The sequence below is a fragment of the Arvicola amphibius genome, chromosome 6 (genome assembly GCF_903992535.2).
Source record: "Arvicola amphibius chromosome 6, mArvAmp1.2, whole genome shotgun sequence".
NCBI lineage: Eukaryota > Metazoa > Chordata > Mammalia > Rodentia > Cricetidae > Arvicola > Arvicola amphibius.
The window spans coordinates 127,113,470-127,215,466 of NC_052052.2; the positions used below are offsets into that span (position 1 = coordinate 127,113,470).

Sequence of the window (101,997 nt, forward strand, 5' to 3'; positions counted from 1 at the left end):
CCCAGGGGTCATTTTAATACTAAAAATAAAGCTTCCACACCCCCTTCGATAACAACTTGACCAAGAAAGCGTTTAAATATAATACAATAAAATAAAAGCTTGACTACATGCACTCACTGACTCAGACATGGATGATTAGTATAAAAACCACAAACTAATGATCATGAAGTTGGATGCATAAAAGTCTTATAATAGTTTTGAATCAAACAGTAGTAGGCTTCCTGTATTGAAATTTAGGGAACTATACAGAAGACGACCTTGTTCTCTTGGGAAAAGAATAACAGAACACGTTGTGGCTCTCAGTAATCTTAATATGAAGATTCAACTTAATTCTTAAGGTTACAAAGAAAATTCAAATTTGGAAACTGAGAAGAATTTATGTCTTGTCTGGAAGAAAATATATTTAATTCCTCATATATATGTTTGTGTTTGCATTTGTGTGTGTGGTATATGCATATGTGCACATGAGTGTGCTTATGTGTAGTATATACATGTGTGTGCAAATGTGGATTATTAATGAGATATATGTGTATATATGGTATATTTATGCTTATGTACACATCTGTGGTGTATGCACTATGTTCCTGTGTATGTGTATTGGGGGTGTATCTTACTTGTGCAGTCAGAATTTGACATCTGATATCCTTGTTCTTTTCCTCCCAGCATTGGGACTACAGGCACCCATTCCCATAATTAGACAGGATGCTGGGGATAGCAGCTCAGCTCCTCATACAACATTTTACCCACTGAATGATTTCTGTCATTCAATTTCAAGCATTCTTTCAATGTGCCTTTTTAAAATTGATGTGACCTTATACTCAGTTTTAAAAGTAACAGTTTTAAAAGTAACAATCACCTGTGTAAGTTTTATTTGCTATTGCTCATCAAGGCAAATCAACATTCCTGCCCCCAACTTCAACAATTTAGAATTAGACTTATGCCAAAAATGAGATTTACTTTTATAACATTTAACAGGATGTTTAAAAGAAAAGTCTGGCTAGCAGGTAGTAAAGTACGAGAAAATGCTAATAGGATCTTGAAATTAGGCAACAATAATAAGAATGAGTGAAAGAAGACCCAAAGTCCTGAGCATTGGTTAGCATATTCAGCCACCTATGCTTTTAAGCTATCATTTCTCTCCCACAAGTGGCAAAATGGTATAAAAGCAAGCAGTCTAAGTTACCCCGTTCTGTCCATGGTCATGTAGAAAGCATTGTAAGAAGGTATCCTTTCATGGGATTGCATTTTAATGGGATTTGGACCCTACTCCATTTGGACAAATTATCTTATAATTTGAACTTGATGAAAACCGTAGATGCCTATTTTGTGCTTAAGAGGGAGCAAGGTATCCCATTTCTGGTGAGCAAGATGCAACCACGTGTGGCTCTGGTCCAGGATGCACCAGACAAATGTCTCCGTGTATCACATCTGGTAAATCTAGAGTCTCCCTGATTTCTAAACAAATGACTGTAGAGAAGCATATATAACCCTCAGTTCAAACAGCTTTATCTCTGCCTGTCATGAACCTTGACATATTAAAACTGTCTGGAAAGTGCTTTTAACCATGAACATTCGTCAATATTGAGCAGGAAAGCACAAGCTATTGTTATGGAAGAAACGATATTGCCTTGCCTAATCTGTAACAAGAAATTCAGCAGTAAAGGCAAAGTCTAGCAACATATTTCAAGAGCCAGACCCTAACCTTCTCTTTCTAAGTCATCAGCATGAAGGGCACAATATTATATATACTTCACTCTTACTGTCTCGGAAATGAAGCACAGAGAAGAAGAAAGAAGAAGCAAATAAGATGGCACAGACATGCGACAGGTGAGAAAAAAAGTATTGGTATTGAATACCAAACCACTACACACAGAAAAACACATATAACTGCATAATCCAGGTGTGCTTGCTCATTGTATTTAAGAGGCATTACCACACCCCCAAATGACTCCATTGTTTAAAATGAAAATCAAAGTGTATATCACTGAATGAGAGCTAGCCATACTGCATCTCCCCAACAAATATTGGAGGGAGACAGACCTATCAATACAAAACAGTTGCCTGGACTAATGCGTAGTCTGACTTGCTAATCTATATTGGCTCTGCATCGTTCCTTTGATATTTTTTCTGAACGTATCACTCCTCCACTGACGTCCAAATCATTTCCATTACAAAGTGTGACGTAGAGGAATGTTAGTCAACTTAATAACGTAGGAATAGGAAATTATCCCAGGTGCTGCCAATTAATAATCTGCCTGCCGTCCCTCTCCTGTCCCCAGGGACTTGTCAAAAATCAGTAGAGACATTGGAGAGCTCTGCTCAGTTGCAAACAGAATTAAGCCTGCAAAGCTTGCAGTCTCATTTTCTCCATCTTCTTTTGAAATTGAGAACACACACAAGATTTGCTTTGAAGTTAGGGATGCCTGAATATGATCTTATTGATTTCCATAACATGTTTTTGCTCTGCAATGCGGATGTGCATTTTTCAAACATATTAAGCAAGTCTTTGATCTGATTTGTTCCACCAGAACACCCGGTGGAGGCTGAAAACCATTTCTATATATGGATTTGCTGTACCGAGTGGAAGCCAGCTTTTGCTTGAGAGAGGTTGGAAACATCCCATCTGAAAGCTCTTTGCAGCCTTCCTCAGCCTAAACATTTTACTCAGGGGGTTAAAGGTCACCAACTGTCAAAACAAAATCCAAACTACACAGTGGGGAAGCTAAGCAGAATGGAAACTCACTTGCTGAGCTAAATACTCTTTGGAGCAGGCAGTAAAACCACCCTCAAAATGTAACAGGTATATTACAGTAATTTCTACTGATTTTTACAAATTGAGTGCTAACTTTTAAAAACTAACAGCTTAGACATCAGCATAAAGACTGAACTGAACTGCTCTAGAAAGTGGGCAGCCAAGCCAAACTTAGCACCGTCGTCGCGACCAGGCTGTGAACTCCAAGAACCAGATGGTTTCTTGAGCCTAAAACTTCAAATATCTCCCCCTAAAGTTTCCAGTTTCAAATAAAGTTGTTTGTTTTTTAGGAGTAAAGAGAACAGGACATTTTTTTTTTTTTTACATTTGCACGGCTAGCTCCACCACCCTCAGGGCCTTGTAAGCCTTTTTGCCCTTGGTTCTCATACTGGGATCAGGACCCTTAGCACTCAAAGTCTCAATACAGTGTCTCTTTCAGCCCACTTGTCACCTGCCCTGATTTTCAGCCTTGCCTCCTGACAACTTCCTGCGGTTCTAAAAGTTTAACTTTACAGAGACCAAATGTATAGGTTAATGTTTTTCAAACCTTTGTAAAAAAAAAAAAAAAAAAAAAAAAAAAAGTTCTTTTATTTTTAATATCACGAAACTCTTCTAACTTTTAAACCCGATTTAGCTCTTTTAGGATAAACATAGTTTAAGATTTTGTTTTATGAGATAATTTTATGCACTGGCTCTTTTCTCTTATGTGTTGAGCGCCCCAACCCCTCTCTATGCCTTAGAAGAAAGAAAGTGCAGAGAAGCATGCAGACACCTGAAGGAACACCAGGGAAGACCTGAGAGCAGTGTTAGCCACAATGTGTTCAGTGATGAAGGTCTGTGCGTTAGCAGCCAGTGTGCTGTGTGTTTTTGTGCATAAGTTGTTCGCAGTGTGATACTGAGCCCATAAAACTAGGAGAGAGTAAAAACGTGAGGGCTTTTGATTCTAAGAAAATGAGGAGCACCTGAAAAGGGAGGCGAACCTAGGCACGCAGTGTTTGGGAACCGTACTACTCCATGTTTTCACACTCGTCCCCCTTTCTGTTTGACCTTCAGTTCCAATGCCAGTGATTCTACCTTCCACACAGATTCATTGCTTCTCACTTGGAGCACACTGTGCTCCTGTGTATCACGAGTTTATTGATAGGATTAAATAAAAAAAAAATCATGGATGCAAAAACACTTTGGAAAATGTGAAGAAACTATAACCTTAAATATGAAAATCAATTCATGCATCCAAATATGCACAAAGAGAGAATATCAGATAAAATAAGGCATATGAAAAATGGTAAATGTTTAAAATGATTGACCCATAGAAAAAGCAGGCCAGGCATTTAAGAACTGCCTTCACTGGAGTAAGCATTATTAACGTTGGAGAGCACAAAAAGTACAAAACGAGGGGGAGCCTAAACTTCAAGGTATACATTTAAAAAATTCCAGCACTTTGGTTTGTTGAGCAATGAAGTGGATTAATCTTTAAAAGAGACTGTGGTTTGACCATTTTAGGAATTTGGAAAATGGATACTCATCACTGTCTGATGTGGTTCACACTTTGAAACTAAGCAAAAGGAGTAAGATTAGGTCAGCCCTGAGGTATTTGGCAGTTCTGAAATGGTCCAAAGTATTTTAAAAGGAACCTATGGAAAGTTTTCATAGCTTTAATTTAAAGCTACTCATTTAAAAATAATTTGTGGCTGTAGTGGTAAACAATGTAAGCCCAAGACTAAAGAGGCTGAACCAGTGAACTTAAACCAATATCCTGCCAGAACCCAGTAAATAAGGGTCGTATCTCTGAGCACCTCCAATGGTTGTGGAGAAACCAAGAGGTGGACTAGTCTGGAACCAGAATAAGTGCCAATGGTGTTTGGGGAGGTCCGCCACTTGAAGTAACTTCAAAGGAAGTTGTGGATAAGGTTAGGGACCAGATGTGACTCCATTTTAGGCCCATAGCTGTTTGAGACATTCCAAATTTCCCAGCAACTGCAGTTGTCATCAAGAAACCAGAGTTGGAACCGGATTTGACTCTCAGTAAGTCCTAAAGATTTGTGAAAAATTCCATATCTCAGAGGACAAGCTGCAACATGGGTGGGAGGCCCTAGCTAACACAAGATGATAGTCAACCCTCAGAGGAAGACTCAGTAGAGCCTCTGGCCCGAAACACCATTCTCATGGAAGAAAACGAATCCTCTGTCCTACTACGATATATTTTTGAAGTACAGATTGCAAATGCTACCACCTGAAAATAAACATTAAAAAAAGAAAAAACTTGACTATATCATAAGCTAACAAAACAACAAAGCTAACTGACTTTACATAAGTCTAACCTAGTAGAGAAGAAAAGTTGCCATCAATCATATCCAGCTATGAATTCTGCACTCTGCTATAATGTCTAGATTGAAAACATCTACTTATTGGTGCAATAATGGCATAAATATCTACTTAAAGTAGATAGTGATTAACAGAGAAGCTCACAACTGGCTAAGGTTTAGAAGAATAAAAGAATTCAAAATGCCCAGCCATAAAGGGAACACACATATCACATACACCACACATACACATAAACACATGTGTAAATAGATAGATATAAATAGTTATATGCTGTAGGACAATGGTCTGTACCCTGACTTGCATTTTTTTTTTTTTTTTTGATTTTTGAGACACAGTTTCTCTGTAGTTTTTGGTGCCTGTCCTGGAACCAGCTCTTGTAGACCAGGCTGGTCTTGAACTCACAGAGATCCACCTGCCTCTGCTTCCCAAGTGCTGGGATTAAAGTTGTGTGCCACCACTGCCAGGCCTCACTTGCATTTTAATAAAATGCTGATTGTCTAGTAGCCAGGCAGGAAGTATGGGCAGAGTGACCAGGCAGGAAATATAGGCAGGACAATGAGAATAGGAGAATTTGAGAAAGAGGAAAGGTTCAGTCTGCAGTCATCACCCAGATGCAGAGGAAGCAAGATGAGAATGTTTCACTGATGAGAGGTACCAAGCCACCTGGCTAATACAGACAAGAATTATGGGCAAATGTAAGTTATAAGAGTTAATAAGAAGCCTGAGCTACTAGTCCAACAAGTTTATAATGTATGTTTCTTTGGGATGGAACAGCTGTGGGACTGGGCAGGATAGAAACCCATATCTACAGTTATAAATACAGATATAGAACCTAGGCCCCCACTGCAAGGCTCAGGGATCATTGAGGAAGAGTACATAGAAACAATGTGAGAAACAGAGGATGTGGATGACAAGTAAATATTATCTATGGGCACAGCAGAGCAGCTGCTTGTATGAGCCCAGATCATTAGAGACAGGTACAAAACCCATGCAAGCCTAAGACAGCCCAAGTTACAACACAGAGAGAGGAGCTCGGCAAAACACTGTCTGAAAGTGTATTGCTGTGATTGGTGTAAAAAAAAAGTTGAATGGTCAATGTTGTTCTTCTTTCCTGCAGAGTCGAAAGGAAGCACGAGGTACAAACAAACCCACGTGGAGAGGTTTATTGCGGGGAGGGTGGAGCGTGCCAGACAGTGAAGAGAGAAAAGGAGAAAAAGAGCAAATGAATGGCGTTTTGGCTTTTAAAGGGGACCCCCACGCACGTGCATCAAACGTTACGTTCTGCGCCTGCCCGCAGGGACCCTTGCGACAGACGCTGGGTGTGTTTGCTCCTAGGAAAAGTGGTCTTCCGGGTCCAGCGGTTGAAACTGTACTTTGCGCCTGCACACAGGAGCCTCCTGGGGAATAACAGTCAATAGCTAGGGAGGAGGCACAGATATAACTTTCGGGCAGAAAGGGAACTCTGGGAAGAACAAGGCAGAGTTGCCTCCAAGATGTGGAAGAAGCAGCATGAGCAGTATGGAGAGATGAGGTGAGGAGCCAAGCTCCATGACAGAATGCAGATTACAACAAATGAGTTAATTTAAGTGATAAGAATGAGTGGGACAATCCTAAGTTAAGGATGAGCTTTCATAAATAATAATAAGACTTGGTGTCAGTTTTTTGTAAGATGGTGGCCCAAGGTCCTCCCAACTCCCTCCAGGTCCAGGAAGGTGATCGACCAAGCTGAGAAGGCTCCCACAGAGCCCATCCATGCAGAAGAATCAGAGCCCAGCTCCATTGTCCTTTGCTTCTCAGTGGGGAACCCTGATGGCTCCTTGGCCTTGAGAGGGAGGGAGGGGAGGTATGGGTGGAGGGGAGGGGAGGGAAGGGGGAGAAGGAGGGGAGGGAAGGGAGAGGAGGAGGGGAGGGAGGGGGGAGGAGGCGGGAAGGAGATGGAAATTTTTAAATATAAAAAAAATAAACCATGAGAAAAAAAATACAAAAGAAAAAAATAAAAAAATAATAAAAAAAAAGATGGTGGCTCAAAGAAAAGTCATATTACAGCCCACAATCTCAGTGCTGGTTGTGGAGCTATTGGTACTTCTTAGCTGTTGGGAAAAGGAGAGACAATTTTCTCTGAGAACATGTAGACCCTAATAAGTTATCCACTTTTCAGCTGACGTCCATGCATTCATGAGTACCTGAGCAGTACAAATTGATCTCGAAGGTATAAAGAAAGTGAGATGCAAAATTGAGTGTGTAGGGGTAGATCTGGAAAGAGTTTGGGAAGGAGAATATGTTCTAAGCATATATGAAACTCAAAGGACTAGTAAAAAGAGCTGGGTGGTGATGGTGCACTTTTTTAGTTCCAGCACTCAGGAGGCAAAGGCAGGTGGATCTCCATGAGTTCAAGGCCAACCTAGTCTACACAAGCTATTTGCAGTTCCAGGACAGTTAGGATTGTCACACAGAGAAGTCCTGTCTTGAAAAACCAAAAAAAGAGCTAATAAAAAAATTTAAAAAATAAGAAATATTAGCAGAAAGTGAAGGATCACTGGGATACCTGGAAAGACCTAATCTTTTGGATTGTGAGAAGATAGAAAATATCTTTCATATTTCTTTCTTTCTTTTTTTAAAAAATTCTTTATTAATTATGTATATACACACCAGAAGAGGGTACCAGATCTCATTACAGATGGTTGTGATACCATGTGGTTGCTGGGAATTGAACTCAAGACCTCTTGAAGAACAGCCAGTGCTATTAACCTCTGAGCCATCTCTTCAGCCCTCTTCTATATTTCTATAAACATAGAAGTGATAGAAAATATTAACAAGAAAATCATTTTGGAAAATTTCTCAACTAAATGGAGAAGGATGTCCATTCAGGTAAACTAGGTCTACAAAATCCAACTAGATTTTGTAGTTTCTGTTTCTATTTGGATCAGAAAAATAAGCACCCCTAACATATTATAGGTAAAAGATCAGACATGTAGAATAAAAAAAGTATATTAAAAATTGCAATGGAGAAATTTTTAAAGAAGGCCCATCAGAATACCACCTGATTCTCAAAATTGTAAACCTTTATGTCAGAATGACATGGAAGGATGTATTCTAAATTTTGAAAGACCACAAGGATCAACCCAAATTATTATACCCAATAAAATTATCTATTAATAGTAGCATCCCTTTGACCTTCACACACATGTGTATGCATATACAAATACACACATTAACATATATCAACACAACACATCCACCCACTACATAGACATAATAACAATAATTTTAATACACCTTTTACTATTGGAAAATCTTTTAAATTTCCATATTATAGACCAAGGAATGGTAAATTTGTTTTAATACAAAATATGTATTATGTGGTAAGTTAAAGTCTTACTAGAAACCATTTCAGAGCAAACAACATCCAAGGAACCCAAAACAGTGTCATAGATGGTAATATTCCACAAACAGCAAGTTTATCCATTTACATGGGGTTTCAGAATGTTTTTAGGGTGTGAAGTGCCCAGGCAACAGTAAGTTTGTCCAGATGAAAACATCCATCCTTAGCCTAGAGGGATGGTTTACCCTATAAAGTGCTTGCAGCACGGGCAGGCATGAGAATCTGATTTGAACTGCCCAGCCTTGAGTAAAGGCCTGACACGGTGATGCACACCTGTATCCCACAGCTGAAAAGTTCATCCAGCAGATCCTCAGGTTACACTTGCCAGCTAGGCTTTCTGCGTCGATGAGTTCCAGGTCCATGGTGGAACTTCTCTCAGAACATAAGGTAGGGAGTGATTGAGGAAGACATTTGGTGTCAACTTCTGGTCTCCATATGTGCATGCACATATGTACATGAATGCAAGTGTGCTCAGGCACACACAAACATCAAAATGAATGCTTTCAGCGATGCTTTGTTACAAATGCTGTGATTGTCTTAGAGAAAAAAATAATGGCACCCTTGTTAAGACATACTGTGTGTGCATGCATGTGTGTGTGTTTTTAAACATATCCAATTTTGTTTGTGTTTTTTTTAGAATAAAGAATACGTAAATTTCTATCATGATTTCAAAGCTTTGTTATATGGGTCTTAAATTGCCCTCTGTCAAATTTACTCTGATAAGAGTGTAATTAACAACAAGGTAAGTAGCAATGTGTCTAATTTTTAGATCTTTGACTATTTGTAAAATACAAAATGAGAGTCTTAATTTATACTGCCATTTTAGTTGTATATGTACATGTGTGTGCATGCACACACATGCATATGGCCGGGTTAAAATAGCATACATATATGACAACTTTTCCTATGCTCCAGCAGCTCAAAGACTCTCCATCTATCTAGTCCTGGCAAGATGGATGGACCTCTAATCTTGCACAAGCTAACTTCTCCTTCTGTAGTATCTCAGCCGTTAGGATCTTCTTAAAAGGAGAGGATGGGTAGCTATTACTCCTAACAGTCTGTTTCAAGTGATAAGTGAATCTGGCACTTGTGAGGACCATCTGCCAAGCACACTAATGACCATGTTAATGGAGTCTGGCCCATCCACAGCCACTAAAAAGAAGGCACTGCAAAGTATTCGGAAGATCCAAAGCATTTCTTTCCACTGTTGGCTGCACAAACCACGAACTCTTCTGCTAAATGGCACTTGGACAACTTCATAATTTTTCAGCCTGTGTTTTCTCAGATACACTCATGGGAAAGTTCTCCATTCCCACATAGACACTAACACTCAGCATAACAAACAGTAAGAGGAAAATGAACAACTCCGATGAGTTTAAAAACTAAATATATTTAGCTTTTCCCTCTAGAGCAATAAAAGACTTGGGCATCTGCCTTGCCTGATTTCTTTCAACTTAATCTATTGTTCTGAAGGTCACAGCTCAGAATATACATCCTTCACTCAATGGCAGTCATCCCTTAGACGTCTAAAATTGCCTGCAATTGAGCAACAGTCAATACTCACACTCACAAGACATGGACAAAGCAATGCAATATTGATGTTTCTCTAAATTCTATTTCAAACCTGAACCACATTTTCAGTAATAGTGAGCTAGATGACTTCAATGTTGTTATGGATATTTATTCATCTATCTATATAGAAAGACATTAGCAGCAAATTGATTATATTTTTGAAGTAAAGTGTTGATTAATCCTGTTGTATTTTTAACTACTAGTCCATTAGGTTTACAGTATATCAGCATTAATATCAAAATAAAGGATCAAAGGATTGAAATTGTAGTGAATAGAGAAAGACCAAAATTGAGAAGGGGTAAGGAATGGAACTGGAAATTAGCACTGGATTTAAGGAGGACTGGAGTGTCACAATGGTGAAGCTGACTCCTCATAATTTCAGGCAAATTTGAGTGCAAGACACAAGTGACAAACCAGCTTAAGTTGTGACTGGTAGTGAAAGGAAAGCTTCATCCATTAAAAATTATAATAAAGTCAGCAAACAAATTATAGATGAGGAAGGAAACTGATTACTATACATGTAGATACTGAAATTCAGAAGCAAAGTGCATGAATGGATAGCAGGAAAACGAAATACAAACACTCATGAAAATATAAATATCAAGAGCTCCTTTAGTCTGGTGAAAAGAAAAAAAAAACAGAAGTGAAATAAGAAGAAAGGATGTCAGCAGCTGGACCATGGGATGTTCAGGACTCAACCAACAGTCCAGTTTTGGGAGCAGATTCATGGGATGTTCAGAAGTCAATGGTCCAGGCTTGGGAGCAGGACCATAGGATGTGCAGGAGTCAATATAGTCCAGGCTTGGGATATGAAAACTGATGTTTTCTGTGAACCCAGAACAAAGGAAAATAGTTGATTCACATCTGCACAGTTTTGGGATCAACACCTTTTAGAATGTGTGGAAAATGCACTACCCGATGGCAGAAAGCCATAATGACAATGTGCACTGAAACTAAATAAAAAACAATGCCACTTGCTAGTTCACAGTTCCTGTTAAACTCTGAAAATCATACACATTTAAACCATCACTGATGCCCCAGCTCATGGTCATAAGAACCCACTCACAACCACATTGGTATCATATTAGATAATCTTTTCAAGGAACAAAATCAAATATTTACTCATGACAGTAAATAATTGACCATTCATCACCAAGAGCTTAGGATAGCTCCTCTTATCCACAAAAAATTAATTTGAATAAGGTTTTAAGTGTTCTGCATGAACAAAAGTTTGAATTCATAAAATACATTATATGCTATACAAAAAAGATGTACAGACACATAAAAAGCTATTATACCCTTTGTTTGCTATAATAAAGTCAGATTAAGAAATAATTTGTTAAATTTGCTTATTCTTTCTGAGAGCCGTCTCTCTTTTTCCATTGACCAATTGTAGGAAAAAAATTTGTCTTGGATGATGTATACCTATTCTCCACTAGACTAAGACTAGATAACATCTGGCTTATCTAATTGTCACTTGTCCAATAGCAAGTTGTAAAACAAGCATGTTTTACTCTCACTCAGGAAGAGAAACTCTCATCTATCAAGCTTTGTTAAGATTAAATTCTTGCCCATTATAGTCTTGGGTTTTTATTAGCTTTAGAATTCATCGACTACACTATTCTTTTTCTCTAAGGCACTTAGTATTTTTTTAATTTTAGGATTAAAAATGTTTCAATATTGAGAACTTCATAACAACATGAAAAGTTAAGGTGCCCTGATTGCAACAACATCTGTGGACATATTTTTTTGCTTCTTTCTCAAAGATAACTTTGAAATCAAATATTGAACTTAAGAGCATTTAAAACAAACAAGAGAGTTGGTATTTCAGATAGAAGTGGACTTTTGATTATCTTCTTATATTCCTTCTATAACAAGTAAAATGAGCATTCAGCTTTCCGAACACCAATAGGATCTATGTTTATTTAACTGCAGTTATCTTTATCTTTTTAAAAAGTTAGTGATTTATATAATAACCATGGGAATATTTTTATTTTTCAATGTAGAATATCAAAACTATGTGTTTTGTTAGATTCTAAAAGGAAGATTTATTACCTTTATATTCTCATATTGAAATAGAATTGTCTACTCTGAATACTGGAGAAAGAAAATGCCATACAGGGAGAGGAAGAGGAAGAAGAAGACCAAGAAAAGTCAGAAAATAAAGGGATCAAGTAAAATGAAGTCATAAGGAAGGAGAAGAAAAGAGTAAGAGGAAAGGGATGGAAGGAAGAGTTTAAAAAGTAAAGACAGCAGGAAGGGGCAGAATAAAAAAGAAAATAATTATGCAACTTGCAATTTATGAACCCGACTTGAACAATATAGAGAATGACACACAGAGACTTACAGAGGATACCCTGTAAGCATAAGTCAGAAATTGTTGCCTTTATTTCATGGCTCTGGCCTGGGTGAAAGGATAATGATACCATTCAGAGTGGCTAAATCTTTGATGGAAACCTCAGAGTCATTAGAAATAGGAACATGAAATACAAAGTCAAGAAAGAAAAGAGACTGAGAGGAGTTGTCTTGAATTATGTACATATACTTGGCTGAACTGTGTGTGTCAGAGAAATGTGAAGCAGCAGGACTAAGCACCATAAACCAACATTTGATTTGAAGAGCTGATGAAGGATGGGATTTAAACATTAGGATCTTATCTTCTTTAATCAGCAATTAGAGGCATTCTTCATGTACCATAACAAAACCCCAAATCAGCAAATCATTTATAATGTAAAGAGAGAAATCCAATTACCTGGCATGTGGAAACATGAAGACTACAGGCATTATTGTAATAAAAACCTCAATCAGCACAAGTCAGTCTTGAGATGATGCAGTTGCCGTCATGAACACACAAGACTTATGATCAATTGACATAAAGAGAAAAATGCTCATAGAAACATAAAAATACAGGAATCTCGGCAGAAAAATTAGGTAAAACTAAAATTGAAATTTCTGCAAAAGTATAGTATCTATTTTTATTAATTATAGATGGTTAGCAAAAAAGGAAATGTGAAATTAAAAGTCAGTGACTTTGAAGATAGAATAATAGAAAGTATTGTTGAGGAATAAAGAAAGACCTTGAAGAAACTGAAAAGGGTTGGAAACTAAGTGTCAATAAAGTTCAATTTCAGATGAATAGAAAGTGTGATAAAAAGTTTCAAAAAATATTGTTTAAATCTGTTTTTGTCCTGGAATATCTTGCGGAGGGAAGGGGGAGGAGGAGGGGAGGAGATGGAAATTTTTAAATATAAAAAAATAACCATTAAAAAAGAAATTTAAAAAAAGTTTCAAAAAAATAATTAACAAAAGTAAGAAAGTTGGTGAATATAATAAATCCATAGAGGGAATTATGTCAATTAAACAAAAGCAAGTGAATTCAAAGATAATGTGCAAGCAAGAGTGTTGTACTAACAAATTTCAAACCATCATGAAGAAATGAATACATTTCTCTCTTGTCAACCACAAATAGGTAAGCAACTGATGATTAATCTAAAACTACGGAGAAAAGAGGACACATGGCACATAGAAGACCCATGAATATTCAAAACACTGAAAATTAAAATATGATACTTTTAATACCAGCAAAACTCTTTTTCAAAAATAAAAGCAAAACTGGGCATGGCAGTATACCCTGTAATTCTAGCTTTTAAAAGACTCTAAAAGGAAGACCATGAGTTCAAAACAAACCTGGATTCATAGAGAAAACCTATCTCAAATAAAAAGTGTTAAAAAGAAAGGAAATGAGGAAGGAAAGGAGAAAGCAAGGAAGGAAGGAAGGAAGGAAGGTAGTAGGAGAGAAAAGAGGGAAGGAAAGAAGGACAGAAGGAGGGAAGAAGGTTGGATAGGCAGATGAAAAATATGTAAATACAAAATGAAAATATATACCAAAAAATAGATTATCATAAATCTTACCAAATGAGTAATTATGAAAAAAGTATCAAGGATCATGCGAAAAGAAATTCTTTATAAAAATGACATCAATAATAAACGTGGATCCCTTAAAAAGGAAAATACCAGAAATACCAAACACTATTCTCCTTTGCACATTCTAAAACTAAAAATAGACAGCTTTTTAAAGCTAAAGAAAAATTCTTTTGTGATTATTAAAATTTTTGTCCTTATAATGTATGGTAGCAAAGCACAAAACACAAAAGATGTCAATAGATGATTATGGTTCAAACATTTCAGTATTTTAGATACAACATAACAATATTAATGCTAGGGGCTGGAGAGATGGCTCAAAGGTTAAGAGCACTGGCTGTTCTTTCAAAGGACCGGGGTTCAATTCCCAGCACCCATATGGCATCACACAACTGCCTGTAGCTTCAGCTCCCTGGAAGCTAACACCTTTACACCAATGCACATAAAATAAAGTAAAAATAAAATTTTTAAAAAAGGGTCTGCTGTGGCACTGTCAACATAGAGAGACAGCCTTCCTTCCTACAGAGCTCTCTCCAGGATATTGAAATAGTCGTAATCCATGCTTAAGGCCGAAGCGTTCACGGCCATAGTTGGCCTTTCTCTTTCCCCAGGTGTAAACAATATTAATGCTAACCAGGCTGAGAGGAGTTAGGAGTATTTGTTTCAAACTGAACAGCAACTGCTAAAATCAGAAGGGTTCAAACTGATGTAACAAACCTTTCAAAATGATGGCCATTGTTTCAATTGAACAGTAGAAAAGAGATGCATTTAGTTTCCACGTAATAAGCATTCGCAGTGCACGGTTAACAAAATCTAACCTGCGTCTGTATCAATATAAGCAGCACGCGTTGTCAATGCATGACAGAAACTCTAATAGTTCCAGGGAGACTGTGACGCGCAGACTCAGTCACAACAGTTATTAGACCTTTCTTTCCAATTCTGTTCGTAAATTATTATGTCACTCTGATACATAAAAGAGCAGGCAAAAGTATTTCTCAAAGTATGTGTGTGTGTGTGTGTGTGTGTTAGAAAATGCTGTCTGGAAGACTGAATAGGTAGAGTGGGAAAGTCTAAGTTGGAAACAGCAGACTATACCAACATGAACTCATTTGTATTCAAAGAAACGGCAGATGAAAATATACAGGATATAGTAGATAGTAACACAAAACTTCTCATAATTATATTAGAACCATAAATGGTAAAAGAGAAAGTAAAGGAAAAATGATTAAAAGAAGATAGATGATAGGTGATAGATAGATAATAGATAAAGAGATGGAAGACATAAACCTATGATAGCTACACGATGTGCAATAAATGACTGGTTAGGAAGATTATAGATGAATGGATGGATAGATTAAAGACAAAATTGACTGATTGATAATCTGATAGATAGTTACAGATAGATAAATGACAGAAGTAAATACATAGTAAAATATTTAAAATATATTTATATTTTATTTTTACATATTTATTTATTAAATATAAATGTTACATATATTCATAAAAATGAATTCATAAAATATATTCATTTAAATTAAATAATACAACATATAAACATGAAATAAACAAATATATGTAAATAGGTGGATAAACAGATGAGGGATAGAGGAATAGTTGACCTCATCTAAAACGTAAGATAAGGCATGGGCAGAAAATATGATCTTAATAAATATATTTTTTGAAATACTAAGTCTGACTAACACTATTCCTGGGTCTCTTTACTATCTAAGGTATAATCAAAAGAGACAATGAAAACAGAAAATAATAAGTTATATTTTGTATGTTCTAAACCACTTTCCCTTATGTGTATATTTGTGTATATATACATATACATACAACTCCACAACAGTGAATTAGAATTTATTCTGAAAAATTATCTATTTCTTTACTCGCAGTCTTGACTTTGACTCATAAAAACCTTTCTATAAAGATAAGGCTTAAGCTATTACCTTACAATTTTGTACTGCAATAAAAATAAAACAACCTTAATGTCATTCTTATAAATTGTGTTGAAATGTGAATATTATAAACACAAATACATGGGATAAAACCTTCCTTAAAACTACAGAACAACTCTTTTGGCTACATGTTTAAGGGGATCAGGTTTCTAAGCTTGAAATGGCACCGAAATAAACTACAAAGCTTGATTTATTTTTCCCAAGGTCAAAGTCATGACATTTCACAAAGCCTTTGGTCTTAAACTTGGAAATCCAGATGCTCAGGATAAAGGCGGAGAAAATGAGCAGGAAATCTCTAAAGGTGCCTTTCTATTATTGAATGCAAATATATTCATTAGGGAAGTGGCTAACTAGAAATGTATACTCTACTTTTAATGAATGTTTTTAAAACACAAATGGTTATTAAGTGTTCATTTGAATTTAACCTTTGAAGCAAGAATGATTGAGTGGAAATAGGATGGATGAAAAGATCCTATCTACACCTTTTTTTTTTTTTTAAAGTCTGTTTTGCAAAACCATATCTGTGACATGCATATTTTAGGTTCATGAAAAGCTGCTTTATTTCCACTTTTGTGTCCTCAACCTTCCTTCAGAAAACTTAAGGATCCACCGGAATCATTTTCATGTTTAGTTGCATTGCTAGAAACGGCCTTGAAATACCATGAAAAACTCTTTTAAAACGCAGTTGAAAATGTCAAACCACTGGTGAATAATTTAATGAATCTTAAACAAAGTGAATGTTTGCAGTACAATTGAGGCTATTACACCCATCTACATGATTCTGCACATGCACACATTCATATATGTGTGTGTGTGTGTGTGTGTGTATGTATATGTGTATGTATGTATGTATGTATATATATAAAATGTGTGTGTGTGTGTCTGTCTGTCTGTATGTATGTATGTATATATATAAAATGTGTTTGTGTGTTGCCCTGCTACAATATGTACTTAGGGAGCAAACTACTTCTATGCTGTTTACAGTTAAAGCTCTCCAGCAACACTGATAACAATATGACAGTGTCCATATATCAAAGGATTCTGGATTCTGCCTTCTGGAATAATAGGTTTGAACGACTGGAATTTAGAAAACAAAAAGTACTTGAGAGTTCACTTAGTTGTGTTTGGGCCTTTGAAGCTTAACAAGCAATTTGTGACTGTTTTTAACCTTCTTGTTTGTTGATCTGAAAAAAGTTCTTAATGTTTTGAACAAAAATTAGGAGTTGAGTTGACAGGATTCTTAAAGGTCTCCAAAAAGGATCAAATGTTACAGGGCCAGGTGACACCATGGCCAGGTGACACTACTATCAGGGGTGTCCAGTGGGAAGTCTCAGACACTAGGGAATCTACCCTTAAAGTGGATGGACTGATATAGCCTTTTCTCTTTTCTATTTTTTCCTTCTAGCCACCAGCTGAGAGGTCTGTTTTGCCATGCAAGCAACCTCACTGAGCAACCTCACCTTCCCAACAGGCCCCAGAGATGGAAGCAGGAGGAGCAGAGATGGTAGCCCCCAGAACTCTGAGCCACTATCGAACTTTCCTAATCTTAAGTGAATTAACTTGATAGTTACTATAATGTTGGAAAGCTGGCAACAGAGAAAATGTGTGTGTATGACATTTCTTGAAAATTACAAGAACCAAAACACACAACCAATCATCTCCATTGGGGACTGGGATTGAAGATCTGTTTATATTGACTCATATGAGTAATTGCTTCACTAGTAAATTTTATTTTAAGAGAGAATAGCTTTCAAAATAATGGTCCTGTATGCTTCAAACATATTTTTCATTTTACAGTTTATTTCTCTGAAATGTAACATAAAATCTGTTGTCTATATCATCCCATTAATACATTTATTGTTCAAAATAATGAAATTCATTTTGGCAATCTTGTATATCGTCTACTTTGATCCCTATTTTCTTCTCTCATTTTTTAATGATCAAATAGGCTCTCCCTAGTATTTAATGTGACCTTATTTAAGAAATTTTCTAGAAGCAAACCATGAAATCACACAACTCTATTTCTGCTTCCACATGACTAATCTCTGACCTTCATTATTGCAATGATGTTGTGTTTGTTTCTGGAAGTTGCTGGAAACTAGAACTTGTATCCATTCTCTTCTTCACTGCATGAAACCAGTGCCCTTTTCAGGAAGAAACACCCATTGCTTATCCATTCCACTGACTTCTAAGACATGACTACAAAATGGCTCACAGAAGAGAGAATATCCAAATGCCAAGTCACCCATAATGGTGTTAATAATACTGCCTCTCTCAAGTAGTTGACAGGTAACCTTTTATCTTCTTTTTAATCTGCAAAATAGCTGTGACTTTCATTCTACTAATGATATAGAAGTGACAAGTAGAGATGTTAAATGAACATTTTATGACATATGCAAGACTCACATTAGTAAAATAACTTCCAGAGACCAAAATGGAAGATAAGTCCAGGACCAATTTAAGTAAAAAAAAAAAAAAAAAAAAAAAAGAAAAAAAATTTAAGAGCTTTGTATCACTTATCTACACAGCATATTAAAAACTGTCTAACAACTGAATTGTTTCTATGGCATAATTCAGAATTGTACTCTCATTCCCTTTGACAGGGGCAATGTTTCCTTGAAGATACTTCTCTCGTGTTGCTTGTTGCTAATCTAATTACTGTGATATTTTTGGCTTGAGGTAATAACATGGTTTTCAGTATATTTTCAAGGTCACATCTCTGTCTCCACATAAAGACTTTCATATACAATGTTTTGACAGCCATATACAATGTGGATGAGCCTGACGATATAAGGTCATAAGTATCACTGCCGTACTTGTGTTTACAATGTCAGTTTATAAGGCACTGAGTAAATTTGTCTCGTTTTCTTGTCCATAAAATGCTGCATTTGAACAGGTTTATTCGACTGTTCTTCTGACTCATTGAATACCACACTCTAAAACAAATCGGAAAGCTCAGAAGTTATTGTTGGGAATGAAAATCTGCATAATGGATGAAGAGATTGTAACTGTATTGTTTAGATGAATAAGAAAAGAAAGTCAATTATGAATATTCAGGTGAAGCTAAACCAAAGAGAGGATTACAATATTTTCATGGAGGCTTTGGGGACAAAATAATGTCCACCTCTCAACAGGATGAATATGATGCAAGAGAAAGACAAGGAAACACTGAGATACCAGCTGGGGTGCTAATACTTGAAGCTATGAACTTAAGAGTGAAAATAACATTTCTTTAGTAATTCAGTATTTTGTTTAATGATGTAGGTAGAAATATCTGTCAGAGAGATGGAAACTCAGAACACTAAGAGGTGAAGGTACAGATTTGGGGTCATATTTATAGATACGATGGTTTGGATACCAAATAGCTGGGCAAGTCCAAGAATGTAGGCTTGACCAAAATTTAACAAAGATAATGACCCAGCATGTATATATTTATTTCTTCACTGATTTTGTATGAAATGTCACAAAGTATTTTAACTTAACACTTTTATTCATTAATAGATGTGCGACTCCAGCAATTTTAAATGTAGTTTTTCATTTGCCTATTTTATACCTTAATATTTTCCCCTTTTGGTTAATATCTTTTATTAAAATTATATATTTTCATAGACTATAATTTGTCCATATTATTTTCCCCCGATGCTTCACAGATTCTCTCCAACTACTTATGAGCTCAACCTCATGTTCTTTCTCTCTCAAATTAAAAAAGCACATGATAAAATAAAAAATGAAAAGCAAAACAATCTTTAAAAAGGAGAATCAATAAGGAAAAAAAGTACCAAAAGAAACAGATCACAAAAACACATAAAGTACATTTTGTGCCATCTTGTAGGTGTGTCATAGACTCTGTAAGTTCATTGTATTTCAATTCTATTGTGTCTTGATGATGCTATTTCCTTGGAGTCATTCATCATCTCTGGATCTTAAAATTTTTCAATCTCCTCTTCTACATCGATCCCTCAGCCTTGAGGTTAGGGCTTTGATAAAAAACGACCCATTTAGGGACGAGCATTCCAAAGCCTTTCAGTATCTGTGCACTGTGGATATTTTTGTTTATTATCATCTATTACAAGAAGAAGCTTCTCAGATGAGTACTGAGAGATGCTCTGGAATCTATGTAGAAGCATGGGGATAGCAATATTTCATTAGGAATCATTTTATTTTTAGGATCTTTTAGCAGAATAAACGTTAACATTTCTTAGGCACCTCACAAGAGTTCAGGCTTTCATAATAGATTCTGACTAGAATTTGGTAGCATAATGTTGCTCTGAGGTTGTTGTGTGTCCAATAATTAGCATCACATGTGGCATTTAATTATCAAAAGGCAGAAGTATAATAAAAAATATTCTGAGGCATCCATATGTGTCCCAGCTGAAACACAAAGCACCCACTAACTCCTTGTCCTTGGAAATCCAGTTTTGCAGCTAAAGAACCCAAGATGCCCTACCCTACTTACAGCAGCCTTTTATTTAAGAGAATGTAGAAGCAGAGAGGCCATTCTTAGAACTTCTCTCATCCCTGTCCCCTGAAGCAGCATGTAAAGTAACTTCCAGAACTTTCTGTAAAGTAGGTCACAAGACCTCCCTGGCACTCAAAGGTTATGGCCTCCTTTATCCTCCAAAGACAGAGATATGATTAAGAGCCAAACAAGCAGTCAACTTTTCTAAGTTCACTTACATTTATTACTATTAGCACAGACTACTTCTCCAGTTATCCTTCTACACAATGGTCTGCCCATCCTTCTACTTAAGCATAAACACACACACATTTCTAGGTTCCTTGGCCTATCCATTTCTAAAGGCTGTATAAAATTTAGCATTTACATTTAGTGACATTATACATATTTCTCTTGTTTGCACTTTAAGAGTCTTGGCCATAAAGCTAGAGTGGACAAGGCAAGAAATCTTTCTTTCCCTAAAGTTTTATTACTTGATTGCAGACATGAATTTGAATTTTGAAGTGTTTTAGAAAGAGTGCCTCATTCTCTCTCTTAGTAACTAACAAAACCCCATATATTTGAGCTTGCTCTAATTTTGTGTACTTTCCTTCTATTTATTATATTCTTTAACTTTTGTCAAATGGAATGCTTTTTTCACAAGTAGAAAGCTTACAATCTCTTTAAAAATTTTCAGGTTATAAACACTATTTCTCATTATCTTGTAAAATTTTTTATTTCCAAAATCATTTCAACTGTATCAGTTGATATCTGTTTATAAACAACAAAATCAACAAAACCATACTGCTCTCTACTTTTGATCAGAGATGTACTTATTAGCTTTTAAAGCATAATATCCATTCATTTCATCAGAACCAACCAGAGAGAGAGAGAGAGAGAGAGAGAGAGAGAGAGAGAGAGAGAGAGGAGAGAAAATAGGTTCTTTTTAGAAATGAGCTCCCTGATATGTTTTCCAATCCCAAGTGGTCAAACCTAATACGTTTATGATGTATATGAAAAATATAAAATGAAGAAAATAAAAAAAAAAGAGTTCAAGAATTTTGGTGAGGAAGTGGAGGAACCACAGGGAAAGATAAGGAGCACATATCACATAAACTCTTTACATTTTATGATAAAGGTAATCAGCATAAATCAAAATCTTAAATAAGCAATAAAGGTATTTTAAATAAAAAATATGATATGGGACATAATACAGAAAAGGTTTTCAAAGCTAATTAAAAAAAAATCTCAGGATATGATCAGCAGGCTGGATAGGAAGGCATTTCATTTCAAATTTTGCACTACTTCTCAGTATGAATTATCAATGAAGAAAGGTGGAGGAAAGGTTTCAACACATATAAAGCTCTATGAGTTATTATAATATTGAAGAAGTTCTCTGTACAATAGTGTTTTGACCTCACAAGTGTCCTGCTTCCCTTCCACTACAGCAGCTCCCTACCTATGAGTCCTACAGTCTCTCAATGCATCAAAGAATTATTGCCTGTCATTCTGGCCCCCCAAGTACTCTAAATTTTTACTGTAGCATTCTGTTGTAACTGCTGGCATTAGTGTTAATTGCAATTTTGAATTGCAAAATTTATGTCTGGATCTAGGCAGGGATCAAAATCTTATTTCTCATTAGATTAAAAATGATAGATAAATGAATGTCTGGTTAGCTGGTTGGCTGGGTAGATTAAACAGTGAATTGATTGATAAATGGAAATAAAACAACCTAAGAATAGGAAGATAAATAGATTAGATAAATCATCAAATAGAAAGACAAATAGATAAGATGGATGATAGATTATCTTGAAGTTGATAGACGAATTGAATCAACAATATATAGGTAGATAGATGAGAGATAGATAATAGACTATATTGAATAGATTACTATTTAGGTGATACATTATGGATAGATATAGATGCATGCCTCCATATTGCATAGATAAATTATAGAGAATGATAACTAATAGAAAGACAAGTACATGATTGATTGATGATGGACGTGAACTCTTTTCAGATCTACTTTCCATTGGACATGGACATTTAGAAAGGAAAAAAGTATAGATATTCATGAAGATAACCTAAATAATAGGATGAAATTAACTGATCATTTTTTGACTGCCCTAGAAAAAAATTCTATTAGTGAAAGGAGACCTGGCCCTTTCTCCAAGACTTTCTTTATATCATTTGACCTATTATGCTAAAAATGATGATTAGTTTGTCTGAACATTTTTGCCAAGTTTTGAAAGACAGCTGTTTAACAATTTTAAATTCATAAATCATATACCAATAATTAGCAAAATTTCTTTTGTTAAGCAATTAACTACTAGTGTAAATTTAAAAATACCCAGTGAATATATTCATTAAATTTGTTAGGAGGATTTTAAGCAACAATTTCTTTTCCTTCTTTCATTATATCATATATATTTTTTCAGGTGACGTAATACTTTAGAAGTGTTTGTTATATCATAAGTTGAAGAAGAAAAACAAGCTTATTGCTAACTGTAGAATAGATAAATAAAAAATGAATAAAATACAAGGTCTAGGCAAATCTGATGTCTTTGAAAGAAATTAGTTGTCAACCCACTTTTACCAGGAACCATCAAAATCCAAAGTGAAAGCGAATAAACTTTGAACAATCAGAGTCTGTCCCTTGTTTTCATTTCTCTCATTTAAGGGCACACTTTGACAAACAGAAACATTCACAAATCAGCATATATAAATATTAAGTGAAAATAGAAACATAAAAGGTGTTTGCAAAATTGGAATAGTTGTGAATTTTCACATACATATGATTGTGAGTTGTTTAGACTTCACAATCTCTATTTACAGGACATGTGGGGTCATGAAACAGCAAGCAGCAAATTCTCAACTTTACGGAGGAATGTGCTGCTTTGCCATCCTGTAAATCAATGAACATCTCTCACTTTTTCTTCCTTTCTGGTATCCCCAAAAGGGACAACACATTTAAATTTCAAGATTATGTTGTCAGCATCTGTTTTAGGGCAGATTTCCTTCTGCTGGAGTTTATGGGGGAAAAGGAGCATGCTTCACAGGATTATACATCCTTACTTCTGTGATAATTCAGACTTTTTGTCTGAGAGGACAGATACAGCGCACATGCAGGAAAGACATCAAACTTATATTTAGATAAATAGATCTGTGAGATGCACACTTGATTTTTCTAGTTTGAAACCTGACATGGATTATACTAGGGCAATTAGGAAGAAAACTAAGACAGTTATCAAGAAAGCAGCTCAGGATGGTATTCTGGAGCAAGATTTTTAATTCCCATAAGAGCACAAACTAGGTAGATCACTAAGGCACATATATGTGGAACTGAAACCAGAAAGGCTGGAGAGATGGCTCCAAGGTCAACAGTCTATGTAAATGGCTTTTCAGAGGACACAAGGTTAGTTTTCAGCACCTACTCTGGAGACTTCCTCCTACCTGTAACTCTAGCTCTAGAGCATGTAACACCCTTTTCTGGAATCTGTGGTATCGGTAGTCATACACACACCTATACACAGGCACATATACATAGATATGTAGGAAATATTTTTAAAATTGCTTTAAGAGAGAGAAACAGAAAATATAAAAAGAAGTTATGATTTGGTAAAAAAAAAAAATACTGCATCTGTTTTCCCATGTCCAGTAAAGCCAAAACTAAAGGTCACAAACTGCTTCAGATGCATGAACCCCAAAATTAAAGAAAGTCATCAGCAACTTCATTTTTATTTAATATAATAATATTATTTAGGTAATCTCTAAAAGGTGAAAGGAACTTTTGAGTGCATGGAAAATTTTTTGTCACCTTGGCCTAGAGTGGTTTGGGGTCAGAACAGGATGGTAGATATTATTTATCTGTATCTTCCAGGCGAGAGGAGATTGTGTCTAGATTTGTGGTTGATTGTATTGTGTACTTGTGTCTACGTGAAAACAAGTGTGTGTGTGAGTACGCATAACTATATTTTGACCTAAAAATGACAATACTTCTTTCCTAGATAAACTGGGTAAGGAATGAGTGATATCTGATTCTCCTTATATATGAGTGCACATAGATTCATCGTAACTGGCATTTTTCTGTCTTCACAAATCTTCCCATTGGGTCTTCAAGCAACTCTTATCCCTACATGTAAAAGAATGTCTACTGTCTTTGCATAGAGTTGCCCCAAACCTTTGCTTTTTACTATATACATTAAGGGTGAAAATACAAGTTCACATACTAAAATCAAGAGATGAACATATAAAACTGTGCTTCATAACCAAAAGTCATAGCCATCATACACATCACTTTTAAAAGAACAAAACAGGTTGTAGGAAATCAAAGCCCATTTAAAAGAACTCAGAGCATTACAGGGAACAGAAAATTCTGCTCTTTCAAGCATAAGTCCACATTTCCTGGTGTTCAGCGCATATATTGAAACTTTTAATTCACCCAATAATCTTGAATGACAAACTATAATATACATTGTCTGAAGCTAATTTGTAAGCCAAAACCCACCATACATGTTGTAGATTCTATGAAGAAATAAGGGTAAATGCTAAAAGAATCACCTTATATAAGTTTTATCGATTCTCTAGCTCCGACTAGACTCAAGGTCTCACCCCCAGCATCTCTCTCATTTCCTTTTGCAGTAATTAATCAAAATCCTTCATTTCTGGCCAATATGTCTTCCTGAATATGAATAAGAAATAAAATACCACTTGATGTTTAAAATTATGGGGGCAATCTTAATGACGGAAATAGATGACAGGGAGGGGAAGAAACTGCCTGATTATATATATTCATGAAGATGTCAAAGGTTTATAAAGCCAATATCTGCAGATGAGAAAGGTGTGGTTCTCTCAGGCCTTCTTTGGTGAAGGGTGCTCCCAGCAATAATCAGCACCATGAACAGCCAAAGGTCAGATCGAAAAGGTATGTGCTGCAGCTCAGCGAATAATTGGCTTTCTCTGTATTCTTGGTGGAGGGGATATGGGGTTGTCTAGTGTAAAAATTTACCTAATGCAGGTTTCCACTTAAGAAGGGGATTCGGAATAACTGTTTTTCTCCAGACATGGCATAACTACAGCCAACATGGACCCAATAAAGCTGTGGTGATGGACAAAATAACTTGGTCCCTTATTCATAGCAACAGATAATAAAAATAGAGAAAATTAAGCTTAGAGCAAGGGTTGTAGGGTTGTAGATATCCCATAGAAAGTAATGGGAGCATCATAGGACACCTACCTTGCACTCCAGCTATGAGTCACCACCTTTGCAGAGATGTACTTGTCTTGGAATTAAAGGAGTTTAGAAGTCTCTCTTATTACTTGTTTCAGAAATTATTCATACTTAATATATCAGTGGCTTTCTAATGGGAGAGGTGGCCTTCCAGGGTTGTGACAATATCTAGAGGCCATTTGTGCTAACATAATGGAAGTAAGAAAGGAAAAAGGAGGGTGCAACTGGCAGCTTCTAGGTAGAAATAATGGATGATCTTAAATATCCTCGACTGCAAAGTCAGCTTGAGAACAAGGAGAAATCCCACTTACATAGTTGGCGTTGCTGAGACTGAGAACTTGTACTGTCACAGACCACAGGAATGTTGGGTCCACCTGTCAGACTCTAGAAGAAAGGAAGAAATCTTGTCTGGTTGACAAATCTCTGAATTAGTTGTCCAGTTTAAATAAATCTGGTGAAACTTTCAGTGATGCAGGCATAATCTGCATAATGATAGTAGGTATATGTTTTACACTGTTCTAACAATTTGATTGAAGCCAAATGAGTTTTCAATAGAAGGGGGGAAGTAAGGAGGCTAGTACTAAGTCATTACTTTCTTGGTGTCACTTATAAAAAAAAGTATTAGTAGTCCCATAAAATGTGTTTTGTAATATGTATAACAAACCCCTTTTCTATTTTATCTGATCTTAGACTGAAAATCCTTCAAATGATAAATGTTCAAAAATTTACTTAGAGTTAGTGATTAACTATCTAGTTATGAATTTACAAGAGCTACTGCTATACCTTCATTATATGCAAAGTATATTTCTCTCACACATATAAACTACCAAGTCTCCTAATACACACATGTGCAAGAGTGTGCATGTACACACACACACACACACACATTTATGTATTTTGCATTGCATAATATATTTGAAGTATGTTTTTGGAAAATTAGAAGTATTTTATAAGAACTATATCCCAATTGCACTTTAACTTTTCACCTAAAAGATTATTTAGTAACATTGTATAGCAGTTTGGTTAGAGAATGTGACTACTCAAGACCAGAAGAAATTACCCCAACATAAAATTGTCTTCAGAGATTGACTTAATACAGTAGTTTGGACTGATTTTTGCCCAGTGATTTATGCTCAAAATGTTTAAAAAGTGCACAACCACTTCTGAGTCAAATACAAAATGACAAGAGCCAGCCTATTCAGACTACATATCTGTGAAAATGTTAATACATGGGTAAGCATGCAACGTGGAAGATGCTGAGTCTTCTTTCCCCACAGATGCAACCATTCGTGTAAAGTGCTAGAGACAGATAAGATTTCCTTTCAGTTGAACAAAATCATCTCATACTGGTGTCTGTGTTTACTGAGCAGGGGCACTCCTGCTGCTTGTGATGTCTAACCTGCTGTTCTGCCAAAATGTGCACCCCCTGCCAATCTGTCACAGTGGAAACTGCCAGATGACTCTCCAGGAGCTGTTTGACCGGGTGATCATGCTCTCTCACTACGTCTATATGATGTCTGCAGATATGTTCATTGAATTTGTAAGTACTTCACTCATTTCTGGCATCTGCTGAAAAGGGCCTCTTTGCTACAGTACAATGTAAACAATGATCCAAACTTCAAAGACTGCATCTTCACGGGAAAAAGAAATGCTAGCTAATAAAAAGTGGAACAAGAATGAGGCAATTTCACAAAATATTAAAGATTTGCAAAAGTGAAATGATTTTCCTTTTTTTGTAATGTATGTTTCTAAACTGAAACTTGAGATGTAAAGCCCTCAGTATAGTTGAGGAAAGTGCCTAAACTCCTAGTCTTGCCTGTGTGGGTCCTGGCTCCAGGGGCATTTTTCACTTAGTGCTCTGCTGATGCCCCGTGAAGGGAAACATCATGGAATTAGTAAACTTTGTGGATGGGCTAGAATTAACCTAAACCGAACACACATGCAGAAAGGGAAATAAAAGTAATCAGTGCTCAGACAGCCTCCAATGCTAAGAGTCCTGTGTTCAAACTGTCAGAGCATGTCAATTACAATAAGAAGGCTGGTTCAGTAGAAAAAGGTATTCTGCTGATGAAGATCTTTTAGAGGATTTTCGTTATTTCTTTGAGTTAGCCTACAAGTTCATGGCAAGTGACAGTTTCAGTACATCAATGTGAATCCATAAAGTGGCTCATCATTAGCAATAAATATGAATTCATAGTGTTTTCTGTTCTCACTGACATTTCTTTGATTTACTGACAGATCATAATTTACTTTTGAAATCTTTTTAGAAATTCTTCTAAATTTTTAGAATTTAGTAATTTTAGTTTATGATGATACTTTATACAATAAATAAACAATAAAATTATCTAAGTGATTAAACATCAATTGCAATTGATATATTAGATAACTTTTTAGGCCAGGCTGTGGTGGCTCACGCCTTTAATCCAAGCACTCAGGAGTCAGAGGCATGTGAATCTCTGTGAGTTCGAGATCAGCCTGGTCTAAAAGAGCTAGTTCCAGGATAGGCCCCAAAGCTACAAAAAAAAAAAAAAAACCCTGTCTCAAAAGAAAAAAGAATAGATAAATTTTTATCTTAATTGTTCATTGCTTAACATTTTTTCCAAAATATATGTTCAGTGTTTACGTTTACGTTTTCACAATCCACATAATTATATTCAGCATTTATGAAGAAATTTGTACTATACAAGTATATAGATTTAGAAGCACTTGAATGAAAATCTGTGTTTTATAATAACTACTTAAGGGAATCATATCAATGTGAAATCATGGGAAAATAAATAAAATAATATAGATAACACATGATATGGCATTTGGCTCAAATATAAAAAATGACATTTAAAGAGGTTTTTACATTTTAGGTACTTTTACGCTTATTTCTGAATAATAATTTATAAAAAGATAGGACAAGGAAACAAGACAGTATAGACTTGGTCGAAATATTAGACACTGATGGTAAGAAAAATAGGGATATAATTGGGGAATAAGTAAAAATAATGCTATTTACTTCCTTAATTAAAAGTGTTACGCTAATTTAAAACTGAAATATATACAAATTGCATTAATATTATGGTTATATATTTTTTAATTCCTTATTGATGTGATGTTTCTACCATTTCCAGGAAAAGCAGTATGCTCAAGACCATGAGTTCATTGCCAAGGCCATCAATGACTGCCCCACTTCTTCCCTGGCTACCCCGGAAGGCAAAGAAGAAGCCCAGCAGGTCCCTGTGAGTCCTCACCTGATTTTATGCCTGACATATTGACGTAGTACCCAGGGTTTTTGGTGTTCTCGAGGTTATTAGAGTACAGAGATAGGTATAGTAATCACACATGAAAAACAGAAGAGAGAAAGAGTTATTTGCCAAACCAAAAACACATTGGAGAAGGGATCAGAGTAAAATGACATACTTAATAACATTGTAACAGAGCCATGAGCTGTCCCTGAAGATGACATTGCGTGTTATTCTGGAGGAAACATTGAAATTAATTTCATGATCATGAATACATTGACATTCAGACATATCTAAGAAATGCAAACACATTTGCAATTGTTTGTTGTTTGAGGAATTCCTCCATAGGCAGCATCCATACCACAACACTTTCGCTTCTTTTTTTTTTATTATTAAAAATTTCTGCCTCCTCCCCGCCTCCCAATTACCACCTCCCTCCTCCACTCCCCCTCCCTCTCCTGTCCAGAGAGCAGTAAGGGTTTCCTGCCCTGTGGGAAGTCGAAGTTCCTCCCCCCATTGATCCACGTCTAGGAAGGTGAGCATCCAAACAGGCCAGGACCCCCAAAGCCAGTATGTGTAGTAGGATCCAAATCCAGTGTCATTGTCCTTGGCTTCTCAGCAGCCCTCATTGTCCGCCATGTTCAGGGAGTCCAGTTTTATCTCATGCTTTTTCAGTCCCAGTCCTGCTGAAAAAGCTCCGAATGGATCAGCCCCACCATCTCAGTGGGTAGGAGCACTCCTCGCAGTCCAGACTTCCTTGCTCATGTTTTCCTTCCTTCTGCTCCTCATTTGGACCTTGGGCACTCAGTTCGGTGCACCAGTGTGTGGCTCTGTCTTTATCTCCATCCATCGCCAGATGAAGGTTCCCTCACAGTCCTGACTTTTTTTCTCATGTTCTCCCTCCTTCTGCTCCTCATCAGGACCTTGGGAACACTTTCGCTTCTTAACTTTCAAGTTCTCCTGGTCCTACTTCGACTTCTCTAACAACACCTGCATTCTTCCCAGACTTCTTTGCCTTCTTCTGTGCCTTAACTGAAAGTCTCCTCACGAAGAAGTATCAGGAAAATACTTGCTTGTGTTTCTCACAGTTGTGTCTGGGATCTCTTATAGTAATAACATCTTAATTTTATAGCAGGTCTAATTATGAATTTTATAAACCATGTCTTAACCAATCTCAACATGTCTGAAATCAAAATATATACATATGATGATTATGTTAGAGAAAACCCAAATGGGGACCTTGTCTCAAAAGATATTTTGGTCTACTTGGTTAGCTAGAGACATTCATCTTTTCTCAATTAATCAATATCAATATATATATATATACATTGTATATTTATAAATTTATGTGATATATATGTATAATTATATACACCCAAAGTACAATATGTTCCCTACATTATTAAACACATCTGAGTTCTATATTCTTTCTATTCTCATTAATATTATAGCGATAGCAAAGAGAAACTTCAATAACAGGATGAGGACCAAAATAATATTTGATGAAAGACACTCCATTGCTAGACTCTCCACACAGCACACTATTCTTCCTTACAAAGAGTTCCATGTTGTAATGTATTATTATTTCACTTGCTGAGATAAGGAACTTGGCCTCCAAGAGGTAATACTGCGTTTGTGTCAGTTTCAGTGCTGGTAGAAAAGGAGTGGTGGCTTCATCTAAGCCAGGCTCTCACTCTTACTCAGGAGCTGTGTGCTACCAGGAACCCGTGTTGCCATTACCATTTACCCTACTCTGTTCCCTCATATCCTCTCTCCTTTTCTATTGCAATGTCCCTTGGATTGTGCTCTACCCATCATCTCCATTACCACTCGAATACACAACAGACATCTTGACAGTAAGCATTTCAAATCAGGGATGAGTTTATCGTACAGTTTGTGAAAAGATTAACACTGGGTGTTTCAAACTCCATTGTGATTTTCTCTTATGCTTCTATTTAAATACAGTACCTGTGTCTTTATTTTTCACCTGTACACACCAACTAATGGGCCATTCTTCTAGAAGTGATGAAAAGGGAGTCATGCACTTTTTTATTGTATCTTTCTTTTAACAAAGTATAATAAGATAAAAATAATATGTTCACATAATAATAACCAGTCTTATTTATTAGTGTGAAAATTATTTGAGCTACTAATCATTGATAGGGGTGGTATTTATCTTCCCTGAGGTCCTCCTGGAATCTACTGAGTTCTGGTACCTACTGAGTACCACCAAACTTTTGATTGTTTTGGATGTACAAGTTAATAAAATAGAAAAAAAAAAGACCTGATGATGAGGTCTGATGGTAAAATTTCAGAGGCCTATCTAGCACAGAGAATTTCTGTCTTAGCAGAAAAGCAAGTAATTTAAAGGCTAAGGAGATATAACTAAATTTATTTCTATCCATGTAATTATGAGAATCTGAATTTGATCCTCAAAACTTTAAAAATCCAGTCATGAAAGTAGATTGACACAGTGGCGCATGCTTTTAATTCTAACACTCAGGAATCAAAAATGGGCTCACTATGTTCTAGGTCAGCCAAGACACAAAACAAAAGAAAACAAAACCAAAACACAACAAAACAAAAAATCCACCATGGTTACTATCAAAACAAACAAACAAACAAAGCCCGAGGCTGCACTCTTACAGTCTCAGCACTGGAAAGATGAAGACAGTCTAGCTAGTCAGCCTAGGCTCCTGGGAAATTTCCAGGCTAGGGAGATACCATGTCGCACAAAACAATGAACTGCATATGAGCAATAGCCCTTAAAATTGATTTTTAGCTTCCAAGCTTCCAAAAGCCTGCGTATACATACCTGCACACACACACACACACACACACATACACACACACACACACACACACACACGGCACACACAAACACACATACACAAATACAGAAAGAAAAGTAGTAATTTAAATAAGACATTTTTTGTTTGACTTTTTCAAAGTATATGCCAATAGTTAACCTTTACTTTTCTATAACATTTGTGATCTAGAGACATATTGGTACACACATAGTTATAAAATAAATATTTTAGTTCCACCTTTGTGAACAAAAGCCATATGTAACTAACTCAGCTGTATTTCACTTACTTTAACTATTGTTCAACATAATTGCTTAGCCGGAAGTCCTTCTGAACCTGATACTCAGTTTGGTGCACTCCTGGAACGACCCTCTGTTTCAACTAGTGACTGAAGTAGATGGTATTCATGAAGCCTCTGACGCTATCATATCAAGGGCCAAAGAGATTGGGGAACAAAACAAGCGCCTTCTAGAGGGAATTGAGAAGATACTTGGCCAGGTGAGCAGTTCCCTGAAACTTCATTGCTTTCCGTATTTATGCAAAAGCTGATGCTTACAGTGAGAAACGAATTATGAAAAACTCTTCTTTACAAGAACAAAGCTCAGGCATTCTACATTGTAGAGTGCTATTAAAACAAGAACTAATTTCTTACCCAGTAGATTCTAATATCTCTAAATCCTGGACTTCAACTACAGTGTTGGATGGGTGTGGTCTTCCTGATGCTTTTTAGTAATCCACAAATGGCTTACTGTTTCTTAGACACTTATGGTTAAATGTTCCACAATCAAAGACAAACAGACTAAAATTTGACAAGATAAAGCATCCTTGAAGATAATTCATATATATGTATTGGCATTCTGGTTATATACTTCTTCCACAAGTATACCAGATAAGTAAAGTGCTAAGGGAGAGAAAAGAAAATCAAAATCAAATTAGAAACTCTCCTGCCAACTTTGGCCCTGCCGATAGGAAACTGGAATGTTAAGGATGGGTCATCAATACTGTTCCAGAAACTCTCAAAGAGGTACATTTTCTTTAAACTCTTCTTCCTACATGTTTCACTTTGGTTTCCTACATCAAACTCATGTCACTGAATTTGATATGTCCAAATCATTTGACATATTAAAGTTGATTTTGTATTTTGAATTTCTCGTTATGATAATTGTAAGTCTTAGTGAGATTAATACCAAATCAGCTTTCTGAAAATCACAAAGATAAAATACATTTGATAAAAATAAGTAGGAGTACATTCATACTACTTGCTTTAAATTTCTTCTCGGCTATTTGGTGTATATTAACTCCATATATGTTTTGGTGTACATGCCATATTTTTGTAATTTCCATGAAAAAGTGCACTTCTGATGAACACACACACACAAATGAAAATACAAATAAAACCATTAAACCAACAACATATGCAGTAAACATTCTGATTTCAAGGTATTGTCTTCATTTCTGTGAGGCTACATTCTGACTTAGTGATAATTTCATAGCAAGACAAAATAAGGCCTTAAGTATTCTTCCTTATTGTTAAGTTTCCAAATATGTGCAATTAAGTTCAAAATGGTAAAATGGCACGTGATCCATTATCAGAAGCAGCAAAGTACAAGGTTGTTGTTAATACAGATTAGCACTTTAGGTAAGGGAGCAGAAACTCCCTCTTTCACCATACCTTGGTAAAAGCCAAGTACCTGGTTATCGTCTGTATACATGGAAAAGACAAACTTCAACTCAGACCACATGCCTAATACAAACCATATCTATGTACTCTGCTTCAAACATGTAGATGCCTGACAGACTTGCACCCTGCCTAAAAATATCCATGAATCTGGCTAAAAATTTACATTGGTCTTTCCTCCAAAACATGCATTCAACCATAAGATGAAATACAGATATAAAAATGCTAACATATGAGCCGGAATTTTCTGTTTTCTTCTTAGGCCTATCCTGAAGCCAAAGGAAATGAGATCTACTCCGTTTGGTCACAATTTCCATCCCTGCAGGGAATTGATGAAGAATCTAGAGACTTGGCTCTTTACAACAAAATCCGCTGCCTGCGCAGGGATTCCCACAAGGTTGATAATTATCTCAAGCTCCTGAGATGCAGAATTGTCCATAACAACAACTGCTAAGCCCACATTCATTCCACATACTTCTGAGATGGTTCTTAACAGTCTATTTCTTCAAAACTCCTACTAGTACTATGGCTTTCAGTGCATGCTTGGGTGTATGGGTCTCTTCTTAAAGAATAAAAACAAACTTTTTGAAAATGTTGAAGTCTGAAAAGGCAATCTGTCAATGTTTTATTTGTTAATTTATTATAAAATGTTTCACTGACATCATCATATCATCAGATTTTGTCACAAATAACAGGCTCAAGGCTCATAAATAATGCAAATGGCAAAGAAACTGAAAAGTGTAAAAAGTTAGTATAGGCAAAGAGTTTTAGAATTGAAGAAAGAGGTCATTATAAAGAAGTCCATCTGGTCTACCCAAACGACTGAATGCTAGACCATTTCTAAGAGACAAATTTCTAGTACAGAATTGGATAAATCAAGTGCTATGGAACTGAGTTGCTTCTAGACAGTACACTATCAGCTAAGCAATCTCAAAGTGTTAGGATACAACCATGTATTAACCCTAGATATCTCTAAAAATTGACTTCACCAATTCTCCTCTGGACTCCCAAGACCTTACATTAATCATTTTATTCAATATGACAATATGAAGAAACTGAGATTCAGACAGAGTGATAGCAGATTACAGAAAATTAAGTAGAGCATTGTTTTTCATACATACTGAGCAACTTCCTTTTAGAGAAAGAGTTGATATCGGATTGAGGACAAACCATACTGTAGGAGACGTTCTTAAAACTGTAGTCTTATTCCTTTAAAATATTAATTAATTGACAATTTTTCACTCTCTTGAAACTGGTAAATAAGTTTCCATTATTTATTTATAAATAAATTTCTATCATCTACATGAATTATTAGTGGGAAAATGCATCTGGAAAACCAATAAATCTAACAGTTTAAAAATTTGCACATAGGTATCCATCAGACATAGGAGTAGACATTCCTGACATTTATAAAGTCATTGAATAACGGCCAGTGCATAAGGTCTGTTTTAGGAGATTTTAGAAAAGGAGGCACATGATGCCCCTAATCTACATAGACTTCTGTACTCTTTCTGGTTACACAGTATAATTAAAGGCATAGACAACAAAGAATACTTTGTTGCAAAATAATTATTTTTTAAAAAAATGAGTTTATAATGATGAAGAAATTTCCAACCCTTACAATGGCTTCCATAGTACCAAAAGCATTTATCACCTGAAACACTAAAAAACCTCACTAGAATATTTCAGGATAATTGTCAATAATTGCTATAGCTCAGCAACATGGTAAGGGAAGCCTGGCAAAGTTTTCTCTGGTAAAGAAACAGCGGCACAACAGTTGCAAACAATAATCTGATTTGATTTAAGGCTCACCTCCCATGAGAAAATTTAGATGTTTTATTTGAAGACAGTAAGAAAAGCAAACAGAAAAAAAAAAAAATAACAGTGTTTAAGGAGGTCATGGCCCCCCACCAATAAGGATCTGATCAAAGTTTTGTTAGATGGATGTGATCTGTCAAAGTGTCTTCTAAACATTTTTGGTCAGATATGTTGATTCCCGGAACTGTTACCTACTCTGTTGAGAGAAACATTTCCCAGTGTTGATGGCTAAGGAAAAAGATTTGTGTTTGATTAAAACATCTAGGATTATTGACTGTTGCTGAGATAGGGTGGTTCATGCTCCTATAAACATCGACAGCATTTATCATCACCGGAAATACTCAAGAAACTGGAGAAAATATGACAGACAAAAAATCATGAATTAAGGCAAAATATTGGGTGAAAATTCCATTTCTACTACTAATCTGGAAATGAGTAACCATAAAACAGAGATGGTCGTGGAGATTTCCAGAATGACTTGAAGCCTCTAGATGACATGGGGGAAATCAAACCAGCACATATGGGTAGGACTGTGTTAAAGGTAAATAGGATGTCAATATTCCCTGAAGGGTCACTGATCTGTTGATATTGATTAAATCTGCACCCCTGGTCTTCACGGCTTTGAGTAATTCTGTTTGTATATATAGTATGTAGATCATTGAATGAAAGCAGTGGTGGGTGAAACCGCTTTCCTGAATTGGAGACTGCGTTGTAATCTAAGTTCTAAGAGATGCAGTTGACTTTAGTTCAACCCTGCTCCTGTAAGTAACCCTCTGTCATGTCCCCCTAAGCTTTATCAATGAATTATTTCATGAAGGTATGTTTGAAGAGTATATTTTCTTTTTCTTTCTTTTACTTTATTTTATTGAGCTATACATTATTTTCAGCTCCCCTCCCCTTCAACCCTTTCCCATGGTCCCCATGCTCCCAATTTACTCAGGAGATTTTGTCTTTTTCTACTTTCCATATAGATTAGATCCATGTATGTCTCTCTTAGGGGCCTCATTGTTGTGTAGGTTTTCTGGGATTGTAATTTGTAGGCTGATTTTTTTTTTTTGCTTTATGTTTATAATCACTTATGGGTGAGTACATCTGATAATTGTCTTTCTGGTTTGGGTTACTTTACTCAGTTTATGATGTTTTCTAGCTCCACCAATTTGCCTGAAAATTTCAAGATGCCATTACTTTTGTTTTCTGTTGTCTAGTACTCCATTGTATACATGTACCACATTTTCCTCATTCACTCTTCGGTCAAGGAGCTTTAGGTTGTTTCCAGGTTTAGGCTATGACAAACAGTGCTGCTATGAACATAGTTGAGCACATGTCCTTGTGATACAATTAAGCATCCATTGAGTATATACCCAAAAGTGGTATTGCTGGGTCTTGAGGAAGGCTGTTTCCTAATTTTCTGAGATATTGCCATACTAATATCCAAAGGGGCTACACAAGCTTGCACTCCTACCAGCAATGCAGGAGTGTTACCTTTACCCCATAACTTCTCCAACGTAAGTTGTCATCACTGAGCAGTATATTTTCTATGGTGTGATCAGGTTTGCTCTTTTAAGAACCAGTGTTTGATTATGCCTCACCTGGAGATAAGGCAACAGAAAGTAGAGAATGTTTTAGGGTGTAATCACTCAGTCAAGTGTGAGATCAGTGGTTTTCATTTTGCATTATACTGATAGACAATATTGATAGTTAAGGTGGGACAGTAGTACTGATATCCAAGGAGTATCTTGTAGTAAACATTTTCCATTGCATGCTCTCCTTCAAGAAGAAGGAATAACACAACTCAAATGACCAATTTGCGTTACAGTGAAAACGTTCATTATGAAGAATACAAGATTCAATGATCTAATTATTTTAGGTACAGAAAGAGGAAGTTGTAATTAAGTTTGATTAGCAGGGTTTAGATATTTATTTGCTCACTTAATACATCAATCTGAATAAACATTCATTTATGAAGCCTAATGTCGCTGATAATAGCAGGTTTGTGTTTTTACCAATTTAGAACATGTTAAAGGACGTGAAAAAAAGAAAAGCGCTCTTGAGCTAACAATCTTAAGATTTAAGGGGTATTTACAAGAAAATGGGTTAGTTGGAGATGTCAAGTTTGTTTCCTGAAACGGAAAGTGAACATAAAACCCTAAGACTTTCAGACAAGTGCCAAAAATGACTTGAAGACCTGACTTAGGGTTAATTAAAACTCCATATATTTGCATATTTGAGAAGTTCACCTTGCAAGCCCTAACTGTGGAATGATTTCTCTGGTTCTAAGCTGTGTGTCAGAGAAATATATTTATTTCCCCATATTGGCCCAGTTCAAAAAGAATATTCCCTCTTCAACTATATCAAACCAAATCATGTAGCAGCAATCCTACAGAACAGACATTTCCAGACAATTTAACTGTTGAAGACTCTATTGAATAGATTCTCTCATTTCATTTCTCTTAAAGCGGTGATGTGTCTGTTGCTGCTGTTGGCAAATCTGCTCCTTTGGGAGAATGTGTCTTCCACACCAGATATCTTGTCCATTAAAGACCTGTATGATCATGTGGTTGAACGGTCTCATACCAACTATGACATTTCTGCAGACATATACCACGAATTTGTAAGTTCCTCAGTTGCTTCTTGTCTTTTTCTCTAATGGGGCCTGCAGAAATTGCTACTAATTAAATCAGAAATCATCACTATCTGACATTGATGTGACAAAATTTTATAGGTAATAGAAAGAAGCAAATAATAAAATGTGAATTGTAGAACCTGGGAGGTTATATAAAATCTCAAATGTTTTTAAGAATGAAATGATTTTTCAATTTTCTAAATAACAGATTTAAAAAATAATAACATAATTTGAACTTCCATTTTAACATCAGATCCCAAAAGAATCACAGGATAGAACTGTGATTTCTTGGTCTTTCATGGAGGGCTCCACTCTCAATGGAAATTCTTAACTCACTCCTCTGCAGATATTCAGTGTAGGATGAGTACACTGCAGTGAATTCAGTGCACGGAATAAAAGCTAAATAATATAACCATGTAATTGAGGGGTGATACCCAACTGCTCAGAAGCTCCAAAATGTGAAGAAATATTGTTTAATATTTCCAGTGTGTAGCATCTGTTTGCAAAAGAGAGCTTGTGTAGAAGGGAAATATGTCCTCCCTTCTTAATGATGACACATGACTTCTGGGTTCTGTCAGGAAGGAAAATACAAGATAAAGAGCTGGGAGAATTGGTCTTTAGAGCTGAAGAGAGTATACAGTCCCATTGTGTTTTGCACTCATTGGTGAAAACTCCTTTAACTCTTTTCCTTCTCTGATTGTCTCTCACAATCTTTCAACTGCATGGCATCCCCAGAAACCCATTAACCTTCTCCAAATTTTCTGATGGTTAGTATTTAAAAAAGTTTTTAGAAAATAAATACCCGAGGAAATATAATTCACAACTGGCTATTATATAAACTTTAAATATTTTGTGCATTTTCCTTCACTTTTTGCTAAGTATATTCTTAAAATAAGGCTAATTTTTAAAAAATATTTTGATTAAATCAACATTACTTCATTCTACTTTCACCACTGATATGGTATTATACAATTATAAAGACATGGCAGAATTTTAGTACAAAGATAAATCTTGTAATTATGAATTAAAGGAAGAACATCAATTGAGTCAATGAATAAACAAGATATTTATAAATTTGCAAAATTTACTATTTTATAACACAGTTCAAATGCTAGGGAAAGCCATACTTAACACTGTAAGTTTTTGATTTGGAGTTTGTAAGGTTTTTGGTGCCTGTTCTTCCAACAATAACATTTTAAGGAATAAATAAGAGAATATCAAAGAAGAGTTAGAGGTTGGAAGGTCAGTAAACTAGATTGGATATCTAAAGGGGAAAAATGAGCAAACATATTTTCTTTATTACTGTGTTTTAATTTTTATGAGGTTTTCAGTTGTTTTTTTTTAAATAAGTTCTATCAAGGATATTGATGCTATGGTCATATATATTTTCATTCAATTCTGAAATGCAATACACTGAATCATATCATTTCTTTCAGAATATAAAGTTTGCTAAAGCAAGTTGGTTAAATGACAAGGTGCCCATCGAGTGCCACACTGCATCCATCAGGACTCCACGGAATTTTAAGCAAATCCGTGAAACAAAAGTAGGTTTTTTTTTGTTTTTTCTTGGTTTTCACTGAAACAAATAAAACTGAGCAGAGAGTTTAGTTGCTCTGTACGTGGTTACAGGGGCCAAATATGGGTTAGCTCTGATCCATAGCATGGAAGAGGAAGCAACAGTTAGCAAACAATTCACACATCTCACAGTTGATAACTTACCTACCAGGCCAATGTCAACTTACATAATAGCAAATTCAGAAGGTCCCAGGACAATTTCTAGCATCGTCATGGTGGGGTTGCTCTTATTACTCTCTGGGAAGCTTTGATATGAATTGGGTATACACTCACAAACATGTGCAAGAAATGCAGATACAGTAGTTTTATGTTCTAATGCTACAGGCCCCTCCTCTAGGAGCATGCTACTTCAGTTTCTAAGACTTTCTTGGTCCCACTTCAGTTTCTTCATTATGTGCAGTCTTCCCTGACTGTTCTGCCTTCTTCTTGTCATTAGAGGAAAGAGGCTGTAAAAGAGCCTCCTCTTCTTCTTGTTATCTTGTGTCACAGGATGGTCCCTGTTTGATGAGGTCTGTACAAACACATAATTCTGTGTTAGGACCTTTTCCTTCTCACTCTCCATGTGAAGCAGGGTTTGTTTTAATTTACTGTGTACTCATATAATGGGGAGTCACACAGATGTAGAAAAATATGGTTTTGAAAGCTATGTTTCCATCAATATGCCATTGTTTTAATAATCTACCATAATACAAAAGCCCAGAGTGATATATGAGAGATCAGTTTGATTTGTTAGTGTGGAAATTATTTGGATCACTTTCACCTGAGAGTGTTGTTATATATTTTATCTAAAACAAAGATCTTAAGTTACTTACTGAGTCCCAGAAAGCCTAGATTTTTCACAGAGAGGGTTAGTAATACAAAAGAACATATTTTATTAGGGTTTCTATTGCTGTGCAGGAACACCATGACCACAGAAACTCTTATAAAGGAAAACATTTAATTGTGGTAACTTGCTACAGAGGTTTAATGCATTATCATCTTTGGGGTGGGGGATAAGATAGCATTCAGGCAGACATGGTGGTGCTGGTGTTGTGTCCTTGAATCTTGATACGAAGGCTAAAAGCAGTGAACTGTCTCATTGGGCAGAATTTGAGCATATATGACACCTCAAAGCCCACCCCCACAGTGACGCACTTCCTCTAACAAGACCACACCTACTCCAACAAAGTCACACTTTTTCTTTGGGGGCCATTTTCTGTCAAGCCACTACAAAGACAAACGGTTGAATAGAGACGGAAAGTAAAAAAGCAATTATTTTGACCTGTCAGTATAAAAGAAAATTGTTCAGATCTAATTTTATTTAGCAAACTATAGTACAGTAGCTAAAATTTTATAATGCTACAATGTGTAGATACTATGAAAAATATGTATTAATAAGAAATATATTATAATTTACCATCTTTGTGTAAAATCAACAGATATCTACCCTCTTGAATGTCACTTCATTTAAAGTGGTCTTTATCATGCCTCCCTAGACTGAAGACCTTCTGAAAGCAGTCATGGCAATTTCCCGTGCCTGGGACTATCCTCTGATTCACCTGATACTTGCCACGGCTGCTCTCCCAACAGACGCTAATGAAATGCTGCAGAGAATCAATGGTGTGAAGAATGGAATTATAGAACTTTTGGATGGACTTGAGATCCTACTGAGCAGGGTTAGTTGTCTTTTCACATTTCTTTGTTTATGTTATTTATGAAAGTGGCGTTTTGTACAATGAGGAGAATTTTTAAATAATTCATTTGCAAGACAGAAATTTTTGTATCACATTTGTTGACAATTGAGCGAGTAAGGGACAACTTGTAAATCTAACACCTGAGGTATTTATTGAAAACTGCATGAACAAGTGGTTCTAACACCAACAACCAAAAGCCAATGTTCTTCATAGTAATTTGGAAAGTAGCTTTTGGGGTGTTGTGGACAGCCCTACTTAATGTAGGCGGTCTTCTTACCGTTTCCCGGTTTTCCTGGACTGCATCTTAAAACACTGAATGAAATAAGCTTATCATGTCTAAGGATTCAGAAAATGCATAGTACAAAGAATATATTTAGTTGAAAGTTAAAAGATTAGAACACTCTGCTAAAATCAGGAATTATGAAAGACACATCAAGGAAAGTATTAAGGATATGTAATATTCCTTGAATTGAAAGAATTCACACTAGTTTGTCCATTTTTCTATAATTCAAATCTCTGTGTGGAGCCAAGTACATCTTTGGGGCTTTCCATCTGCCTACTTGTATACTGATATATTTCATCTGGGATCAACATCATGCCCAAAATATGTACATTCATATTTTGTATGCTTAGATTATTAATGACTTTATGGTACTTGGCCCATGTGTCTGAAAATTCATGGTTTATAACTAGTTTACACACCTCTATTTTCTACTAAACAATTTAAAATTTAGAAGAACTGTCTTCTGGGCCTGAGGATATATCTCATGTCTTTAAATATTTTTCTATGTTTTAGGACCTGATTTAATCTCCTTATTCTTGTCAAAAAGGGGTGTAGTATTTTCTCCATATAAGGGCAGCTTTAGGGAGGAAGACCTACTGAGATCTAAAGTGGATTCTGAATAAAGTAAAAAGAAGCGATCTCATCGGAGGATATTTACTGAAGACTGACTACTGACCAGCAAATCCATTTGCAAATACACCTGTACACGTACACATCTATGCACTCATATACACATAAAGTGGGAGGAGACATAAATCCTTATAATGTTAATGTTATCTATCCATTTGTTGTGTAGACCCAGCCTGGAGCTGTCGAAAATTATCCTCCTCACTGGTCAGGACTGAGAGAACTTCAGTCGTCTGATGAAGACACTCACCTTTTTGTTATGTATAACCTCTACCGTTGCCTGAAAAGAGACACACAAAAGGTTGAAAGTTACCTCAAGATCCTGAAGAACCGGGTCATCTTTAAGGAGAACTATTAATCAGAGAAACTTCTTCCTCCTGTACCAAATGAGAAAAAAATTCCAAAGATCTACAGCCAAGTATTATGCAGAGCCTCGGAGTCTTTAAAGAACTCAGCCCTAAATGGGATGTTTTGTCAAATCCCTCCCCTCAGAATTCAGGGAATCCTGCATTAGAGGAAGCAAAAGAGTATGAGAACCACAGGGGATAGAGAACCCTCAGAAAGCAAGGCTCTTTAAGTTACTGTGAGAAAAGCTCACATGAGCTCACAGAGACTGAGGCAGCATGCACAGGGCTTGTATGTCTGCACCAGATCCTCTCCATTTACATTGTAGATTCCATTGTATTGTTCTTATGGGGCTCCAGGGAATGAGTGGGTCTCTGATCCTGTTGCCCTCTCTTGGGCTCTTTTCCTTTCATTGGTCTGTCTTGTCCAAATTCAATGTGATAGCTTTTGTTTTTGTCTTACTATATTTTATTTTGTTATATTCCAAAACCTGAATGAATAAATAAATGAAACCCTGCCACCACAATAAAGACTATTAACGGAACTATCACTTATACCTTTAGGGAGAGGGCAATCAGTTTTCTCCAATGGAGTGACACTGAATATATCGAGCACTGCAGAGCAGGTCTTTATTCAGGAGTAGTTGAGTGATAGAATGATATAAAATTAACTCTAAAGCTTTTTTTTTTTTTTTTTTTTTTTTTTCAAGACAGGATTTCTCTGTAGCTCTGGGGCCTGTCCTGGACCTAGCATTTGTTAACCAGACTGGCCTTGAACTCACAGAGGTCCTCTTGCCTCTGCCTCCCAAGTTGCTGATGAAAGGCGTGTGCCACCACTGCCCAGCTCAAAGTTTTGTTTTCTTTTTTATATGTGTGCGTTTATTTCGTTACCTTTTGGTGGGTTTTTCCCCCTTAGGGTTGATTTATTTTTGTTTCTTGGTTTGAGAGGGCTTTGTTGTTGTATATGGTTTCTGTTTGTATTTTGAGAAATAAATTGAAGTTGGGTAGCTAAGGAGAAGAGGATCTCAAAGGACTTGTAGCAGGGGCAATGTGATTGAAATATATTCAAATTTAAAAATTTCGCTAATTTATTTTAAGTTATAAAATAATATGATTAAAAATGGGGGAAAAGAATAACTGTTCAGTGCACACACATCCCTTCACCATGCTGCTGAGATGGCCCTAGGTGAAACAGAAGAGCTAATATCATTATCCCTCAAATTATTATGTATAATAGAAACAGAAGAAATATTGACAGATTCTTTTTTATAAGGCCACGATTACATGGATACTCAAATCAAGATACAACAAAGAAAGAGAATTTCATATCAATCTTCCTCATGAACACTGATGCAAAAAATGCTCAGTAAAATACTGACAAACTGAATCCAAGAACACATAAAAAAATCATCAACCATGACTAAGTAGGCTTTGTCCCAGAGATGCAGGAATGATTCAATATAGAAAATTCTGTCAAAAAAATCCACCATAAAAACAAAATGAAAGAAAAAAACACATGATCTTGAGATGCTGAAAAACCTTTGGCAGATTTGAAATGTTGGAGATACCATGGAAACAAGTAACATACATAAACATAATGAAGGCAATACACAGAAAGTTGACAATCAACATCAAACTAAACAGAAAGAAACACAAAGTAAATCCACTAAAATCAGGGAGGAGACAAAGCTGTGTACTCTCTTCATATATATTCAATATAGTACTCAAGGTTCTAGCTAGAGCAATATGACAACAAAGTAGATTAAGGGGATACAAATTGTAAAGGAAGAAGTCAAACTTTTGCTATTTGTAGATGATATGATAATATACATAAGGGACCCAAAAAATTCTACAAAGAACTCCTGCAGCTAATAAATAGTTTCAGTAATATGGCTGGTTATAAGATTAACTAAAAAAAAAAAATCAGTATCCTTCCTATACACAAATGATAAAAGCGCTGAGAAAGAAATCAGAGAAATAACACCCTATACAATATGCACAATAATATAAACTATCTTGGAGTAACTCTTTAACCAACAAGTGAAAGAATTATATGACAAGAATTTTAAGACTTTGAAAAAAAGATACTGGGGGAAGATATCAGAAAATGGAAAGATCCCTCATGCTCATGGATTGATAAGACGAGCAAATTAAAAATGGCAGTCTTACCAAACCGTATAGAGCTTGAAGTCAAGGATGGTAGTATCTCTAGAACTTCCTTTATTGTACAGGATTGTTTAACTGTTCTCGACATTATTGTTTTTCCATATGAGGTTAAGTATTGTTCTTCTTAGGCATTCCAGTATAGGGAATAAGTTCCAAAGAGACAGTTCATAATGTTTTGTGCGAATACTAAACTATTTTTATTACTATAGTTCTAAAATAGATCTTGAACTCAAGGATGATGATAGCTCCAGAAGCTCATTTATTGTACAGAATTGTTTTAGCTTTCCTCAAACTTTTTGTTTTTCCATATGAAGTTGAATATTGTTTGTATTTAGGTATGTGAAGAATTGTGTTAGGATTTTTAGAGTACATCAAGTATTATACTGATCTTAGTATAACAGTTGTTTATTCATATAACATTCATAATTTCAGAAAAATCTTTAAAAAGCAAATTCCTTTCTTCTCAAGATGTACCTCTAGTGTTCATCATGTGATTTATTAATTTATGAGATCAATATTATTCAAATAATTTTTTTCTGTTTTAATTGATATCTGCTATTCTTCCTGTACTAGCATAATTCATTTAAATGTAACTTATAAGTTGAATACCCTAGAAGCAGTAGAATGCTGGTGTCAAAGTGAGTAACTGCTAATTCTTCTCAAATATCCCTTCTGCTTTTCCTTTGCTGATTTTGTATATCACTTATACTTCCTCTTAATTTTGTCTGAAAACTTGAGAATTCAATTAGAATGTCACCACTGAGAGACATGCTACCATATCCACTGGTCTGCTGCACTGTGTCTACATATGTGGAAAATATTTCTTTGTTTTCTATTTTCTACTTTTAAAGTATTAAAATTGTCTTAGATCATGAGCTACAGAAGAGGAAAATTCTGATTTTTTCCTAAGATGATCCAAAGGATGATCAAGGGGCAGGAAGGCACTAGAGAAATATAGATCTGTTTCATACTTCTTTCCTATTATATTTTTGAACATTTGAATTCATGGTACTCATGGATAGTCCAACATTATTGAACCTGTATTGCTTGTTATTGGACTAAAAATTTGCTCACAGAATAGTTTTCTTTTATAAATTACCTCAGATATCTATTCCTTTGATACATAGGATCTTAGGAGTAGCAACAATCTCTTGCTTTGATTTTAGATGACCTCTGTTCATTCACTGTTCATTCACTGTGAACTTAAAAAAGTTTTATGTTGTCTTACATGCTTGTCAAACTTCATATTTTTATATGCACATCACAAAAACATGGAGCTATATTATATTAGATGGAAACAGGAGACTTTCTTAAAATTTCACACTTAATCTTTTGTTTAAAAATAATTTTATTTTATTTTATAAGAAGAAATCTACTGTAGTCATGCATGAACTGAGAAGAAAAAAATCAAAATTCTGGTTCAACAAGGACTCTCTCAGCAGGACATTGCAGGGATGTGCATTTAGCACTCATTGTTAAAACAAACACTCGTTATTAAAGACAACTCGGCACCTCAAGACCTTGAGAAAAGTGTCAATCTTATGAGTATCCCGTCTCAGGCAGCGGACCAGGCTATAAAAGGCAAAAAGTTGAGTGTCTTCATCAGCTGACTTTAAGTCTGACAGTCCAGACCAGACAGGCGAGTCAATTTCTTCATATACAGTCTGAGTCTAAAATTTAAATGGACAGGTATTATTAACATTATCCTTTATTCCTTTTGGTATCTATATGGTGTGTGTGTGTGTGTGTGTGTGTGTGTGTGTGTGTGTGTGTGTGTGTGTGTGTGTGTGTGTGTATGTCTGTGTGTGTGTGAAATACATACATATGATTTGGATGTCAGTGATCCATTTTGGGTAAAATTCCTCCAGTAATATCTACATTGATTTTTGAGAGAGCTGCTCTTTTACCTGCAATTCATGGCAGACCGCCTTAGATCTAATTCCCTAGTCTGAGGGCTACAAAGTGAAGATACCACATTACACATTTTAAACAAATTCTGAAACTAGATTCAGGTCCTCACACATGGAAGAATAGCACTTACAGACATTATGTATGTCCCAGTGCACCTTTCTCATAAATATTTAATTAACTCCGGTAGAACACAGGAGACTGTACATTAATAGTGAGAAATGCTAGAAATTAGGTTAAAAGCATTAGACACCTAAGGATAATTGGAGTCAGGCATACGTATTTTCTGACACTCCCCTGATCTCAGATGAGATACATCCACACACAAGTGGACAAATAGTGAACCAGCAAGGTACTGTTTGGCTGTGAACATGGGATTAACTAAACAACAATTAAAGGCTAGCATCAGTTCTTCCACTTTGGGGGGTTTTACATGCTCTCTGTACTTTCCATGATGTGCCCTCCATACCATATTAGTTCTCGTAGAGTGTCTTGGTCCTTTTATTCTTTACAGGTAAATCCATTCTGCATTTGTGTACTATATTGGATCCCTGCACATGAGCAGTATATTTCATTTAATGTATTATGGTGCAGGATATCTAGGTTGTGACAGGTGTAAGATCTTCTGAATTAGACTGGAATATTTACTATTCAAGAAAGTTACTGTCAAAATTAATATGAGGCACACTACTATTTTCTACAAAGATCACTCTTCTATTGACTTATTAAGTAACCTTGTATTTAGGATGTCTCAAAAACCTTTTTTTAGAATATTATTTTTACATTTTGATTTTTTTTCTCATTTTTTTATTAAAAATTTCCATCTCCTCCCCTCCTCCTCCCCTTTCCCTCCCCTCCCTTCCACTCATACCCCCACTCTCTCCCTCTCCAAGCCAAAGAGCCATCAGGGTTCCCTTCACTATGTTAAGTCCAAGGTCCTCCCAGCTCCCCTGAATGACACAATGCATGAATTTTATAAATAGGGTAAACAAACATACCATGTAGAAACAGCTTACCCTATTGAGTATGGTCTTAAGTCCCTCCAGAAGTACAAGATTTCTGTCCTTCACAGCATTGGCTGTTTTCAGCATATTATCAGAAGGTTTTGGAAGAGAGGTCACTGCTGACACCAGATGTTTCAGAGGCTCTTCCCAGGCATTAGTAATGTTGATGATTGATTTCAGAAGGTCTTCAGTCTAAGCAAACATTATTGAACATCATATTAAACTAGGTAACCTACAGATGGGTAGATAGATTCTTATGTGATTTTTTTAACAAGGGAGACAATCTACAGTGCATTTTTATTACTAATGTTATATTAATTATTTCATAATATATAAACATTGGATAAATATAAAATGAGAACTACTGAATTCCACGTGGTTAAATAAAACTAATTGGATTTTAATAAATTTGGATATTTCAAATGATCATATTTTGTGTTTCCTCAACATTCAACCATTTGTCTTACTTGTTAGAACTGTTCTCTTTGATGGCTTAACCTGTCTGTGAGAAAACCAGGTTTCCATAGCTTAGTAGGTGTCCAAAGACATGACTCATGTAACATAGGTGCCAACAATGTTAGGAGTTAGTGCTTCAATTAATTTCTACATACTGAACAAAATTAGTTTCTCATGTACTTACTTAATATTTTATATCACAATGGAATATTAAAACAGATGACTGCAGACAAAATGGTTTTCAAAATCCTATTTCTCATTTATCTGCATGATCCTAGAGCTCTTGCCACTAAAGAAGTTGCCAATTTATTGACATGTTTAAAAGATAATTTATTTCAAAGAATTACTTTAATTACAGGCATCAGTAGAAATCAGAATGCAGTTGTAACCTGGCAATTCTTAGGTCAAAGACACAATCATACAAAATAAATTCTTTTCCTAGTTGTTGACTTTGACGTTTGTACGAGTATGAAAATAAAGACTAGAGAAAAGCTCAAGTAGAATTTCAGAGAAAAGTAAGCTTATGATTGAAACGGACAGATAAGTATTGATCACCAACATATTGCTAGGAGCATCAGGCAATAATGATTAAGAATAACTGCATGGCATAAAAGAAGTGTAGTGTAAATTCTTATATTCAAGGAAAATGGATTCTGTATACTGTTTGGAGCCTCTGTTTGTTGTCTTCTTAAAAGTTCTATTATCAAAGACTGTCTATATTAAATATTTCTGTATCAACAGTATGCTATTTATGTTGTTTAGGAAATAATATGTACAAGTATAATTGTTTTCTTCAGTTAATTTCTTTATTATAACCACATGTTATTCCAAAGAATATCTTCTGTAAAATTTCTTGCATTGGGAATAAATTCATGACTGGAGAATAGATTATATGTGTGAGAAGGATATACATCGTTAATATTACATAGATAAAACTGATGTTTACGACACGTAGTCTAAATGAAGAGATCAGACACATATACATTAGATATTCAGAGTCATGTAAACCTCATCAAAAGAGAAGCCATCCAGAGAAGCACCTTTAGACGACAAGGAAGTCTCTTACACAGCCTAATTTCAGACAGAAGAGAAAGCAGAGCAGTGAGCCAGGACTGTGGAAAGAAGAACGGAGGAGAAAAAGGTCCAGGATAGTTTAGGAACTTAAGAAGAATGGACACTCTGCTCATTTAGTCACATGATGCAATGGGAAGATTCTTTAGGTTTATATCACAAACATAGGGGGATTTTATTTACTCCACATTTATATGAATATATTAGAAATGTTTGTCCAATTCAGATAAAAACTTTCCAGGGATAAGCAGAAGGTGCTGGTAAAAATAATTTCCTATGTGGACAATTATAACTCTGGGACCATGTTAGTTGGGAGGCATTTTACCGAGTGCTAACATTTACAACAGTATTATGTGATTCTTCTTGGACAACGGCATCTTCCTCTCTCTATTCTGTCTGAAATTATCACAACTCTTACGGACTTAGTAATCACACAGAGCACAAGTATATAGCACAAGTATATAGTCCTGTGTATAGCAGGACTGTTTTGGTAAAATACAGAGAAGAAACGTACTTTTGTTTCATTGACTTCCTGACGAGACTCTGGAGTGTGGATGGAAGCTGTGTGGCATAGCCTGGGCATCCTCTTAGGAAACCAAGTAATCTTGAAAAAGTTTGAATCCTGGAAGAAATTAAAAATTTAACTTTGAGAATTCAGAACTGAATAAAAAACCAATGTGATAGTTTGATAACCTGCAGATTTTTGATATTTAAGAGCAAAATGTGGAACACTAGAATGATGGAAACATCATCTGCTTACCTTTTATTCCTTTACATGAGTAAAGTAACTGAGTACCCTCCATTCTCTTCCCTTGTAGTGCTTGTTAATAACGTTGTTCGGAAAGAAAACACTAAAATGGACCAAAACTTGTAAATACCTACATCTTTAAGGATCAGTTATACTAGACTGAGAGTCATAGAATTGTTATTGTTTATACATATTTAAAATATCTTGTTTTTTGTTTGCAAAAATTGGTCTTTTATTTTTTAAAAAGGAATTGTTCATTCATAAATTTGCTCTCAAGTGTTGGGACTAATGAGTCCTGGCCTTCAGCTGCTTTTCCCTCCTAGAACCTTCTAATTGAAGTTACTAGAAGCTGTGCCTAGTTTTGAGGTTTAGAGGATGGGATTTTCACCTGTTGGCCATTGACTGCAGTGTATTTAAGCCTACATGGTGTTAATAAAGAGGGGCTTTTGGTATCAGTGTTTAAGGGTCTGTATGTCGGTCTGTCTCTGCGTGTTTATTCTCAACCTCCAGCCCCTTTCCCGAAGCTCTCAAACTGGGTTCTAGCACACAGAGTGCAGACAGGGGCCATGGTGTGCGGCACACAAGAATCCCCAAGTATCAATTTCGTAAAAAGTTCATGTTAAATGTAGGATTCACTCATGTTGTTACAGTCAGCAATAAATCATTAAATTCTAGGCATATTTTAAGGAAATATTCAGCAAAGAGTGAAGTAAGAATTCACAAAATATTTAATGTTTATATATTAATGATATGAAAGATGTACTTGCATAAGGTATTTATTAAGATCATACAAATTACTTAATTCTACCTATCAGTGAATTAAAATAGTTAATGGGTTCTTATAAATGTGTGAATCTGAAAATTTATGAGAGAAAAATAAAGGGCATGAGAAAAACTAGTACAAAAAATAAGTATGGGAATATATATTTCCTATAAATGTTGAGATATGTAATCTATATACTCAGTGTAAAATGAAAATTTGCTTTGCTATTTCTTCAATCGCACAACCTGAATAGATGAATAATATCCCTGAGGAAGAGAGAACACATTTTCTTTCTACAGCAGTCCTTCAATATTACTAAGACACTCATTACTGAAACAATAAGCTGTGATTCTTGTATTTACAAACTTATGTGTAGCTATTTTTTTTCAATTTCGTTTTTCACTGTTTACATGGTTTCAATTTTCTTTAGATTGTTTTCTCTCTACACAACTAACTCCCTTCATTTCTCGTGCACTAGTTTTCTTCAGATCAGTAAGTAAGGAATGCCCGTGAAGACAGAACCCCTGGAAATACGACCAGGAAATCCAATTTCCAAAGAAGAAGTTCAACATTGTTATTGCTAAAGTTAGTACAGGAAAACTTGAAATATCATTAAATTCTTTACATTTTTTGAGATTTTATGAAACTTCGCATTCTTCCCATTACACAATTCTTTCTGTTACCCGAAAAAGTGGTTTTGTAATTGGACACACCAGTCATTCCAATTTAATTATTGGTCATCTATTTGAAGGCCCTTGTAGATTAGAATCCAGAAGTAAGGACATTACTTACAAATTCATGGTAGATATCTGCAGCCAGGTTATATGTGGTGTGAGACTGTTCAACCACACGATCATACAGGTCTTCAGTGGACACAACGCCAGTTGGTTTGGAGGCTGCATGCTCCCAAAGGAGCAGACTTGACACTAGCAGCATCATGCACATCGCGGCTGTCAGAGAAACGACAATGAGATGAGCTATACAAACGAAGCAGCAGGCAGTTAAACAAGCTGTGCATGTGCCCCGATGGCCTCTGCTATGTGATTTGGGTTGATGTATCTTAACTGACTATTCACTTTTACAACTTGGAAAATACAGAGAAATAGATAGATGTCTCCAATAGAGAGTTATAAATGTGAAAGGTAGTTCACAGTTTGCATTTGCTCCAAAGGAGCTCCTCAAGTTTACAAATACATGGAGTTTATCTAACCATGAGCCAGAGACTGCAGGTCATTACCTGCATGTATCTGAAATTCTGGAAAATTTATGGTTGTCTTTCATTTTTTAAAAACAATACTTTATTATTGTAACTAATTCTTTTTTTGTGTATACATTACTTAAGAGTTAGGTGATTTGTTAGTTTATCTCATTTGATTTATTTCAGTAGATATCCAACCTTGGCACACAAACTAGTTACAACTTCCTGATTTTGTACTCGAAGAAATCAGACCACTCATTTAGTCCTGTGTTCTCAATATAGCATAATTTTTCTGTATCATCTTTGTGCTGTATTTTCTTTATGTTTTAAATGGCAACTTTTGAATTGTAAGGTTTTCAATAATTAATGATGCTAAAATCCTAGTAACACTGTCCCATTTTACCTTCCTGTTTTTAAAGACAATAAAAAATAACTGAGAACTGCCTTGTTTCTACAACACAATGAAGATTCTAGTTGATAAACTCTTAGATGAAATGAATTGAGCAAGTAGAATATTGAGATGTCTTTCACCTCTGTGTTGACTTGTGTCTAGATGAAGCATAATCAAATATAATTTTCCAAAAATTTCAGAATAGATCATACCAAAGAAAATATACCATAGAAACAACCTTGAAGAAATATACACTAATGCTCACTTGGCCTCTATATATTAGAGGGACATAATGAATGGTTACTTACCAGAGCTTGGTAATGTCATAGTGAGCTGCATCTCTGAGAAGATCCACCACAGTGTGATCCTCAACTCAAGAAAGCTGCTTCGCCAAACTCTGTCTTCAGACAACTTTCCACCTCCCATATATACCACCAGATTGTGCCCAAAGCCAGGCAGAGCTGGGGGCCATATTGAATCACTGCCTATAGATCAGTGATATTCATTCCTTGGAGTTGATTAACATCCTCTTTACATTTGCCACAATTATTTGTCAATATGTGTCATCATACTGCATCCCCCCCATATGATCAATAGAGTTCCCGTCATTCTCCAAATCAACAACACCATCTTTGTTGATTGGTTACTCATTTCCAGGTAAGCAGGAGAAGGCTTTTTCCACAATACTTTCCCCTAGTTCCAGATCTTTGAGGTCGGCCATGCCTTCTACAAAGTTTCCTACCGGTTCTGGTTATTATAATTGCTTTCAATAATCCACCTTTTCACCACAAAAGTCAATTATTACAGATTTTTTAACTCTGTATTTTAATAAATATATTACATTAACAACTAAAATTGTAAAATGTTTTTCTGAATAGAGTAGATAACAGTACCAGTATTCAGGAGGTCTAATCACAAAGCTTTAGAAGGCATTTTGACAAGCACATCATATTTATTTATGAAAAGTCAACTTATAAAAAGTCAACTTATAAAAGCAGATTATAACATTTATAATTTGTATTATATTTATAATGTTTAGCTTATTTTTGCTGTTTTACAATATAACATACTCATTGTGTGGCTTCAGATTCTTGTCAATTGCAATGGTAACTGCTGTGCCATAGTTTCTCTACTCTCTACATTTTGCCAGATTTGCTGATGACCTTATCATATCCCTGAATTATAGCTATTTCAGGTAATTAACTTGAAATAATCTACATAGTGACTGGTGGCATCATGAAAGATACTCCATTTTGTAATAGATTCTATATTATAGGATCCCAAAATTTTCTTGTTGCTTGAGAGAAATATTCAATTTCTTTAGCAATTGGTCTAATTGTAAAATTCTAGTGGCTACAGGTTGTTTATTGACCAAATAGTTTTACTTAGACGACCTTAGAAATACTTTGAAATTTCTATCTTAAGATTTTCAATTGCTTGCAATAACGTAAGTTTGCCTATAACCATCCTGATGAAACCTCTACATTATATAAACATAAGTCAACCTAACCCCATCCCTTGTATATTCTTAATAAAAAGAGGCATTATGACAGCATACATTGATGCATTTGTACTTGCTTCACCCTTAACTGATTTAGTTTTCAAAGACATACTTTTTTTTCCCCCACAGCCTATCATGGATGCTTAAATACTTGGAGCATCCATAAGTTCTCTTAGGATAGCCATCATCCTATGGTTTAGTTCTGATTTCTGATTATATTCTGATCAAAGTGACTGTGTCCTACCCTTTGGATTATCAAACTATCAGTTTTGTCCATGGACACATTATAACATATCCATCTATTATGTAGCAGTTTGGCTCAGCAGCAATCTCCAAAAAGATGAGAAGTTCCTATCCTCTGTCTAGCCAGAGTATAACTCTGCAGATCAATTTTATTTAAATTTATTATATGGTACATAAAGTTTGTCTGAATTAAAGAGCAGGGATACTTTGGGGTCACAGATCCTAAAGCTCATGATAGAGACAATTTCTCAGCATCAGAGTCATATGTAGATATGATCTCAACTGAGTCCTAAATAGTTTCAGATATTGTAGGATCTCCCCAGGCATGGGTCATGGGACTCTCCCTTAGTTTATTCAGAAGGCAAAGAACAAATTTAGTTCATCATCCTTTACAAATTCTCTTTTTACTTGATTTCTGATGAAATTGTAAAAACTGATATGAAGTTGGAATGGACAAGTAAGGAAACCTATAGGGGAGCAGTTCAAAGAGAAGTCGTGGAATGTGGATTTACTGAGAGCATATTGAATGTATGAAAGAAATTATTAAACATTAAAAAACTATGAATTTTCATGGCTGTTGGTTCAGCTTTCTTGTGAAATTGTTGAACAACTGCAGCACGTTCTCTACACCTGAGTTTGGAGCAACTAAAAATAAATTGATTTTCTTTATTGAAAATGGCTGGAATTACTTATATTTACATTCTTAATGTAGATAAAAATTATATTTTGAATTAATGTTTACAAGAGCAAAATAACTTGAATGAATGTATACATAATAGGACCAACTCTTTTCTGTTATTTATTTTATAAAGGAAAAGAGATATCTTGATTCAGGGAGCCATTGTGGGACTAGCAAGAAAGTTGGTACTAAAGAAATTCCCAGGAATCCACGAGGATTACCCCAGCTAAGACCCTAAACAATAGAGGAGAGGGTGCCAGAACTGATATTGCCCTGTAGTCAGACTAATGAATATCTTAAAGGGTGAGATTTTCACCATTCTAGTCAGCGTTAGATATAATCTACACTCCGTCTTAATAGTTTCAGAAATTGTGGGATCATCCCAAACATTGGTGGAAGGAAAACATTTACAATTTACACTCTCCCCAGTTCTGGCAGAAGGTAAAAAACAAAATCAAGTTCATTTTCTTTTACTAATTCTTTTTTCCTTGGTTTCTGGGGAAATCTTGGAAACTGGCTTAGAGAATCCATCCGTAAATTGTCAGTTTTCCTGTAAATCTGCCATCGGGAAAGCTCATGACCAACAGTTCCCAAGCTTCTTCTTTTCAGGGAATTCCTTTACACTGGTAGATTTGCCAAGGTGGTCTGATGTCAAACAGAGATTGTAACTTCAACATTGATTCATAGTTGATGACTAAGTAAAAATCATGTAAGTAGGTCATTTTTTGATGATCTTAGGCATTTCCAAGTCTGTATGTATGTGTGTGTGTTTGTGTGTGTGTGTGTGTGTGTGTGTGTTGCATGTGTAAGGTGTGTGTACAGTTATAGAGGCCAGAGAACCTGTTGTTTCGTCAACTTCCACCTCACAAATTCGGAAAAGCTTTCTGGTCATACACCCAGGAAGCCCTCATGTGTATTTGTACAGAAACTGACAACTGGTAACAGGCACAGTAAAATACATAAAATAGTGTTTGCCTCCAACAAATATTGTTGTCTTCTCAAAAGGCTCAATGATTATCGTTGAAGATGAACTTGAAATAATGTCAGAGCTAAAGGTAATGGATATCTGTGGTAAGATAATATTTGCTGGATATGACTGGTCCACTGCACATATTAAATCACTGCTGTGGATATTTTGATAAGTACTGTGTATGATCAATGCGGCAAAAAACCTATCATTGCTGAAAAGGGACTTCATGAAAGCCTACAACTTGCTGAGCCAGTTTTCTCAGTTAGTGCTCCAAGAAGTTTCATATTAAAGAAGTTAAAAATGTCAATGGTGACTATTCAAGGAAGGAGAGATAATTTTATAGAAGAATTAACCCATTGAGACTCTACCCATGCTCAAGCAGATGATGCTAACCCCGTGACCCATATCGGCTGCTAAATGGATGGATTCCAAAAGATAAAATCACAAGATATGAAGTTGGAAGAAAACTGGTAGGAAGCACACAGGGAAAGAAATGAAGGGATGTAATGGAAAATAGATTTGAAAAAAACATAATTTTGCCTCAAAGAAAAATGAAAAGCTGCCTATATTCGGGCCTGTGTTTCACCTTTGTTATCAAATTGTAAAACTGCTATAACAGTTTCTCTACAGCTGAGTATGGAACAAATACAACTAAACTTATTTTCCTTCAGCAAATATGTATAGAAAACATTTATATTCACTATCTTGGTGAAGGTAAAAACTATATTTGGCAATAAAGTTTAACAAACACTGTTTAACTAGAATGAAAGTTTACTAATTCAAACAAATTGCTTCTTTTTTCTTATCGAAAATATGAGCCACGCCCAAGTAGGCTCATATGCCTTTGCTCATTGCTGTTGACATGTAAACTGTGGTCCTGCTCTTTTTTTTTTTCTCATTTTTTTTATTCAAGATTTCCATCTCCTCCCCCTTCCCTCCCCTCCCTTCCACCCATACCCCCACTCCACCCCTCTCCAAAGACAAAGAGCCATCAGGGTTCCCTTCACTATGTTAAGTCCAAGGTCCTCCCAGCTCCCCCTAAGTACAGGAAGGTGAGCAAGCAAACTGACAAGGCTCACAGTGAGCCCGTCCATGCTGTAGAGTTCATGTTCATTGCCATTATCCTTGGTTTCTCAGTCCTCCTCCACCGTCAGCCACATTCAGAGAGTCCGGTTTGGTCCCCTGTTCCATCAGTCCCATTCCGACTGGACTTGGTGGTCTCCCGTTAGATCTGTTCCACCGTCTCAATGGGTAAAAGCACTCCTCGCGGTCCTGGTTTCCTTGCTCATGATCTCCCTCCTTTTGCTCCTCATCAGGACCTTGAGAGCTCAGTCTGGTGCTCCTATGTGGGGCTCTGTCATTTTCTCCATCCAATGCCAGGCGAAGGTTCTATGGTGATATGCAAGATATTCATGAGTATGACAATAGGATCTGGACATTTCTGGCACCCTCTCCTCAGCTGCCCTAGGAACTAGCTGGGGTTGTCTTCCTGGACACCTGGGAACCCCTCTAGAGTCAAGTCTCTGCCAACCCTAGAATGGCTCCCTTAATTAAGATATATAATTCCTTATTCCCATATCCACCCTTCCTATACCCCAACCATCCTATTCCCCCAAGCTCTTCCCATCCTCCACTTCACCCTTTTCTCTCCCCATCCCCCCATCCCCCCATCCCACCCCACCCAATACTACCAAAGGCAATCTATAGATTTAATGCAATTCCCTTAAAGATCCCATCAAAATTCTTCACAGATCTTGAGAGGACAATAATTACCTTTATATGGAAGAACAAGAAACCCAGGATAGCGAAAACAATCTTATACAATAAAGGAACTTCTGGAGGCATTACCATCCCTGACTTCAAACTCTATTACAGAGCTACAGTATTGAAAATAGCTTGGTATTGGCATAAAAATAGAGAAGTCGACCAATGGAATCGAATAGAAGACCCAGATCTTAACCCACAAATCTATGAACACCTGATTTTTGATAAAGGAGCTAAAAGCACACAATGGAAGAAAGAAAGCATCTTCAACAAATGGTGCTGGCATAACTGGATGTCAACCTGTAGAAGAATGAAAGTAGATCCGTGTCTATCACCATGCACAAAACTCAAGTGCAAATGGATTAAAGACCTCAATATCAATCTGAACACACTGAACCTGTTAGAGGAGAAAGTGGGAAGTACTCTACAACATTTGGGCACAGGAGACTGCTTCCTACGTATAGCCCCAGCAGCACAGACATTAAGGGCAACATTGAATAAATGGGACCTCCTGAAGCTGAGCAGCTTCTGTAAAGCAAAGGACACTGTCACTAAGACAAAAAGGCAGCCTACTGACTGGGAAAAGATCTTCACCAACCCCACAAAAGACAAAGGCCTGATCTCCAAAATATATAAGGAACTCAAGAGACTAGACTTTAAAATGCTAATGAACCCAATTAAAAAATGGGGCACTGAACTGAACAGAGAATTCTCAACAGAAGAAGTTCGAATGGCCAAAAGACACTTAAGGGCATGCTCAACCTCCTTAGCAATCAGGGAAATGCAAATCAAAACAATGCTGAGATACAATCTTATACCTGTCAGATTGGCTAAAATCAAAAAAAAACAATGATAGCCTTTGCTGGAGAGGATGTGGAGTAAGGGGTACACTCATCCATTGCTGGTGGGAATGCAAACTTGTGCAACCGCTTTGGAAAGCAGTGTGGAGGTTTCTCAGGAAATTTGGGATCAACCTACCCCAGGACCCAGCAATCCCACTATTGGGAATTTACCCAAGAGATGCCCAATCATATTACAAAAGCATTTGTTCAACTATGTTTATAGCAGCATTATTTGTAATAGCCAGAACCTGGAAACAACCTAGATGCCCTTCAGTAGAAGAATGGATGAAGAAAGTGTGGAATATATACATATTAGAGTACTACTCGGCGGTAAAAAACAATGACATGTTGAATTTTGCATGCAAATGGATGGAAATAGAAAACACCATCCTGAGCGAGGTAACCCAGGCCCAAAAAGAGGAACATGGGATGTACTCACTCATAATTGGTTTCTAGCCATAAATAAAGGACATCAAGCCTATAATTCGTAAAAAATCCTAGAGAAGCTATATAAGAAGGTGAACCCAAAGAAAAACATATAGTTATCCTCCTGGTTATTGGAAGTAGACAAGATTGCCGGACAAAAAATATGGTCCTGCTCTTATGCATGTGTGACGTTTCCCACTTGCTTATGAATTAATGGCCATGATATTCCATTGTTTTCTTTTGACTTCCTGCCTTTTCTATACACATTTTTTGTGACTGTGAAAGATTTAGTATAGAAAGGGCATTTCTGGCTACTACTGAGCATTTTAGAAAGTTACTAGGAATCAGTTCTCTATGAAGCTTCATTTTTAAAAACTTAGGAAGCTTTCAAGTTTCATCAGTGATTAAAATGGAGTATTATTTTTGAAGCAGATGCCTACAGTCATTTACCCCTTATAATGATTTTTATATTATTTGAATATTGTATACAAATTATTGATCATATATTTTCTCCTTTGAACTCTTTCTAGATCCTCCTCCATGTTCTACACATCCAACTTCATATTTTACTTCTCAATTAAAAGGGTAAAGAAAAATAATAAAAACAGAATTCATTTTATTTAGAGTAACCACTCCTAAGAATATAAACTGCTCTTGTTTGGAAGATATATTAATGACACAACACTTAAGAAAACTGATTATTTTTCACCTGAAATCTATCTGCTGTCAAGAGTTGCCGGGTGATAGGTGAGACATTGGGCAAATATCCCTTCCTCTTTGATGGGATTTTGTCCTGCTTGATCTGATGCAGTGGTTGAGATTGCTTATATGTCTATATTAGATTTCACTTCATATATATTAATGTGATTGTTATGTGGCCTGATTAAGCCACATAATACAATTTAGAGGCCTTGTGGAAGTGGAACCATCAATTGAGGAAAATGCCTTCACCAGATTGACCTGTGAGCAAGCCTGTTGTGCATTTTCTTGATTGATTATTCATTTGAGCAGCACCCCAGATGGGTAATATGATGGGGCATGGAAGGCAAGTCATAGAGAGCAATCCAGTAAGTACCATTCTTCGATAACTACTGCTTCAGGTCTTGCTGCCAGGTTCTTAACTTTTGTTCCTGCCTTGGATTCCTTCAGTGATTTGGAAGAGGAAGTGAAATAAAAATTTCACTTCCTCTTCTAGTTGCCTTTGGTCATGATGTTAATCACAATTGAAACCCTACCTAAGACAAAACCAAAAAAAATAAAAAAGAGTTTGGTAGCTACTAAGCACATTGGAGAAATGAGATGAACTTTGAAGGAGGAAGGAAATTGAAACAATAATTTAATTATTGATTATTTGTCATGCTGGAGACAGGAACTAATAATGAAAATATCATAAATGGATTCTTAGAAAGCTTTGTGAGTCAGTTTTGTATTGCTGTGTCACAAAACCTGAGAACAACATCTTAAAAGGAGAAAAAAATAATTCATTGTTTCAGAGGCTTCTCGGTGAAGTCACTTGGTCTTGTTGCACTGGGTCTATGTAGCACAGTTGTCTATGGCAGAAGCATATACCACAAGAGGTGCTTATATGATGTTGATGAAGAAAGAGAGAAGGAGAAGGAAAAATTTGAAGGGAGGGACAGAGTAAGAGATAGAGTGATAGAGAGAAATAAAGAGGACAGAAAAGAAGAGAAACAGACTTGAAACTCTCCATAAAGTCCCTTAAACTATGCATCCAATGCCGTAACTTCCTTCACTTAGATTCTCACTTTTCAAGTTTCTCTAAAAAATCCATCCCTTGACGCTAAATCAAAACTCATAAATTGAAGAATGACACATTAGGTAAAGCTGATTAAAGTGAATAGATGAAAGGACTGGGTAACAATATTAAAATTATTGATTTTTTTCACATTTATTTTATTTTTTCTGCTATCTCTTTTTAAATTTCTTTATTTTATTTAAAATTGATTTTTCATCACATAATATATCTTATTTCATTTTTCTCATATATATATTTTACATCCCAACCACAGTTTTCCCTCCCTCCTCTTCCCACTCTCTCCATCTCTTCCCACCACCTCTCCTCTCCCACATAACCATTCCCTCTGTTTCCCTTCATGAAAAATCGGGGCTTCCAGGGACATAAACCAAACATGGCAGGCATAATATGCTGCAAAAATGCCAGACACATACCATCATATCAAGGCTAGATGAGGTGATTTAGTAGGAACAAAAATGTACCACAAGAACACTAAGGTGCTCAGCCATAACTTATATGTCGAGAATCTAAATCAGACCACTACAAGCTCTCTGATCTCTGGCAGGCCCCATGAGTTCCATTCAGTTAATTCTATGGTCAGTGTTCTCATAGTGTCCCTGTCCTCTCTGGTTTCTCAAATTCTTCCTTCCCCTCCTCTTTTATCTAATTTTTATGATTTTTTTCTTTTACGAGTTTACAATTAATTGTCAATATTATAAAAGCTTTATCTGTCATGCAACTTGCTGACGGAGAGCCTTACAATGTTTTATTTTTTTTCCAGTTTATTTATTTTTTATTAAAAATTGCCATCTCTTCCCCTCCTCCTCCCCCTTCCCTCCCCTCCCCTCCACCCACACCCCCACTCCCTCCCTCTTGAGGCCAAACAGCCATCAGGGTTCTCTACACTATGTTGAGACCAAGGTCCTCCCAACTCCCCCCAGGTCCAGGAAGGTGAGCAACCGAACTGACAAGGCTCACACAGAGCCCGTCCATGTCGTAGAGACCAAGCCCATTGCCATTGTCCTTGGCTCCTCGGTCAGCCTCCACCATCAGCCACCCTCAGAGAGTCCAATTTGGTCGCATGTTCCATCAGTCCCATTCCAAGTGGACTTGGTGGTCTCCCATTAGTTCTGTCCTGCTGACAGAGCCCCACATAGGAGCACCAGACTGAGCTCCCAAGGTCCCGATGAGGAGCAAAAGGAGGGAGATCATGAGCAAGGAAGTCAGGACCATGAGGAGTGCGTTTACCCATTGAGACGGTGGGACAGATCTAACGGGAGACCACCAAGTCCAGCTGGAATGGAACTGATGGAACAGGGGACCAAACCGGGCTCTCTGAATGTGGCTGACGGTGGAGGAGGACTGAGAAACCAAGGACAACGGCAATGAACGTGAACTCTACAGCATGGACGGGCTCACTGTGAGCCTTAACCTTCACCTGGCGATGGATGGAGATAGAGACAGAGCCCCACATTGGAGCACCGGACTGAGCTCCCAAAGTTCTGATGAGGAGCGGATGGAGAGAGATCATGAGAAAGTCAGAACCATGAGGGATGCGTTCACCCACTGAGACAATGTTTTATTAATTACTTAAGAATTCCAAAATAAAAACAGAAGAAACCTTGCCAATTATTTTTATTATTCCATAGATAACATGCTGTTTAAACCACATAAAGATGCTGCCGCATAAAAATTACCTTCCAATGTGGGGCTGTCATTTTCTCCATCCAATGCCAGGTGAAGGTTCTATGGTGATATGCAAGATATTCATGAGTATGGCAATAGGATCTGGACATTTCTGGCACCCTCTCCTCAGCTGCCCAAGGAACTAGCTGGGGGCATCTTCTTGGACACCTGGGAACCCCTCTAGAGTCAAGTCTCTGCCAACCCTAGAATGGCTCCCTTAATTAAGATATATATATATATATATATATATATATATATGTGTGTGTGTGTGTGTGTGTGTGTGTGTGTGTGTGTGTGTGTGTGTGTGGCTGACGGTGGAGGAGGACTGAGAAACCAAGAACAACGGCGATGAGCATGAACTCTACAGCATGGATGGGCTCACTGTGAGCCTTGTCAGTTGGGTTGCTCACCTTCCTGGACTTAGGGGGAGCTGGGAGGACCTTGGACTTAACATAGTGAAGGGAACCCTGATGGCTCTTTGGCTTGGAGAGGGGCGGAGTGGGGGTATGGGTGGAAGGGAGGGGAGGGAAGGGGGAAGAGGAGGGAAGGAGATGGAAATTTTTAATAAAAAAATGAGAAAAAAAAGAAAAACAAAAAAAATTACCTTCCAATATGTCTCATTAAAACATACTCAATAAAATACTTGGAAACAAAATATACAGAAATTTTAAAATTTAACCAGGAAACTGTTCCAGCTGTTTCAGCAAAGTATCAAGATATAATATTAGTAAGCTAAATCAGTAGCTTTCCTATGTACAAAATGACCAACAAAATAATAAAGAAATCAGCAAACAACTCCTTTCACAATAGCTAGTAAAACAAAAACCAAAAACTTAGTGTAACACTAACCAAGCAAGTGAAACATCTGTACAATAAAACATGATGAAATTGAATAAAGAATTATAGATGATATCATAAGAAAGATCTCCCATGCTTGTGGATCAGTATGATTAATATTGTAAAGTGGCCATTCTACCGAAAGTATTCTATAGTCAATACAAGCCCAATCAATTTTCAACACAATTCTTCACAGCACTTGAAAGGACAGTTTTCAGTGTCATATGGAAACACAAAAAAACTCAGTACAACTAAAACAATCCTAAGCAATAAAAGAACTGCTAGAGGTATCACTGTGCCCAATTTCAAGTTTTATTACAGAGCTATAGCAATAAAACCAGCATGGTTTTGGCATAAAAACAGATGCAATGATCAATGAAGTCAAATGGAAGGCCCAGGAATAAGTCCCTATAACTACAGATACCTGATACTATAGTATATTGTAAATCTAGAAATATGCACTGAAAAAGGCAATGTCTTCAAAAAACGGTGTTGTTCAAATAGATGGCGGAATGTAGAAGGTATAAATAGGTCCATACCTATAACCCTGTGTAAATAAATCAAAGACCTCAACACAAAGCTAGATGCACTGATCTGTTAAAAGAGAAAGTAGGGAAGGAGCTTAAACTCATCAGCTCAAGAAAAGACTTTCTGAACAGAACTCCAATAGCTCAGGCACTAAAAACAACTGATAAATTGGACTCAAGAAACTGAACTTCTTCACTACAAAAGACAGCATCATTCAGATAAACTGCTGGGCTACAATATAAGCAAAAATGTTTACCAGCTGTGCATTCGAAAGAGGACTAGTATTTCAACCATATAAAAATCTGGAAAACTTGGTACCCAGAAAATAAATAACTCAGCTAAAAATGTGGTACAGATATAGTCAAGTAACTTGGGTTCATATGTAGAAATCACAACCACAGTGTCTCGGTGCTGTATTGTCCCAGTATTGGATGGGAACTGATGCCCTTGACAAGGGCATCAGCTGGAGGAAGGGCATTTTGAGAGCTACTTGTTTTTATGAGCAGTGTGCCCTCCTGGAGAGAGGACTATCCACAGCATCTGGAAAGGATGACACAGACGGGAGGGAAATGTCCATCCGTGGGTTGGGTCCTAATTAAAGCACTATCCCTTGATATTTTACCATTCAATGCGTCCTGACACCACGAGTGTCAGAAAAAGAGAATCATCTGATTCTCAGAGGTACTGAGACATTGTCCATAAAACTCTTCAGTGATCAGCTTTAGTATCTTAGTCTTACACTTGTCCTTATCTAATGAAACTGTCAAAGGCCTCAGTATGAAGAAGAGAAGAAAAGACAGAGATAATGTTACAAATATATGAAATGATTCTTCACTGCTATATGAATTAAACACTTGAGGATGATGGGGAGAATGACTTAATAACATACATATGACAATGCATATTTTTAAAATCACAGGAATCTAAACATCTGGAATTGGTGTATGATGGCCCTAAGGAGGATAAAGTTCACAGATGGGCACTGAAGGAATTTTTATACATTTAGTACTTCTTCTAAATACTTGTGGAACTTGTAAAACTAAGGGTACTTATCAATATTATAGTAGAATAGAACTTGTATTTTCTATTATTAGACTGAAAATTCAACACAGAAAGTTGATTTTGTAAATTACCAGGTATCCATGGATACATGGGTGTGGTGTACACATATACATGTGTCTGGTTGTGATTACTTGTATAAGATCATGGGAAGAATAGAGGTTAGCACCATGTTTTAATTATTTTTTTTACTTTTTAAAAATATACCTTATTAAGTAGTTTTATAAAGGCAAAAAGTTGAGTATCTTTATCAAATGACTACAAATCTGCCAGTCGAGACCAGACATGGTAGACATTTTCTACAACACCAATCTAACACTAAACATCAAATGGAAAGTTATTATTGACATTATTACCAACACTGTCTGTATCTATGCAAGTATGTAAGACTGTATATGTACATGGGTATTTGTGTATGAATATTTATATTCACATGGTTTCTCTTGTCCGAGGTTAACTTTGGTTAAAGTTACTTCAAGGAATTTTTCCTTGTTTTTTGAGATAACTGACATTACTTCTGTCTGGAAATCATAGAAAATCTTCATTTTGGCTACCCACTGTTTGGGTTCCAAGGAGAATATCAAATCCCTCATATTTCTTTCTTATAAAAATTCTGAAACAGAACTCAAGCCCTCACACATGGAAAAAGGAGACTTACACACATGAGACACCAACCTAGGCCCAGCAGAAATTCTTTCTAAGTTTTGAAAAAGGTTTGGTACAAAATAGTAGAGTATAAAGTTTTAGTAAGAAATCCTGAATTTTTAGGTAAATTGATTAACCCTCAAATCTGAGAAGGGAAACAATTTCAGATTTCTTAATGTGTCACTGATCTCAGATGAAGTATATCCATACACAAGTAGACACATGGTGCACGATCAAGGTGCTGCTTAGCTATAGATACAAATTTAACTAAAGGACAATCAGTTTCATGTAACAATTCTTTCACTTTGGTGAGTTTTAGGTGTCCTCAGGGCATTCCTTGATGTGTCCTTCATACTTTAGGGGTTCAGATAGCGTGCCCTGATTATCTCTTAAGTTTCTACTGAACACATCCTGCATCTTATGTTCTTGTCTGTATCCTTACACAACATGAGCATTTCATTTAAAGTTCAAAGGTGAGGGAGATCCAGATAATGGCAGTTATAAGACCCGAATTAGGAAGAGTGTTCAACACATCCAGGGAATATACTGTCCAAATTACAGCACAGCACAGCTACTTCACATTAAGAATGCTGGCGTGTGGGTTTCGTATAAAACAACCTTGGAGACTGTTGACTTTGCATGCAGCCCCTCACTAGCACCGTCAACAAATTGGATAGCTATATTTCACTCTTGTAAATGAAGCACTTCAAAATTATTTTTGCATTACACAATTCACCAATTTTATGCACAGGATCAACAAGGATATTTGTAGAAATTGCTAACCCTGCTGAGTATGGTCTTGAGCTCCTCCAGAAGCACATGGTTTCTGTCCTTCACAACTTTATCTGTTTTCTGCATATTACCAGAAGCTCCCGGGAAAGCAGCCACTGCAACGCCAGGTGTTTCAGCTGCTCTTTCCAGGCATGAGAAATATTGATGACTGTTTTTAGAAGGTCTTCAGTCTTAGCAAACATCATTGCACATCATATTAAACTAGGTGACATGCAGCTCCGTAGGTACCTTTGATTTTTGCAGAAAGTAGATGGACTTTGCATGTGTTTGTATTTTATAAGTATTTGTTGATCATTTCATAATATAAACAAAATGTAGAAATTTAAATCTTCAACTAAGTATTCCATTTTGCTAAAGAAAACCAATTAGATATTAATATATTTTTCTATTGTTTGGTCAAAATAATCTTACTTTGTGTTTACTCTTCTACTATTAGGTAGAGCTTGGGAAACTGCCGAAGAGGTGGGAGGGAGGATTTGTAGAATCTAGAGGGGTCAATGAAACCAAGGAGAACACAGCACACAGAATCAACTAAGCAGGGCTCGTAAAGGATGCACAGAGACTGAAGCAACAGTCAAAGAGCCTGCTTAGTCTTCACTTTGTCTTCTGCTGAAATGCTGTAGTTCTTTAGTTTAGAGTTTTAGCTGGACTCCTAACAGTGACAGTCGGTGTGTTCCTGACTCTTTTGGCTGCTCTTGGGACTGGAGTACTGTCTATGAAGTGTTTGCCTTATGAGCATAAGGATTGAGTTTGATCCTCAGAAATATTTACACCTGGCATGTTGATATGCACTTGAATCCTAATATAAAAAGATCCCTGGAAGTCTGTTCATCCAGGTTTTCCTAATTAGAGAGATTCGGCTCAACAAGTCAACAATTTTAAGTGAGGTCAATAGTGTCTCTGAGATGATAGCATGGCTATTCCCTGATCAGTATAACTGCACATACATACTGACAAACACACATTCATAAAGTCATAGAAACAATTGAGAGTAACACAAAATGAAATGGTGTGTGTGTGTGTGTGTGTGTGTGTGTGTGTGTGTTTGTACGTATTCATCAAATAGGCATTGATGTAACAGAACCTCAGTTTTTTTTTTTTTTTTTTTTTTTTTTTTTTTGGTTTTTCGAGACAGGGTTTCTCTGTAGCTTTAGAGCCTGTCCTGGAACTAGCTCTTGTAGACCAGTCTGGTCTCGAACTCACAGAGATCCGCCTGCCTCTGCCTCCCGAGTGCTAGGATTAAAGGCGTGCGCCACCGCTGCCCGGCCAGAACCTCAGTCTTACATAAGAACAGCCAAAAAAAAATCTACTAACTTTAAGAAATTTCCGGAAAATGACCACAAGACAGTTGGTCATGACTTTTCCTGATGGTCAGTCTTGAGTAAAGCTGTGTAGTCACAGGGGTTTTAAACCAATATATCGGTGTCTACAATTCCATCAGGAATCAAGCAATGAGAATTAGTAAAGGAAAATGAACTCGATTTGTTCTTTACCTTCTGACTAAACTAGGGGAGAGTGCAAACCTCTCCTTCCACCCATGCCTAGGGAGGTCTTACATTTTCTGAAACTATTTAGGACACAGTTGAGATATTATCTAAGTATGACTGTGATCCCAGAAATGGTCTCTACATTGAAGCATTAGAATCTGTGACTCCATATTGTCCTTATTCTCTACTGCAGACAAACTTTTGCAGCATAGAAGAAATTCAAATAAAATTGATCTACAAAGTTATACTCTGGGTAGTCTGAGGATAGGACCTTCTCATCTTTTGGGAGATTGCTATTGAGCCAAACTGCTACATAAACGCTAGCCAAAATGCTACAATACAATATGCCAGTGAACAAAAGAGATAGTGTGATAACCAAATGGTAGGGCACAGTCACGTTGATCAGAATATAATCAGAGATTAGAACTAAACCTCAGGATAATGGTTACCATAAGAGGCTATAGATGATTCATGTATTGAAGCAATCAAGATGGTTGTGAGGAAAAAAGTATGTCCTTGGAAGCTAACTATGAAAATACTGGTTTGAGGTCAAGCAGGTATGAAGACATCAAATTATACCGTGATCATGTCCCTTCTGAATTAAGAATATGAAAGAGTATGTGTTATGTTGATTTGTGATTATATAATAGAGGGGTTGCTTCATGCTGATTTATAGGAAAACTCTTGTTATTGTAAGTAATTTGAGATGCTCAGATGGAAATGTCAAAGTCATTCTCAGGCCATCTAAGTCAAAAGATTTTGTCAATACACAACTTGTAGTGACCAGACTCCTGGATCTTGAGGGAGCAGTGAGTATAGTTTAGTATAGTAAAGTATTGTAGAACCAACCATGATGTAGACCTACTTGATCCCGATCCCATAACATATCTAGGTATCTTATCAAATGCTTTCTTCTATAAAGAGGGGCAGGAAATTTTTACAAGATGAGGAAAATAAAGTTCAGGCATATATATATATATATATATATATATATATATATATATATATATATATATATAGAGAGAGAGAGAGAGAGAGAGAGAGAGAGAGTAGCTTTGTCCAAACATTCTCACAAAAACAAGCTGCTCTCTTAACAGTAGGTAAGCCTGGGTGCTTAGTCATTCTCCAGTAGAACTTACTAAAATCTTACAGATTCTCAATATCAATAACATTTTACATTATCTCAAAACAGTCTGCCATTTCTAATTGCTAAATGAAACAGAGCAATCTATGATCTAAGATGGGCAGTGGTTAAACACGCCTTTAATCCCAGCACTTCAGAGGCAGAGGCAGGTGGACCTCTATGAGATAATGGCCAACATCGTCCACAAAGTAATTTCTAGGACAGCTTATTACACAGAGAAACCCTGTCATGAAAAGAGAGAGAGAGAGAGAGAGAGAGAGAGAGAGAGAGAGAGAGAGAGAGAGAGAGAGAGAGAGAGAGAGGAAGGAACGAAGGAATGAAGGAATGAAGGGATGGATAGAGGGAGGGAGGGAGGGAAGAAAGGAGGGAGGGAGGGAGGAAGGAAGGAAGGAAGGAAGAAAGAAAGAAGATATAAAGAAAAAATGGAACTTTGCCCTAAATTACTTACTAGTCTACCAAAGAAATAGAATATTTTTCACAAGCAATATAAAAATTTGGGGCATCTATGATGTGAAATCTATTACAAAATGGAATATTTTTCATGATGTCACCAGTCACTATGTATATTATTTCAGAGTAAATGCCTAAAATTGCTGTAATTTGATAACATGATAAGGTCATCAGAAACTTTTGCAGTGTGGCAAGCAGGGAAGCCATGGCACAGCAGTTACCACTGCAATTGACAATTATCTGATTTGTTTTAAATCTCAAGCCACATAAAGCAGTCAGTATGTTATTTGTAAGGCAACAAAAATAAGGTGCCTATAATGTCTTTATCTGCACTTATAAGTTGACATTTCATAAATAGAAATGATGTGGCCATCAGAATGACCTCTGAACGTTTGTATTTAGACCTGTTGATTACTGGAACCATTACCTAGTCTATTGAGATAAATATTTTACAGTTTTAATGATTAATGAAATACATTTGTGTTTAGTTAAAACAGTCTGTAATAATTGACTTATGTGGCTATAGGGTGAATTATTGAAAGCATTTATCAAAACTCGCACCAGAAGGGTACAGAGCAGAAGTTAGGACACATTTCTAAGATCTGGAACCAGGGAAAGGTGTTGGGGAATAATTCTTTTCTCTTGCTTACCTGGAAATGAGTAACCAATGAAGAGATTGCCTTGTTGATTTGGAGAATGACTGGAACTCTATCGATGATGTAATGGGATGCACGATGATGACACATATTGACATATAATGGTGGCAAATGTAAAGAGGATGTTATTCAACCCTGAGGGAAGAATGCTGCTGATCCATGGACATTGATTCAATATGGCCTGAAGCTATGTCTGGCTTTGGGTACAGTCTGCTGGTATATATATGGGAGGTGGGATGTTGACTGAAGGCAGCACTCAGGTGAAGCAGGTCTCCCGAGTCGAAGTTCATACTGCGGTGGATCACCTCAGAGATGCAGCTCACCTCGACGTTTCCAGGCTCTGGTAATTCATCATGTACTTCTAAGATTTCCTTAGTCTATAATTCACAAGGTTGTTTGTACAGTACAATTTCTTTGATGTAATCTATTCTATATTTTGGAACACTGATACCTGATCATGCTTCTCCGAGAGACAATCAACCTGGAGCTGAAACACAACTCTATATTCTAATTGCTCAATTAAGTTTTAGCTGAGAGTTTTTCAGATAGGCTCTTCCTTGTGTTACAGACACAAGGCAATGCTCAATTATTTTGTGATATCTTTTTTAACAGGGGGGTAAAATGAGACAGTGTTACTGATATTTAAGCATCGTTAATTGTATAGAACCTTCCATTTCAAAAGGTGCCTTCTTGAACAAAAGATAACGAAAATCAAAGGGTTCCATTTACATTACAGAGAATTAGGCTATATTGAGAACAACTGGGTAGTCCAATTTCTTCAAGCACAGAAACAGGATATTATAATTACTTTGTATGCCAAATTGAATATCTGCTCACATAAAACAACCTGGATACTATGAAATTACCTAAGTCTTAAGTGATATATGAAAGGTAAATGAATTAGTAACAATAGTAAAGTATTAAAGAAAGTGAAATTCTCTAGAATCTCAAATATATGCAGATAATAACTTGCAGTCTTGGGTCATGGCGAGGCAAACTCCATGTGTTTACAAACTTGAGAAGCTCTTTCGGAGCCAATGCAAACTGTGAACTACCTTTCACATTTCTAACTCTCTATTGGAGACATCTATCTGCTTCTCTGTATTTTCCACATTGTAAAAGTGAATAGTCAGTTAAGATACATCAACCCAAATCACATAGCAGAGGCCATCGGGGCACATGCACAGCTTGATTAACTGCCTGCTGGTTCGTTTGTATAGCTCATCTCATTGTCGTTTCTCTGACAGCCGTGATGTGCATGATGCTGCTAGTGTCAAGTCTGCTCCTTTGGGAGCATGCAGCCTCCAAACCAACTGGCGTTGTGTCCACTGAAGACCTGTATGATCGTGTGGTTGAACAGTCTCACACCACATATAACTTGGCTGCAGATATCTACCATGAATTTGTAAGTAATGTCCTTACTTCTGGATTCTAATCTAAAAGGGCCTTCAAATAGATGACCAATAATTAAATTGGAATGACTGGTGTGTCCAATTACAAAACTTCACTTTTGTAGGTAATACAACGAATTGTATAGGAAACTGTGTAATGGGAAGAATGTGAAGTTTGATAAAAATCTCAAAATATTGGAAAGAATTTAATGATATTTCAAGTTTTCCTGTACCAACTTTAGCAATAACAACTTTGAACTTCTTCATTGGAATTTGGATTTCCTGGTCGTATTTCCAGGGGTTCTGTCTTCACGGGCATTCCTTACTTACTGATCTGAAGAAAACTAGTGCACGAGAAATGAAGGGAGTTAGTTGTGTAGAGAGAAAACAATCTAAAGAAAATTGAAACCATGTAAACAGTGAAAAACGAAATTGAAACAAAATAGCTACACATAAGTTTGTAAATACAAAAATCACAGCTTATTGTTTCAGTAATGAGTGTCTTAGTAATATTGAAGGACTGCTGTAGAAAGAAAATGTGTTCTCTCTTCCTCAGGGATGTAACTCATCTATTCAGGTTGTGCCACTGAGGAAACAGCACAGCAAATTTTCATTTTAAACCATACAAATTTTCATTTTAAACCATACAAATTTTCATTTTAAACAATATAAATGTCATTTAAATTTTTAATTTTAATACATTTAAATATGAATTACATATCTCAACATTTACCTGGAATATAAATTCCCATGGTTATTTTCTGTTACTAGTTTTTCTCATACCCTTTATTCGTCTCTCATAAATTTTTAGATTCACACATTTCTAAGTTTAATTTAAATTCTCTGATAGGTAGAATTAAGTAATTTGTATGTTCTTAATAAATACCTTATGCAAGTACATCCTTCATATTATTTATATAGAAACTTTAAATCTTTTGTGAATTCTTACTTCCATCTTTGCTGAATATGTCTTTAAAATATGCCTAGAATCTAATGATTCATTGCTGACTGTAACAACATGAGTGAATCCTACATTTATCATGAACTTTTTACCATAGTGACACATGGTGATTTATGAGAGCAAATTTATAAATCAGCAATTCCTTTTTAAAAATAATAGACCTATTTGCAAACAATAAACACGATATTTTAAACATGTATAAACAATAATCTATGACTCTCAGCCTAGAAAAACTGATACTTAAAGATGTAGGTATTTACAAATTTTGGTCCATTTTAGTGTTTTCTTTCCAAACAATTTCATTAACAAGTACAAGGAAAGTAAAGAAGGGAAGAGAATGGAGGAATAAAAGGTAAGCAGATGATGTTTCCATCATTCTAGTGTTCCACATTTTGCTCTTAAATATCAAAAATCTGCAGGTTATCAAACTATCACATTGGTTTTTTATTCAGTTCTGAATTCTCAAAGTTAAATTTTTAATTTCTTCCAGGATTCAAACTTTTTCAAGATTACTTGGTTTCCTAAGAGGATGCCCAGGCTATGCCACACAGCTTCCATCCACACTCCAGAGTCTCGTCAGGAAGTCAATGAAACAAAAGTACGTTTCTTCTCTGTATTTTACCAAAACAGTCCTGCTATACACAGGACTATATACTTGTGCTATATACTTGTGCTCTGTGTGATTACTAAGTCCGTAAGAGTTGTGATAATTTCAGACAGAATAGAGAGAGGAAGATGCCGTTGTCCAAGAAGAATCACATAATACTGTTGTAAATGTTAGCACTCGGTAAAATGCCTCCCAACTAACATGGTCCCAGAGTTATAATTGTCCACATAGGAAATTATTTTTACCAGCACCTTCTGCTTATCCCTGGAAAGTTTTTATCTGAATTGGACAAACATTTCTAATATATTCATATAAATGTGGAGTAAATAAAATCCCCCTATGTTTGTGATATAAACCTAAAGAATCTTCCCATTGCATCATGTGACTAAATGAGCAGAGTGTCCATTCTTCTTAAGTTCCTAAACTATCCTGGACCTTTTTCTCCTCCGTTCTTCTTTCCACAGTCCTGGCTCACTGCTCTGCTTTCTCTTCTGTCTGAAATTAGGCTGTGTAAGAGACTTCCTTGTCGTCTAAAGGTGCTTCTCTGGATGGCTTCTCTTTTGATGAGGTTTACATGACTCTGAATATCTAATGTATATGTGTCTGATCTCTTCATTTAGACTACGTGTCGTAAACATCAGTTTTATCTATGTAATATTAATCATGCATATCCTTCTCATGTATATAATCTATTATTCAGTCATGCTTATATTACCAACACAAGAAACATTTACACAAGATATTCTTAGGAATAACATGTGGTTATAATACAGAAAAAGAAACTGAAGAAAACATTTGTACATATTACTTTCCTAGACAATATAAATTGCACACTGGTGGTACCAAAGTACTTAATTGTTGACAGTCTCTGATCATAGAACCTTTAAGAAGACAACAATCTGAAGCTCCAAACAGTATGCAGAATTCATTTCCCTTGAATATAAGACTTTACACTACACTTCTTTCATGGCATGCAGTCATTCTTAATTATTTTTGTCTAATACTCCTAGCAAAATGTTGATTATCAACATTAATTTGTTCATTTTGATCATAAACTTACTTTTCTCTGAAATTCTGGTTGAGTTTCTCTCTAGTCTTTATTTTAATACTCTGTAATACTCCTCACAAACTTCATAATCAACAACTATCAAAAGAAATTATTTTGTATGACTGTGTCTGTGACCTAAGAATTACCAGGTTAAAATTGCATTCTAATTTTTACTGATGCCTGATATTAAAGTAATGCTTTGTAATAAATTTTCTTTTATACATGTCAATAAATAAGCAATTCCTTTAGAAGCAAGGACAACAGAATCATGCAGATAAATAAGAAATAGAATTTGAAAGCCATTTTTGTCTGCATTCACCTTTTAAAATATTCTACCATAGTATATAGATACTTAAATAAGTTTATGAGAAATTATTTCTGTTCATTATTGTAGAAATTAGTTGAACCACTAACTCCTGACAGTGTTAGCATCTATGTAACATGAGTCATGTCTTTGGACACCTACTAAGCTATGTAACCCTAGTATTCTCATAGGCAGGCTAAGCCATCAAATAGAACAGTTCTAACAGCTAGGAAAAAGGGTTGAATGTTGAGGAAACACAAAATATGATCATGTGAAATAGCCAAATTTATTAAAATCCTATTAGTTTTATTTAGCCAAGTGGAATTCAGTAGTTGTCATTTTATATTTATGCAATATTAATATATTATAAAATCATTAATATAGTAATAATAATAAAAGTATACTGTAGATTGTCTCTCGTGTAAAAAAAACACAAGAATCTATCTACCGAGTTGTATGTTACCTAGTTTAATATGAAGTCCAATGATGTTTGCTTAGACTGAAGACCTTCTGAAAGCAATCATCAACATTACTAATGCTTGGGAAGAACCTCTGAAGCATCTGGTGTCCGCAGTGACCTCTCTTCCAAAACCTTCTGATAATATGTTGAAAACAGCCAATACTTTGAAGCATAAAAATCTTGTTCTTCTGGAGGGACTTAAAACCATTCTCAACAGGGTAAGCTGTTTCTACATTGTGTCTTTGTTTATCTTATTTATAAACTTCATATATTATGTCATTCAAAAAGGATTTTAACCCAAATACCAGGTTACTTAATAAGCCCATAGAACAGTGATCTGTGTAGAAAATACTAGTGTGCTGCCTAGAAATTTTGACAGTAACTTTCTTGAATAGGGTGGACACTCCAGTCTAATTCGGAAGATCTTACACCTGTCACAGCCCACATAACCTGCACCATAATGCATTAAATAAAAATATTCTGCTCATGTTCAATATAGTATAGAAATGTAGAATGGATTTACCTGAAAATAATGGAAGGATCAAGATCCTCTACGAGAACTAATATGGTATGGAGGGCACATCATGGAAAGTACAGAGAGCATGTAAAACCCCCCAAAGTGAAAGAGCTGATGCTAGCCTTTAATTGTTGTTTAGTTAATCCCATGTTCACAGCCAAACAGTACCTTGCTGGTTCACTATTTGTCCACTTGTGTGTGGATGTATCTCATCTGAGATCAGAGGAGTGTCAGAAAATACGTATGCCTGACTCCAATTATCCTTAGGTGTCTAATGCTTTTAACCTAATTTCTAGCATTTCTCACTATTAATGTATAGTCCCCTATGTTCTACCGGAGTTAATTAAATATTTATGAGAAAGGTGCACTGGGACATACATAATGTCTGTAAGTGCCTTCCTTCCATGGGTGAGGACCTGAATCTAGTTTCAGAATTTCTGTCAAATATGTGATGTAGTATTTTCACTTTGTAGCCCTCATACTAGGGAATCAGATCTAAGGGAGTCTGCCATGAATTGCAGGTAAAAGCAGCTCTCTCAAAAATCAATGTAGATATCACTGGAGGAACTTTACCCAAAATGGATCACTGACATCCAAATCATATGTATGTATTACACACACACACACACACACACACACACACACACACACACACCACAGAGAGAGAGAGAGAGAGAGAGAGAGAGAGAGAGAGATACAAAAGGGATAAAAGATAATGTTAATAATACCTGTCCATTTGATCTTTAGACCAAGATTGTATATGAAGAAAATGACTCGCCTGTCTGGTCTGGACTGTCAGAAATACAGTCAGCTGATGAAGACACTCAACTCTTTGCCTTTTATAACCTGGTCCGCTGCCTGAGACGGGATACTCACAAGATTGACACTTTTCTCAAGGTCTTGAGGGGCCGAGTTATCTATAATAATGAGTGTTTGTTTTAAGGAGTGCAAAGTGCACATCCCTGCAATGTTCTGTTAACTGGGTCCTTGTTGAAGCAGAACTTTAATTCTTTTTTTCTTGTCAGTGCATGCATGCATATAATAGATTTCTTCTTATAGAATAAAATCTAAGCATTTCTAAACAGCAAATTCAGTGTGAAATTTTAAGAAAGTCTCTTGTTTCCATTTAATATAATAGAGATCCAGGTTTTCCTGATATGCATGTAAAAATCTGAAGTTTGACAAGCATGCAAGACAGCATAAAACTTCTTTAAGTTCACAGTGAATGATGAGAGATCATTTATGCAAAAATCAAAGCAAGAGATTGTTGCTACTCATAAGATCCTTTGTATCAACGGGATGGATATCCGAGGTAGTTTATCAAGGAAAATCTTTCTGTGATGAAATTTTTAGTCCAATAACAACTATGCAGGTTAAATAATATTGGACTATCTATAAGCATCATTAATTCAAATGTTCAAAAAGTGTACTAGAAAAAAAGTATGAAACATATCTATATTTCTCTAGTGTCTTTCTGCCTCTTGATTATCCATTGGGCCATCTTAGAAAAGAAGCAAAATTTTACTTTTCTGTAGCTCAGAATCTAAGACCATTTTAATACGTTAAACGTGGAAATAGAAAACAAACAAACGTTTCCCACTTATTTAGACACAGTTCAGCAGACCAGAAGACATGGTATCATGTCTCTCCGTGGTGACATTCTAATTGAAGTTTGAGTTTTTCAGGTAAAATTAAGAGAAAGCATAAGTGATATATAAGATAAACAAATGGAAAACATAGAATATGTTTGAGAACACCAGAGTGTGTATGTAGTCTACTGCTTCTAGGGTATTCAGCTTATAAGCTTACATTCAAATAAATTGTTCTAGCATAGGAAGAATAGTAGAAACCATATTAAAACAGAAAATGTGGTAGAAAAATGATCTCATCTATGAATAAATCACATGATGAACACCAAAGGTACACTTTGAGAAGTAAATAATTGGCTTTTATGAGTTTTTTTTCTGAAGTAGTGATGGTTAATGAAACAAATATTATACTAAGATTAGTATAATACTTAATACACTCACATAAAAATGATCCAAACAAGTTTAGGGGTTAATGAAGAGGAGACTAGGTACGCAGAGTCTCAAGATGCTGACGTGTTAGAACTGGAAAACCGAAAGCATGATGGGACAACAACAAAATGGAGGACAGCACGTCTGGCAATTCTTTTAAAATATTGTATAATATAACTCCTTTTCTGATTTTGAACAAAACTCTGAGATATTCATATATACAGCACTTTATAAATCATGTGTCATCTAAATGGATACGAGGTATGTCTTATGATACTGTGATATTCACATTACTCTAGACTAATTGCAAGAAAAGCCTGGTGAAGCTTAGTTTTGATAGAGGATGCATAATTTCAACTTGAAAAATTCATGGTTATGTGATAAAGAACAATGGTTATTAATGTAGGTATAGAATGTTATATATTGCCAGGCGGTGGTGGCGTACGCCTTTAATTCCAGCACTGGGGAGGCAGAGGCAGGCGGATCTCTGAGTTCGAGGCCAGCCTGGTCTATAAGAGCTAGTTCCAGGACAGACTCTAGAAGCTACAGGGAAACCCTGTATCGAAAAACCAAAAAGAAAAAAAAATAGAATGTTATATATTAGCAGAAAGAAATACTTTAGACGTGGAAAATAAAAAAAAATTATGCAGTATTAAGTATTTTTACTTGTGTGAAGTTGTTAGACAAGTACTGAGTCCAGACAAAAATTGAGGTATCATAAAGTTGTTACAGAAGAAACTCAGTGTCAGCTTGGCAAAAAAAGAAAGAAAGAGGATAGCAGGAACATTGACCACCCTAACTCTCGTGTAAATGAAGCAGAAGATTAAAAGGGAACAAAAAACTGAAGGCTAGAATTACTAAATGATGGAAAACCCAGAAGACAGTGAAGTAAATACACTGGTGTAAATAATCATGAACTTTCTTTTCCTATATTTTATTGAGTTTTTTGCCATAAATTACCAAAATATTCTTAAGTTTATAAAAAATAAGCCAACATACACATAGGGCTCTACTGTGATAGGGTTTAATTACCAAGTTCAAGAGTGCAATCAAGGCTTATGTGGGATTCCCCTTTGTGTGCTGTGAATATGTTCTATTGCCATAAGATTGACCGGTAAGCCACCACCTTGTGGCGATGCAGAGAATAATAGAAAAGGGTTAATTTAAGATGAAAGAGTTAGCTAGAAATGTGCCTTAGTAACTGGTCAAGCAGTGTTGTAATTAATACAGTTTCTGTGTGATTATTTGGGTCTGAGTGGCTGGGAAATGAACAAGCAATCTCTGCGTACGAAGAGCAATGACAATAACCTGTAATATTTGACAGTTTACGAGACATCTCACTGACCAGCAACTCTGTTAGCAGTGACCCATTCCTGAAATTGAGTCTCTTACTTGTTATCCTCTTGTGTCTAATTGGGATATTGATATCCCACTGTAGGACAATTCCATTAAGCTCTTTAAAATGTATGCATATGTATATATTTTAGGAAGATTCTATAGTAAGAGATTTCAAATTACAATTCCTGAGGATTTCATTTTCAGAATAATAGAGGGATATTTATTTAGGGGTAGACTCACAAATCAATATCTTCTACTGGAATGGAAAACAGCAACCAAATCCCACAGCCAGAAAAGAGACTGGACATGTGCTTGACATTGGAATAATAGTATAAGAGTCCACACCCAAGTATGTGGGTAACTTAGAGGCCACTGGCTGTAGGAATTCCTACAGCACCTCCCCCTTTTGTTTAAATAAGAGAGTTCTAATCCTTATACAAAATTATATACATTAAGAACAAATATATCAAACAAGAAGCATGTGATAAATATTTCAATAATTATCCTATCTTCATGAGTTTTAGTCTTTTATAACAAATAACCTGGCCAAGTCATGAGAGGAAAGTAACTACAACTATCTAGTCTTCAGCCTCATTGAACATCCGAGAAGGGACGTAATATTATTTGAGTAAGCAGGAAGTGCAATCAAGCAACTTCCAAAAAATGTACAACAAATGACAGAGACAACTGGATACCTGGGTATTCACCCAGTTTCATTTGCTATGATGAAGCAACCAACTTTGGCTAAGAACTACAGTAACTGACAGATCATTTTCAGAGGCAATTTTTTTTTTTCAAAACTGTCTTACCCTATCTTGGCAAGAATTGACAGTCTTTTTTCTTATCTCCTGTTTATCCATTTACGGACACCATGTACCTTGTCAGTGGTTGAGGCAGGACAGTTTCTTGCCCAAAGGCCAATTGTGCCAAGAAGAAAACAAACTGTGAGTGGAGTGTCTTTAGTGCTTAACATTCTCTCGGGAATAGATTAGTACTTCCAGGAGCAATCATGTCTCATGTCAACAGAACCTTAAGTTATTAATTGCCATATTCTACAGTTCTTTGGTCTGTAGTTCTTCTATATGCTTTAATTTCTATTCCCTCATGCTGAGGGTATTCTGTCATAGATTGTGGCACTCGGTCAATGTAGAGTTGAGTTTTGTGAACCTTAACAAATAAGAATATAGTCTCATTCTTCTACATGTTTCTATAAGGTTTGAGCATGGGCACCATTTGTTGAAGATGTTTTTTTTTTTTCTCAAATGTGTATCAACTCTTTTGATAAACATCAGGTGGCTACAGAAGTCTGAGCTTATCTGTAGATCATCAGTTCTCCTCTACTAGTCAACTGACTATTTTCATAAAGTATCCTGCTGATTTTATTATCACAAATTTACAGCATATCTTGAAATTTAAGATGGTTATATATTAAGCAGTATTTAGTTGCTGTTCAATATTATTTGACTATTGGTATTTGTGTTTGCATATGAAGTTTAATATCATCTTTTCAATGTCTATGGAGAACTGTGTTGTAATTATGATAGGGATTACATTTATTCTGTAGATTGCTGAGTTTACAGTGACCAGATTCATCTTAATTACACAATATATGCTTGAGACATGTAATACGCATTTCCCATTTTTGAGGTTCATGAACGACAGTAATGACCAATAATGCTATAACTAGATGTTTTGGTAGCTCTATTTTAAATTTTTTAAGGAATACCCATCCTGATTTCCACATTGTTCTCTCACTAACAATAAATGATTGTTCTACTTTTACAATATTCTCACCAACACCTGCTTTCATTTGTAAAATTAATTTTGGCCATTGTAATCATAATAATATGAAATATCAAAAATAGTTTTAAATTTTATTTCCAAGATGACTAAAGATGTTGAACATTGTTTTCCTTGTTTTTCAGTCACTAGTTTTTATCTTTTGGGAACTCTCTAGTTCCATGCTGCAATTCTAAGTTCACCTTTTTTTCTCATATTTTTATTAAAAATTTCCATCTCCTCCCCTCCTCCTTCCCCTTCCCTCCTCTCCCTTCCACCCATACTCCCACTCCGCCCCTCTCCAAGATAAAGTTTTGTTTTGTTTTGTTTTTATTTGTGTTCTTTGTAGATTTTAGACACTGCCTATCTACACTTGATAAATATTTTTTTCCAATCTTTGAGATTCTTCTTCACTTGAATTATAGTGTTCCATGCTCCACAGTGTTATAGCTTCCTTTATTAATTGTTCTCAAGGCCTGCACTTTTAGGGTGCTTTTTACCAAGCCCTTTCTAATTCCTATAATTTCAGAAATATCCCCAATCTCTGTTTTATCAGTTTCAGGGTATTAGGTCTTATGTTGAGGTACTTGGTAGATTTAGATTTGAGTTTATAGGGTGAGAAATACAGCTCTGTTTCCCTTATTCTTCATGCTATTATCCAGTTTGAGAAGCATAAGATTTTGAAGGTGGTGTTGTTTTTCCAGGGTATCTTTTGTTCTTTGTAAAAATCATGTATCTGTAAATGTGTAGATTTATGCTTCAGTCTTCAGTTCTAATCCATTGATAAACATGTCTGCTTTATTGTCAACATTCTCCTAATATATCTATATCTTTGTAGTGCAGCTAAAATTCAGGAATAGTGAAACCTTCAAGAATTCTTTTATTGTTCAGGATTGTTTCAGCTACAATCATTTGTTTGTTCATTTCCAAATGAAGTTTGAGATCTTTTTTTCAATTTCTGGAAAGAATTGTACTGGGATTTTGAATCTAGAATTGAATCTAGAAATTTACAAAAATAGCTATTTACATACTATTAATCCTACCCATCAATGATCATGAAATTCTTTCCATTTTCTGATGCCTTTTCCATTTTCTTTCTTCAACATCCTAAAATTACTACTATAAGTCTTTCAGTTGCTTAATTAGACTTATTCTGAGATTGTTTTGAGGCTACTGTGAAAGAAATTGCTTCCTTGATTTCTGGTTTGGTATGTTTGTCACTTGTATATAGGAAGACTACTGATTTTTGCATGTTAATTTTCTATCTTTATACTTTTCTGAGTCTATCAGCTATAAACATTTCTGGTGGCATGCTCAGAGTTCCTTATATATAAATCTATATCATCTGCAAGTAAGGATACTTTGACTTCTCCCTCTCTTGTTTGTATCATCCTGCTCTCCTTCTATTATTTTATTGATCCATCTAAGACGTTATACATGGTTTTGAAAAGGTATGGGCATCTTTGTCTGGCTTTTGATTTTAGTGGAAAAATATTGAGCTGCTTTCTGTTTATAATTTTTTTTATTCTTTATTTTTTTTATAAAAAATTTCCATCTCCTCCCCTCCTCCTCCCCCTTCCCTCCTCTCCCTTCCACCCATACCCCCAATCCCTCACTCTCCAAGCCAAAGAGCCATCAGGGTACCCTTCACTATGTTAAGTCCAAGGTCCTCCCAGCTCCCCCTAAGTCCAGGAAGGTGAGCAACCAAAATGACAAGGCTCACAGTGAGCCCGTCCATGAGTACAGTTCAAGCTCATCGCCGTTGTCCTTGGTTTCTCAGTCCTCCTCCACCATCAGCCACATTCAGAGAGTCCGGTTTGGTCCCCTGTTTCATCAGTCCCATTCCAACTGGACTTGGTGGTCTCCCGTTAGATCTGTTCCTCCGTCTCAATGGGTAAACGCACTCCTCACGGTCCTGACTTCCTTGCTCATGATCTCCCTCCTTTTGCTCCTCATCAGGACCTTGGGAGCTCAGTCCGGTGCTCCTATGTGGGGCTCTGTCATTTTCTCCATCCAATGCCAGGTGAAGGTTCTGTGGTGATATGCAAGATATTCATGAGTATGGCATTAGGATCTGGACATTTCTGGCACCCTCTCCTCAGCTGCCCAAGGAACTAGCTGTGGGCATCTTCCTGGACACCTGGGAACCCCTCTAGAGTCAAGTCTCTGCCAACCCTAGAATGGCTCCCTTAATTAAGATATATAATTCCTTGTTCCCATATCTACCCTTCCTATATCCCAACCATCCTATTCCCCTAAGCTCTTCCCATCCTCCACTTCACCCTTTTCTCTCCCCATCCCCCCATCCCACCCCACCCCCAAGTTCCCATTTTTTGTCCGGCAATCTTGTCTACTTCCAATATCCAGGAGGATAACTATATGTTTTTCTTTTGATTCACCTTCTAATATATCTTCTCTAGGATTTTTTTTTTACGAGTTATAGGCTCGATGTCCTTTATTTATGGCTAGAAACCAATGATGAGTGAGTACATCCCATGTTCATCTTTTTGGGCCTGGGTTACCTCACTCAGGATGATGTTTTCTATTTCCATCCATTTGCATGCAAAATTCAAGATGTCATTGTTTTTTACCGCCGAGTAGTACTCTAATATGTATATATTCCACACTTTCTTCATCCATTCTTCCACTGAAGGGCATCTAGGTTGTTTCCAGGTTCTGGCTATTACAAATAATGCTGCTATAAACATAGTTGAACAAATGCTTGTAATATGATTGGGCATCTCTTGGGTAAATTCCCAACAGTAGGATTGCTGGGTCCTGGGGTAGGTTGATCCCAAATTTCCTGAGAAACCTCCACACTGCTTTCCAAAATGGTTGCACAAGTTTGCATTCCCACCAGCAATGGATGAGTGTACCCCTTATTCCACATCCTCTCCAGCAAAGGTTATCATTGGTGTTTTTGATTTTAGCCAATCTGACAGGTGTGAGATGGTATCTCAGCATTGTTTTGATTTGCATTTCCCTGATTGCTAAGGAGGTTGAGCATGCCCTTAAGTGTCTTTTGGCCATTCGAACTTCTTCTGTTGAGAATTCTCTGTTCAGTTCAGTGCCCCATTTTTTAATTGGGTTCATTAGCATTTTAAAGTCTAGTCTCTTGAGTTCCTTATATATTTTCGAGATCAGACCTTTGTCTGTTGTGGGGTTGGTGAAGATCTTTTCCCAGTCAGTAGGCTGCCTTTTTGTCTTGGTGACAATGTCCTTTGCTTTACAGAAGCTGCTCAGCTTCAGGAGGTCCCATTTATTCAATGTTGCCATTAATGTCGTAGGAAGCGGCCTCCTGTGCCCAAATATTGTAGAGTACTTCCCACTTTCTCCTCTAACAGGTTCAGTGTGTTCAGATTGATACTGAGGTCTTTAATCCATTTGGACTTGAGTTTTGTGCATGGTGATAGACACGGATCTACTTTCATTCTTCTACAGGGGAGACTTCAACACTCCTCTCTCACCAATGGACAGGTCAATCCGACAGAAACCTAACAGAGAATTTCTGTTTATAATTATGTTGGTAGCAGACTTGCTGTAATTTTATTTATTTATTTTGACATATGCTTTGTGTATCCCTCATCTATGAGTTTTTATCATAAATGGATTTGGGGCTATGAGAGAATATCAAGGAGATATATAAGCAGGATAAAAAGAATGAGAACAAAGCGATAGAGAAGGAAATAAGAGTAGAGATAATTCACGCAAAAGCCTTTTGAAAAGCCATCTGTAAACTTACTACCACATAAGCTTTCTCAAATTTATACTTATATAAAAGAAATTTAAATGAAGGTAAAAATACCCCAACTAGATGCTATTATACCATATAAGTAATGTCATATAATTTTTGAGTTGTTGGCCAAAGGGTTCCCATAGACCATCCAAATATTGCAGGATAATTATCATTGCTATTAAATACCTACAAAATAGTAATACTCTGGTCCTTAAGATAACACATATTTACATCATAGCACATGTGGAATTCTAGCTGGTATACAAGTGAAAGCCTCACTCATGTGTGTTATATCTATAATTCTTGCAAATATTATACATGCCACCAGGGGAAAAAGTAATCATCAATCTCATCCAACTATGAACCCAGTGAATCAAAATAACAACCTGTTTCTAAAACATGTCTTCTTGTGCAAATATGGAAAAAATGTATTGTAAGTAACCAGTTACATTTTCTTTGCACCTAAGGCCTACTCCATAAGCTAAGACTCATATCTACTATTGAGTCCAGGAACCTGAGAATAGATTGGTCATTGGCACAAGGGGCAGATATACCTTAATTATTCTTTCAAGGAAACAGCAATAAAATGGCTACTAATGACATATTGCTGTACGCATACATCTGTATATCACTTAACCTTCTGTAGAGAGAAGCTTCTTGCTATAGTAGATAGTAATTAACATGAAAATCTACATCTGGATTTTGAACATATTGTGACAGATCTTGGAATTTTAAGATCTAAATGGGATACTTATATTAAACTACTCCCATAAAGATTTAGATATATGCAGAAGAAGGAACAGAAATAATGTAATAGTCAGAGGTTGTGGTTGACTCAAAGGATTCAAATTATTCTAAACATAGAATAGAAAATAGACCTCTGAAATCACAGAGTCTCTAAGAGCAATACCTTGAGAAAAAAAACAGACAAAATTTTAGGACAGAGGAGGGGAAATGGGCTCACATGTAACATATTTAGCTAAGAACATATTTGATAATCGAAATTGATAGATGCCAAGAGAGTGAAAAACAATTTTCTTCCAATAGAGTGACACATAATATATTGACCATTCTTCAGGACAGTTTCCATGGGTAAGAGGAGCTGGCCAACACAAATCAAATGACATGCATTTTACAAATTTTTCCATAATTTATTATTTTTCCTCATCATTATTTTCCCATTAATTATCTGGAAATTTCATACAATGCAAACCAATCATACTTACTTCTCATTCTACTAAGGTATACTCTCCCACCCTTATAACCCCCCCCCCAAAGAACAAGAAATAAACCAAGTTACAAATTGTGTTAACCATATACTCACTGGTGCATGGTCACAGTTCCGGCAGCCAAAGCCCTTAAAGATATTTGAGTCCTTCCCCAAACATGGGCCATAAGTCATTAGCTATAAAAGGAGCTTTCCGTCTGCCCAACTGTTCCCAAGTAACCACTCTGAGTCTTAATATTAATTACAAACTGTTTGACATATTAACTCAGGCTTATTATTAGCTAGCTCTTACAACTTAAATTAACCTATTTATATTATTCTATATTTTACCACAAGGCTTGTGGTTTGTTAACTCACATCTTGCTTCTTGGGAAGCTGCTGGCATCTACCTGACTCTGTCTTATTTCACCCTGTCTCTATGTTTCAATTTCCTGCCTGCCTCTATTTTGACTGGCTATTGGCCAAATCAGCTTCTTTATTAACTTAATGATAATAAGATATATTTACAGCATACAGAACAGCATTCTACATCAATCAACTGAGAAGAGCAATACCTCAGCATCTTTGTCACAATCTTCAGTAACTCTCCTCAACAGCCCCTTGTCTGGACTGTTTCCCCTTTTTTTTCGGGGTAGCATAACTGTCTTTTTGTCTCAGTCATGGGTCTACATTCATCTATACTACTGCAAAAGAGGCATCCTTCCCTTACTGGCCAGAACCACCACAAATCATGGATTCCATTTGGTTTCTGTTGACAGCATGGACCATGGGCATCCACAAAAACATATATGGCAGCACAGAAAATGGACCTCAGAAACAACACAGATCCCAGACACCAACAAAACCTTTAGGACAACAAGGACCTTGAACACCAACATGGGCCTTGACAGCAGCTTAGAACATGGATATCAATATGGAAAGGAGATAGAATATGAAGTTGAATATTCAACTTTGAGATTTGGGAGAATATAAAGAAATGGGAAGAATTTGAGCAAAATAATCTGTTTGTAACTATCAAAGAATAAATTAAAATATTTTTATTTTATTATTTTGAATACAGCTTGACTTCAAGTTCCCCTCCCTCCACTTCTCTTAGTCCTTTCTCCTTATCCCTATATCTACTCCTTTTTTCCTTCAGAAAAGAAAAGGTCTTGCAGAGATATCAACTGAAAACCAAAAATAAGATATAACAAGACCAGGTACAAACACTCAGATCAAGCTGGGCAAGATAACCTAGTAAGAGGAAAATCATCCCAAGGGAAGGCAAAAAAGTCAGAGACACCCCAACTCCCACTGTTAGTAGTTCCACAAAAACACCAACATAACAACAAAAATATGTATGGAGAGGACCTAGGGTAGACATATTCAGGCTCTGTCATTAATGCTTCAGTTTCCATGAACCTCTATGAGCCCTGCTTAGTTGATTATGCAGACAGTGTTCTCCTGCTGATTTGTACCCTTCTCGCTCTTACAGTTCTTCTCCCTCCCCACTTCTACTGAGCTCTCCAAGCTCCAGATATACTTTTAAAACTAAATAACTTTGGCCAATCAGTGGTGGTACATGGCTTTAGTCCCAGCACTCGGAAGTCAGAGGCAGCCAGGTCTCTGTGAGTTCAAGGCCAGCCTGGTCTAATAGACAGGCCCCAAAGCTACAGATAAACCTTATGTCAAAGAACCAAAAAAAAAAAAGAACAAAACTAAATAATTTTGAATTTCTACTTTTAAAATAATATTCCAATTTAATCACTCCTTAAACTTGAGATCTTTTCAAGTTCCTCAAATAAAACATTTCTAGAGAGCTGACTCATCTTCAGCAGCTTTCAAAAATAACCATTAGCATTCAGATTTGCCCTTCTTTGAGAAAACCCCCACTTCAACAAAGGCAGTACCAAAACCTTTATTCAAGTGTAAGATATTTGAGATATTGCTTTATGGCATTAATCATTGTGAGAAATGAAAGCATGTTTATTCACACAAAGTAGAGAAAGGTATCATATCCAAATTCCACCAGGATGAAAGAGTGATTTTTATCATTGCTACTTACAGGAGTATGGGTGAAGGGTTATATGTAGGGGGGAAAGTGATGAATAACAGCTGCATCACCGAAAGGTCAGCCCCGCATTGGTGAAGGGCCAGGAAACATGGAGCACAGTGTACAAGTTACTAGCAGCTCAAAAATGTTTATATGCTGTTTTCAAATCACCCTAAAGGTAATGAGTATCTTCCAACCTTCTCAGTTAGGTCTCTTTTCCTCAAGGTAGCTCAACTGGTTTGGTGGACTTTAGAACCCTCAACTGTCAAAAAGTGTACTCCTCTATCTGAGAGTATGCCTCTTCAGTCTCTGCAGATTATACATGCTGTATATGTGCTTGGATTATATACAAATAGGTGTGTGTGTGTGTGTGTGTGTGTGTATGCGTGCACATGTGCGTACGTGTGTGTGGGCATGAGTGCGTGTGTGTGTTAAATGTGAGTGATCAATTTCAATTTCATGGCCTTTCTGAAACTATTCAGTTGTTTATATTCCTAGTTGAATAAGCTTCCAAGAAGGATGGAATGTTTCACCTCCACTTAGAATATCTGGTTTCTTCACTTCCCTTTTTACATCCTCCATCCTCAAGAGATTATCTCTAAAAAGGAAGGCTTTAATCAAAGATGAAATTGCTGAACAACAGATATTTCAATTCGTAATACTCTACTCAAAAGATTCATCTAAGTTGAATCCACAGGGCTTTAACGACACAAATGATGAGACAAAGATTAAAATAGCAACTAATAAAACACAGGAGTCCCACAAGAGGCTCATGGGAATACAAACATACCTGTGCTGTATTACACAAACATGAACAAAGCATCTATTGAGCAAGCGGTATACCATAGTTAAATGTACATTCTTTTAAAGCTTTAAAAGAACACAAAACAAATTTAGGTCTAGATCACGGAAGTATACTCTAACTCTCCATACCACGAAATTTAACGATTACAGCGTTCTTTACAAATGAGATCAGCAGAGTATGCTGATAGAGTGTTCGTTTCATACATGTGGGGACCTTAGTTTCCTCCTCAGAACCAAAGTAAAGATGTGCAGGAAAATGTCATTCATGTGAATCCTATCTCTGGGGAAAGAGACATAGGAATCCTCGAGTTGCTGAGCAGCCTGTTTAGTCTAAATGGTGAGATTCATGTCAGTGAGAGAGCATTTCAAAATAATTTCATTCTCTGAGATTAAAATCAAGAATGTTCTCTGGCATCTGTATACACACACACACACACACACACACACACACACACACACACGAGAGAGAGAGAGAGAGAGAGAGAGAGAGAGAGAGAGAGAGAGAGAGAGAGAGAGAGAGAGAGAGAGAGAGAGAGAGAGAGAGAGAGAGAGTCGGTATCACAAATCAAAACATCAGGGAAAATATATCAGCATATAGAGGTTCTGTGTATCTGACTACAGAGAAAATTGTCTATGAATTTTCCTCATTGATGATTTAGGAGAAATTATACATGGAAAAGTGGATCCTTCAAGACAATATGAATTTCTATGATTCCCACTCAAACCAGAGGGGGAAAAGTCATGCTAATAGAAAAATGGACTTGATTCTCTACCTTCTTATTGATCTGGAGGACAGACAAACGTGCAGTTTTCTTGTTTCAACCATGCCTGGAGTCATCATACATTTTATAAAAGTTTGTCAGACACAGTCTTGATCATATCTAAGTTTGACTCTGAGTCAGAATAGCCAGACATTTCCTGAGATTTAAGAACTCTGGATCACAAGCTATCCTTGTTCTCTACTCTGGATACATTTTTGTGGTATGTTTTAAACTTATACACTATGGATTTACAGATCTTTTTTTTTTCTGTTATAGCCAAAAAAGGAATTTCTCATTATTTTGTGGATTAAGATATAGATCTCCAGAACTACAGAACTAGTAAAAATACTAATGTCTGTTGTGAAAATAAAAGGTGGACATACTAACTTCAAATTATACCCTATCCCATTAAAACTCAACCACAGGTTGATGCTTACAGTAGGTGATGCTTTGATGGTCTGAGTATTAAAGCAATTGAGATTGGATGAGCAAAGGAAAGTCAGACACTGTGGTCATTGGAAGCTAGATAGTACTTATTTCTTAGAGTTAAGCAAGTACTAAGGGAATACTTGCATCAATATACTATGAAAGTTTCTCTCTTGATGTAAGAATAATAAAAATTGATGAGTCATGTAGAAATATGCTTATAAGATATTTGGGAATGCTTGTTTCAGCATGGATAATAAAGCAATTTTATATTATGTGGGAAATGAAAGATAATGCGAAGGAAATTACTCACTCATTTGTAGGCCCCTTGCACAAACAGATTTAGTAAGCAATCAACCTGTAATGATCAGACCCATTGAGCATTCGTGGCTGAACCCATAAGCCAGCTATAGGGGTGAGGGTAATGTGTACAGCATAACAGAGTAGGATAAGTGCCTACTTTATCCCTTGATGATCCAAGAGTGACCTCAAATATTTCATCTGGTGAGAGAAACAGTTCCATGCAAGATGCCAAGGTGAGGTAAGGGTAGGAAAGGCAGAATGGTGGTAGATTATAGAAATTGAAATAGAGTAGCATTTTTCATTCTTGTTTAGATGATTGACTGCTTATCTTAGTAGTTGATGAGACTTGAGGCCTTTTCACCTTGTGCTAGTTATGTGAAAATCTCTGCACCCTCCAGATTCTTCATCTTGATTACAACTGCATTTTCTGCCACCTGTCCTCCATCAATAGCATTCTGTCATATAATGTTAGGCTTTTCATGACTTTTTTAATTTGAAAAATAATCTGGAAACACAAGATGGTAGTTACATAATTTATGTGAAGGTCTTCAGCACACATGTGATAGTGCCTTCTGTCAGTTTAGTTTTTCCTCTATGAGTTTGGGGAAAGGGGTTGCACATGACACTAGTAACTGTACGTGCTGTTGGTTGTACTTCGGAAGTATTTAATTTAGGTCTTAATGCTGAAGAAGTTGTATATTGTGGTTCAATAACATGAAAATTTCAGGTTTGTAGCAATGATCTAGAAGCTTCCACCACATGGTACCAGGGTATAAAAACCCACTACACTGTTTGTGTCCCAGAAATTGTCAACACCTATATTATTCAGCTACATGGTAAAGTCATAAAGAAATCTGACACGGTCTAACTAATAGCAAATCTAAAAATCTTGCCTTATGACTAGAGTTGAACTCATGGCCTTGTTGCAGCAATTGTTAGCAACTGCACCATTCAGCCACATGGTAAAGCCATTAGGGAGTCTCTTAAAGTACATCCAGTAGTACATCTAGTATAACAATTGAGTTGCAATCGATAGCTCTCCCATTTGCTTAAAAGGCAACCCTGGAATACCAAATCCACATGTTATAAAAGTGCAAAAACATATTCCACCAAGGAGGGTACTATCATTTCTTTTGTTAAATGTATGTGAGATAGCTGAAAAGGTACCGTATAGGTATCTGTGTCTATTCCTATAGCTTACTGGAACTGTGACCAGCATTGTTGAGAGGAATCTTTTACAGTGTTTGGTGGTTGCTGTCAGAGATTCACATTTTGTCACATTCCTGAGAATAACTGACTCTTGCTGTGGTATGGTAGCTTAAGGCTGAGAAAAAAATAGAGTGTATTTAACCCACCTGAACGATGGCAGAAAGAACAAAGGCCCTGACCCAGGAAAACATTATTAGGGAACAAGCACATTACTCTTGACAGAAATGACCATGAGTCATTATGGAACAAAGAATGATTTGCAAAATTACTTGAAACCTAGAGATAGCATGACAAACAGAAGAAACCACATCGAAGCGAGACTGTTACAAGTAGAATTTATACTCCCTGAAGGAAGAGACTCACTGTGCTATAGACATTGTTCCTCATGCTCCCCTGTCACCCCCCACCAAGCTCTGCTTGGCTTTGGGTACTGTCTGTTAGTATATATAGGGGGTGGAAACCTGAAGGAAGGAAGCACTCAGGTGAGGCAATTTGCCCTGCTGGAGGCCACATCATTGCGGCGGAACGTCTCAGAGATGCAGTTGTCATTGACTCATCCATGCTCCTGTAAGTGACATTCAACTGTATTCCTCTAAGTAAGCTTTAGCTGTGTGTTACTTGGTATAGATTGGGTTGTATATTATCTTTTTCTCTTCTTCTATCATTGCTGCCGTCTGCAGAGAACTGATATGTGTTCATTTCTCACCTACATTCAAGGCAAAGGAGATGAGATTTTTTTTCCTTTTTTGATTTTTCGAGACATGGTTTCTCCATGTAGCTTTCGAGCCTCTCCTGGAACTTGGAACTCACTCGGTACAGTGTACAGCAGGCTGGTCTGAAACTCACAGAGATCTACCTGTCTCTGCCTCCTGAGTGCTGGGATTAAAAGCATGAGCTACCACTTCCTGGCATGGAGCTGAGATTTAATAGAATGGAATTGATGAGTTGACCACCTATGTGGATACATGACAATGGCCAAAGTCATTTTGTACTGTCCTTTGTTTTTACTTGAAGATAAACAGAGATAATAGTGTAGGTTTCTAACCGGTACTTGCTCTGAACCATCATCTAACGCACAGTTCATCTTCCAGAACAATAAGTAGGTCAATAAAAAATTAACAAGTTGCTGAAATTTAAAACTTAGACTTTATTAAAATTGTAAGATTAAATAGACTTATTTTTCTCAGTACAGAAGAAGAAAACTCATGACTCGCTTAAACCTCAACCTGTTTAGGCCTCAGGCTGTCTGTGGCTTGGGGCTGTCATTCATCTGCCATGTAAAGCACTGGTGGTTTAATATTTTAGGAGAACAAGCTATCATCTTACCTGGAAGCATTTCTTCTCCTGCATAGAAGAAAAAAAGAGAGAATCTATAATTATTTGGTTTGTCAGGGTTTTGACCTGGGCCTGCTCACTTAACTCAAACTTAATAAACATTCAGTTCCAAAGAATAATATACATAGTAATGGCCAGTTTGATTCTTTACTATTTTTGGTGTATACCAAATAAAATAGCATAAGAAATAAAAGAACATGTTCATACCAATCGTCTTAACTCTTGGGTGATATTTAAAAGAAAAATCAATTAGCTATAAACTTAAACTTTATTAAATAGAAAATGAACTTATATTCCCAAGACATCGAAATGTGCATAGTGATGATTTAAGGACTCTAGCTTTGGTCTCTGCTTCAAAACGTTTCCAAGTTTTGGATACTTCTCTGGAGCAGCCAAAGCTGAAGGATCACCTACCTCTCAAGGTGTAAACAATAAAATGCATCTCCTCCCTATATTCCCACAGTGGAAGAAGCATACCCCCAACTCATTATAAAGTACTGATTTGGCACAGGACTCTGAGAACAGATAGTGCTTACCATAGAGTATAGCTCTTGGAACCTTATTTGAAAACATCATCTCAGAATCATTTCTCTCTATAGCAGGGATGGGCCTGTTGCTGCTTGTGTCAAGCCTACTCCTTTGGGAACACGTAACCTCCACAAGAGATGACCAGATGACCAATGAAGAGTTGTATTACAAATTGCTTTCCATTTCACATCGCACCCGTATAGTTTCCCGAAAAATGTATAAAATTTTAGTAAGTACCTCACTTATTTCAGAATTCTTCCCTAAAGTGTATGTGAGAAAACTCCACTCTTTTAACCATATAGCATCAGGAATCTAATTTCAACCAATACGTTTTTTTTTTTTTTTTTTTTTTTTTTTTTTTTTTTTGGTTTTTCGAGACAGGGTTTCCCTGTAGTTTCTAGAGCCTGTCCTGGAACTAGCTCTTGTAGACCAGGCTGGTCTCGAACTCACAGAGATCCGCCTGCCTCTGCCTCCCGAGTGCTGGGATTAAAGGCGTGCTCCACCACCGCCTGGCTAACCAATACGTTTTATATGTAATAGGAACATCCAATTATGAAAGTGTAGATGAGGAAATAAAGGAAGTTTCATGAAATTGTAAAGAAAGAAATGATTACTTTCAATTTTTCCTCTAATAAACCTTAAAAATAACCATTTTTTGAACTTCCTCTTGGAACATTAAGTCCAGAAAAAATTGCCAGGGCGGAGCTGTGATTTGTGATTTCCTGCTCCTGTCTGAAGAATGGTTCTGTGGGAATTTGTTTTGCCAGTGCTCTTGAGATATGCAGTAGAAGGGCACTGCACTGCAGTGAGTCATTGGGAGAATTTGAAGCTGAACTAATCTGTAAGCACCCAAAGTGGAAAACAACAGCAACAAAAGTAGCAGTTCAGAAACGTGCAAGTGCCAAGAGACACTGTTTAAGATTTCTAGTTGTGAGTAACTAATTACAGTCAGAGTATTGGTGTCGAAGGGAGCGTTTTCATCCTTCATGCTGGTGATCCTTTTTTTTGTGTCTGTTTAGGTGGGTCACTACAGTGAAAACAAAAAAGATAGAGCAAAATTAGGAACACGAAACCCAGATTTTTATGCTGAAATTTGATGCCATTAACACAACTGAATTACAAATTTGCCATGAAGTTGGTATAGTTCAACTCTAACTCCATTTCACTTGAGAAAACAGTAGAAAATTTCAGCTATCTATTGGCGGTAGCACATCATCTTTGAATCAATAGGAAACAAATTATTCATAAATATTCATAGAAAGACGCCATTTGATGTCACACTGCTCAAATCCTAGAATTCTGATACTTAAAACACTAAATGTTTGGGGGCTAGAGCATTTCTTATTACTTTATTTCAAAAAAATTATTTCTAGGAATGGCAAACAGCAAGAGCACAGTGAGAGGGTGAGAAGAGAAGAGTTTGTGAGGCCAGAACAAATGACTCTGTATCTAATGGAAAGAAAAAGTAGCTATGCAGTATTTGCTTCTGTCCTCTCTTTTAATTTTATGCAGTCCCTATTGATAAATTTGAATATTTCTCAAATATATTAATAATCTTGTCATGGATATGTTTATTATTATGAAATCACAAAGACTTGACTCATTTCATTTCCTCCAGGATAAAAAGTTAGCCAAGGGAAGATTGTTTAGAGACAGTAGAAACAACACCTGCCACATCACTTCCATCCCTACTTCAAAAAAAGTAAGTTTTTCTCCATGCTATTTACCAAATAGATGTTAGCAGTGCTCTAGCTATCTGTGCTGTATGTAATTACTGGGGCTAGTGTAGTTACAGTACTCTCAGATCCAATAGAATGATGAAAGAAGGATCAGGCAGAAAAACATGACACCACACACTAGGTAACTTACACACTTTAAGTCAGATGCCATCTTATATTATACCTGACATTAAGTTGCCCATGTAGAAGATAATTTCGCCAACACCTTGCTAGTGGGATTAAACATTTTAATCTGAATTGGATATTAATGGTTAAATACACATCCGTACCTATGTGGAAAAAATCAAATACAGTAGTGTTTATGATATAATCCTAAAGGCTCCTCTGCTGTCAGCAGGCTACTTAAATCACCAATGTGCAGTTTATTTTTGAGGTTGGAAACTCCCTTGGTCTTTTTTCTGTTTTATTATTTATGCAATACAACATTAGTGATCTACCTTCTCCTGTATCTTAATTGAAAATCAGCTGAACAAGAGGGTTCTCTGCATACTCTGTAAAGAATCTTACGATAACCTTTATTTTGCTGGGGTTTACATTCCTCAGTAGCTCTAATATGTGATTGTTTTATCTCTTCCTCTGACTACCATTCGTAATTAATTTTTGTGATTTAACTAAACTTATTATATGTATACGTTGCATATATATATATGTGTGTGTTCTATATGATTTTATCACTAGCACCAATCTCCTACAGAAAACTATTTTCTTTTAAAGTGTGACTGTAATAATGGAAATTAAAGAAAGAGATGGAGAAGAGAGAATTTTCACACACAGCTACTTTCATAGATGCTTCAAAAAGCAGTATGTTGATAGTGATACATGTATTAGACACACAAATTTCTGTAACTTGAGATACTATTAGAAAAATAATAAACTGAGTCTCGGAGAGTTTACAAACAACTTGTACCCCTTGCATGTCAAGCAAGAATGTGAAGTTGGGCATCATCCACCCCAGTTCCTCATTAGCAATCATCTTGCCACAATCCTTCCGTCAACTAATTTTCACCGTTTGGCCTGCTCCATTTCTTAATATCCTTTACAGATTTCCTTTCCCATGTGCATTGATTCCCATTACTCTTCTTTTCATTGCAAGAGACTAACTAAAAAACATAATATCATGAAGTTGAAATCAGATATGGCTGTCAAACAAGATTCTGGCAATGATCATAAACTGGGCATGTCATATTTCATTGTGATACCCACTGATGTTGGTATTAAAATCAGTGCTGAGTCATATTTTCTTTTGCTGGACACAATGACAAGTTTGTTGCTCTGTCAGAGGTATGGAGTAGGGTTTACTCAGAAAATTGCTCTCTTAATGGCATGTTTCCTTCACTATATTTATTTTCAAATAATTTACAATAATCCAGAAATCGGCATTGAGCATTTATATGAGCAAATTGATTCACCAATGTGAAGACAATTTGGTTGACCTTCGACTGTCAGTGCTGGCATTGCTGTGGCTTCAATCAGATCCTGGTGATACTGGAGATCCAGCAAATCTTTCATTATCATAGATGAGAAATGCAATTTAATAGAAAAAACTCACAATAAGTCACATGGCATATAGACAATAAAACTAATCATTATTAATTTGACATGTCCTTAGAAAACTATTAAGACCTAATTAGTTTTATCTTAGCAAATTATCTTTCAAAGGCTTAAACTTCACATTTATACAATGTGCATCATATTCTAAGAAACATTTTAATAAACTTATTACTTAAAACTTAGTATTGCGATTTTTGATTTTGCATGGACACACAATGTGTCTGCCATGCTGTTTTGCCTATTCAATGCAATATAAAATCTGATTGCTTAGACTGAAGACCTTCTGAAAGTGATCATCAATGTTTCGAGTGCCTGGAAGTACCCACTGAAACTGCTAATACCTGCAACGTTGACCCACTTAGGGTCCTATAATGGTATGCTGGCAAGAGCTGTAGAGGTTAACTTTGGAAATCAAGAAGTTCTGGAGGGAGCAAAAATTTTACTCAGCAAGGTGAGCCATCTCTTCACATTTCTTTGATTGTGTCATGTGTGAAAAAGAAATTAATTTTTAAAAACTTCGTTTTCAAGACTATCCAATATGCTCACAACCTTTCTATTAAGGAATCACATATAAAACCAACTCCACAAAAAGTTCTTTACTGAGAATGCAGCACATAAGTGATCTCAGTAGAAAATCGCTGTTCTGCACAGTTATTTGGGCATAAGCTTTCCTGGACATGATGGGCACACCTACCTAACTCAGAAGACCTTGAGACAGTCAAGCTTTTGTCCCTGCAACTTCACTCATTAAAGGAAGTGCTCATCATGGCTAAGGTTTAGGAAAAAATATATAATATGGAAAGTAGATTTAGTTGAAAGTTAAAAGTGTTAGGGACATTTTCCTGAACCCATTAATTATATGGAGAGCAGACTAGGAAAGTACTGGGGGCAGTGCAAATCTCCAAAGTGAAAGAACTGGCACCATTCACTTCAAAGTCCTTTGGTTAAATCCATATCTACAGTCACATAGCAATCTGCTGGTTCTCCATTTGTATAATCTTGCATACATATTCCTCATTTAGGATCAATGGGACACCCGAAATTCTGAACACTTATTTCACTTCTAGTTTTATGTGCTAATACCTTCATGACACCTTGGCTTAGAAACCTGACAATACACAATTTTGACTGATTTTCTACCCCTTACCTTTCCTTGCAAAGCATTGAAAATTTAGAAGTAATGTGAATCAGGACTATGGAGATTGGTCATACATTTGAATGTCTGCTTTGCAAGTATGAAGACCTGGGTTTGATTCCCAAACCCTTATAAATGAATGATGATGTGTGGATTTTCTATGCAACCCGAGCACCGGGGAAGGCAGAGGCAAGCCGATCCCTGGTGTGTTCTAGATAAAAATAAATTCTCTTAAAAAGAAACAAAATACCAAGAACAATCAATAGTAGAATCCATCCAAAGAATAGTAGAATTCATCCTAAGGTTTTAAATAACTTTAATATGGGATGAAGTGATGTCAGATTGTTGTACAGACCAGTGTATATGTACTCTTTCTAAAATGGTACTATGGAAGACCATAGTTGAAGATTTTCGCTGGAGAAATCTAGATACATTTCATACTTGCATCTTTACATGTTATGATTTCAGAGGTTGACCTTTGGTTTCTATGTTAATGTATAGCCATAAATGCAATGCAAATTCACATATATGAATGTACATTTACACACACACACAAATGAATGAAAGGAATAAATACTGAACATATCAACAAAGTACATAATGCCTGTCCTTTTATATTTAGATTCAGCCTGGATTTGAAGAAAATGACTATACTGACTGGCCAGAACTAAAACAACTGAGGTCTTCCAATAAAGACACTCATCTTTTTGCATTTTATAAACTCTTCTACTGCCTCCACCAGGATACAAAAAAGGTTGACCGTTATCTCAAGAGCCTGAGGTGCCGAGTCATCAAAAATTATAAGTGTTAAGTATGGATCTATGACATATGCTGTTGAATAAATCAGACCTTCAGTGTTTTGAAACTTTTAATCTAATAGATTTACTTTTATAAATTAAAGTATGATTCATTATAAATGCAATTTGAAAGAGAATATTTACCAATTTCTTGTGCCCACATAATATAAAATAGAAGCATAGCCTTGCAATGTTTCTTTACAATTTTCACAAAGGATCAGGCTTTAGAAAGAAAACAAGATGGCTGAAAAATTACAGTGAGTAAAGATTAGCAATTATTTTTCTAAAAAAATATGATATCACTATTAATCAGAAGAATTAAGATGGAACCGTACAGATATATCACTCTGTGTGGGAAAAGGTTCATGATCCAAGGACAGATGTGGAAGTGCTGTAGTTTGCACTATCCCTAGATATCCTAATGCTTCAAACTATCCCAAAGCATGTCAGGATGCTCATTCATGGAGACTTAATCTGTTCACCTCAGCAGTTATTGATTGCCTATAACTCTTTATCTAGGAGTGGAGCCTTGTGCTTGATGTTTCCTCCATCCATGTAGGAATGTCAGCTAGGGTCATTTCACAGGTCTCATTTAAATAGCTATATTGCTGACATTCTGTGGGAACAGCTTCCCCATGATGTATAAAAGATGTGACCTCACAGGAAGCATCCTGTTGCTCTGGCCCTCTAATATTTCTTTCCCCTTATTTGTGATATCCACTGACGCTGAGATGTCTTATTTTATTTGTTTTTTTTTTTGTTGTGAATTCTTATTTTCTTTACAGTTCTTCTAGATGAATTTCTAAATCAGTTACCCATCTAGAAGTCATTACTGTATCATTGAAAGTTTATCAACAAAGGCCAGTTTAAAGATAGTGTGAATTGTAATTGGATTCAGTACATTTGGGGAAAGTATAAATAATAGTAATAATAGTAGTAGTACTAGTAGTAGTAGATAATGTTTTTAAAGGCCTCAGGTAACTCAAGAAAAATGTTTTCTTCAAAGGGTAGTATGTATGGGACCCACTAATGCATTCAACTGTTGTAATCTGTCACCCCATGGCATGAACCTCAGTTTCTTCATCCTGCCATGTTGAACAGGTCTGGTTATCTAAATAGGTAGAAGCACTTGAAGTGGAGTTTTAGCTTAATAAGGAGCCAAAAAGGATCAGGACCCAATCTTTTCTGCTACACTCAGTGCCTCTCTAACTAACAATGGAAGTGAGAGTTTCTACATCTGACCGCATGTTAGCAGACAGGTTTTTTGTTTTGTTTTTTTGTTTTGTTTTGTTTTGTTTTGTTTTTTTTTTTTTTTTTCGAGACAGAGTTTCTCTGTGGCTTTGGAGCCTGTCCTGGAACTAGCTCTTGTAGACCAGGCTTGCCTCGAACTCACAGAGATCCGTCTGCCTCTGCCTCCCAAGTGCTGGGATTAAAGGCGTGCACCACCACCACCTGGCAGCAGACAGGTTTTTATTATTATAAATGTGTGCTGAGACAACCATGGATAACTAAGCAACCTACCAGGCTCCCATTTCTAACAATAAACTGAGATAATTTAGAAGACTATATAACAAAAACATTGCTAAACATGAAATGAAGCATATGTCTCCATATATCATTCATCTTCAGTGTACAAACAGGAGAGACATGTTCACAATGAACACCAGGACAGGGATGACTGTTCAGGGTTCACAGTAGCTTGATATCAACACAAATATTGCATTATTTCATTCTATTTCCATTTCCCAGATCATCTTGTTTGAGTTTGTTTTATTTTTAATTTTTTTTATAGTTAAAGTATAATTACATAATTTCTCTCTCCCCCCTCTAATCCCTCCCATGTTAGATATTCCATCTCTCTGTCAAAATCAGGGCTTCCTGTTATTATCTGTTATTGCTTTTGCACATGAATCAACATATAAATACAACCTGCTGAGTTTAGTCAGTGTTTCTTGAATAGATATGTTTTTAGGGCTGACAACTTGGTATTAGAAAAACAGTCAGGGCATTCATCCCTGGGTAAAGCAAGTTCTCTTTCTGTCTCTACTAGTTAATCACTTCATGTAGAAGTGAACTCCATGAGATTACCCCCATCTACATTGGGATCCAAAATATTGCTGGAATTACTCAGGTCTTGTTTAAGCAGCTATGATGTTGAGAATTCAGGAGTGTAAGAATCCTGTAGAAGTAGAAGACTTCAAATCCTAGCAGATTTTATGGTCCTCTGACTATTTCATTCTTATATCTCCCTCTGCTGCCTTATTTCCTGAGCCTTGATTACAGGAGTTGTGTTGTAGATGTGCTATTTGGAATGAAGCATCCCAGGGCCATTTGATTTCTACATTTGTTTAGGTGTGCCTTTCTGTAATGAACCCTTGCTAGAAAATAATGTTCCTTTTGAAGAAGATTGAGACATATACCTTTATCTGAGGATTTGAAACTAGAATATGCAAATGAGAGAGAACATGGGGAATTAACCTTTCTGAGACTGGGTTACTTCATTCAATATAATATTTTCTGGTTCTATAAGTATACTTCTGAAATTGCTGAAAAGAGACTGATACAAACCAAGGTCAACACATAGAAAGTTTAATAAGATATTTCCTAATCATGAAATTAAAAAATTAGGGTTTTTTTCACAAATATATACAGTAAATAAGTTATTTTCCTGAGTTTGGTACCAAAAACTGAAGTAAAGATGCCTAGCATGTGGCATGCATTAGACACCTCACAAAAAAGACAGGCTTTGCAAGATCCCTGGATCAGTGGCCAACAGATTTATCCTAATTCAAAGATTCAAGTCAAGGAAATAGCCTTTTTCAAATAAGGTAAAGAACATTCCTAGAATGATACCCAGGCTAATTTCTGGCTTCTATAATTCTGCATTCAGGAGAGAGGGGAGAGAGGGAGAGAGAAGGGAGAAACAGAAATACATTAGACCCTGTCAAACCAAAGGATCCCCTCTTATTTTTACCTATTTATCCAATATCCACTTGTGTTGAAGTGATAGCCATCTTTCAATAGAACACCAGGGAAACTTTACTGGCAGCTAGGAATCCCCTGTTTTCCAAACAAAGAAAAAATTGGCTATGAGTTTTCTTGGTTGTTGATTATGCTAAAAACTATTATGCTAAAAACTATTCACAGGTGGATCCATAAATCCATAATATGAATTCTCTTTTATGTACAATGAATAAAAGTGTTGACGAAAAGAAATGGGCTTGTTTCTTTACCTTTTGATTAAAGTAGAGGAGAAACAAAATATAATATTCTCCTTCCATATATGCCTAACCTTGTAATCCAGAAAAATCTATAGGACACAGTCTAGACCATGTCTGAGTCTGACAGTGAGTCAAATTAATCAGTCCTTTTCCCAGTCTTTGGGAATATAGGCTTAAGGTTGTCTCTGTTCTTTATTATGGATATACTATGTAGAATATTAGAAACTCATATATCCTGGATTGTAAGAGTTCTTTCATTTGATACATAGAAAATCGAAGCATCTTGTCTCTTTTAGAGGTTTGCCCAATGCTTCATGAACACAATAAATTTATTAGAAAAAGATGACAACTTGATAAATAAAAGATGACAGTTCTGATAGCTACAAGGTGAAGCACATTGTCTGTGTTCATAATATACTCCCCTCACTAGAACTCAACAACAGGTTGTGGTTACAGTAGGCGAGGCTTTTGCTCATATGAGTGTTAAATCACTCAAGATGGTCTGTAAAGGGGACAGGATTGAATGACATAAGAGGCTATTAGGAGGCAAAAAGTACAATATTTGTTTTGAAATCAAAGAGTTCCTAATAGTGGACAATTATTCCTCCATTAGAGTATAGTTTGTACTTCCTCCCTTGAAGTAAGTTTACAGAAGGTGAACAAGCTATATAGAAATTGTTCAAAACATATTTTGGGAGATTTGTTTGTAGTCGAATGTAAGGCAATCTTGTGCTATTTTGGGAAATGGGAGTATGATAGGGTAAGTTGTTGACTCCTACATGGGCTCTTTGAGAAAATAGTTTGGGTATATAAATAACCTGTAGTCACTAGACTCATGTAGTGCATATCAAAACACATAAGGAGTATTGGGAGGCAGTTGGCACAGCAGGCTCTGGTTCAGCCTGGCTCCTTAATGGTCTATGCACAACTTCAACTGATTTGGTTTACTCAGAATGCTAGCACCATGCAAGATACAAGCATAAGGAAACTGAGATTTTGGCAGTGTGATGGTGTATAATTTATGACATAAGGGAATAAGGTCTATCATCCATGCTTAGATAATAAAGTTGTCGGAATCTTTATTAAGTCTAGGAACTTTTTTTTACTGTATTAGACTTTGTTTACGTTTTCTTTGTGCTCTCACAATTGCTCAATCTCAAAGATAATTATGATAATTTTTAATCTTTTTTGTCATTAGAAGTCATTTTATTACTACATTCTTTTAACAGAACAGTTGTATTTGTTTTTTTCCCTAGGTCCTATCTAGTATCAGGCTCTTGCAAAACCATCCAGCATCAGGTATAGATTTCTTTTTTTTCTCATTTTTTATTAAAAATTTCCATCTCCTCCCCTCCTCCTCCGCCTT

At 36.2% G+C, this 101,997-nt stretch overlaps 5 protein-coding genes across 5 annotated transcripts; 4 read left to right on the forward strand and 1 right to left on the reverse strand.

Annotated features, from left to right (window-relative positions):
• Positions 1-25,241: 25,241 nt before the first annotated feature.
• On the forward strand, positions 25,242-33,744 carry LOC119817986 (prolactin). The gene is made up of 5 exons (XM_038335493.1): positions 25,242-25,269; positions 26,943-27,115; positions 28,695-28,802; positions 31,931-32,110; positions 33,553-33,744. Exons 1-5 carry the CDS (start codon positions 25,242-25,244, stop codon positions 33,742-33,744), a joined length of 681 nt encoding a protein of 226 aa, XP_038191421.1.
• A 3,825-nt stretch (positions 33,745-37,569) lies between these two features.
• Positions 37,570-42,247, forward strand: LOC119817104 (prolactin-3D4-like). The gene is made up of 4 exons (XM_038334299.1): positions 37,570-37,719; positions 39,168-39,275; positions 40,782-40,961; positions 42,059-42,247. The coding sequence occupies exons 1-4, from the start codon at positions 37,570-37,572 to the stop codon at positions 42,245-42,247; spliced, it is 627 nt and encodes a 208-aa protein (XP_038190227.1).
• Positions 42,248-45,874: 3,627 nt separating this feature from the next.
• On the reverse strand, positions 45,875-52,277 carry LOC119817105 (prolactin-3D4-like). Its single transcript, XM_038334300.1, has 5 exons — positions 52,247-52,277; positions 51,142-51,299; positions 49,353-49,460; positions 47,324-47,503; positions 45,875-46,069 (listed from the first exon to the last, which is right to left on the reverse strand). The coding sequence occupies exons 1-5, from the start codon at positions 52,275-52,277 to the stop codon at positions 45,875-45,877; spliced, it is 672 nt and encodes a 223-aa protein (XP_038190228.1).
• Positions 52,278-69,715: 17,438 nt separating this feature from the next.
• On the forward strand, positions 69,716-75,633 carry LOC119817106 (prolactin-3D1-like). The gene is made up of 5 exons (XM_038334301.1): positions 69,716-69,746; positions 70,651-70,808; positions 72,246-72,353; positions 74,213-74,392; positions 75,439-75,633. The coding sequence occupies exons 1-5, from the start codon at positions 69,716-69,718 to the stop codon at positions 75,631-75,633; spliced, it is 672 nt and encodes a 223-aa protein (XP_038190229.1).
• A 15,228-nt stretch (positions 75,634-90,861) lies between these two features.
• Positions 90,862-97,424, forward strand: LOC119817107 (prolactin-3C1-like). Its single transcript, XM_038334302.1, has 5 exons — positions 90,862-90,892; positions 92,263-92,417; positions 93,807-93,890; positions 95,750-95,929; positions 97,236-97,424. The coding sequence occupies exons 1-5, from the start codon at positions 90,862-90,864 to the stop codon at positions 97,422-97,424; spliced, it is 639 nt and encodes a 212-aa protein (XP_038190230.1).
• The last annotated feature ends 4,573 nt before the right edge of the window (positions 97,425-101,997 follow it).

Coding starts and splice junctions, on each gene's coding strand:
- LOC119817986 (XM_038335493.1), top strand. CDS start 25,242: ATGAACAGCCAAAGGTCAGATCGAAAAG. Junction 25,270..26,942: donor CCAAAGGTCAGATCGAAAAG/GTATGTGCTGCA, acceptor GTGTTTACTGAG/CAGGGGCACTCCTGCTGCTT. Junction 28,803..31,930: donor AAGAAGCCCAGCAGGTCCCT/GTGAGTCCTCAC, acceptor ATAATTGCTTAG/CCGGAAGTCCTTCTGAACCT.
- LOC119817104 (XM_038334299.1), top strand. CDS start 37,570: ATGTGTCTGTTGCTGCTGTTGGCAAATCTGCTCCTTTGGGAGAATGTG. Junction 37,720..39,167: donor CAGACATATACCACGAATTT/GTAAGTTCCTCA, acceptor CATTTCTTTCAG/AATATAAAGTTTGCTAAAGC. Junction 39,276..40,781: donor AGCAAATCCGTGAAACAAAA/GTAGGTTTTTTT, acceptor ATGCCTCCCTAG/ACTGAAGACCTTCTGAAAGC.
- LOC119817105 (XM_038334300.1), bottom strand. CDS start 52,277: ATGCAGCTCACTATGACATTACCAAGCTCTG. Junction 49,461..51,141: donor CAGATATCTACCATGAATTT/GTAAGTAATGTC, acceptor AATTTCTTCCAG/GATTCAAACTTTTTCAAGAT. Junction 46,070..47,323: donor TTAAGACCATACTCAATAGG/GTAAGCTGTTTC, acceptor TTTAAATTTTAG/ACTCAGACTGTATATGAAGA.
- LOC119817106 (XM_038334301.1), top strand. CDS start 69,716: ATGCAGCTCACCTCGACGTTTCCAGGCTCTG. Junction 70,809..72,245: donor CAGATATCTACCATGAATTT/GTAAGTAATGTC, acceptor AATTTCTTCCAG/GATTCAAACTTTTTCAAGAT. Junction 74,393..75,438: donor TTAAAACCATTCTCAACAGG/GTAAGCTGTTTC, acceptor TTTGATCTTTAG/ACCAAGATTGTATATGAAGA.
- LOC119817107 (XM_038334302.1), top strand. CDS start 90,862: ATGCAGTTGTCATTGACTCATCCATGCTCCT. Junction 90,893..92,262: donor ATTGACTCATCCATGCTCCT/GTAAGTGACATT, acceptor TCTCTATAGCAG/GGATGGGCCTGTTGCTGCTT. Junction 95,930..97,235: donor CAAAAATTTTACTCAGCAAG/GTGAGCCATCTC, acceptor TTTTATATTTAG/ATTCAGCCTGGATTTGAAGA.